Genomic DNA, 110,210 nt, shown 5'->3' on the forward strand with positions numbered 1-110,210 from the left:
GCTATTTCCCAGTCATCTCCCCTGCATGTGCTGGGTTAGCATCAGAGGATGCTCTGGAGCTTTGCACTGGCCTCTTGCCTAAGCATGACTTTCATTTTGTGCCTAGCTGGAGCTTAGCTGCAAAGCTCAAGGTTATTCCATTTGGAAAGTGCTGCAAAGGGAGCTTCAAGGTCCTAAAAAAGGATTGACATGGAAACCCAAAAGTCTGGTACAAGTCACTCAGCTGACTGCATGTAATTCCTGGGCAGCAGCAGCTCTGCTGTTGCAGAGCTTGTTGTTTGAACCTGGCCATATGAGGCCAGCACTGTCCCACTCCCTTTGTCTATACCTAGGTTAGTTACTTTGAGTTCAGTCTTTTTCTGTAAATTTATTTTCCAGAGCCTCGTCCAATCCTTGAGGCAGACAGGGAATCAAATGCAAAGGCCATTTGTTGGCTTCCCACCCAGGTACTGCCCCTCTGAAGGCGACCCTGCAGAGCAGAGCCCTGTGCTTCGGCAGACACCAAGCCCACAGGTACAGACTGCCTGGAAACATATGTCAGACAGATGTGGCCGCAGACAGGCAAGGCTCCTCAGCCTGCCAGGGGTTGCTTTGGTAACATTCAAACACAAACCTCACCTCCAAAGGCTTTGAGACTTGCCATCAGCAGAATATGAGAAAATGATGTGATGATGCCTCCACCCTGCAGAAACCCCCTGGAAGCCACCAGCCTGGCTCACATTTCCAGAAAAAGCCAAGAAACTGAGCAGGTCAGGAGCAGGCTGTAGGAACAGCCTGAGGAAAAGAAGTCCATGGACTGCAGTAGAGGTATTAGAGAGGACAGAGGCAGCAGCACCCCCCAGCAGCAAGTTGAAGGTGGAGGAGAGAGCGGATGGAGGGGTGGTGGTAGGAGCAGGTTGTCACCAGAGATGGGCTCACCTCTCTCGGGATATTGGATCTAAATGGGAATCGCTCTGGAGCCATGTCTGCACCACAGCACAGCTTACAGCATTGCCACATCCTGCTTCTTCACTGCTGTTTGGAAAGGGACCTCTGGGATTACATCACATGTGGATCCCAGAGCAGCTGCATTTCTCAGCAGACTTATCAGATTAGTCCAGGGCAGGTCCAAGATGAGGGGGGCATCCACAGCACACAGCACTGTCTCCTGCCCACACTGCTGGGCCAAATGGCTAAGAGTTACCCATGTTTGGAGTGGCCCCTTTCAGCTGTTCCTCTGAACTCGGAGCCATGGAGGAGGACACGCAGTGCACCCCCCCTGCACAGAGCTGGGCCAGCACACCGAAAAACACTTCCCAGTGAGGGCTGCACACAAGATGCTGGAAGTCCCTGGAGCAGGGACCAGGATTCACCTCTCCCTGCTCTAACCATGAGGCTGCCTCAGACTCTCATTGGTTTCAGCTGAGAAACCCCTATTCCCTTTTCTTCCAACCGACCAGCCAAGGTGCTGTTCTGTGCATGGTCCACAAAGCCTCCTCAATCAGTTGAGGACCTAGTCTTCCAAATCCCACCACGTGCCCCCACATGCTGATCAAAAGAGGCTCCCCTCAGCCATGCCCTGGGAGGAGGTGCTGTCACGAGCACAGCAAACCCTCATTCAGCATGGATCCACCAGGACACTGTGTCCTCTTGTAGACTATCAGCAAGCTCAGAACCTGAGAATCATTCAAGACCACTGACCCTGGCCTCAGCCCCTGCACTACCTTGCTGCTAGGCATCACCCCAATTTACAGCCCATCATTTTAAGGAGAAACAGCACCTAATTGGTGCTTTCCATTGGAGGGTGGTCAGGAGATGACCTCTAAGATTCACATATCAGCATCCTCTCTGGGACCCTGGTGCAAGTCCTTGCCCTCAGCCCTGGCCCCTGCCCATCCTGCAGGTGCCACCATGTTGGTCTGGCCATGGTTTTGCTGAAGGTCTTCTTCAGGTCAAGGGACACTTCCATGTCCTGTCCCAGCACCTCGCCATGTGGCAGGAGGCAGTGCGATAGAGGCTCCTGGAGCTGAATCACCAAATCCCTGTTGAACCTGGGCATGCCATGCCAGTTGTGACTCATCCCACAGTGTCACCACGTAGGACCTGATAGGACTGCCACTCCCTTCCCTGCCCAGCCCTGGATGATAGCAGCTACGCCTCACCCCAATATTGACCCATGCTTTTTTCCACCTTTGGAGGAATCCTACTGCAGGCCAGCCACCCCAAGGGCACAGTCGAACGATGGGAAGGGTTTGGGCATTTAGAGTGACATCACCCTTGATTGTGTCCAGGAGGAGTCTCATCAGCTGGGGACAGGAGCATGGGAGGCAACCCAGCAGGTTCAGCCCTTTACCCTCCTGCATCCCCGTCTAATGCCCCATCGCTGTTTTTCCCCACCCACACACCAGACCATGGTGTAGCTGTTGCAGGAGCAGAAGCAATCATGGACTGCAGAAATGACAGTGTGCGAAATGAACGCAGCCCTGGTGGCAGGAGATGAGCTGGAAGGCAGGAGCAACACAGCTGGGGAAATGACTAAAACAGAAGCTGGGGCAATTTCTAAGAAACACACTGCAACAGACTGGATCCAGTCCCAAACTAGAAACTGTGCCCAGGAGGACCATGACTGCTTCAGAAGGGTCAGGGCATGAATGGAGGGTTAAGGGAGCCATGTCCTCATGCCAGCTGGTCTTGCGTGGGCGACAGAGCCACCCAGGTCTTTTCCTGCCTGTAGCCACTCTCGAAAGCGAGGCAGCTGTGCTAAAAATAGCCACCCCTGCTCTCTCCACCACTGGTTTTTCTACCCCTTACATTAAGAAATACAACTGTCAGAGAAGTGAAATCACCAGAAGCTGCTTCTACATGTCCACAGCGAGCCCTCTAGCCCTTGGCCATGCACCTTGTTCTCTCAAAGACCTTGGCCAGAGGACAAGAAAACACATGGGTGGCCTGCACAAAACCTGCTCATGGAGGACATGTGTTCAAGGCCTCAGCACTGGCCATGACAAGACCTCTGGGTTTGAGTGACTCAGGCTTAAGAACTTCCAAACTCATCACACCAGTCCACCAGGAAAGGGCCAGCCCCACTGCTCCAGGGCAAGGTGTGAAGACCCTGTTGGTGCTCATGGAGCAGGATGGTGGCACATGCCACAGTGTAGCCTGAAGGCAGGTCTGTCCTTGGCTTTCACCTCACTCAGAGGTCAAAACCCACTGTGACAATGCAATCACATCCATATGTAACTTGGTCAGCTTGGGACAAAGCCGCGTCTCTCCATGCCACCTCCCAGCCCTTTCGTGAGTTTCCCGAGCACTTAGAGCAAGTATGTCCATTCCTGTCCATGTGATGGGTCCCCAGTCACCTGCATAAACAGAAAGTGGTGGAAAAGGTGACCCATAAACCCTCAAAATAAAATGAAACCAGCCCCTGCAGAAAACTCAGCAATTTGATGCTCTTGGGAGCTGCACCCCTGCCTTTCAAAGACTTGGAGAGGGACAACGCTTGACCGCTTGACCCCAGCCGCTACACCCATGGACCATGCTTCCCCCAAATCTTGCACTGTGCTGAGCTGCCCTCCCATCTCCTGGGGAAGAGAGGCTGCGAAACAGAGGACAGCATGAGCCAAGATGGGATGAAGAGCAACTCCCTCACTGGGGAGTTCAGCAGAGGACAGTCTTGATCCTGCATTTTCAGAGGATTTCTGTAGTTTATTGAAAAAGGAGTCTAAAATATCCCCCCGTAAACATACCTGTGCTTGTGCAAGAGCAGACAGCAGGGCCACCCCTGGAAGAGAGGGTCAGGGTTTGAGCCATCCCCTGCTCAGTGCTTGGGGGTCCCACACAGACAGGTCAGGAGTGGGGGTGAAAGCAGAGACCAGACATACCTGCTGCCGCTGTGGGATGAGGCCATTGCTCCATGGGAAAGTCCCTGAAAGCCCCCAAAATGCTGCAGGTAGCTGCGGGCAGGGCTCCCCCAGCCTTTTGGGGTGGATCCATGCAGCGAGCCATGCTTGGAGTGGTGCTCAGATGGAGCAGCAAAGCAGAAAAAAGTTCTGCTCACCTGGCACATCTCCAGAAAACACACTGCAGACCTGTGCCACCGTGAAAAGGGCATTTCCCAGCAGGGTCAGTGCAGGACAGGAGGGTGCTTTCGCCATCCTTCAGCGGGATGACCCTCCCTTTCCTCTTCCCTCCTCTCTCCTGGAGGTATCTTGGCACAAATCCAGGTACCTCCACTGCAGACCAGACCTCCAGAGCCACCCACTTTGGTTCTGCCTGACAGAGCTGCCCCTGCTCCAACACCCAGAGGTGCATGTGTGCCCCCTCCCAGCCTCACAGCCCCCAGGGCTTGCAAGTCACTTCTTTGGGGAGACAGTAGAAGGTTAGGAAAAGATCTGTAAAAGGTGATTTAAAAAAAAAAGAGCAAACAGCTACTTGAGGGATTTCAAACAGATGAATGAGTGACTGTTCATTTTCCTGATGTGGAACATGAAGATCTTCAGCACTCCCATGTCCAAATAAATAAGTCTGGGCATCACTTGCTTAACCAAGGGCTGTATTTCCCTGTGCTGCACATGGTAGGATGGGCTGGAGCCTGAAAAATACCCCACACTTGAGTGCAGCCCCCAGGACATGTAATGTCCTGACCAAGGCTCAGACACTGTCACGTCCCACTTACGACCTCATAGACAAAGAGGTTGAACACCGCTGGGACACATGGACAAACCCATCCAGCCAGCGTTTGCCGTCCTTGTGCTGCATTTGATTTATGCCAGCCTTTGAAGATAAATGTCTCAGGATGGCCATTCACAAAGCGATGCTGCGATCTAAAGCCCACAGGAACTGCCACGGCAAAGATTTGTAACCTGGCACAGGGGTCTGCAGCACGTCAGGCAGGCTGGATAGTGAGACGGGAATGAGTGATTCTCCCAGGGCTTTGTTTCCATTAACAACTGCAGTTATTTTAGGAACTCAGCACAATGGGGAGTGCATTTGCAGGGGCCAGTCTGCTCCAGGAAAAATGTAGATTTTTTTTAAAAAAAAAACCAAACCAATGCTGTAGCTTGGTTGGAAAAAAGACCGGGATTTGTTTTTCTGTTTTTTTGTTTTTTCTCTAGCTGGCTGTTCTTCTGACATTCTGGAGCATTTTAAGGTTTTTCCAGAAAAATGAGGAGCAACAGCCCTGCCAGGAGCAGTTACTGGGCCTCCAGAGCTAAAAGTGGCAAATGCACCAAAGGTTTCCAAAAGCTGCAGCTGGAAATAACCAAGCACAGTGCCACAAGAGAGAGCACAGGGAAACCAGTGGGGCTCTGCATGATGTCTTCCCCAACCTGGGGGTTTCCATTGCTGTCTCCTCACATTGGAGGAGTCTGGCATTTATTAATGACTCCATGCAGCCATGGAAAGGTGGGCAACAGGAGGAGGATGGTCTCGGAGCAGAGCAAATGGGGTACCAGACAGCAGAGGGCTTCGAATTTGGGGTGCCTGGGGGAAGTGCCAACAATGGAGATTGGTCTCAGACAAGGACCCAGGCACTTGCTGTTTTTCCTGAGCCCCACCTGAAATTTGTCCATGATGCTCTGGAGACAAACCTCTGCAGGCGCAAAGCTTGTGGCACATGCCCAGCAGTGTCCTTGGCCAGCCCAGATGTGTCTGTCAGAGGCAAAGCCACACTTGGAGGGCCTTGCAGTATTGCCAGCATGAAAAGTCCCCACATCTCACATGGTAAGACATGGATTCACCAGCTCTTACTTTTCTCATAGGCGGCTTGGAGGCTCAGAGCCCACATGTGTGGGCAGAGATGGAGGAGGAGGCGGGCAGGGGCAACAGGATGTGCTGGGCAGAGTGAGAGGGACCAGAGAGGAGGAAGAGGAGGAGAAATGTCAGGGACCATATGGCAGCCAGACTCTCTGTGCAGAGCAGTCAGAGACAGACGAGGATGAGGACCCTGCAGAGATGGGCTGTGGGGAGAAGCCACCAAGATGAGGGGTGGAGAGGAGGAACTGGGAGCAGACCAAAGGCATCTGGAGAAAAGAGGGCTAGGAAAGGAGGACAAGAAAAGGATCTGGGCAAGGAGACCAAGGCTGCCCCAAAGCTTCCAGACCAACCCTGCCCCCCTGCCATGTGTTTTGGGCCCACCTCTATGCATGGATAACCCACCAGCAGAGCATCTCTTCTGCACATGCCAATGCAGGGGCAACAGCCCCTTTCTGCCTCCCAGCATGGGCTGGGCACCAGCACAGGTCCAGCAGTTGGTCTGGAGGCTCAAACATGGAGGGCCAACGTGACACCGCATGGACAACTGTCCACATGCCTTGGAAACCAACAGTAAGGATATTGCTGGGGCGGGGAGCGGGGGAAGTGCTTTAAATTGATTCCTCAGGGATGTGACGTCAGGCAGGGAGCAATTACGAAGCTGCAGAGTAAAGATCACCCATCTGGCCCCAGTCCAGCTCTCAGGTGGGGACTGTCCCAGCTTGGACGCATGATGTGGGAAAGGGTTATTTTTCAGAGGACCCCTTTGGTTCAGCTCCCTGGAGACTGAGTCGGTTGGTGGAACCAGGGTGAGCAAGGCACCTCTTTGCATGGAGCACCTTCCATGGGGACATAAGCTGGGGGACCTCCTGCTTGATGTGTGTACAGACAAGGCCCACTGAGCACAAAAACCTTTGACTTTCAGCTCTCTGTGCCTCATCCTGTAAACCAGGGGGTAGAAGCTCCTCAGTGCTTAGCCCTCTGCCCAGCATGCAGCCACAGTCCAACATATGGGCAATAGGTTTGGAGAAGGGGTTGTACAGATGGACGCTGCAGAACAACATCAGGCAAGGGGGACTCCACCTCACCCAGAAGGGACCATCCATGCAATGGATGCTGGAGGGCCCCTATATTGGATGAGTTTGTCTGGTCTCTGCCATGGTGCCAGGGGACGGAGCAATTGTGCCAAGAGCTAGGCATGCCCTAGGGAGGTCTGTACCACCAGCACATTTGCTTCAACCCCTTTCCACCTGGTCATGACCACATGAGCACCCACCAGAGCTCCTGTTTCCATCTCCTGGGTGCTTGAGTGTGAAGCAGCAGGACTGGCTGAGCCACAATGGTAGGAAACAGTGACCTGATGAACATTTTCCACACTCCTCCATGCCATACCTGAGCACCCATGTTCCTGTTTGCACTGTTGTGACAGCCGTGGGAGGAATCAGTCACAGGAATTGCCTTGCTTCTCAATCCATGCAGCAGAAAATAGTCTCAGGGCCCAGCCTGCTCCAGGGTGGGTGCAGTGGTGTGATCAGCTCAACCTAACACCTCCAAGCAGATCTGCAGACAGTATTTCCTTTTCGTTTCCCCTCTGTGGCTGAAAGCAAGACACATCTTTGCCCCTTTCCCTCTGTCTGTGGTCAACAGCCCACGTTTGCCTGCTGCAATCCAGACTTGAACCCTCCCATCCTGACTTGAACCACCCCCCTCAGCCCTGTGGCCCACACTGTGTCCCACTGCTTCCTGCAGCATCGCTTCCATTGAGATGCTACAGCAATGTTTGGTTAGGTACATCTCCTCACTGCAGTCCTGAAAATTATTTGCACAAGGCAGGCTGAGACCAGTTTCGGCTGAGCCCAATTTCAGCTGAGCCTGGGTGTGAGGATGCCCATCCAGAGAACCTCAACCAGAGAAACACAGCACAGAGCAGAGAGGATTTCAAGCCGAGCACTAGGATATATATTCAATGGTTTCAAAAATCCCACCCAGGAAATGACAGCATGGTAGGGGAGACAGGGCCCTGAGGGTAAAAAAACAGCTGAATTTCCCAAGTCTCTCTTTACCCAGCAAGCGGGAGCTTCAGACATCCTCAGAAATGGAGGAGATGAACAGAGCAAGAGGACGGACCCAGAAAACAGAAGAACTACGCTTGGCCTTTAAAACTAGAGCCTGGAAAATATCTAGTGTCTGACCCCATCCACAGTGCTTAGGCTGGCTGACAGGTAACACAATAGCCTCCAAAAAACTGTGTGGCCAGTAACACAAGCAGAAAAGTATCTTTCCACCTTCCATGGGAGGCTTTGCTTCTCCAGATCCAGGAGAAGTCGAAGCTCTTGTCCTGCTCCATGGGGACAAAGCAGCATGCCAGGACATTAGTCGCCTCCTATTACATAGGTCCCTGCATGGGAGCAACTAAATAACTTTGTCATGGGGTCTGTTTCTCTCAGCAGACCACAGAGGTCTCTGATTGACCAGCTCAGATGGAGATCTGTATGCTTTGGACAACAGGAGAGTGTCTGAACAAGGAGCCAGTAAGGGCCACTACATTTCCCAGAAAACTTTCATCCATCTAAAACGCTCCTCTGCAGAGGAGCCAGTGCCCTTGAAGCTTTTCTGGCTGCAGTGATGGACCAGCAGGTCCAAGCTGGGAGCTGTCTGAATCTTCAAGCAGTGTCCCTAAAGCTGCTCCTCAGGCTCCTTGCTGCATAGGAGAGAAAGAGGATGGAAAGAGGGATTGCCTTGTGCGAGATCAGTCTGCAACCGCGCTTAAAGCCCCCATGCTGGGTCTGTGGGGCCATACATCCCAAAACAACCCACATGGACCCAGAACGTTGTCCAATCTGCTGTGATCAGCCTGGCTGGACCCTCAGCTGGTGGGAAGTACACTCAGAGCAGTGGTGAGCACTCCCAGGAAATAACTTCCCCGACATGTGGACACCTAGCAGCAAATGAATGCAGGCACAGCAGAACCCGCTACACTTTGCCAGAGTCAATTCCTGGGCTGTAATGAAGCTGCAGTAATGAGTGTGTCCATAATTCTCATCTAATTAATGCTGTGCCAGTGCTACAGGAACTACTATTTTATGGCTTAGCCATAAAAGTTGACACTATGTTAAAACGTGATTTGCAAGGACTCCCATCCTACTTCCTTCCTCTCTATTTATTTTAGAAAAGGAAAGATTGGCTGTATTAACTTATCAGACTTCCTAGCTGTAACAACACTTTGGTTCCCTGAAAGATCATCTAGATAATTAAGTCAATTGTTTGCATTCAAATGGCAAATTAAATTACATATGTTGGGCAATAGCTGCAAGAGCCATCCCGTATCTCCATCCCATGTCTGATCCCTGCACAGTTGTCAGGGTGCTGCTCAGGTGTTGGGTGGTTGGCATGTTTGTGGTGCCAAAAAAATATTTTAAAAATTAGTTCTGGAAAATATGGTGATCTGGGGATCAAAATTTTATAGTCGTATCATTCAAGGAGATAAGCTTGCCAGATCAGGGGACAGGGCAGCTGGAGACAGCAAAGATGTCACCCTGAGCTCCACGTCACTATCCTACAGCCCAACCCAGCCCAATTTTTGGCACTCAGCTCTCATCTTTTACCCAGAACCGAACAGCTTCAGAGCTGGTCAGAGGGCAAAAAGAAGGAGTTCTTCCCTCAGCTCAAACATTAGCACGATGGGCCCATCCCCAAGTCACAGAAATTAATTTTTTTCTTGTAGAAAAACACAAGACTCATCTCCACTGCTCCCGTGAGGACTTTGGCCCTGCTGCACCTCTATCCCACATCTCCTGTGGGCTCGGTGCCTGTGTCCTGGAAGACATTGCCAATGTCCACCAGGAAAGCAAGGGGCAGACTCCTTGGTGTGCCAGGGGTGCATCTCTGGGGGTCTCCAGTCCAACCCTCCCTCAGACCAGGAATAGTGCCAGCACCCAATCAGGTCAGCCATGACTTTGTCTGGCCAAGTCTTGACCACTTCCAACAATGGAGACCTCTTAACCTCTGGGAGCCTGTTTTTCTACTGTATCAGCCTTACAATGAAAATATTTTTCCTGTTGTCCAAGCTGAAGGTCTGAAAGTTGTCACACATTGCAGCTGTTACCCCTTATTTTGTCACCTGGTGCTACCAAGAAGAGTTTGGCTCCATCACCTTTGTAACTGTCCTTCTCAAAGTTGTAGGATGCTGTTAGACCCCATCCCTCTCCATCCCTCCACACAGGTCCTGTGCCCAAGGTCCATGACCACCTCAGCAGCCTCTGCAGGACCCCCTCCGATTTTTCCACATCCTTCTTGAGCTGCTTGGAGGGAACAGGGTACAAAATCACATGCACTCATCTAGTGCTCGTCTAGTGTCAAGCATGGGAGCTACATCAAAGAGCAGAGCAGTGTTTGTTTGGCTTTGTGGATCAGCTTTCAACACGTGAGCCCATTTGCTGCCAAGCTGTTGATTTGCCCTGGACCAGGAGGGTTGTCTGGTGCTCTGTGACCGGTCACTGCTGTCCCTGGTCCCAGGAGCAGGAGGTTTCACCCACTTGTCTTTGTCTAGAAACACTGTGATCGCATTAGGGAGAATAGGGCTGCTACACCAATGAACTGACGCACGGGCTGGGTGGAACTTTCCATGAGAAACACATGTTTCTTTCTGAAATAATTGCCCCATTAGTTCAGGAAGGGACAAGAAATTACTTGCAAATTGCTCCTATGCAAACACCTGTCCCCAGTCCCCACCTGCTCCCACTTGGCTCTTCACCCTCTTCCCCACCTCTTCCTTGCCCTCTGCCAAAGGATGAAGACAGGGGAGAAGGGGGGTGTCCTGGATCTTCCCAAGGTGAGAATCCAGTTCATCACCTCTGGCTCTTCCCGTGCCCCATGTACAGCTCGGCAGTACCCAAAGTGGGGTGGGGCATGCTGGCGGCAGGTCACCCTGGGGAGAAGGTCCTCCCCATCCTCCCCTTGTGTCACTGCCCTGCAGTTCTGCTCAGCAACAAAGGAAGTATTTTTCACCATCCTTTTCTCCAGCCTTCCCCAGCTCCTCAAGGCTGGCCAAGAGTCGGCATTATTTGCCTGACTTCCCCAGCACTGAGGAATGTGTGAGCTGGAAGAGCTGAGTAAAAATGACCTAATGCAGAGAAGAATCAGAAAATGAGCAATGAGAGGGTCATAACAATGCTTCCCAAATGAGTTAGCAGCACCCAGGGGACTCTTACCGCCGCTGGATTTCCTGTCATGGCAGCAGCCCAGCTGGGCTTATTTTATTTCCTTGACAGATAGCATCTGAGTCTGACTGGTTTTATTTTTACTTCAGAAGGGCTTTATTTTCTCATTCTTTGCTCCCTTGGATTGTTTAGGAGTAGCTTTGCTAATGCCACCCACAGAGGTTGGTGGCACTTGTCCTTACAGACTCAATTCAAGGATGCATCTGAGGGGCATCACTGTTTGCAGCTCCTCTGGACAGGGTGAAACCCCGGACGTGGCAGTGCTGAGCCGGGTACTCCCCATTGTGCTGCAGAGGCTCCCCGCAATTGCCCCACACAACTTTTCTGAGCCCAGCCCCAGGATCATTGTCTGGAAGGACAGGTGCTCTCGAATACATCTCTGCACCCTCCTGGCCCTTATCAAATCCAGTGGAAGCAAAAGTCCCCAAACAAACCCAGACCAACCCCAATTTCCAGCCCCGCTGTGCAGACAACCAAAGACTGGGTGTTCCCGCAGTGGGTCTCCGGTCAGCTTCTGGGCATCTCGGCTACCCATAGAAGAGTTCGGTGTGCTCCTGATAAGCCTCAGTAACTTTCGGAGCACGGGTAAATGACTTGTACAGCAAGTCAGCTGTTTCACCAGGGCAGGGGAATTCTTGTGTCTGCAGTTTCAATATCTAGCTGTTGAGCTATGTTTAGTCTATGGCTATAAAGTAGCCTTGTTTCTATTCTGAGAATATTTGTCTAATCAGGGGTCCAAGGAATTATTTTGCTCAGTAGAAAGTTATGTTTATTTGGATAAGTTTATACTCCAGGATGGGTGCCTTGGAAAAACCCAATAAAGGCTGTGCATTGCTGGAGTGTCTCGGAGCATGGTGCACACCTGTAAAAAAGGCAAATGTTTCATTTTTTGCAGAAATAAGAGAGAGGCTTTACACTCACAGATGCTAGCCAGCTCTGAAATGAGACCCCTTTGCAACCCGAGTGCTGCTTGCCACAAAGCATTACACTTCCCTGTACGCTGCGGCCGTTCATCTGTGTGCAGGTGAGGACCAGTGCTGCCCAAGGGGGCAAAACTCCACCGTGGGATGCCCATGCTGCTTATTAGCTTCTCCCAATAGGTCTTCACCAGAGAGGTGCTCGGCAACTTGAACTGTAGCTGCTATTTTCAGAACTTCATTTGCTTTTGTAAATCACAGATGACACCAACACTCTGGCTGCTGCTTAGGAAGCTGATGCAATACTGAGCTGAGGGACTCTTGAAGGGTCAAGGCCCATCACCTGGGACAGGTAAGTGATTTAACAAGCCTCCCCAAGACCTTTTGGTTCATCCCAACCTCCTCATCCCTGAGGGTGTGGGGAAACTGTGATGTCAACCTTTTTCACCTATAGGCTCATGGCATTTTTTTGAACCTAATAAAGCATTCAGCACTTTCTGGTGGTTATTCTCATTTTCCCATTTAAATCCTTTCCCTGGGGTGCTCTGCCTTGTGGCTGCCTTCAGCTTGGTAAGCTTTGTCCCACGAACAAATCAAGAGCACCCATGCCTCAGTAGACTTTACCCTGTTTGCACATGACAAACACAGCTGACTTGTGACTGCTTGCAACTGAGCAACCACTAATTTTTAGCCCAAGATAAATCCTTATTATCTGCTGAGATAAGGCCCGCTACAGCATCCTCCCCATTTTGGAAGACACCGGTTTCCGCATTGGGAAATTGCCTTTGGCCATTGTGTGAAACGGCAGCACGGTAGCAGCAGTGTCTGGAGGCAGCTGCCTGCACGCACACATGGGCTTCAGGATGAGCCCAAGACAGGCAGTGGCTCTCACTGTCACCACCCCATGCCACCCACCACATTCTCGGCTTTGGTGGCAGTGGCTTTGGTGCAGTTAATGGCTTTTCCTCTGCAAAAAGCCACTTCTCCCTTCCCAGGGCCATCCCCAACCAGGCAACCCCCCGTGATTTCAGCATTGCTGCCCTAGGAACATCCCTCTGGCTGTCAGCAATTCTGTTAGGTTTGAGGCTGTGGCTCAAATTAGGAATTAGGAATACCTAATTCCCATTTTCATTGCCCAGGCTCATTGCATTGGCATTGGCAACTCAGTAATTTCTTTTCTTTCCATTCTTTGCAGCCTGATTGGATTTTGTCATGGACATCTTATTTTGTGCTAAATAAGGACATTTCTGTCCCCCCTCCTGCTTGTGTTGTAAGCTCAGTGCCACCATAACAGCCTCAGCAGCTCCCTGTCCCCTAATCCCCCCTGGAAAAGGAGCTGCTCAGGGCAGTGGGGCCGTATCTCCATCCTAACCAACGTCCCCCCAGAACAAATCCCTTCCACGAGCTGACATCCCCCCATCCAGTTCCCATCCAGATGCTTCAGGTTTCCCATACCCTTCGCTCTGCAGCACAAAGTCTTGGAGAAGATGGCACAGCTCCTCTCCTGCAGCACAGAGGGGACAAAGCTGTGGCTTCAGTGTCACCACAGGGTCCATGATGAGACCTGTCCTGCTGCAGAGGGCACCGGCCATCCCAGGAGAACACGGGATGAGCACTGGCATTTCCACCTCCCACCCCAGCCCTGCCTCTCCTAGAAATCAAGCGCCTCCCAGGCACACGGGGATGGTGTTTGCAGAGTGACTCACGCTCACCTGGTGGGCTGGCATTAAATTCTGTTACAGCAATAACTAAATTTCCGTTGCTCATGCAGGGCTATTTCCGTTTTCTCCAGGGAGTCACCCCAAGTCCCCATCTCTCTGCCTTTTGCACGTACTGGTGCCTCTGTCCCCTGCAGGGGCTGTCTGCAGGCACGTCAGTGGTGTTTATTGAAGGTCGTGCACCAGATTGCTGCACTGCATGCCCCACAGCAGCTCCAGCCCTTGCTGCCTGCCCTGCCAGATGGGCTTGGATAATTCACATAAGCAAGGCAGGTTATACGCTCTAAACCAGGTGTGGTTATGTGCGTTGGATGCTCCTGGGCATCACCAACAGCCACAGGAGGGCTCGCTGTCCTGGCTTTCAGGGCAGAGAGAAGGTAACAGCAGGTACTGAGCTGCCTGGTACCACAGAGCCCCCTGAGCCAAGTCCCTCTGCATGCTGCCCCAGGGGGCCCAGGGACACGAGGAAGTGGCGGGCCAGTGAAGTCACCCTGCAGTAATGGTTTCCTAATGCTGATGGCTTGGGACTGGGTGAGGGGAGATCAAGAGCATGTGAGTGATGGACTGGGGGGGAAGGGCAAGTAAATTTGTGTCAAGGCCAGATATGAAGGGAAACCCTCCCAGCCGGGAAGGAGAGGAGATAAAGGTTCTCAGCAACACTGGGAGAAAGAGGAGGGTCTGGTTTGGAGGATCCAGCTGGGGTGACTGTGGCAGCACTTGCAGGGAGGCTGCACTGACCTGCCAGGTCCCAGCAGCTCCAGGGTTGGTGACAGGGTCACAGCTGGGACACTGGCCCATAGGCCTCAACCCTGGGGTGCCGAAAGCATCCCCAGGAGAGCCACGCAGGTGTCCCACCAACCCTGCTGCCTCCAGCTCACCCCTAGGGATCCCCTTAGCTCTGCCTCAGTTTCCCCACCTGGCCGTCACCTGCTGGTTGTTTAAGGAGGGAAACACAGACAATTCCCCAGAAGAGATCATATCTGGTGGGGAGAGCTGTGCCCAGGTGGGTCAGCCACACCACCTCCATCCCCAGGTATCACCAGCAGCACCTCTGTGCCATGCCACCCCACGGCATAGCATGGCCCCGTGACACCATAAGCACATCTCTGAGCCATCCAAGGCCAACCACAAGCAGGTGATGGGCACGAAACATTTCAACTACCGAACGCACCGTGAATGGTCTTTACAAAATGCTTTCATTGCACACCAGAGATGTCAAAGCGATGCCTTTGCCGGGGGAGGAGCAGCTTTGCCAAGCTGTGCAGCCAGGACCTGAAATAGCACTGTTGGGCTTTTTGTTGCTTCTTTTGGTGTGTCCACAGTGGGACCCAGAGCTACACTAGGTCACTTATGTTTCTGGGCATTTCCACGTTCAGAGGTTCATGCCCTGCCATGTTTAAACAGTGAACGCTATCCCTGGGAACAGTCTCATTTTGGGCAAAACTTTCTGTGTTCCTGCAGGGCTACACCCGAGCCTGATCTCAGGAGCATCTGGCAGCTGCTCCGTCATAAAAAACAGCTCAGTAATTCATGCAACCACATTTTCCCATCTTTTCCCATCCCATGCAGTAACAGGATTTTACATTCCTCGGTGAAGCAGGGGATGCCTGGCTCCGCCAGCGCTGAGAAACATGCCACGAAGAAAAGGCAGCTACAAGAAATTATATTCTCCTTTTATTTACCTATGACTGTGACAATGTATTTTTGCTAGCTGCAGAGATGCTTCGCACTGTAAACTGGGCGCCTGGAGGCCCGCAGTCTATCCAGCTCTGCCAGGTTCAGCAATAACCCCCACTTCTCAAAACACAATATTGTTATCCAGAGTAAGGAGAGCGTCTGATTCACAGAGCTGCTTCTCTCCATCACCAAACCCTCCGTCGTCAGGGCATGATATATACACCCAGGCTCCCCCAGCGGCCCGCTGCTAGGGAATGCGTTTTGTTAGATAAAACCTGCTAACGTAGAAAATGTTGTACGCACTCAGAAAAAAAGGCATCCACTCCACCGGAGAACTCTGCCGCGACACACACAAATATTGCACTTGTAATTTCAGAACGGGAAAGGACATGAGGATTTCCTATTACACAGCAACGCATCCAGCTATAGGAGGTCAATAAATAAACCAGGGGTGGGAGTGGGAGGCAGTTGGCTTGCACACCTCCAGCACAGGGGAAAGACCTGGCTTTCGCTGCTCCTGGGGGGACCCGCCACAAGTGGAAGGAAGCACCGGGCTCCTGCGAGATAGCTGCTTCAGGAGAGCCAGGGGGCATCGCCAGCACAGGGAAGCACAGCAGCATCGTGGGGCTGGTCCAGTTCAGAAGTCTTTTATCCAGGGAAGATGTTTGCGTCGGTGCTGTTGTCCCCTTGCCGGAGCCCTGCACAAAAGTCCTCCTCCTCCTTGAAGGGGATCACTCATCGCCTTCCAGCAACACTCGCAGCTCAGGCGCGTGCTTCACAGTAGTCTTGTGGGAGCTTCCCTCCTGGCTAAAATCCATGCCAGAGTCACCCCGAAGGCGTCGTACCAGCGATGGTGAGATGGGGCGATGGAGCAGTACCAGACTGCTTGGCTTGTTGGTCCCCTCGGCCTCATGCTCGGTGCCTTCAGCTGCCCCACACCTGTCCGCTGCAGGAATATGGCTTGGGGGCATGAACGGCAGCGGGAAGGCATGTTCCCGCTGTCCCCCAGGAAGGCCTCCGCTGCCCTATTTCATGTAAACACACAGCTCCCAGCCTGCCCCGAGAGAGTCCTTGGGTCTACAGTGGGGAGCTGGCTTTCTTCTGGTTAATTATGTCTAAGTACAAGTCAGAACGGAGGAAGCGGGGGTAGGAGTCCTTCTCCATGAGACCATAAATCCTCTTCTGTGCGAGGTCGAAGCAGCTGCGGGTGATGTTCTGCAGGTTCTCCTTGGTATGCTCCCGCGTGTAGGAGTCCAGGTTGACCTGTGGGCAGAGAGACCAGCACCAGTGAGCAGCCCCATGGGCAGCTGCCATGCTGCGGAGCCACACACTGGCATGGGAGAGAGCCCTCACCTCCTTGCAGGACTGGATCGCAATGTACTCAGCAAAGATCTTCTTGGCCTTGGAGACCATCTTGGACTGGGATTTGATCTTCTTGAACTCCTCGCAGGCCAGCCAGAACTCCAGGTTCTCCTCACTGAACTCAGTGCGCAGGAAGGCCCTGAAGGCAGCGAGCCCATCTGTGGGGACAGACACATGTCTCTATTCCCTGCTCACAGGCCGGGAACAGCCCCGTGAGACCCTCAGCCCAGCAACCTCGCAAAGGTGCAACCTAAACTACCTCCCCACACTGTCCCCTAAGAACCCCTCGTGAGCCCTTGTGCAAAGCAGGCAGCGATGGCATTGCCAGCCGAAGCATGGCAATGCAAGCCATTCATGTGATGAATCCACAGTCCTCAGCCCGGCTGCATGCACAGAGAGCCAAGAGAGGGAGGCTGGGATTGGAGCAGGGGCAGCCTGGCCGTCCCTATGGGGGCCAGGTGTAGGATGTGACCACTATGTGGGGTGCCCTAGCTGTGATACATGAGAAAGGGAATGATCTAAAGCACCTCCTACTTCATGGACCCACTGCACAGCTCCGAATCGGGCACAGACACGAATCTCTACCTCTTCCTCCCCACGCTGGAGGGGGGCTGCAGCCCAACATCATGGCTCTCCCCAGCCCCTGTCACAAAATCCCACCCTGGGCCAGGCAGGAGCAGAAGGGGTGCAGGCAAGGGGCAGCCTTATTTCTCTTCGTCTACCCCCAAACACCAAAAGGGATTAACATAGGAAATCCCAGCTTTATCCATGCACATGTCTGGATATTCCCCTGGCAGCAGAGGCAGAAGAGACGGGCAAACACTTACATTTGTGCAGCAGCAGCTTCTCCAGGGAGTCCCCCCACTTGAGAGCTTCCTCAGGAGTGGGCCTGAAGAAGAAGGACAGCGCATTGGCCAAGTGAAGCTGCGAAAACCACATTCGCTGCCTGCCACGATGCAGCACGAGCAAAACGTTTCCAGTCGATAAAGCAATGCCGTGTGTCCCAGCGGGGCTGGCTCTGGCTCCCCCATCAGCACCAGCACTGCTGGAGCATCTGCGGGCAGAGCCAGGCTTTGCACCAGGCAGCGCTGTGGTGGCTCTGCTGGAAGGAAACCTCTGCCTTCAGACTGGCAGGAAGAAATTCTGATATAAAAAGGGCTGTGCAGGCAGCTGTGCTGCTTGGGGTGTCTGAGCAAAAATTGGAAAAGCTCCAGGCAATGCCGAGGAGGCTGTGAGACGGCAGGGATTTCAGCCACCTCATTCAAGCAGCTGGATAAGCAGCTGGGTGCAAGAGCAGGGAGGGCTCATCTCCAGCTGCTGGAGCATGTCCAGAGCAAAGTGGTTTTTCAAACCATCCTCCGGCCAGTTAAAGTTTCACATACAGGCACTGGGAGAAAGCAGCCGTCAGGGAAATTTCCAGCCTGAGCCGCCACTGTGCCGCCTCCCGGGCACGGACCTCCCACACGCCTGGGGGGGAATTTTCAGCTAAGAAATGTTTTCAACGCTCCTGTGGATATGAAAACTGTTTGTCCACAGCTTCCCCAAACAGGGCGATCCCAGCCTCCCTAGAGGTGATGTTCAGCCCAGCACGGCTCATCCCCAAGCCCCCATGGCCCCCAGTCCCCATGCCACCCACTCACGGCACCTACTTGAGTGATTTGAGCACTTTGTCCAGCTTGCCAGAGGGGTTGGCCCCTGGGGACTCGTTTCGCCGCCGAAAAATCCCCAGACGGTTCTTCATGTCCTTGGCTCTAGAGGAAAAAGCAAGTTTTAGCAGGCAGGCAAGGGGTTGGGGGGACATCCAGCACCCGGGGGACCCGCGGCAGCCTTGTCCCGAGCATCGCCCACTGCCCTGCGCCCACCACCTACTCCTTCATGGTGTGCCGGCGCTGCAGGCTGCCATTGTGGGGTCTCTGCACGCCCAGCAGCATCTCCGCGTGAAACTCCAGCGGCTGGGGCTTGGAAAGGTCGCGGAAAAAGGGCATGACTGCTGGGACGGCCCTTGCAGAGGCTCCCAGCGCGACCGGCGCAGCCAGACGCTCGGGTGCTCTGACGCCGGCTCTGTGCCACGCTCCCGCCCGGTGCAGCCAGCACGGAAGTGGGAGGGCTCAGCCTGGAGGAGCTTTAAATGTGGTGTGGGGTGAATGAGGCGTGCGTGAGTAAGGGCTGTGTCAGCCCTGCTGCTATTTCGGACGGCTCCACCGTTGCTGAGGAAACTCAAGGAAAGGTGGAAAAATCAGCGCCGAGGGCAAATAGTGGGGCCTTTCAAGAGACGGTGGGGAAAATAATCATGGCAGGGATTTACGAGGACTATTTATAGAGTGCAGGCATCCCGGGGAAGGCAGCAGGGCCGGCGGCAGGGTTGAGTGGGGCTAGGAGCAGAGCGGGACAGCAGCACTTCACCATGTCCCCCCTGCGGGGATGGGGCTGGGAGCCAATGCATGACCTGCTGGTCCTCACACTTCTCTGGTGCCAGCCCGGGATGGGCACAGCCGTGGGGACGTCTCCAAAAAGGGGTGGTTGGGACAGGCAGTGTGCGGTGCGGAAGGGTGCTGGGGTACAGACACTGTGGCTCCCTGGCACTGCCACCCTGTACAGGTCCCTGCTCTGCCACCCCTGGACAGACAGACTGACGTGCACCTGGACACAGGGCTCCCGGTTCCCCCAGGAAACTGCCACCAGGACAAAGCGGGACAAAGATTTTTGGCAAGTGCCACGGGAAAGTGGGATCCTCAGCCCAGCCCCAGCCTGGCCCTGCGAGGGCTTCCCAGGGGCCAAGGCAGGGGAGCAGGAGGTGGAAGAGCTGATGGGTGAGGACAGGCGTGGACGATGCTGTCCCCTCGTGGCATAGCCCCTGCATGACACCAGAGCACGAAGGGGTGCAGGGGACACGCAGGGTGGCATGGGATGCTCATCCTGCACCGAGGCTGGCAGTGGTACCAGGGTGGATGGAGCCCCAGGGTGGCATGGCCAGGCCCCCACCTGCAACCTCCCATGGGTCCCACACCAGTGGGTCTACATGAGAATGTTTGGAGGAGCCCCCCCTGCCTGTCCAAGCCATGCCCTGGCTGGGGACACAAGGAGCATAGGAGGCACGCAGGGCAAGGGTGTACCCCACCCCGAGTGATGCTATCTGGACCCACAGCTCTTTCCAGTCCCAGGAGGGTAAAATACAGCAATCCACTGGGAAAAAATAGCTGCAACAACCCCAGGGCTCAGTCTTGCAAGGTGGTGAGTACCCTGAACCAGAAAAGGATTTTAGAGGGCAATCACTCCCCCCAGTCCCCATGTTGTCTGTGCCCTCGTGGAGGGCATGGGTGGTTTCAGTGCCTTTGCATCGTCTGGGCTGTGGTCCCAGCAGAACATGCGTCCCGCTGCTGCCAGGTGCCAGGCACCGGCTCAGCGCTAACATGGGAAAAGTGGCTCCAAACATGGAGCCTCACGTTCCAAACACCATCTGCCTCCTGTTACCACACTGCCAGCAATGCTGGCAGCCGAGGACCAGCCTGCCACACAGGACGGGCCATCCCACGCAGCCCTGAGAAACAATTTTAGCAGTGTTCCCAGTTTAGCAAGGCAGCCACCACAGCTCGGTGCCCAGTGTCTTTCAAAGTTCTGAAAAGCCCTTGTGTGTGTCCCCAACACACGTGGGCTGCCTCCACCCGCACAGCCCGCTGCACAACGCCAGCCAGCTGCAGCGGGTAGCTCTGCCACACTCCAGGCTCTGGGGCTCGCAGGTGATTGCAGCTTGTGGGCAGATTTGCCGGCTGTAGTACACCAGCAAACACCACCTAAGGAAGTTCCCCAACTTAAAATCTGCTGATCCTCTTGCACATGCTTGTAAACAAATAGCAAGTGGCACAAAACCAGTCTGCGGCAGCCACGGGCATACACAGCCCTCAGCTGCGGCTGATCTGTGGTATAAAATGGTGTGGCAAAAATAATGTATCGTAAGAAAGTGCTAGTTTCTGTCTGGAGTCACCCCTATAAAGTATCTGCACCTGGTGCCCTGGCAGGGCCACGAGGCCACATCCAGTCCCATCACTCTGCGCCACTTCCAAACCATCCCCTGCGAAGCACATCACCTTTCCCCACAGGAAGCTCAAGTCCTACCTTTCCAGGTATTTTTCAGAAAAGTCCACCATCGCTTGGTACATCAGGGAGTGCCAGCAAGCGAACAGGGCCAGCAGAGCGTGCCGGTGCCGGGAGGGGAGGCAAGTGCCAAACCCCAGCCACTTGCACCATAAATACTCCCCATGGACGGCTAGCAACCACGCTACGCAGCCAATAGCCAGCCAGTGAGATGCCGAGAGGCTCTCCAGCGCATCTGCTGCTGTCTCAAGGTGAGGAGAAAACCCTCTCTGCAACCGCCCCTGACCCCGCTAAGCTGGGGGCGGCTGAGCCTCCCCCCGCCAGCCTGATTCCCCCAGCTCAGTGCCGCAGCAGGGACACACAGATGCGGGGACGTCCCTGCTGCAGACTGCGAGGGATTTATTTTAATTTCAAGTGTTGGGGGGGAAATAATGAAAAGAGCTAAAAATAGCCAGCTGCAGTTAGGAAGCGTGTGGGACAACAGTGCCGCTCACTGGCAGGCAACACGAGAGGCAAAGTCGTCAAGGCTGCGTTCACAGCCGGCATGCTTGGCCCCCTCACACCCCCTGAACCGCTCAAACCATGTGTGACTTCTACACCTGCCCCGAGCCACGTGGAGCAGGGAAAGAACCAGCCCTGGGCATCTCTGCAGCTGTGACACCCGGATCCTGCATTGCAAAACCAGAGGCAGTTCATTCCAAAGCATCCTTGCTCGGCCCTGCCAGTGAGCCTGCCCCCAGCCAGCCGCAGCTGCACTCGTGAGAAGCAAAGGCCATGCTGCCTTGTCCTTGCCCAAACCCACTTTTTGGCACCCCCAAAGCCTTACCGGGAGAGGCAGAGGGGCAGCGAGCATCCCTTGGTGGCCCCCACGCTTGGTGCTCCCGCCACGCTGCCCACGCACTGCGATGTGCTGCAAGGGCTGGAGCCTGTCCTGCGGTGGGAAACCTCCTCATTCCTCCTCCCGGCACGGGGCCAGCGGGAAGGAGGCCCCCAGCTCATGTTTCACCACTTGCATGTCCTCTCCCTGAACCCGGCACTGCCAGAGCAGAGCTCTGCCAGCACTGGGGAAGCTGTCTTCCCCACAGCGCCGGCAAGAGCCAGCTCCTTTGCCCTGTCTGTCAAAGCAAGGTGAATAGGGTGCTGCTGCCAGCCGGGCTGTGCAATGCCCCCAGCACACTTCCCACCCTCCTCCCTGAAAATCACAACTCCCTATCTGAAGTAAGACCTTAGTTCATGTGTGTCTGCTGCTTTCTTCCTGGAAAAGCTTGGAGGAATGAGACAAGGGGACCCTGAGGGTTGCCTGGACCAACAGGGCTCAGATGAGGTGTCTGACCATGGCAAACAGCCCTGGTACATTCTCACGCCACCACGATGTGACACTTACAGGTTCCTGCTCCGTTTCTTGTGGGAGGTCTCATCTCCTTCATCACAGCTGCATTCGGGGTTGGCTCCGCTTAGCTGGGGGGAAACGGCAAAACAGTGTCTGCATCATCATGCCAGTGCATGCCCACAGTGGCACTCCAAGTGTCACCAACTAGCATTGCCAGCATCACCTGTGGTCTCCTCACCCACACAACCCAGAGCCATGGCATCCACAGGGCTCCTTCCCCACAACTATGGCTGGCTGTGGCAGTGCAATGGGACAACCTCCCCTCTGCTCTGGCATGCGAACCTGCCTCCCCCCACCCATCCTATGCCACTTTCAGTCCATGGTGTTCCTGGAGCGTCTAAGGAGATGCCACAGCTGGTGGCCCAGGTACCCCTCCAGGTTCAAGATGCTGACAGTGGTACCTCCTACAGAGAGGACACGCACATCCCCATTCCTGATGCTCCTATTCCTGCTGTCTCGAGTGGGCACTGGCACCCCTCCCCAGCCTGCAGAGCACCTGGTACCCCCAGACCCAGGCTGGGCACCCAAAATCAATCAGGGGTCCTCCAGCAGTCCCCAGGTGGGAAAAATCAGAGCAGTCCAGCTATAACTGAATCATATCATGGCTGCTTTCAAGTCCGAGGAGCACCCAGAGAGCTCCACTCCCTGACCACCACGCTGGGGTGGCCTGGGCAAACCAAGGGGACCTTGGAGGCACCATGAGCACCAGCAGCACCAGCACAGCCTCTGGGCCATGAAGCCTGGGGCCAGGCATGGGAACCTCTGGGACCACCATAGCTCAGGAGCTTTAGTAATTCATCCATTACTGAGCAAGACTGGAAGATGCTCACAGCCAGTTCGACCCCGCAACCAAGCTCAGCCCCGCGCTGCTGGGGGCTGCAGGGCATTTTCCAGGATCGCCGCCCCGCGGCCATGCCGTGGGAACCCTCTGCGCAACCCCACAGCCCCAGGCTTGAGGCTTTTGACACTTCCTTCCATTCTGCGCCTGGGTTTCCGGAGTTTATCAGCCCCAAACAATGCAGCCCTTGCAAAGCACCTTCCCCAACCAGATAGGGCCCTGGCAGGCAGGCTGGCCGGGGCGACGTGCAGCCGGAGCACATTTCCTGCCATTGTCCAGAGAGGCTCCACTGCACTCGGGGACAAAAGGCAGCAGCTGAGCTCGCCTGAGGAGTCCCAGCGCTCCCGGCCACAATATGCTCTTAAAACAACCACCTCCCAGGTCCCACCACGGGAAGGAGGGGAGCGGGGAGGCACACTGGGCATGACGGCATTAAAAGGGGCGACAAAATGAGCCCCTCTGAAATGCTCGCAGAGAGGGAATGAAAAAACAGCACCTTGATGGATGCTCTGGAACTGCTGCAGAGGCCACTGGGTGCAGATATCACCGGTGCTTGGCAGCTTGGTGCTGCCACTGGAGGGGATCCATAGGGGAATTGCACATCAGTGTGCTGCTCCAGAAACCTCGGAGGGTTTCATCAAACTAGTCAAAAGGCACAGCCTGACAAAAGTGTAGGCAGGGGGATGGCAGTAGCCCGAAACTTCGTGCATGCGGTGGCCCAGGACCGTGCCCAGTTCCCTTGCCTGCTGTGGCACCCAGGCAGCCTTGGCCCCTCCACAGGCAGCTGGAGAGGCACGGCAATGGGAGCGGGCAGGGAGTGCCCCAGGAGGGCACGCTGGCAGGGGGTTAAGGCACCGGCCATACAGAGCCAGACAGAGCTGCTGTAGGGCTGGAAGTGGGAGCAGGAGGAGTTGAGCAGCCACGCTGCCCCCACAACCAGCACAGGCTGCCCCAGTCCCTGCTCCAAAAACACCCATTCTCATCTGCACCAGAGCAGTTTAATCCAGGAGGAGCTCAGTTTGTCCCCGCTGAAAAACATCCACCCAGATCAGCCCAGAAAGCACAGCTGGGGTCTCTCCAGGGCAGAAGCGGGATACATTCCCCCGGTTTCCCCCCAGCAGTGAGCATGCAGCCCACACGGTCTCAGCCAGCACTGCAGCAGCCTCTGGCTGCAGAGCTGCGTGCTCCTAGGCTGCACGCACAGCGGCACTGTGAAACCTCTTTCTAGGAGTCTCGTCACTGGCAGTCCTAATGGGACACTCTCACCAGGCACTGACACCACCTCCCTTGCATCTGTGCTGGGCAGTGCGGGTGTCCCTGCCACAAAGGTTACCCTTCTTCATAGGATCTGGGAGGGGCTCTGAACCCCCCAGCCCACAATTGCCGGCATAAGCCTCCAAGAGGGTTTGGGCTACCCTTTTGCACATCTGACCGGCCTGTCAGAGTTGTAAGGGCTCTCACCAGCTGGCCAGGGACTCTGAGCCCAAACAGTGCTCCAGGAAACAGCATCAGAGGGTAGCTTTTCAAGCAGCATGAGCCTGGCAGGAAGAGGATTAACCCCATCATCCAGCTGTGCTTGGTGGCATGCAGTGCTCTGTACCAGCCTCTCCTGCCCAGGAGCCAGCTGCTGTGGAACAGCAGGCAATGTGGTCCTGAGCACTGCAAGGTGGTCCCAAGCAGCGTGACATGGTCCGGAGCCATGCAATGTGATCTTGAGCCATGCAATGAGGTCCTGAACTGTGCAACATGACCCCAAGCAACGCAATGTGGTCCTGAGCCATGCAATGCAGCCCTGAACAGAGCAGTATCCTCAGCTGCTGGCAGAGATCAAGCTGGCATGAGCATGGTTGGGCAGAGCAGGGTGCTGGGCCAGCGCCACAGGAAGGCAAGCAGCCGCTCTCAGCGCCCAGCCAGGCTTCACCCAGGGAGAATGGGGCAAGCAGCACTTCTCACACACAATCTCTGCAATGGCACATTGTTTCCTGTAAATATTTGTTATGCAAAAGTACAGCCAAGGCAAGTTCTGCTCCAGGAAGGCATGAGGAGCACCCCAGACACCTGGCCCCATGAGCACAGGCCAGCCCCATGCAGAGCTCCTGCTCCACGGTCCTCCACTGCTCCTCCTTTCTGCATGTCAGGGTCAGAAATCGCTGCTGACCTCAACATTTTTCTGAGATAGGCCCTCCACAACAGTCAAAGCCCTGCAAGAGGCTGGCTGGGGCAGAAAGCCACACTGCTCCTGGCACCCCCGAGTACACCAGGGACTCATCACCGGAGGCTCTCTGGAGCCTGGTTTTTCCCTGTCCCCACCACTGCGAGCAGCTCTTTGCAGGTGCAGACACCCAGCTGCACCTCTCCCTCCACTGGTCTCAGCGGACCGTGGCTCTCCAGGACATTGGATCCTGTAGGATCTGGACATATTGGTGGGAGATGCCCACCCACAGCACCAGCACATTGGCTCTGGGTGACATCCCCTGGGTGCTAAGCATCTCCCAGAGCTGACTACCAGTGGCAGGGACCTTCCTGGCCCCTCAGATGCCAGCTTTGCTGTGGCCATTGAGAGAGGGGCCACACGCTGGGACACCGCCACCCCAGCAGCTCCCCCATCCCCATGGCTAAGCAGGAGCCAGCCACCCTGCAGAGCCAGCACCAGCTCACGTACCTTCCTGTGGCCCGAAAACAGCAGGGTGAGCTGGTGGATGGAGCCACCGTTTTTGGCAAGCTCTTTCTTGAGGGTCCTGGGGGAGGGCAGGGCCCAGTGGCCCTTGGTGCCCTGGCTGTCCGAGCAGTTGAGGGTGGTGTCAGAGGTGAAGCAGTGGCTCTTGGCCTCCTGCAGCAGGCTGCCCTCGCTGTGGGTCCGGCGCCGCAGGGAGCTCTGCACACTCAGTGTGTAGACAGGCTGACAACCCGACGTCTCAATCATGCTGCTGCGCTTCGCCTCATTCCTCTCCAAGTAGTGCTCATCGCTGTCCTCCTCCTCATCCTCCTCATCCTCGTCTTCCTCTTCCTCATCCTCCTCCTCATCCTCGCCATCCGTGGTGCTGCCCGCCATGCCTGCTGCGCTCTGGCTGAAGGTGCTGTCAAGCCGCAGCTCAGGGATGATGAAGGCTGGCAGGGAGCTGGGCTGCTCCTCTCCCTTCTTCGTGGCAACTGGCTGCTTTTCCCCCAGGAGAGGACCCTGGGTGGCTCCCAGAGCCTCCCAGGGCTGAGCAGGAGCTGGTGCTTCTGCAGCTGGAGGAGCATCACCTGCTGCCACCTTCCCGTCCTCTGAGTGCATCTGCCCCGGCTTCTCAGTGTCCGTCTCCAGCATCTGCCCAGAAGAGAAAATAAAGAAGGATGAAGGCAGAAGCACCCCAAATCTCTCACTAGCCACCTTTCTGGGGAGCCTCTCTGCTCCTAACACCCCAACCACAAGGCTGGCACCAATCTGTACAGCCCTAACGTTGCTCCAGTGGGGTGGGACAGCATTGTCCCCAGGTCCCCAGGTGGTGGCAGGTCACCCGTCACTCCCACAGCACCCAGTCCTGGTCCTGATCCCTGAAGCATCGGTTTCCCCCACCAGCAGTGAACTGGTGGCTATGGGGCAGGAGTGGGATGGGGCCACCCAGCTCCCACCTTCAGCACCCAGCAGCACCAGCATGTTTGGAGCAAACCAGCTGGGCTGGTGGCAGGTGGCTCAGCCTGGCAGCACTGCCAGCGCAGACAGGCTCCGCTCTGGCTGCAGAGGCAGAGCCAGTAACATCATCCTTACCCCGATGGCTCCCCCGTCCCCCTGGGAGCTGCTGGGGGCACTCAGCCTTGCAGAGGTCTTCCCCGAGGTCAGCAGGGTGGCAGAGAAAACCAGCAGCTCTTGTCCGGCAGCTCCGGCCCCTCCTGCACTGCATTATTAAATGCAGAAGGGAAGCGCCAGGCTCTGCTCATCTGCAGATTGCCCAAGCTCAGCCCAGCCACGGCCATGAGCAGCTCAGCCTCCCTGACTGGTGCCTGAGCTGTGAGGCTCCCCACGGCCTCCCTGCCGTGCCCTGCGCAGACGTGGCCCTGCAAAACCACAACCGCTCCTACCAGCGCCTTTCAGGTTTTTTAAGCTTTCGGGGCTGGTTTTTGCCAGCTTTCCTCTGCAGTCAGGAAAGGCCTGCGCAAGCTCTGCCTTTTCAAAGGGAAAAGCCTGGGGTCGCCCAAGGGAAAAAAACTCCAAGGTTTCCTAGTAAGCAGGGGGATCCTGCGATGAGCCCCCGCTGCCAGAGCTGGGTCCTCTCTTCCATGTGATTTTCCCTTTGCACACAGCCTGTCTGAGCCAGAGGGGTAAAAACATCTCAGCAGGGGAGAAAAAGAAAAGCAGAGAGAAATCCTCCCCTGGAAAGCACTTCCCACCTATGCAGACCCTGTAGGGCTGGGGTACTGGTTATTGTACAGGACCAGCCCCAGGTAACAAGTCACCCAGCAAAAAATTTCAGTGTATCCCCAATTAAGAACCAAGCATTTTCATGAGCCTGATGGCAACGAGAAAGCTGGAGCTAACAAAGTCACCACCCCTGTATAAATTAGGTTGACTTCAGCTTCAAAAAGAGCAGTGGCCCCAGGAATCAGCCCATCCAGCCTCACATCCCATTGCAAAGAGGCACCCACGGAGCAGACGGAGGCTGTATCCCCACGGTGGTCCTGGCTCATGACAGCAGACCCTTGCGAGCCAGCCCCTGGGACAGACAACCTGCTGCTAAACACCTCCTTGCCCTGCAGAGCCGGTGCACGTGGATTATAACCTGCCATTGGATATCACCAGTGAGCTGTATGCAGATATCAAGCTGCAAAAGCTGCTGTCATCCCCAGGAAATACACTAGAGGTGTTTAAGCCCCAGCTTAGGCACTATCTGCTCTGCGCAGAGGGGATGGCACAGAGACCACATGGCACCTGGCAGCATCCACAGGCTCCCGTCTGAGCTAACAGGTCCAAAAAGCAGGCCAGATTTCCAAAAAGATGCTTAAGCTCAATGCTGCAGCCAGCTGCCTCCTGGGCAGCACACACAGGAGCTCCCCCATGTCCGCCTGTTCCTTGTCCTTTTTAATCACGCCAGAAGGGTCCCCCTTACACCTATGAGCATGGAGAGGACCCGCTCTGTCCCCTTCCAGCCTGACATGCCACAGGCAGCAATTCAGCATCACCTGAACTTCCCCAGCAAGTCTGAAGACTTAATGTCCTCAGCCTCACCTGAGGTGAGTGTGACATCTGCCCCATCCCCAAAACAGCTGGATTTGGTGGGAGGCACAAAGCGAATGCTCAACTTACCCCGTCCCTGGGGCTGTTTTGCTCCCCACACAGTAATTTCTTGTAAAAAGGGAATGTTTCCAGACTCACCGTGCAAGGATGCTATTTGCACCAGTGTGTGTTTTAATGATGCTGTTTATGTCCTATTTGTATTGCAATCACTGTCATCATTATTTCATGAAATAATTAGAGGAAAAATCCACACAGCCCTCAATTCACTCCCCGCAAAGCCCTCTCCCTCCCCAACAGCTTCCTATCTGTCCAGTCCTGCTTAATATTGATGGTTGCCCGCATCAGATAAGGCCCTAGAAGGAAATGAACAGGCTCCTTTAAAATGAGACACATTTGGGGATTAAATTAAATCCCTGCACTAATTCAATCAGAGACTCTGCTACTCTTCAGTGGCACAGAGGATACGAGCAGGAGCCTCGCCACCGAGCAAGGTTTCCATCTCAGTTTGAAAGCATCACCAAGGCTGTGAAATCCTGTCCTTGCAGAAAGGGCCGTGGCTGAGCTCTGCTAAACATCACCTGATGGTGGGGGAAAAACAGGGAAGGCAGGCAGCAGTAACGCTGTCACAGCTGGCCAGCAAGCCCCATCATGGCTGGAGACACCAGAGACTTTGATGGCATGAAGCCAAGGGCCACCTTGCTGGGCAAAGCCAGTTCGAGCCAGCAAGGACAGGGCTGTGACCAGGTTGCCTTTCCACCATCATCATGGCCAAGGGGCTGCTGGAGGAGGCAGCAGATGGAGTGTGCTGGTTTTGGCTGGGATAGAGTTCATTTTCTTCATAGTAGCTAGCATGGGGCTATGTTTTGGATTTGTGCTGGAAACAGTGTTGGTAATACAGAGATGTTTTTGTTATTGCTGAGCAGTGCTTACACAGAGTCAAGGCCTTTTCTGCTCCTTGCACCACCCCACCAGTGAGTAGGCTGGAGGTGCACAAGAAGTTCAGAGGAGACACAGCTGGGACAGCTGACCCCAAATGACCAAAGGGATATTCCATACCATATGACGTCATGCACAGCAATATAAAGTTGGGGGAAGAAGGAGGAAGGAGGGACGTTCACAGTTACGGTGTTTTGTCTTCCCAAGTAACAGTTATGCATGATGGAGCCCTGCTTTCCTGGAGATGGCTGAACACCTGCCTGCTGATGGGAAGTAGTGAATGAATTCCTTGTTTTGCTTTGCTTACATGCGTGCCTTTTGCTTTACCTATTAAACTTTCTTTATCTCAACCCACGAGTTTTCTCACTTTTACTCTTCCAATTCTCTCCCCCTTCCCACTGGAGGGGAGTGAGTGAGCGGCTGTGTGGTGCTTAGTTGTCAGCTGGGGTTAAACCATGACAGTCCTTTCTGGCACCAAGCACAGGGCTCAAAGGGTTCAAGATAACGACAGATTTGACTGGAATGTGCTAGATTGAATTTATAGCTATTATTGCTGTTTAGCTATTAACTGACAGGCTCCTGTGCTTGCCACAGGGCTTGCTTGCCTCACTGTATATTAGAGTCCAGTGCTCATTAGTGGCTGCTTTTTACTTTCCCTGCTTGCTGTACTGCTGATCACCTTACTGCTGTGCCTGGGAACATTTTGATAACAGCAATGGGCATGCACTGGGGCTGGCAGATGGCCAGGGCATTGCTGCTGTTTCTATGCTGCTGTACTAGACAGGCTGGAACTCCAGGATGAACTCGAGTCAAGGGACTGTGACCTGTGGATGAGTCCATGCCAGAGCAGGTACACCTCGAAGCGTCTGTGGCTGTGGTTAAGTCTGTGCCACAGCAGGTATACCTCTGAAGGGATTGTGGCCCAAGGATAAGTTGACGCTGGAGAAGGTACACCTCGAAGCATCTGTGGCTGTGGACAAGTCCATGCTGCAGCAGGTACACCCTGAAGCATCAGTGACTGTGCATGAGGTCATGCTGGAGCACCTCAAAGCATGTGGCCATAGATAAGCCCATGACAGAGCAGGTACACCCCTGGAGGAACTGCAGCCATGGGTAAGACCATGCTGGAGCAGGTTCACTCCTGAAGGCACTGTGGCTGTGGGTAAGGCCACGCTGGAGCAGGTATATCTCTGAAGGCATTGTGGCCCATGGATAAGGCCACACTGGAACAGGTGCACCTCAAAGAGACTGTGGCTGTGGATAAGTCTATGTCGCAGGAAGTATACTCCTGAAGAGACTGTGGCTCATAGATATGGCTCCACTTGGAGCAGGTACACCCCTAAGGGACTGCAGTCTGTGGATAAGTCCAAGCTGGGGCAGGGGCAAGGGGAGGAGGGACAAGTTCACTGCAATGTTAAACCCTATGGTCTGGTCCAAACAGACCAGGGGTGGAGGTTGTAATGGAAATACCTTTAAATTGTTGTAACCTGGGATTTGAGTTGCATGTAATAGGAATTACTATAGAAGGAACCCCGTGTTGCTAGCCAGGCTAGGAGCAAGGGGAGGAGTTCATTGCAATGTTAAACTGTATAACCTGGCCCAAAGGGACCGGGGATGGAGATTGAATGGAAATACCTTTAAACTGATGGGTGTCCCTATCCTTAATATGTGGGTTTCCCTGTTCTCAGCATCTGCATCTTCCCATGCTCAATATCTGGGTCTCCCTGTCCTCAACACGTTGGTCTTCCCATTCTCAACATCTGGGTTTCCCTGTCCTGAGCTCGGATGGCCTAGGGGCTTTACTACATTCTCCCTGGAGGACCTCACACTTCACTGTTTCAGTTTCTACCTCAGACTAAATGGCCAAGGCAGCATGTCCCAAGAAGGGGAAGAGAAAGTAGAAGAGCGAGCTGCCTTCAAGCCCCAGGATGGCTATGGGGGTAATTTTAGAGAAGGAGGATAATTGGTCGGCGATCAGGGCAACAGCAATAGAGTCCCTAATATCGATTTCCCCATTGAACAAGCCTCAGCACACCCCAAAAAAACCAAACATTGCCCTGCCTGCTCCAGCATCCTCAATCTCTGCACCTGTAACCCCCTGCCTGGACTCCCTCTGCCTTTGGGCATCACTCACTGACTCAAAAGTTTTCTTGAAACCAAGATGGGGGAGAAATACTGCAAACTCTCTGCTCATTGGTTGGTAATTTGGTAATTGTTTTTCTGACTGCTGCTGCTCTCATGCCAGCAAAGCAAATTTCAACAAACATGTGGGTTTGTCAGCACAGTCTCGACTTCTCCAGCATTTCTTTAAATAACGTGCCCTTTCTGGTGGCCCATGGCTGGGACTTCCAGCTGGGAAAACACCAGCCACAGAGAGCACAGCTGTGAGCTGAAGCCTGCACTGGCCTTCCCCCTGCCAGCTCTGATGCTGCCAGAAAGTGCTGTGATACTTGGCATTCCCTTAAATCCCCAGGTCTGGGAGGTCAGGGATTTTTTTGAGGATCTCAGCTTCTTATTTCGAAACCTCTGCTCCTCGCAGTCATGGAGCCACTGTGGCTCAGGTAAAGCCTAGACACAAGAAAATTGAATTCAGCCGTTTCTGGCTTCTCATGAGGATGCTCAGGTTTTGCAACGCACACCTTCTCCTTGCGGTAATACTGGGGAAGAGGAGGCTAAACACACCTAGGACAACTGCAGCGCCCCGCACCCAGGCAGCTCCTCAGCCAAAATCAGGGATTGGGAAAAGCAGGAAAGTCCCTGCAGGTAACACACTGTTGGACATCGAGCTGAGCAGGAGAGCGAAGGATGCGCTGCTCCAACTGCGCTCTCACCCCGGAGGAGTTAATGGACCTCCCAAGATACTGCTGGAGGAGCTGCTATCATGGGCTGTCCCCAGACCACAGCAGCCCCACCCTCTGTGAGTCCCATGGAGGAACCTCTCTGGCTCCTGCTGCCCGTAAATCTACTGTTGCTCAAAGGTGCCTCACCCGTCCCCAAAAGCATTTAACTCTGTGGGAATGAGACCAAGTCCCTCTCCAGGGGGATTTCAGGGAGGATGCAGCCAGCTTCACTGCTGGCAGTGCATTCCCTGTGCAGAGTAACATCCCTCCCCAGGGCAGATGGGATGTGCCTACATCAATCAGGGAAACATCAACGTTTCCAAAGTAGGTTTTTCCTAAAATGGAAGAAAAAAATTACAATTTCAGTTCTTAGCATGGGACAAACTGTGCCCAGATCCATCAGATCAGAAACTCCTAACTGGCCCTGTGAAACGTAACCAAAACCATTGATGAGCACCTCAAGACTTAAAAAGTGACCACTAAGAACCAAGTAAGTACACAGCTACAGGAAGCAGCATCTCATACACATCTCGGGGCTGAGAGGAAGAAAACGAAGCCAGAAACACAAAGCAGAACTACTGAAACTTGAGAAAATTTTCTTGGGAGTCATTTTGAAAGTGCTCACAAGGAGCATCCCCCAGGCAGCTCTGCTCCTTGCCCTCCTTGAGCCACGGCAGCTCTGTGGGGCCAGCCAGAGCCAAGGGCTCACTGCATAGCAGGGTTTTCTACCCATTCCCTGCTTCATTACTGAATCGATGAATAATTGATACAACAATTACAGTAACAGCAAAAGCAAGAGCGGATGTATAAACCCAAACAGCAGGATCCAACAGTACGCCAGGGCAGGGCAGTGAGGGTGGATATATGCCTCCGATGAGACACTAGTGGGGGTGTGAGCTTTTGTACTACCCAAAAAACCCTGGGCTTGAAACATCTCAGAGCCCTTGGAAGGAGAAGTCCTCCTCGGCAGGAGGAAATGATCCCATGTCAGTAACCTATGCTAATGCCATTACCCCATTACTGCCATCCCCAACTGATTGCTCTGCAAACGGGGCCTGACCAGGGTATCACCCAGCCCTGACGCTGCAGTGGCCACACTCTGCACCTCTCCCTAAAGCCACTCTGCTCCCTGCAACACAGTGGTAAACAGGAGCCAATGCTTAATCGAGGGCAACAGCCTTACCCATAGTGGAGGGTGTGCAGGAGGGAGCCTGGTCTGCAGGTGTAGCTTGCATCTCATGTTTTGGGATCAGCTGCTGAAGGTGTCAGCAAACAACCTGGGACAAAACCTCCCCATGACTTGTACTTCAGCCGAGCAGCTAGAGTTAATATAGAATTGCTATCACCGCAGCACTGAGCTGCCAGCCCCAAACGCAGCTGCCCCAGCAGTCCCAGCTCTGGACACCAACCTGTCCCCTACCCCGTGCCCTCCATCCCCTATAAGCCCACACACATCTCTGATTTCAGTGGTAAGGGCTGAATTTACTGGTATGTCCCCAGTGCCAGTATGTGCCAGTAAACGGATGGTTTCCAAAAGGCTGTAAAGCCCTGGAGCAGAACACCCACATTGTCAGCACACTGCAATGCCGCTCCCACAGCAAGCGCCAGCCGATGCGGATGGTACAGCCATACACAGCCCAAATTTGCAAGGGAACCTCAAAAAGTCCCCATCACTGCAAACGCCCCCTTGTTTCCCCAGATGCTGCTCGTTACCAACCCTTCAAACCCAGCCTTGGCAGCAAAGGAAGCCAGGCAGGAGCCACAGGTTCCCCAGGAGACAGCAAGGTCCAGCCCAGCACAGGGGTGCGGGAGGACCAACACAGGGAGTGGAGCAGACACCTTTGATCTAAAAGGACATCAGTGCTCCCGACAGCACTGCACTGCTTCCTCAACCTGCAGCTGGATCCTGCCCAGCAAAGGGTACAGCCCGCAGGCTGCAAACTTAGAAAGTAGAACCTACCAAATCCAGGCTCTCAGTTGCACCCCAGCTGCACGGGCCAAGCGAGCGGCATCTCCCTCCGGCAGCCCCGGCCCCGACATGTGCCTGCAGCCGCAGCTCAGCAGATGCTAGTGCAGCGCTCGGCTCTGCCTCTGCAGTTATTAATGTCCGTGTCAAGCAGCAGCTGAAGCCGCCCCAGCCTCTCCCAGACACTGCTCCCTCGTGCCCCTTGCGCTATTTACAGCTCTACTAGCAATCCCTAGAGGCACTATTACCTGCTGATAAAAGTGGATGACCGCTCTGCCTTGAGGAAGAGCTATGTATCACCCTGAAACCTGCTGCATTCGCTTTTGCAGCTCCCCTTCTCCTGCCCTGTCCTGCCTCTGAGCGACACCAAGCCACAGACCAATTCTGGTGCTTCGTGCTAAATGAAACTGCTGCAGGTTCACAGCTGGGTTTTTTCTCAAACTACTTTCTATGGAAAAGCTCTGAAGTGGGAGATGCTCTGCAGCGTGGCACTTTGCCCTCTGCACTGCAATCCCCTACGAGCGGCTCTACCCAAACAGGCAGGGGACAGGGAGAAAAAACATGCAGAAGGGTGTATGGTCTTTGTCTGGAGGACAGCCCACACATGACTATCTGCTCCATCCCTTCTCCTGCAAGGGCTGGTGCCCTCTCATGACACCCCCATACACACCAGGCTGGGAACCTGACTGCCTTGGCTGGATGTGTCTCCTCCCGGTATTACACTTTACTGACTGAGACAGGCAAGTTGCCCTGATGGCTATGGAGAGAGAGCAGTGGGGTGTGTGTGAGCACACCTGTTTGCCAGTGGGTACCTGCATCACAGCCACCGTTCGCTGATGGGTCCTCAGTGCGGCAGTGACAAGCTGTGCTCAGCTCTCCTCCAGCATGGACTTCGGACACACATGTGTCCCTCTGTTCCTAGCCAGCTGTAGGCTCGTGGATACTCCTGTGATGGAGCAGGGGAAATGTACTGCCTCCTCTTCCTTGCAGGCAGCCACAGCTTTGTAGTGGTACAGGTAACATATAAGCTCCCTCACCTGGTCTCACTGGACATAGAGCTGAGCTCAGCTACACAATGCCATCATCAACAGCAGCAACATGGCACAGCCACCCCAGCAGCTGTGGTCAGCACCTATACTGCCCTGCACTGGTGAAGGGAGCTGGGCCCGGTGGGTTTTGTGCCCTGTTTCTCCATGGGGCCACCTGGCTGGCTGCAGGTCTGTGGAACATGGGCACACAGCCCAGGGATGTCACCACACTGGGGGTGCCCAGCTGCCCCTGAGACTCAAGAGCACCCCTGGCCCAGGGTCCCTGGCCCCTCTCAGCCAGGAATGAACCCATCCACCATACAGACCTGCACACACCCACTGCACTGTGTCCATCATTTCGGTGATGCAGCTCCAGTTTGCCCAAGCTGGGCACTAGCTACTGCTTGCAAACCTCCTCAACCTGCGTAGCCCAGCTCCATGGGGTGAGTGCGGTGGCACCCGGTGCTGGAGGCTAGCAAGATATCACAAATATATTGCCAGGGTCATAAATATCCCTGGCAATAAAAAAGCAGAGGAGTGGGAAAGGGGGAGGAAGGAGCAGATCCTGTCATTAGCACTCAGCCCACAACCCTCAGTGTCCTTTCCTTGCCAGGGGAAAAAAGGTGCTGGTCAGGTGGGGGAATCTCTCTGCAGCGTTATCTTCAGGGGCAGAGCGTTGTCTCCTGTGCAGGATGAGGGAGATGACAGCAGGAGCCTGACCTGATGCATTCAGCCACTGCAGAGCCAACATCACTTACAACAGGACCACGAGGTCAGCACTGGAAGCTGTTGCTGCTGCCATCACAGATCACGGTAAGGAAACAACCACCAAGAGAAGAGGACCTGGCAGAGCAGCTCTGCCTGTGACTGGTACCAACAGGGCCATGTCCAGAGCCACACACAGAACAGAGGAATCCCAAATGGTATCAAAAGCAACACTGGTGGCTCCAAAGCCCAATGCAACCCTCCTGCAATCATGCTGTCAAGCCTTGCCCTGCCACTCCACCAGGAAGGTGCCTGTTACAGGGCAAGACACCAAGCCTCATGGAGGGCCAGAGGACCCCACGGGGACAGGATGAAGCCATGCCTCCCAATCCCACACCATTCTGGGCATCACCACCCAGAGCCCCCCGGCATTTTGAACACATCCTTTGGCTTTGCAGCGACATCAGGGTTCAAGCAACTTTTGCAAGGAGGTACTTGAACTTGGCTTCAGAGTCTGCCCAACCACATACTCACAGCCCCCCACCACGCTAGAAGGGAAGAGCATTGGCAACTACCCAAAACAGGAGTCATTTGGGCACAGGACAGGAGCGCTCCAGCCGAGCAGACAGCGCCAGCCCTGCCTGGCACAGGCAGCGTCCCCCTTCACAGGCAGCACTGCACTGAAGCACTTCCAGCGCCTTCATTAAATCACAGCAGCGCTGGCTTAAACCAGTTAGTCTGTGCCTTCAGCCACGCCGTGCAAATGATCTCAACACCGCTCAACCCCCCCAGGCTGCCGGCGCCGCTCCTGCCAGCACGTTCTCTCTTACAAGCCCTTCTGGGGATTCACGAGAAACAGACCTTCAAGGGTTTAAAAATGCCTCTGGCTGTGATGAAAGTTCCCCCGCTACACCTTCAAGGATTTAAAAATGCCTCTGGCAGTGGCTGCTCATGCCGCCGCTACACCACGATGCCCTCCTGCTCAGGGGGGATGCGGGAAGGATCATTGGTGCGGCTGGATATGGCTGGGAGAACATCGCACAGCACCAGAGAAACAGGAGCTGGTGTTTGCCAGAGGGGAGAGGTCTGCTTTCCTAATGGCTTCAGAGTCCAGCAAAGCAAATGAAAAATAAAGCCAGAGCTGCAACTCTTAGCTGGCCCATCTGCTCAGTCGTCCCTCTCCACTCACTCCTGGCACACACGTGCCTTGGGAGCCTGTGAGCCAGCAGCACCCAGGCTGAGCAAGTGGCTGTCCTGGGCTGGCAGCATCAGGCACCTCCATGCCACCTGGGCCAGCACCAAGAGCCGGCAGGGCTGGAAACCAAGCTTGATGGAGCCAGGGCTTGGTGCCAGCGGAGATGCTAAAAAGCCCAATACCCAAACCCAACACCCCATCCAGCCCCACGTGAACAGCTAGGTGAATCGCAGCCTCCCCAGGCTTTGCACCCCATCCCTGTTCTTAGGACTGGAAGCTAACTGATGTGCAAGAAGGGAATGAAAGGGTGAAGGATCAGCCTCAGGACACCTCAGCACTCATCCAGGCTCACCTGCACTGCAGAGAACTAACAGTCAGGCTATTGCATAAAGAGGGTCCCTAAACTCAAAATGGGATGTTTGAGACATGCTTTGAAGCCTCATAGGGAGCTGTAAAATCCCTCCAAATAGCCTTCAATGCCCTGGTTGCATTTGGGGCTTGTTCCCATGAAAGAGGGCTACAAGCCCAGCAAGAATATGGCTCAGGCTGGATCAGTCCAGGGTAGCTCAAATTGTAGCTACTTCTTTTATGTTTGCAGCCTGCTTCACACCTACTGGTACCTCTTCAACTCCTGTCCCGGATGAATTAAAGACAACACATCATCCTTCTTCTGGCCTATCAGGTGCCAAGGGTGAGATCCACATGTCACTGTGCATCGAGGTTGCCAGCATGGATTCAAGTGTCCCATTCGTTCAGGGACCTCTGGCAGGGACAGCTTCCTCCAGATATTTAAGTGGATGGAGCTGAAATGGAGCCTGACTCACAGGGGGACAGCGTCTCCAGTCGCACAGCCTCCCGAATTCACAGCGTTACTGAAACAGCCTTTGTCTGTCCTCAGCAACAAGTTTTTCCATCCCAGAGTGAGAGCTGGACTGTGCTCACTGGCATGGAACAACACACTTATTTGCTTTACATTTGTAACCTGGCTCATAAGTACTGCCAGCTGATGCTTTAACCCCTATTGGGGCAGAATAAACCTCAAGGTTTTCTCCTCCATTTGAACACCCTGAGAGCATGAGCAGGGTGCTGGGAGGGTGTGTAGCCAGGGTTAGGTTGTCCCTCCGGGTGCTGTTGTGATGGGCTTAGCCCTGCCCAGCCTCTCACGTTGGCATCATGGAAGAAAAGCAGGCTCTGATGAAGCTCCAGGTTTCCTGCACCCTTGGCTGTGCCCAGCCCGGTCTGCCCTACAGCAGCAGGTGAACAGGACCCTCTGGAGCAGAGCTGGCACAGACAGGGCAGCAGGTTCCCAGCCCAAAATGGAAGGACTTTGGGCCAAAAACAAAGTGAGAAGGTGCAAATTGCTCCCCTCCTTCCCCATCAAACAGCCGATCATGCTCTGACTACACTGCCACTGAGTGAAGCGCCCTGGTTAGAGAGAGATTCACCCCACTTGTCCCCAACCCAAGTGCTTGTCATGGCCACCCTAATGCCAGTAGCACCCTTGGCTGTGCCAGCTCAAGGGTATACATGGCCACCATCCAAAGGAAGGTCTAGGAGATGACCCACTGTAAAAAGAAAGGGTGTTGCTGAAAGCAGTGAGGTGCCAGGGAACAGGGATTGCAGAAGGATGTGGGTGCACAGTGTGGTGCGTGCCTGGGGCACACCAGGGCGCTCAGGGCAAGGAGGAGGAGGCAGGGCATTGGACAGGAGAGTGGTCACCCACACTCACCCTTCCCACCCTGCAGGCACTGGGGACATCATACAAGGGAGTGCAGCCGCCCCTCCGCCTGCAGCTCCGCCACAGCAGCCCTCCGCAGAGCTTCCCTGCAACACCGCTCCCGTCCTGGTTTCAATCATGCCTCGATTACACGCTGTTTGCTCTTGTTGACAGCACATTTACTTGCACTTGTCAAGCACACTGTAAATAGTGAGAGAAACAGCCCTGCCCTTCCTGACCAGAGGAACGGCCAGGAAGGGGCCGGCCAGTTCCTCCCAGCCGCGCGCCCGACGGAGGCACATTCCCAGCACCAGAGCCAGCGCTGCCAGGAAAGACCAGGGTGCAGGATTGGTCCACGCCTGCTCGCACCGTCAGCAGCCATGGGAGAGAGACTGGCGGACAGGCTTTGAAAAGTGCTGAGGATCCACCACCTCCCTTGGGAAACAAGGGGAGCGCCCGTCCTGGACTCCCACGGCCCAAAGTCCACACCACAAAGCGTCCGTAATTATTTAGCTTAAGGATAATCTACATCTTTCAGATACAGCCAGCCATCATCTCCGAGGTAATCTCAGGTCACGGAGTCAGAAGGAAGAGTAATCAGCCATTCTGAGTGTGGAAGACACAAAGAAACAAGCAGTGAGAATCAGGTGGTCGTAGCAGGTTTGTTATAAGCAGGGAGTTGTGCCACCAATCTTCCCTGGCAGCCAAACCAGCTGGAGCAGCTCCAGCCTGTGGTGCCTCGTCCTTGCCCCGACTCTGCAGTTTGCCATCTCTTCAATTGTGCTAATGCAATTCATCACAGGGCCGGACTGGAAACAGGACCACTGCAGCGAAGCAAGGTTAAAAAAAGCACCATGCTCTGTGCAGATGGTCATTATTCGGCCCAAGGAGGCAGCCTCACTAACTCGATTAATTCATAAAGCTGCTCTCACTATAATCACATTGCCGCCACTGTGGTTCCTTACCAGCCCCAGCCCACCTCTAGGCTCCACTCCTCCCTGTTTGGGGACATTTGTCACCAAGCTGGGTCACCCTCGTAATATGTTTTACAGATCCTTGATCAGCACAGCCAAGGGGCAGGGAACAGCCTCCCAGGGCAGATCTGGACCCAAGGACAAGAGTGGGGAAGGCTTTGCAGGTGGAGAAAATAACCACAGAACAACTCCTGTGACCTGCTGCAGCTGGTGGGATGGGTTCATCACTCAGTGAGGCTTGTCTGATTTCCCACAGCTCCAAGAAGTTGGCACCATGCAACTTCCCTCCACCAGTTCAAGTAGTCCAGCCCCTTCTTTCCAGATGTGACCGTTCCGCTGGGGATCCTCTGCCCCATCGCAAGCCATCTGTTCTGGGAAAGACTCAGGGATGGCATTAACGCGTTGTTAACATGTTGAAGGGAGAACCATTCCCAGCTCGCATGCTGGCACAGCAGCCGCAGAGGCTGCTGAGGAGCCTCTCTCTGCTCAGACAGTGTCCCTTTCTCTGGCTCCAGCGCACAGCTGGCACATGGCACATCTCTGCCTGGCACCAAGGCTGTGCCAGCCCTTCGTTCCTGTCAAAGGAGCACACATAACCTCAGCTGGGCTCCAGCCACAGCAAGATGAGCTGCGTCTTGCCAAGTTGGATGAGTTTTGAAGGCTTTGCAAATCAGATTCCTGTTTGGAGCAGAAATCAGCCATGCAGAGGCTAATATTTCCAGCTTAATTTGTCTGTTCACAGAGCACAGACACTGTTCTGTTTCCTTAAATAGCCCTAGTATCAAATGACTTATAAGCAACAAGCAAAGCTAATGGATCACTTCTCCCTTGCAAAATGCGACTGATTTTCCCAGCTCCTGCCTCCTGCCACACCAGCATCCCTGGAGATACCTGCCCAACAAACCAGCTGAGGTGCAGGCCGGTCACAGCAGCCCCAAATGCAGCTCGCCCGTGTCGGGCTTCTGCCCACAGCCCGGCCCCGTGTGCAGCTACCCACCCTGCTCTGAGCTTGCACGCCCACCAAGCATCCTCGCCTGTCTGCTCAGGAGCTGCAGCCTCATACAGGGCTGCTCCACCTTCCCCACACTGTTCCTTCTTGTGCTTCAGGATCAGGTTTGCTTTAAAATTGCAGCTTGGGCAGTTTATACCTTACTGGGATGGGAAATGGTGCTATGAACTCAATTAAGTGCCAGTGGTTGCTCTCACGCTCCTTTTCTCCCTCCCAGCCCCATACCCCACCAGTGGGATTTCCATCAGCTTTGGCAAGCTGAGACAAAACCCCCTTGTCACAACCTTGGAGGGCCCATGCTGGCTCTCCACTGCACCCAAGGACCCCCTCTTGGCTACTGAGGCACAGAAAAGCCTTAGAAAAGGTTTGTGTTGTCTTCCAGACTATTTTTTCACCTGTTCAATAGCCAGGCTCCTACCATAACATGGGGAGCAGACACTCTACAGGGCTTTTCTCTGAGCCACAGGGTTTGTAAGTCTAAGCAGAGAGCCAAAATCCCACACCCTGCCATGAACACAGAGTCTGGGGTGGGGAGGGCAAACAGCAATATCACCCAAAAACCCAAATGGTCCCAGAGCACATGTCATGATGGAGAGTCACCAAGATACCCACTTTTAGGATCTATTTGAGATGCTGAGATTTGAACATGTCCCTGCACAGCTTTGCCCCAGAGGATCCTCCGGCCCATGGCTGGATCGCACCCAGCCAAGAGCAGAGCCATGCCAAGCCCCCAGCAGCAGCCCCATCACATGCATCCCCCCCATGCCAAGCCGCCTGGGACCCTCTGCCCAGGTTGTGTGTGTGCACTGTGTCATGCCAGCAAGAGGCATCGCAGGAAAACAAGAGACATGGTAGAGTCTTGTCACCTCATTGAATTAGCTGCCTTGGGTTATTTGCATTTCTAGAGGTTTGGTTGGTAACTAGGTTCTCAGGCTTTGTATGTTGTTGCTATTTTAGTACATCTGAAGCGTGCAGAAAAAGGAATCCAGAGGCTCTGTCTCCTGTGGAGATGTTTGCGCTGACCCAGTTTGGACACTGCAGAGCAAAAACTACATCACTCTGCCTCCGGATTCAGGCATCAGCGCAGCTGCCTGCTCCTGCTTTTGCCCACACATATAGCAAGAGTGAGCCAGACCAGACCATGCACCAAGGCTGTATCCACATGTTGACGTGGGGCAGGAGCTGCTCCACCACCATGCACCAGCCAAGGGGCGATATCTGGGTGGTTTTACCCCTGAGATCCCCATCTGCCTCACTTAAAGCTCTTTAAACATTCAGCACTGTGTTTCTCTTCTTCCAGAGTAGTGGGTCACCCACCAACGATCCGAACCAAATCCCCAAGGGACAAAATGACTCCAGCAGAGATTGCCACTGTCCCAGACAACTCCTTGGTGGAAGCTCCAGCCCCAAAACCAGGCAGACAGGAGATGTCAACTACATCCATGCAGGGCAGATGTGCCCAACAGTTCTTCAAATCCACTCCACGCACACATTTCTCTTGCCAGCACTGCTGAGACAACACTCTTGGGCCAGGCTGAAGCTCTTCAGTGTGGGAAAAGAGCTGGTGCTGCCTTGCTAGGTATGAAAAAAAGCACTCATCAAATGACCTTTTTGTGCTCTGAGGCCATCTGTGGGGTTCAGGTCAAATACTTGAGCCCATCTGAGTGCACAGAAGGAGCGCATTTTCGCACAGCTGCTCCCATGACCTTGGCCTTTTAATCAGGACCCAGAGATCATGGCCTGAACCTCTCCCTCTGCATTCAGTCCTGCCCTAGAACTGAGCTCTTGGAGAAGGCCATACACCAGGTTGCACAGCCTCAGCTGTCCAAATACAGATGCTGGGAGGCGTCAGAAGCAGCCTGCTCACTAGAGTTTGCCTCAACTCGGGTCAGCGGATGCAAATGGAATAACTGCTTATTAGAAGGGCAGGAAGCTGCAGACGCAGCAGTGCCTGAATACAAACTCGCTCCTCACCTGGCAAAAAAACAGCCTCCAGAGCAGCTCGCCTGGCAGGAATGTCACTGGAGCAAAGCCCCTGCCATGGGCAGAGCCCTGCGATGCTCCGAGTGGGGTTTTCAAGCTCTCCCATGGGTTGCTTACCTTGTTCTCTGTAGGAGCTGATGCCGGATGTTGCTGCTTGGTGATGTTCTCAGCCAGACACCAGCAGATCCTCTTCTTCTGCTCCTGGGAGTAAGCCTCCAAACTTAATAAGCACTCCGACTTCTGACGTAAAGGAAACACAGGCAGAGAGAAGGTCATTAGCTGTGTGTCACAGGCCCTGGCTTTGTTTGCAAACTACTTGCTTCCAACACACTCTGTCAGATGAATGTAAGTATAACAGGAGAGCTCACACCAGTGTCCTGCGCTCTGGACACGAGAAAGCAAAATAGATGGGAAAACAGCTTCACAGTGAAATCTCCTCCAGACAGAGGGTGAAAGGCTGCTGTGGTGCAGAGCAGCAGAGTTTTGCTTTAGTAAGTGGGAGCAGAGCTGTAAGGCACGGGCAGAGCACCAGCAATTCTGCACCCTGTGCCACCACAGTGGAAACGTCTCTATTAAGCTAATTTAGAGGGTGGAAATTGCTCTTTGCTGTACGCAAACATTAATGAGGCGCAATAGCACAAACATTAATGAGGCTCAATAGCGTGAACTGATGAAAACAAGCGCCTTTGGGCTGGGTGGGGCTGGGAGGAAGGCAGACCTCAGGAGAAGCTCCAGACCAGCCTCACCTGGTCTGCTCCTTACTTAGAGCATGCATCAGGGGTTGTTTTGAGGATGATGCTCCAGCTCTGGTCACACACTGTCTGCAATCAGTATGCAGTGAGGAAGGAATTGAGACAAACAATAGGAATTCATCCCAGCTGAGCCCCACCTTGAGCTTCAGAGCCTGCCCACCCCTCCTTATGCCCTGGCCCCTTCTCTGCACACACCGTTTTTGATACGGACCTGTTCCTCTTTGACGTATTTTCTTTGAGCCAGATCCCACTCACTTAAGAAACCTTCTGACTAAGTTCTCTCAGCAAGTGTCTCCCAGCCCTTAAACCACTCATCTCTTGTGCTAAAAATTAAGCGTTAGTAACATTTACTGCCCACTGGGATTTTGCAGGTCTAGCTTTAAAAAGGGTCCAGAAATGCCCATGGCTGGATCATCTCCTTCTGTGGCCAGATATGAAAAGGGAAAAAAAAAAAAAAAAAAAGTACAACTTTAGGACAGAACTGCAAAGAAAAAAGAATCTTCCACTAAAGGGCATGAAAAAGGCTTTTCATTTCCCCCTAGGATTTTCTTCCAGAAGGGCAGGTCTCCACTAGCCTGTTTTTCCCAGAAAGGTCAGAAAGAACTAAGGAACTTGCAGCTTTTTGACTCCAGAGGCACAACACAACCAAAAGGGGAAATGCTTTTTAGTCACACCATTTAAAACACTGTTTTCACTGGATGCTGATTCATTCATGTTTAACCCAAAATCCCTATTAAAGCCATAAATAAACCAACTTCCCACATCACCTCGAGAAAAAGAGATCTCTAGTTCAGTCCTTTGCCCCTCCAAGGAGACTTCCAAGAAAGAGAAGATTTGATCTTTCTTATGTCTGGACATCTATTCCTACAGCAGAAACAGGCTAAAACATTGAAAATGTATGCTCAGGCTTACCAAACATTATCAAAATGGAATAGAGGTTTGTGATTTAGGGACCCAAGGTGGCAGGGCTCCCCCTTGCCCCCCAGATCCTGAGTTGCAGCGATGCTCTGAGCATCCCCTGGAGCGTCACAGTGCTCTTCCCCATCCCAGATGTCTCAGTCTCTCCCAGTCCCACACCAGCAGATCACCAGGCTGTACCACTGTGATATCCACTCATTCCTAGGAAAATACCTAATGGTTCCTACTTTCAGAGGAAAGGACAGGTACCAATCTGCTGGGCTGGCATTTCCCTGCCCTGCACTTGGGGCCAGAAGTAGATGACAGCAAGGACTCAGTGAAACCTAAAAGACATCAGCACAGCTGCAAGGCATCCAGTGCCCACATTGATGTTCTAACTACTGCACACCCCCATCCCTACCGAGCTTCTGCAATTCCTCCGGCATGAGTCTTAAAGCAATTCCAAGGACATCTCATATCTCCTTGCTCGTGACAGATGCACAGCTCACCTACCCCTGCTCTGCAGCCCCTTGCTGATTCAATTACAGTCCACATCTCTTTGATTTAATTTAGCATAAAGTGATGCTCAGCCCGCACTGGCTGTTAAGACCAACATGCCCCTCTCCCTCCTGCTCAGCCTCAGCAAGCTGGTGAGACTCCCCAGCCCCAGCTGCCTGGGAATAGTAAAGCTAGGAGAGGAGACTGCCCTCTGGTCCAAAGGACAGAGGAGAAAGTCAACCACCCCGATGTGTGTCCTGGGTATTATGGGTAAGGCTGATGGGGAACATGAACAGCCAAAATTTCATTTATCCAATCTGTACATATTTTACTATCATTTCTGCACTATAGCAGCGAGATCTCAGCACTTGATTCCTTCACAGTGATATTTAACCTCTCCAAGTCACATTTCCCAAGGGAAGAGCTCTGTTTCTCCCTCTTTTATCAACCTGCTCCTCCCAGATAGTGTGCAACTGCGTTGGGGAAAGAGCCAGCCCAACCCACAGGGGCTCAGCACCCCTGGTTGCCTCTAAAGCATGGGATCCTGCTTGCATAGTCCTTTGGGATCCAGCCAGATGGAGGGCAGACATGTGAAGGGCTGACTTTTATATGGGATAAAGCTGGCACGTGTCCCTGGAGCCCAGCCCCTGCCAGGGGACTGAGCTGGCTGGAGCAGGGAGGTCAGCTAACGCTCAGGCTGCATCGTGCCCTGTGCACGCTGCCTTGCTCAGGGCTCACTCTGGGAACCAGCCTGCCTGCTATTGTTTTCATTCAGGGAGGCTGCCGCTTTGCCTGCCAATATTTACAAAGAGAAAACAGGGTTTAATCTCACAGTGCTGGGAAAGGAGGATGCAGATGGCGTGAAGGGGGCGTTTGCGACCAGATAAAGCGAGCAACTGAAGTGGCTGCCAGTTGCTTTCTGACTGCCTTCACCCCAGCGTTTTGAAAAACATGTTATTGCAGGTGTTGCGTGCTGGCTGGCGAGGGAGCCTCCGGTGAGCCCACAGCTCCAGGGCAGCACTGGACCCCACGCGAGCACCAGACCGCACCATGCCAGTGCTGCCCATGGGAGACCAGGAGGAAAACAAGGGGCATGTATTGCAGAGGAGGACCCAGACTAGCCAACACAAGCCCCAAGTGGGCCTTGCTGCAGCAGGAGAAGGTCCCTTTTGCTCCATGGGAAAAGCTCACCCCTGGAGATGCTCTCCCAGTCTGAGTCCCAGCCCCATGCTCCCCATGGCACCCAGGAGCATGGGGAGATGACAGGCAAGGGGTCTGGCCAAGCAGAGCTCCTGGTTACCCCAGAAGACACCAACTGAAGAGGGACCGTTGGCTCTGTAGCCCAGCAATCAGCTGAGGACCTCCCAGAGAATAGCACCATTTCACAGGAAGGGCCACCAGACCCTACACACCAATACCCCACATGCAGACATGCCCCTCTGTGCAGGACCCAGCACAACAGCTTCTGGTACATAAGTGTGGCTCTACATGACACTGCAAAGCTAAGATATAATAATAACAACAATGAGCCAGACTCAGCCTGACACCTCCAAAGCCTTGAACTCAGTGACCAGCCTAGCCTGGGGCTGTTCTCATCTCACTCTGGCCTCCTGCAGCTCATGCTAGCAGGCATGCTCCTGGGGGTGGTCAGGTTCTTGGGTGGATGTTCCCCCCGCAGATTAGGGGGATGCACTTCCTTTCCCCAGGCTCCTCTCCTCTGCAAGGTTTATAGCAGAGTGGTTCAGGGACAGGGCTCGCAGTGCAGCTCAGCTCTGCCCAGCCCGTGGCCTCGAACATTCAGAGCGTTGGTCCATAGCCAAACCCAGCAGAGATCCCAGAGGGGAAGTGCCTCGGAAACAGGCTCCAGACTACAATAGCTTTTAAATCGCAGAGCAAACCTTCCACCGGCGAAACAGCAAGCCCTGGGAATATCCTGTGCACAAAACATGGGCAACTGCTAGCTGGTTATTTCATGACCCATGGAGCTAGGTCTGATGAGAAAGTTCAGTTGCTCCCGTGCTAAGCTGTTCTGGGAGGGGGCGTGGGGGACCATGTCTCTTCCTGTGGTTTTTGGACTACTGGCACACTGGTGGTGCCCAAAAAACAAACACTGGTAGTAATGTCAGGGGCCCTATTGAAAGCTGGGATGACCAAAAGGTGACAGGATCTTATGGGTGTTTGAGCAGATGATGTGCATGGAGCTGCCATTTGTGGGGCACAGCAATCTCTGCAGAGAAGTGAGGCTCATTGCTGTATGGCTTGTTTTCGGGACAGGGAGGCTCTATAGATGAAGGTGAAGGATGTGCCCATCCCTCCTTGTGACACCAAGGGCTGGCTCTTAGGAAATGGATTTTCATTGTCCTAGAGATACCCATGGATCAGGAGAGGCACGAAGACAGCAAAGCGGACCTGCTATTTCACGGCGCAGAGCCACCAGTGGCTCCAGCTCACCCCAGGCTGGTCAGACCCTGTTGCACTTAGATGCTGCTGCTAAGGAGGGAGAAGATGGAGGAATGATGCCATGGGAGCACTGCATCATGGCACAGCCTGGAGGATGCTAAACCTCTGGAAGGCAGAGCCAGCCTGAAGAACCTTTTCCACCCACTTTGGAGAAGCCAATGAGTATGCAGGGTTTGGTCTGTTTTCACAGGCCAGCATGTTGTCCTTAAGTGGCTCATCAGATAACAGCCTTCACAGGAATCCCCAGCCTTGAGACTAACCAGGCATGGAGCTCCCCGTGCAAACACCACTCTGGCAAACAGAGAGCAGGTCCATCGCCTTCCCATTCTGCAAACACCCTTTCCTCTCAGGCGACAGGGCTCAGAGCTGAGCAGCCCCAGCTACAGTAACACTGAGCTCACCCACCCACTGCAAACACAGCCCCAGCACAGCCCCAAAGACAGCAAGCTCCAGCCTGTACAGCCAGCCCATGGAACAGCAGTTCCACTCCAAAATTACCCACTGGTGTCTGGGCCTTTTTAAAATTTCTCCAGTACTGTAACTGCATCATATTGGCTCTTCTTTTTGCCAACAGCTGGGAAATATGACCACAGAATTAAGGCTGGGGAGAAAAATTAAGATCTGCTCCAAAAAGCACGTTGTGTGGTCATCTCAAAACTCAGATTCAGGTTGAAGCGTGTAAAGATTCACAAAGCCAGGGAAGCAGAGTGCCCCTGTTTATCTGTTTCTCCAACTGGGACACAAGCACTCCCTGCTCTGCCTGAAGAGACCAGAACTGGGAGCTGTCACTGCCCAAGAGCTGTACTGGGATACACCCCAGGCCATGGATTATGCGAACCCAGGACTTCTGCCACTGGTGTGACTCCACATCATCTAACCCAGGTAAATGGACACTGGCAGAGGAGACAGAGCCCAGGGATTTGTCTGCACAGAGGAGCAGCCTGGCCATTAGCTCCACAGCCATTTGTTTGCATGCTCTGGCTCCAGGTATATGCCAGGAAAGTGCTGGCTTGAACCAGATGAACATTTCAGTTGCAGCTGAAATCTGGGGCATGTCATGGGGATGCTGGGTAGGGCTGCATTTCAGGAATGCCTCAGCATTTGGGGTAATCTGTACATGGGTTCATGTCACAACATCCTTCAAAAGCACTTTTCAAAATGTTGGCAGTCTTGGTCTGATGTTATCTCACTGCACCTGCAGTTCAGGCTGCAGCTCAGTCTTGGCACCATGCACAGAGAAATCCAGTGGCTGGGACCCGCTGTCCTTTGGATGGAGGAAAATGGAAACATCTGTTCAGGAAAGAGTTAAGCTGTTGCTGTAGGCGTGACATGGCAGAGGGGTTCAGCGTGTGCAGATTGAGCATCCAGCTTTTACATGAGCTGGGTGACTCAAGGCGATGTACGCCGGTGCGCTGCAGCGCAGGACATGGCCCTGCTTGATGAACCTCTCCAGCATCCCAGAAATGAGCAACTGCTTGCGAAACATGCAGGAAGCAAAGGAAATATCAGAGAGCAGGAAAGGATTTTTCATTTGGTAACATCTCCTGACCACCACCAGCAGAGCAGCTGGAGGAGAGGTAGTCCCCCCTTATGCTGAAAAGGACTGGGAGCAGGAAGAGGAAGGCAGAGGAATACATTTCATGGTCTCTCAGTGTGCTTCAAATTTATGTAATAAAACTGGTGAGAGCAAGCAGCAAGGAGTGCGTCTAGATTTTCTTTACTTGACAGCCTTAGGTATGACTGATGCCAACACTTCTAACCTTGTCTGCGGTGCCCTTTCACCACAGCCCAGAGGATCTTTCACCTTACTGCAGTACAACAAGCTCATCTGACAAACATCATCTCTTTTCCTATTACAAATTAGAGGAAATTGAGATACAATTTCAACAGAGCACACAGTCCACTTCACAGACAAACGCTCATCTCTTCTACCTTCTCCCACCCCGCACACAGCACCCAATGCCAGCTGACACTTGACTTTCTCTTACCAGGAATTTAAAACCCACTATACCTCCACCCTACAATGCTCTGGCATCTGCAGGGTGACCGTCACAGCACAGAATTCAGGTTTTTGTGTTCAGGCAAGGCTGAAGGACTCCTAAATCACTGCTTTTTTTTGTGGTTAAAACCTTCCTGCAGCGAGTTGTGTTGGGGGCTCACAGACTGTGCCCTTTGGCCAGTGCTCCTTTGGGGTCTGAGCTGGGCACAGCTCTTGGCTCCGTGTCTCATTCACAGCCTTGAGGTTTTCTGACCTCGTGTGTCTAAACTGGCCTTTTTTTCATTGCATTTTGTGGATATTTTCTTGTACTTAAGAACAAAAAGTAGAGATGGGGCATTTGAAAAGGAGGGATCAGACATCGTGCAGGCTGCTCAAGCCCTGCCAGGGAGCAGAGTAACTAGGATGGGGGGAAAGCACAACAGCAGAGCCCAACCCAGGGCACCAGATCCTCCTTAATGCTGGGAAAAAGAAAAAGGGGAACAACTTCATTTGCTTTGGTCTGCTGCCAAAACCATCCCGTTTCAGTTGGAAACAAATTCAATGCAAAATGCAAGACTTCTGGCTATCACTTTGGGGTCAGAGAACAAAGGAATGGGAAAGTTGACTGAATCCCAAACTTTTATCATTACTGATGCCGTCTTTCTGATGCAGGAGCTCATGGCTGCTATTTATCCTTCCCCCAACAAGCTTTTATCAGTCACTTCTGACCCTCACAGACTTGTATGTACAGTTCTCTTTTCCCCATGATCACATGAAAATACATATCAGCTCTCACCCACCTTAACAACTAACCCCCACTGCTCTATCACAGAACTACCCTCCTTATCATCTCTTACTTCCCCAAATTTCGAGTCATGTGCACACTTTATGATGCATGATTTGCTGTTTTCTAGCATGTCAATGATGCTTGTTTGCAACTAAGCAAGAGCCAGACTTCCCAAGCTCTCCCTGGCTGAGCAATGCTCACAGATGACGATGTTGAGGTTCCAGACCAGAGTTTTTAACTATTTATTAAGCACCACAGCAATTTCTTGTCTTTCTAGGTTTTCAGGCCAAGTGTTGTTGTCATATCAAGGCAAGTGCCTGTGAGGACATCTGCTCTAGTTGTTCTCGATCTGTACTCTTTATCTCTCTTTCATTAATAATTACTTGTTAAGTTCTTTACTAAACAAATTCACCTTAGCTGTTCACTTGGTTGCATAGGTTTGATGTTATCCCTTGGCCAGCCCTTTTCCCTATCACCAAACCATCTGCCTAAGTGTCCTCTAGATCTGCCAGAAAAGTGCCCAAAAAAGCTCCTTGCAAATTCTTCTGATGACATGTCCAGAACAGCTGACTTCAAAATTACCCAGGTGTATAATATCCGCCAATGTCACAGTGTGTCCCTGAGCCTTAAAGTCCTCTGTACCATCAGTAAACTGCTTCTCCAGCATTCAGATTCCCTGTATGGAGATAGGAACCTGCGGGACAGAGATGGGCAATGCCATATCCCTAAGGGCATTAAATTAGTCATGCTCAGTCCTGGGAGTAACAAAGAACGCTTTGGGAAATTAATTCTCCCACTGACCAAGCTGGGACATCTCCAGTGAAGACTATGGAGTTAAGCACATTTATACAAGCTACAATATTGCCCTTCACTACAGTTGTGGTCCAGTTTAAAGAGCATTTGTTCAAAGTGTACCCCTTTCCAGCAGCTGGGACGCAGCTTGAGGATGCAAACAGGAACAGTGCCTATGGGGAACCCTATGGGTGCAGGGATGTGTCCGCAGAGAGCCAGGGCACAGGGGGCGGAGGACAAGGGGACACAGTGCCATTTCTCTGACACTTGTCTAGAGGATCTCCCGTGCAGAGTTAGGATGCGCATCTCCAAGGCAAAACAAGATCAAGCATAGATCCACAGCATTAATTTGCTCGGGTCTGTAAGTGTGCTCATCACAGCAGGCCAAGAAGTTGCTACTGGAAAGATTTTCTGTTGGAGCAGTTTCCCAAGAGAAACTCCGATGTCTGCAGATGAAAACTTCCAGAGAAAAAGATCAATTTTGCTAGAGCTATTTGATTTTAAGTCAATTTGGTCTGAATATGTTGGGTTCAAATCAAAAACTTCTAACAATGCAATAAAACACTGATCTGCAGTTTCCTATCAGTAGGATATTTCCGGAGCAGGGAAGGGTGTGAATACAGCCCTGGACCACATTCACATCTCTGCACTGGCTCCCTGTGAGGCTACCAATTCCCACCATGCAGTAAATGTTTTCTCCTGACAGGTTTTACACGCCATCATAGGAGATGTATGTGCACTGCAGGGAATGGCATGCAGGCAGTGGGGATACGGGGCCAAACTCCCACACTCCAAATTCTCCAGGGTGCAGAAACATGGGTCCACACTGAATCAGCCCAAAGCTTTCACAGCTGGGGTCTGTTCAACTGACTTTAAATTGTTTCATTTGGATTTAAAATACTGAAATGACACATACGCTAGACCAGGTTTGCATGCATTGGTAGTGCTTTTTCACATACCAGTTGGCAAACAGAAAAATTAGACAAGCTCCCAGGCATACACAGTATTCCTCAGATCAAAAGGTACCACCTTCACTTCCAAAATCCTGGCTTGCTTATGTGCTGGGACTATCGCAGCTATCCCATGACCACCACGAGGAACAAAAACACCAAGAATGGACAGACAGTGGAGAACCTTCCTCTATTTCTGCATTCTTTCCAACACCAACCTATATTTAGTCCTTCCCTTCCAGGAGGCCACGTGCCCCACCAGGATCCAGGCACCTGCACTCAGGACCTCCAAGCACTGCAATTCACACACTGAAGAGCCTGTAAAATAAACACCCCTTCTGCTGTAACCTACACCAGGCTATAAAGATTACTGTTTGCCATCTGATTGTAAACAATCATAATGCACAGGATTTAAATGCTGTGGTGTCAATTATTTACACGTGATTAGATGGAATGGCTAGCAATAGCTTTTTTATGACATTCCAGTTTCCCTGAAGGCTGGAATTTTCTTTCCTCTTTAAAATAAATTAAGCAACTCACAGACATTGAAACATACTTTTATTTTGGATAATGGCAGATCCAAATGATCCAAATGCAAAAATGCAACCTTATGGGTCAGAACATTACTCACAAACCTTTCAGATGAGACGGAGCAGGAGACAGCAGCTCAAGGCCTCAGCAAAGAGCTATTCCCACAGCAAACACAAAGTCAGCCCCATCCTGTGGGCTGCCTTTCAACTCACAGCAGCACTAAATACATTACTGCTCATTGCAAATGATTTGTGGGTAAGAAACAGCAATACAAGAGCTTCTACCAACCTCCCAGACCCCGTCGTGGCAGTGCAACACATGTGTCTGCCCAGATCATGGCGAAAGAAGAGCTCAGATAGTGATGACCACCAAACCCCGCAGACCCATCACCTCCACCCCAGACAGGACCAGCTGGCAGAGCTGAGCCAGAAAAAGGCTCCTGGTAGGGTAAAGCACTGCTGGCAAGCCCAGGGATGGAGCACTTGCTGCAAAGAGCAGGCCAGGAGCAGATCAGGAGGGGGAGAGACCACAGGGTGACATGGGACAAAAAAAGCCATGTCCACACAAGCAACCTTCCTTTATGCATCCTTATACAGGATACAAGCTTTCTAGCTGCCACAAGCAGTCGCGGGGTGGGCAGCGGGACAGCCACGTCTGCGCCAGCAGGAGCCCAGCCACAGGGCACTGCTGCCCCACATCACTGGGACCCCAAGGGTGCCAGGAGTGTGCCAGTGCCAGCACCCTGCCAGAGATGCCCTCCCTATCCTCCCTCCATCCCAATTCCCGGCAGCCTGGGTGCGGCCCTGAAGCAGAGCCAGCCCCTCTCCATGGGAAGCCATCCTTACAGGGGGAAACCATCTTGTTCCCACTTTCGTGAAGGAGGCTGAGCCTTGCACCAGCGCAAAAGGAGGTCACACAGCCAGGAGCGTGGCACCCAGTGGACACCACATCCATCAGGCAATGGGGAGAGCCATGCTGGGCTGGCCCAGAGACCTCCCCCCACAGACCCACGTGCCACTGCAACATGAGAGTGTGACTTCACTGGGCCTGAATCCCAGCTTTCATTTGACAGCAGGCCATGCCTTGAATCCACCCCACTGCAAAAATAACCTTGACACCACAAACTGATGCTCCCACCAGTCCAGCAAGGCATCCAAGCCCCTCATAATGCCTCTGTCTGCAGCCAGCCTGCAGGAATGCCTCTAAGGGGGACCATCCCCTCCCTCCCACAGGCTACCAAGACTTAAAACCTCCCAGTGGCACCCCTACAATCCTGTAACCAAAGCTTTGCTCCCAAAAAGTGAATGCAAAGAAGAAAAGAGGGATGACCTGAAGGTGATTCTCTTCTTAGCTTCCCTGCAGGAAGAAGATGCTTAAATGCTCCCAGGCTGGCTCCCCCAACAGCATCCTATCATTTAAGAAGAACATGCCTCCATTCGCCTGAGGTCCACTTCCACTGAGGACAGTTCATGGAGCTACACAACCCCCACACTGCTGAAGTGAGAGGTTTTTGCTCTCATGCTATAACCACCAGCCCATGTTCTTGCAGCCTGGTCACCCACTCCACGTGGCTCCTGGGGTTGTGACTTGCAGGTCACCGCTTCCCAGAAGAGCCGCCACGGGGAAGTTGGGAAGGCACCATCCTGTCCTGGCTCGCTGCTGACTCACAGGCACGTCCCCTTCTCCGCGCTTCAGCTTCCCCTCTTGAACCAAAACTGCCCGTTGCTGGAGAGTCTGGCGAGACTTACAGCTGGAAGTGCGCTGTCCCCTTAACATTGAAGCTGGCTGGTTTTATCTATGCTATGCACTCACGGTGCACACAAAAAAGCCCTCTTCTCTCTTCCTTGCAGGAAAGCCCCAGCCAAACCACGAGGCTAAAGAATCACCTCCCCACCTACCCGCAAGCAGGATCTCACATCAGCCTGATCTCCCTACCTCAGTGCAGACCACCAGCCTCAAAGCAAGCCCATGGATGGAAGGGGTGGCATGGCGGCTGTCCTGCTCAGCAGGGTGCCATCTTTGAGCCAGGGCCTGCCCTGATGTCACCTGAAAGCCATGGTCTGGCACAGCGAAGGGTATGAGCAGCCACTCCTGGGGTATGGGCATGTGGCAGACTTGCCAGTCACTGTGGGCTGGGAAGCTCCCACTCCACTTGCAGCCTGCTTCAAAATACCCCAAGTGGACAGAAGGAACAAGAAGGGATTTACAGAATCCTGTAAGCATGGCCAGTCCAGACCTGCTGTCCTCTGTGGGGAAGCATGCATGTAAGAAAGCAAACGTTTCACATTTTCTATACAACTACTACACTCCAGCCTCAATGGATGCAATAGATCTCAGTCACCAGAGCTGTGAGAGCCATTTAAGCCCCTCAGAAGAAAGCTAAGCACTTCATTACATCTTGACAAAGACGAGACTTCCCCTCCCAAGATCTCATGAAACACAGCTAGCTCTCTTTCAGTCACTTCTATTTAGGGGCCCAAAGCTTCTAAATTAAATATCAGGCTCCAAATGCATTTTTCCAAATGCATGAGAAAATGCAGGAGTGCCTCATCCCACTGTCAGGATATCGCTGACGAAAACCCATCGCAGCCGTTCTGAGTCACAGCACAGGATTAGCTGGGTAGGGAGACATCATGCAAGTCTGACATCACACTGGGACATGCACTGAGCAAACCCCCAAGGAGGCAGCTCCTGCCTGACCACCTCAGGAATAAATAGAGGAGACAAGAAAGGAACAAGAGGGAAATGTGAGAGAGAACTCGTCAGCCGATAGTTACGCAGCAAGTCATGCTTTGGCCCAAATCCCAGCCACTCAAGGTGAACAACTTTCATTCTGAACATTTTCATCCAACTTTCACAATAGCTTATTATTTTGTGGTGCTGCTGAGCAATGTTTGCCTTTCTCCTCTGTGCCCTGGGGATCTTTCCCAGATCCAAATTTCCACCCCTGAAAATACAATGCCTTGAAACCAGGAACACAGTAAAGTAATTTGAAAAGGAAAAAAAGCCACAGCATTCAATGATTAGGGAGGTCCAGTCACTGTGAACAAATTTTGCAGTCTCCTTGGCTGCTTCACGACACAAACGTAACTATGCCAAAGTCTGAGTGATTGCAAATCTGCTTAGAGCATGTGTTTTTAGAGCTTTGATTATATGTCTTTTAGATTGAGCTTCCTCATTTTATTTGAGAGCTTCGAACCTGTGTGCTCAAAGACAAGAAAAGCAAGCTGCCTAAAAAATAAAGACAAAACAGCTGGCAAGAAAATCTGCCCCCAGGCAAAAGAACCCCAGGACAAATCGAAAGTGAGATGCAGCGAGGAAGATCCACCTACTGCACACAGGGGGAAGGGGAAAAGCAAACCTGTCTCAGTGTTGCCCAGCCTCCCCGTTCACAGATTCCTTTTAGCAGCTTCTTACTAATATATTCTGGCTACAGCTGTTACATTTCCTTTCCAGATCTCTGGCAAATTAATTAAAAAGGAAGTTAAAATCAGCCCGTTCAGTGCTCCTTGCCCCAGCAGAAAGGATCAGAGCTGCTAGTACGTGTTCAGCTCCCACTACAAAGTTAATTTGGAAGACAGCAACACTCACCTCTGCAAGGTAAAGGATGCAGAATTTCCGATCTTCTGAACCTACAAAGAAGAAAAAACAGGATCAAAATTAAGCTACAACTGCATTTCTGCAAGCAGAGACAATGGCAGAGGAATTGGCTAAGAGACAGCATTTAATGAATATTTATTGTTGTCATCCTACAGTACCAGGCTGTGATCTGGGAGTGATGTATGCTGCATCTGCAGGGGCCATGTGCTGGGCAGGCTGCATTGCATGGTACCTTGCATGGACTCACTGCACTATCATGGATTCTCCTTTGAGTTTGTCCTTTTGGAAAAAGGTTTGTTTCATTCAGAGGCCATGCACGGGCTCTTCTGCCCAACCTGCAATGGCATGCGCAGCCCAATTCCCTCCTGGGGACTGTGGAGGCCCTGCAGTGTCCATGCAGCCATCCTGGGCACTGAGGTTGGGTCTCTCCACATCTTACCTCTGTGGACACTTTGCTCACAGGAGGACTAACCCGAGCAGCTCCTTTTCCTACGTCCTTGCTCATTCCCAGTTTCTTGCCCCAAGCCCTTGGTGGGGCTGGTGGTAGCTCTGTCTAGTGCTGTCTGTCCCAGCCCCCACCATTGCCAGTGTTTGGGGTCTGTGCCTCTCTGAGGAGTTGGAGCCAAACCCTGGGGCATGGGGAAGCAGCTGACATGGGGCAGGGAGGAAAGCCCATCCTGCTCCATCAGACTGAGGGCAAACTCCCCAGGCTCCCACCAGCATGATGCTGCTCAGGAGGCCTGAGCCACTTAATCATAGAATCATAGACTCATTTAGGTTGGAAAAGACATTTAAGATCATCCAGTCCAACCATTAACCACTTCCACAGCTTTGAGAAAGGAGATGGTGCTGGAGGCAATGCAATGACCAACATTGTGATCCACGTCTTACTAAATCATGGAGCAGTGCAGCTCACCTCCTCATCTTGCTGCCAGCTGACCCAGGGGATGTGTTATGCTCCAGCTGCTCAGCCAGGCTGGTTCCTGCAGGCCTAGCCTTCCCTGTCCCCAACAGAGGCATTGCTGAGGATCTGCCCTGGTCTTCGATCCCTGCTGGTGAGACACAAGTGTCCCCAGCCCCAAGGGAAGCCAGCTCCTGGCACACATCAGCCTGCAGGAGGACATGAAGCTGCCACTGGACAAGATAACCTCAACTCTGAAGCAGGACATCCCACCTCCTGGAGCCAGTTCGCTCCTTTGCACCAGCACCAGCTTTGCCCCTGGTAGCATGCAGTACCGCTGGGCTGCAGCTTTCATAACCCTTTTAATGACATTCTCTCTGCCATGAGATCAGGTCTGCAGTCTGGGCATGGCCGCAGATCCTATTCAAAGCAGTATCAGCACAAGCTCTGCTTCATTTCAACAGCCTGAGCTGTGCTAACGATGGGAACAGGCTCTGTACAGCAGTGGAAACACCCTATTCCCCAGAGGAAAGCAATTCTTCTGCCGCAGGCAGCAGCCCACGTATCAAAATAAGAGCTGTGACCCATTGAGGGACTCGGATGCCTCTTGAGTCACTCCATGGGCAATGTGAAACCCATGGAGAAGTGCAATGGCCTGAAGCCATTTGCTAGATGTCTCTTCCGGCTGCCCTTTGGGGGACCGCAGGCCTGCCTCCACTGCCAGCTTCACTTTTAATGCATGTTGCAGGATATGGGCTGGAACATCACTATGGGGACACCAGGACACTGTGCCACAGTGGCTGCTGGAGCCCAGCACCACCGGGAGCGCTGCTGTGGACTTGGATGATGAGTCCTCAAGTGTCTTCATAACCTTCAGTCTGTTCCACCCTGGGCAATGCGAGGGTCAGGGAAGTAGCCTGGCCCCAGAGCTGCCGGCCAAAGGGCTCCAGCGCTTCCCCTCCAAATCTTCACTTCCAGAAGGGGAGCAATGCTGGGCCCTGAGAGCACATGCTGAACCTCTGCACCACAGAAGAACTATTCACCACTCTCCACGGCCCTGCCTGAGCTCTCCCAGTACCCTCTTCTGTAAATCCCAGCAGGGCCATCAGGGAGCATTTTCCTTGCTAAGCCAAAGCCTCTGATGGGAGCCCCTCAGCCAGTGCCTTTCCCCTTGAGGGAGGGTTTAGAGGCAGGATCTGAGCCTGCTGCTGGCATACCACAAGCCCACCATCCCCTTCTGCTGCTTCTGCTTCCCAAGTGGTCAGCAGTACAAAAAACACCCCATCTTCTCAGCTGGGCTCTCTGCTCCTCCCTGCACCATAACCAAAGCTCTCCAGGCTGCCTTGCAAAGCAGATTGCAGAATACCAACACGTCCCAGCCACTTTCCCTCAGGAGCTTTAACCCATCTTTCCCAGCTGATCTGAGGAACAAGTCACCTTCTGGAGACATGCACCCTCAGCAAAGAAAGGTGACGTCAGAGTATAATGGCCCTGGGAATGACACCACTTCTCCTGGGCCTCTGTTTATTCCTTCTGCAATAACAAGTGATCCCAACATAGCCCAAAACCATCAGAATTAAGTTCCCTTCCAAATTCCTCTCCATTGAGCTATGAATCTTGGCATTAGCAACCTCCCACCGCCAGCAGCTCCTGTCCCTTTGTCCCTCCAAGGCTCGCTGCTACATATGGCCAAGCAGCCCAGTGCCTATGGGGGACACAAAGCAGGGATCCAGCCTAGGCTAAGGAACTGCTTAAATCCCATTTTCTACCAGCAATTGCCTTTAGAGAGAAAACAAATGGGAGGTAAGAGACTGGCTGCCCAGCCCAGCAGCTGGGCTTGAGCTGTTGCCAATCCACAGCGAGGTGCGAGGGGAGGCAGGAGAGTGATGACAGAGCCAGGAAGGGCAGACCCAAGCGCAGATTTCAGCACAAACCAGGTTTGCTGGGATTTCTTCCAGTGGAGCTTTTTACAGTCTCCAGGGGGTCAGGCTGGTGCACTGGAGCCTGCTGTGCCCTGGAGCCGTGCAACATGCACTGCTCATCTCCTGCACTGCGGACAACACAGGCCACGAAAGACAAGAGGAGAGGCACAACATCATGCCAGGAAGGCAGCAGCCAGCTGCCTAGACTAATCCGGGGCTCCATTCCCCAAGCGGCACTATGTCCGCACCTTTTTTGACAGCTGAACAGCGCATACTCTCAGCCAAATTTAGTGAAATGCTGAAAGGAAATAAGCAGGAGAAAAAAAAAAACAACTCACTTGAGGATACTTCAGTTTCTTCCTGATGCATTGTGATGGGGACTGGCTTGTCTTTCAGAGTAACTTGACCCATCCCTGCCCCAGGGCTGGGCTGCTGCATGCGTTCAGCACAGACAAGAGGAAGGTGCAAGTTTTGTGCGGACACATCCCCCTCTCCAGCTAAACCTCATCCTGCACACCCATGCTGATGCACAGGGCAGGCACTTACGCAGCTCCCAGCACAACAGCAGCTTTCAGCACTGGCCTGGCTCTGCCCACCTCCCTGTGGGAGGAAAACACCCGCTGCTTGCAGGATTTGGGTGGTGCATATGCCAGGCGTTGGGTCAAAAAGATGGGAAAAGAGGGAAGATGGTCCTGCTTCTTTCCACAGCCTCCTGGCACAGCCCAGGGGACCGTGGCAATGCCCACTATGAGGGCAGGTATGCTGCTCCCCAGCCCCTCGCATCTGCTCAGCAAGGACAGGACTGCATCTGGCACCCAAAGAGGAGCTCACAAGTGCAGGGCCCTGGGTGCCTGGCAAGAGTGGAAGGCTGTTGTGCACATCCAAACCTGGCTGCCAGAAGGGAACAAGCTTGCCACCTTCTGTGCCACATGTCCCTGGGGAGGTGTGGCAGGGCACAAGCCCTGGGTGTTTCCCAGCAACCTTGGGGCAGCCGGGAGAAGCTGTGGTGAGGCAGAAGCCCCATAAATCACACTCTTGGCCTCTGACTATCTTGGAGCTGTTTGCTGTAAGATATGGTGGGTTGGGACATCAGGGACAGCAAAGCAGCACATGAAAAGTCCTTGTTTGCAGGATCAAGGCTGGGGATGGGGATCCTCATTCTGGCTGCAGAACAGGAGCTATCCCAAAGCTAAGCATACCCACCCAGGGGGGCCAGGATCCCAGAGAGGCAGTGACATTAGCATGGAAATTCCCACAGTATCTAGTGAGGAAGCCAGCCCTGTCACACTGGAAACATTGGCCAGTGTGGTGCTCATCAGGCATGCTCAGCTTCTAAAGCAGGAAGACAGAGCATTGTAAAGCAGATTATACTGATTTGCTTTCGCACAGTGCAGCGAGCAGCAGAAACAGGAAACATCACAATGGTCTTCAGTGTACCGGAGATGTCTCAATTGTTATACTCAGCAATACGCCTGTTCCTATTAATGTGCCATTCAGTTATTTAGGAGACCAACAGAAAATCCCTGCCAAAAGGGACGGACATCTTTTTGCTTGTTCCACCCGCCTTTGAAGAGCCCTGCCCAAAGCAGGAGGGTGAGCTGCCTGAAAACCAACTGTGATGGATTCCCGGCATACAGGGGGGCGGTTCAGCACCGCAGAGACAAACATCCCCTTCAGAGAGGCTTGTTAAGCTATTCCAGATGTGATCCAGCCAAGTTATTATGACAACAAGGAAATAAGTGGCAGAAAACTGCTCACAAAATCCGACTGCTCTGCCTGAGGTTAGGAGGCACATTCCTGTCCTGAGCTGCAAACAGACCTTTGTGTGCAGAGCCGGGACCAGCACTGGGGAAGCTGATTTCTTCAAGGAGGCAAACAAGAGCAGGGTTATTCAACAGCCTTTGGGAGCAGCCAGGGGCGGCATGCATGCACGCTCCAGGAGCGGACGCTGACCAACAAGCACTTCAACAAGGAACAATTTCTTTTGTCCATTTCTTAGAAATAAGCAGTGCTGAGAACAAATTCAACAAACCCCAGTGAAGATTCGATTGCTTTTCTAAATGCTCATGCTCTGGCTCCCCCTCTCCCTCACTGTGTTTCCATCCCCACCAAATAGGTCAGTAAATTAATCTGGGAGCAGAAATGTTGTTGGAAGTGGGAAATAACAACTGACAGGCAGCCTGTGGTGTCTGGCACAGCATTGCAGATCCCCAGCACTGAGGCTCACAACAACGTGGGGCACATCGAGAGATGCAGCTCATCCACACAGCCTCAAATCTCAGCTGGGGAAAGTTATGGGACATGGCAAATTCATCCAGAAAAGGATCCCTTTGGAGATGCAGCCCAGATCTGGATTAATCCCTTTTGGCCAGGGCCACAGGACTGTATAAAGACATCAGCTCATACAGTTACATAGTAATTTGGGTTGGAAGGGGCCCCTCTGGTGGTCTCTAGTCCAAGCCCATGCCCAAAGCACCCAGATCAGGGAGCTCAGGGCCATGCCCAGCTCAGTCCTGAACACCTCCAGGGACGGAGATCCCACAACCACTCTGGACAACTTAACATTTGACCAGACTCACCATAGAAAAGTTTTTCCTTATATCTAATCACTGTTTCCCACATCAGGTCCCGGTCCAGTGACACCCGCTGCCTGGGCTCGAGGAGGACCCAGGGCACCAGCCCCACACTGACGCAGTTGGACGACTGTACACAAAACAAGCCCGTACCCAAAAAACAACTGCACCAAAGAAGGAACAAGGTGGGACTGGGCCCAGGGCCAAGAAGTGGCTCCACCATAGCAAATAGGATGTGGTAGAGCAATTCATTCGTTCCTCTTTTACCCGTGAGTAGCTAAAGGCCATCTTTTGTACAGCCTCAGTATTTCAACTTGAAATAATCGATTTCAAGTCACCCCCTGCGCTAGAAGCCCTCCCTGATCCCTCAGCTGGACATGAAAGCCCAGCCAGGGCGAAAAGAGTAAGGACATGGTCCACAGCCTCCCACCAAGGCCAGGGTTTGCTCTTTCCTCACCAATGGGGCATGCATGGGGGAGGGATGCTAGCACAAGGGAAAACCGTGGGTGGCTGAAGGGAGAAGTAGCAAAGTAAAGGTCAGTAGGGCTTAGCCAGACTCCGAGACAAGCACTGAACTCTCTCGAGGCACCATGGGGGAAACCTCAAGACTTCACTTCCCTTTCTCAGCCTCGGCAAGCCCCCTCTATGGGCAGCGTAATGCCAGCTAGGGGAACAGCTCAGCACAGCAAGACCCTGGGGAATGCCAGTCCAAAATCCCTGAGAGACACACCCAAAAAGCCCTGGAAAGTGGTGATTGCTGAGTGCCCCTGAGGTGTCTCAGGAGATGGAGCTCCTGGGGACTGGGTCAATGCAGGGATGGGAAGGGTAATGCTGGCCCTGCACCCCAAGGAAGGATGATCTGGCAGCACCAGTTGGATGGTACTGTTACATACTGGAAGCAATGGGATAGTGGGGTGCTATCCTGCTGCTGGCCAAAACCCTTTTTAGCTAGCGGCCCCAAAAATGCCCTAAACATCTCCGCTGCTGCTGCAGACACTCACCTTCCTGGAGCTTGACACTCTGGAGGTAGAGAGGGTTCCTCAGGACATTGCAGCGCCCAGGCTCATCCTCCTTGGTGAAGAGCAGCAGGTCGGAGTAGACAAAGAGGGTCACCTGGAAGCACAAGAGCAGCACAGAAGCAGCTATAAGGAATTCATCTCCTGGCACTGAGACAGGGTCCTGGAAAGATCCTCTACCCTGGGGAGATGCACCAGCCATGACAGGCAGCCCAGGTACCCCTTCCCTAAGGGGCTGATTGCTGCTACACCTCTCAGGGTGCTCCTAGCAAGCTTTGGACAAGGCTCCCCCTGCTTGACAGGCACCTACCGAGGCTTGTGGAGTCCCGTGACAAGAGGGATAAACCTGCCCGACAGTTTAACGCCACACAAACACACCCTTCTCTGCTCTCTCGTGTCACTTCCCATTTACATAAGTTATAAATCAGAGGAGCAGGAGGAGGGAATAAGTTGCCAACTAATCCCAGTACACTGGAGAAGTTGCAACCTAAAAGCAAACGTGATCTCCCTGAACACACTCACGAAGGAGCTTCTTACTGTTCTTAGTCTTTGCATGCCCCATTTTGCTCTCTGAGAAAATAAGTTTGGCTTTTACAACAGCAGAACCCATGAAAGCAGTTGCAGGGAACAAACCTGACTTTAAACCATGTTGACGGGCGGAAAGCAAACACTGAACCGAGTGTCTGCCCAGCTATGTCCTTGAGCAGTGACTCAAGTGTCCTAGAAGCTGGGAGCTACTCCAGACCAGTGGTAAGTGCTCACAACTCAAAAGGTAGATTTTGTTCTGCTTCTGGCTCTTGCCTGAGGTCCCTACTTCAATCAGTATAGATTAGTGTGATCTTTAAAATAAGAAGAATGAGCTTCTCCACTGTAATGGAGATCCTTGAACCAGAAGCCTACTGGACGTTAGTAGCTTCGTGCAATCACTATGCCAGTAGCTGAGGTTTGAGCCTGTCAGAAGTTGGGAGCATGCAGCAAAACTTAGAAGATGCCAGGAAGCGGCTGCAACATGCCAGTGGGCATACTGGGATGCTGGACCTTCTGCATACTGCGAAACCACACACTGCTCTCAGCACAGGATGCAGCATGTGAGCACGTGGCTGCTTTTAACTGCTCCTTGGGATGCTCCCAAAAACCTCCCACAGCAAAGAGAAAGCTGCTTTGCAACACTGAGCAACAGCAATGAAGGTTTTGTGGCCTTTTAGCAACCCTTTCGCAAAACCAGAAAACAACCCAGCATCCCAGGGGCTTACTGGGAGCTGGCACCGCTGCCACCACCAAGTCACCCTTTGAATGGTGTCTTTGCTCTGGACAGGGACTGAATCACTGTTTATGGGGATGCGCTGCCAGTACAGTTTGTCTCCATGCCCAGTGGCTGATGGACACATGTCAGGAGGAGGACAAGCTAGGTAACAGTTTATCACATGGTGGCGAGTCTCACGTCAGAGCAGCAGCTTTGAAATCAAAATCAAGCCCTTGCCACAAGATTTCTCCTTGTTGTGCAAATTCCTTTTTGTGGGATTCTTAATAAGCACAAAGCTACTGGTATAGCTTTAATTGACAATGAAACCAGGGAGTGTCTGTTTACCTCTGTATTATTTGGAAAATCCCCTCCTCTGCTGTCAACACACTGTTGGTCTAGTGCCCACATTCACCTTCTTCATCACTTCTGACCTTATTATTAATACAAGGAATAATGAAGTACAAACTGCATTATAAACTTGCCCCCATGCCCATCTTGTTCCAAAAGGTAACTTTTATGGGACATGTCTAGTGCCATCCCAGGTCCCTCAGCTTCAAAGAAGACATGTTCAGGGATTTTGAGAATAGTAACTCAGCAAAGTGAAGGAGATAAAAGTATGATCAGCAAGTGGTCATGCTGGAAATGGAGGAAAGAAAATGAAGACCTAATACACATGCAAGTTTAAAGGGTAGAAAAAAGGATAGAAGGATCAGCAGGAAATAAAATTCAAGAATATTTAAATAGGGAATCATGGAAACAGAAATACACAAAAAGTATTTACAGGTAACATTGTGTTTTTTATGGGAAGATGGGATGGATTGAATTCAGATGTAGAGAGGAAAAAAGTGCAGCCAATTTGGGTTACCTAAGAGCATCTCTATTAGAGGCTGCTTCCAGGAAGACACTTGATTTTAGAGCAGCTCCACACAAAAAGGTTTATAGAGGTCCCTTTGCTCCTCCAAGTTGCTAGGGGAAGAAAACGAGGGTGTTCCTTCCACCCACACAGCCAGAGCCTACCAAGAGCACCCCAGTGCTGCAAGACCCAGGGCACCAGCGGACCCTGCTCACAGAGGTGGGAGCGGGACCAGCTCTGCGGTGCAGAGCACTTACCCCACCTGCAGAGCTGAGCATGGGAAACTCAAATCACGGATGACCCTAGGGCAGCAGCCTGGCAGGTGTAAGAGGCAAGGGCTGGAGTGAGTAATCTGGAGCTCTGCCTACAGTTGCCATCACACCGCTGACAAGCTGTTACACGTCTCTAACATCCCTTTGCAAACAGATCTGGTATATACCATGAAAAATCACATGGCTCATAAAAGCAAAAGAGCAAACAAAAAAGAAACACAGTGCCTGAATTCATCCAGGCAAGACACAGAATCCACCAGAGTTGCTCCCTGGGGAGTCAGAGTATCTTTGTGTATTTCCCAGAACTAATTTCATACCCCAAAATTAGAAGTAAAACAACAATAAAACAAAATTAGAATCAAACATGATGACAGGACTCCTCTGAAGACAGAGCTAGACACACCTGTGTTATTACAAGAGTGATCAAGGCCACATGGCAGTTGTCACACAGACCTTTTGGGGGGCTGTGAACAGATCTTACAGGGGAAAAAAAAAAATGTTCGTAGAGGCTGACACTGATGCCTCAGACACTGTCCATCTGGGTGTGCTCTGCACCATGGCAAACACCAAAACCTCTTCTGCCGACAGATTTGATTAACTACAGAACATAACTAGCAAAGCATTGTTACAGAAGGAAGGGACACATTTAAACTGTTTCCTAAAAGAAAACAAGAGAAAATGAAAGCCAGGAGGGAAGGTGGAAAGCAGTGGGTTATTGTGCTTCCCCGAGATGAGAACAGGAGATAACTGGGACTGCTACAGAGCCCCACTGCAGGAAGGAGGAAGCGATAACCACGCCTTGTAAAGCAAAATATGGTAACAAAAACGTTATGAAAAGGTGCCCAGAAATTAAGCCTTGCAGCCAAAGTACCTTCACATTCAAGCTTAAGAATCGTTAACTCTCCTCCTCACCCCATCCTCTCCTGATCACCTATGCACAGAGAGCCACTGCCACCTGGGTTATGGCAGGGGGGAGTTTGCATGTTGCAACTGCAGTAGTGCATCAGCAGAGACACTGGCATGTGAAGCATGCCTGCAAAACCTGCCTGCTTGTCCCAGTGCTCGGCAGGAAAAGCCTGAGCCAGTGGACACTTCCCGAGACATCGCCCTCTCTCTCTCTAGCAATAGTCTCATAGCCATGCCCAGCAAAACAGAGGGAACTGAGGAAGCAGAGTGAAGCAGAGGCAGGTCTTTTATGATAGAGCTTTCAGATGACAAAGGAGAACATAGTGATGATCCCCACATCACTGGCCAGAGAATGCTGCCTGCAGCTGGCTAAAGAAATCCTGTAATCCTTGGCATGGAGCTCTTAAGACAGGTATTCACCCCTAGGACTGATCCACAGACACATTTTCTATTTACCAGTACTGGATTCTTCTCCAGAATAATTGGGTGCAACCCCAAAGAGAAACTCCAGTGATACCAGTATGAGGATTGTACCTGCAAACCTTGTGTCCCCATTCATTCAGTTGAGCTAAATGGATGAAGCTTTCTTAATCTTCCTCAATTTTTTCAGATCTTGATTTATCCTTGTAGCCCTCTTGTGAGACTATCCAAATTCTCAGTATCCTCTACGAAGCAGATATCACTGTTGGACTCATCAGACCAAGACTGATGCAGCTCCCTACATACAGGGTGATATCACCCAGTCACTTCTATTCAGTGCTCCCCTGATCATATGCTTCAAAGTCGTAGCTTTCTTGGCTACAGCTTTGCACTGGCAGTTACTCACTTAGTTTTCACACAGACCAGAGCAATAGGAGAACATGATTAAAAGTAATACAGTTACCATAGCTTTGTACATTAGCATCTCAGTCAGCTGAGCCCCAGTCTAAAAAGAGAAGCAGTCTAGGCTTTGCAGGTGGGGTAGGTGCACATACACAGGCATGGCACTTTGGAGATGGGCATGAACTTCCCAGGTCAAGGAAACTTTACACCCTTCAGTGATACACCAAAGCCTTTGAGTCATTGCTTTCCGTGCTACAACCCTAAGTCTCTAAGCATGACCTGCTCCTTTGCTCCCGGATTTTTACTTCTGCATGTATCCATATTAAATGCACGTTCTCTGAGACTTCTCAGCAGTCTTTTAGCCCACAGTGCATTTACCCTCTTTTACCGCCTCACACACTTTTTTCTGCCAAGATTATTGACAAGGAATTTATACATTCAGGAAGGAGTTTATATGCTCAGCTAGACTTTGATGAAAATATACCACCACACTTGCCAAAAGGAGATCCATGGTGAAGGCTTTAGCTGTCAACCTTGAACCTCACCTTGGCTTACCTGAATCAAATATTCTTCTACCATGAACATTAGGGGAGAGCAGGTGCTGAAGACCTCAAGGGGTCAGGCACCTACCCTCAAATACTAGCATAAGCAGTGGCTGTGCAGATGACAAAATGATGTAAAAAGTGAGGAAGAAAAGGATATTAAGAGGCAGTGAAGAAGAAGGGACAGAGTAAATGGGACTAGTGTGGCAGAGGGAGGAGCTAAGTACAAGTTTCTAGTATTCTGACCCAAATGAAAGTGGCTAAAAAAGGCTGAAAACAAGATCTTGAAACTTCTGTGCCAGGTGAGTAGGGTTTTGGTCAACCCACTGTGTCAGCCAAACTCAGCCACCCCCTGAAACAGGGACCTGCCAACCCCGTCCCAAGCCAGGAGTGCTGGGAACTTGCAGCACAACACTTGGGATGAGAGAGAAAAGCCTCTTGCCCTGCAGAGAAGAGCATAAAACCTGAGCATGCTGGTCCATGTCCTCCAGACTCCTGGCAGAGCTGGGCCCTTTCAGATTTCAAGGGAGGACCAACCTGATCTGCATACCCTGCTGGGATGGCAGAAAAGAGAGCTGAGAAGTGGGTGAGCATGGCCCATGCTGTGAAAGTACCTCAGGGCTTTGGAAAGTTGTGCATTAGAGATGGACCGAAAAGGACAAAGCCCGTGTTCGACACCTTGTGCGCAACAACCTGCATCGTGCTGGCTCCTCTGGCACTCCACAGGCTGCAGAGATTTCAGAAGACTGTAAAAGCGGGAATTGCAACAAAGTCTAGACAGGATGTGATTAAGACCTGAATATGGATTGCCCCAGAGGTAAGGTCAGGGAAAGGACAGATCCTGGCAAGCCTCCAGAGAGATAGGTTGACTCCTTCAGGAGATGGGAGAGAGTTTGCTCAGTGACGAGGATGCAGTGCCTGACATGGAAACTGCCAAGGGGAAAAGATCCTCTTTTTTTTTAAAAAAAAAAGAAACATGACCTCTATCTCCAGCCTCTGCATCTGGGCTCTCCTCTCTCAAGCCCCTTAGCCAGAGAATAATAACATGCAGAAAACAGTCCTGCAGACCACAGGAGCAGTGATTCAGTTTGAGAGAGGCTGGGTGGGAGGAGCAGTGGGAAAATGGAAAACCACATGGAGCAAGGAAGAAAGGACCAATCGGAAAGAAGACAGCCTCTGTTCGAGTGGCAGTGAAGGCTGGAAGAGGGAGTGAGCTCAAGTCCAGCAAAAAGAGAAGTCAGAGTCCTTCTGTACCAGGGGAAACTCCATTATGTCCAGGCCATTTTAGGTCTTCCTGGCTTCAGAAGTTTAGGTTCCCCTATCTCACAGCCCATCAGGACCAAAGCAGACACCCTTGCTCCACTGCAGAAGGGGAGTCTGTGGCTTTCCAGAGAGACCTGCTCCGATTCATTGAAGCTCTGCAAAGCCTGCCATGACCCTGTGACACGCTGCAGACATGAGAAAGCCCTTCCTCAGGGACATGGCTGATGTCCCAGTGTTGCTACCTACAACTGTCAGCTCCCAGCAATATGGGACTCAGCACCACACCTGGGTTCACACCAAGGGAAAGACTCCTGCCTTCCAAAGCAGATGCTGCCACATGCTTGTTCCCATTCACTGCTTCTATTTTTTCTCTACACTTAGTCACAACCTCTTGCCTTGCCCCTCTGCCAGACTTACACAGACATCATGGCCTCAAGGCACCATCATTCTCAAACGCTGTCTCATGTTCCTGGCCAGTATACAGCATCCTGCCCTTTCCTGGCAGCAGCTCCAACTGGGAAATCCTCTTCTAGCCTCACCACTCATCCTTAGTGCATCGTAAGCAAATAGAGTCCTTTCCTTCTGATCCTGCCCACAGCTGGGTCTCTGAAATGGCTAACATGGCCATTTGGAGACAGAGCAGCACACCTCCTCCAAACACGCTTGTCCTGAGGCTCTCAATCGTCTAAGTATGAACACCCCCATACACACACATGCTCCACCCAGGCTGCAAACAGCATTATTTATTCATAATTATTCCACATTTGGCTGCTACTATAAACCTCTGACCTGAAAGCAAGCAACTCCAAACCCCCCAGGAGAAGCAGCCCGACTTCAGGCTAGCCACCATATTTCCAAGCCATCACAGCACAGCTGCGCTACACAGCCATGTGTTTACCTGATTTTCATTCATGCAGATGCCCAGAAGACCCTGAGCAGCAAAGAACAGCAGAACAGACAGGGGAAGAGTGTAGTTTGCAAATCAGTGACAAGTTTCCTAATGGATCATGCAATTTTTCATGTACTTTGGCAGAAAGAAAAAAAAAAATACAGTGACTGAAGTCAAAGCAAGGGATGAAGTACACATTGAAAACCAGAAAGCGAGAGCAGTCACTTAACATAATCTTGTACTGTTTTGTAACAGACCAGCGATATGTCGTGTCTCTGGTATTCTGCTGCTGGCCACCCAGAAAGTGTGTATTGGTTTCGCGTGGCAAGGTTTTGGTAGTGGGGGGGCTACAGGGGTGGCTTCTGTGAGAAGCTGCTAGAAGCTTCCCCTGTGCCTGATAGAGCCAATGCCAGCCAGCTCTAACACGGACCTGCCACTGGCCAAGGTCAAGCCCATCAGCAACAGTGGCAGCGCCTCTGTGATAACATATTTAAGAAGGGGAAAAAAAACCAACAGGACACAAAACTGCAGCTGGAGCGAGGAGTGAGAATATGTGAGAGGAATGACTCTGCAGACACCCAGGAGGTCAGTGAAGAAGGAGGGGGAGGAGGTGCTCCAGGCGCCAGAGCAGAGATTCCCCTGCAGCCTGTGGGGAAGACCATGGTGAGGCAGGCTGTGCCCCTGCAGCCCATGGAGGTTAACAGTGGAGCAGATATCCACCTGCAGCCCCGGGGAGGACCCCATGCCAGAGCAGGTGGATGCCCAAAAGGAGGCTGTGACCCTGTGGGAAGCCCACGCTGGAGCAGGCTCCTGGCAGGACCTGTGGACCCGTGGAGAGAGGACCCTATGCTGCAGCAGGTTTGCTGGCAGGACTTGTGACCCCACAGGGGACCCACGCTGGAGCAGTCTGCTCCTGAAGGGACCCTCCTGGGCCCCCCCCCCCATGGAAGGGACCCATGCTGGAGCAGTTCGTGAAGAACTGTAGCCCATGGGAAGGACCCACATTGGAGAAGTTCATGGAGGACTGTCTCCTGTGGGAGGGACACCATGCTGTAGCAGGGGAAGAGTGTGAGGAGTCTTCCCCTGAGGAGGAAGGAGCAGCAGAGACACCATGTGATGAACTGACCGCAACCCCCATTCCCCATCCCCCTGTGCCGCTTGTGGGGAGGAGGTACAGAAAATCGGGAGTGAAGTTGAGCCCAGGAAGAAGGAAGGGGTGGGGGGAAGGTGTTTTAAGATTTGATTTTATTTCTCATTACCCTACTCAGTTTTGATTGGCAATAAATTAAACTGATTTTCCCCAAGTCAAGTCTGTTTTGCCCGTGACAGTAATCGGCGAGCAATCTCTCCCTGTCTTTATCTTGACCCACAAGCTTTTTGGTTGTATTTTGTCTCCCCTGTCCAGCTGAGGAGAGGAAGTGATAGAGCAGCTTTGGTGGGCACCTGGCATCCAGCCAGCGTCAACCCACCACAAGGTGTTACCCAGAAACTAAGATTAGTCAAGTAAAAATTCCTCTGTGGCTCTGTGAAGATGACAAATTCAAAACAAAATTATTCTGTACAGCGGTGAGATTCTTTGAAAATGCCCCAAAAGAAATGGCAGTTTCCTTCAGCACTAGTGAGCAATGCATGAGCGGGCTCTCCCAGCTGCTGCTTCCTCTGTCCCAAATTCCAGGGCTTTGCAGACTTTACAGTTGGATACAAGTGAAACCAGCAGCCAACGTAATCAACACTCCCAAACTCTGCCAGTTTGGATGTTGAAAGTTGTCACATACATAGGTTCAGCATGTAGCCACAGATTAGTTGTTTCCCCAGATTTTTAACAGCCCTCCAATAACATCGCAGAAAAGAAGCAGAAGAAAGAAAAAAGAGAGGAATTTGGACAAGACATATGAACTGTTTCAGGAACTAAATTTCTGAAAACACCTGTAACAAGTTTTCTGTCTAGTTCTCTAACCTTGCACAAAATATTCTTAAACTCCCTCTTTCCAAGTCTGCCAGTGGCCTCAACTGCGTGGCTGTAACCGGCATGCATTTGCCATGCGCAGTTTCTTCTTTGTGAGCACGAAGGAAGACAAGAAAAAGAAGTTGATTTCTAGCAGAGAAGAGTTTTGCTATATAGTTTACCCCAGATAAACTGACTGCAAATTTTTCCAATTATCATATTAATATAAGCACTGCACAATAAAACATTTCCCTTCTCAATCTACTATGTAAGACTGCAGAAGAACATGTTTAGAAAGCTCAGACAGCATGGAAAGAGTCTTACCTGTATAGTCCTGCTTCTGCTCTCATGAAGAAGCAGCTCCTCTGACAGAAGCAGAGTCCGGGCTGGGTTGCAAAGATCTAGGGGCTACATTTGAAAGGAAAAAAAAAAAAAAAAAAGAAACAGAAAGAGACAGTCAAACCTTCCACTGGAAGTGTGGTTTGCCAGAAAAACTTTCCGCCCACCAAACCCGCTTTGTCTTTACTTTAAGCAGTAACTCATTCAGGGAGAAGCCACCCCACATTGCTCTCAAAAGGACAGAAAGTCTGCAGTCCAGCTACACGATAAAAAGAAAGCCTTACACTTAACACCTACGTCAGACCCATCTATAAAAAGACAATCAGCCGCTTGCCTCTTTGTACGTTAACTGTTCTGCACAGCGTGGGCTCGGTTATGGGTGCTTTTTAGCAGGAAACACAACCACAACAGTGGCACGTTAGGTTCTCACATCCCTCAGACAACGATATTTGCTACATGATTTTATGGATTATTCTCACAGTAAGTTAAAGTGACTTTAAGAAGGCTGCCCTGTCTCATGCCACACTGCACGCTCAGCCCCCCAGTCAGCGCCTTCTCTGTCGAACCCTGGAGAAGAACAGGACAGGTTCAGTTGTCCTGACTGCAGAACAAGCCCTGCAAAACCAGCCCAGGACGATCTGACTGAGCAGCACGGCCAGCACGCACATGAGGGTACCTCACTCTCATACTGCTCTCATACTGCACAGGGGCCTTGCAGTATGAGACAGTGTGAAGCATAAAAACCAGTTCCTGAAGTGGCAGAAACACCCCAGACTCAATCCAAGACACAAGTTTTGGGAGTAAAGAGCCAGAAGTGCCAGTTGTGTTTCTACAAAAAGCCAAACTGTGCACACAGCCAGGGCTGGTGAATGCACTGGTGCTAATGTGAACAGCCACCCAAGTGCTGTCAGGGAGGACAGAGGTGAGCATAAGCCTGCCCCCCAGCACCAGTCCAGCCCCACATTTGCCCCCAGGCAGTCCGCTGTCTCAGGCCAGAGTGACAGACAACATGGATCATGGGTTTGAGCCCAAAGGAAATCACCAGTCTGAGCTGACATGACAGTGTCATTGCTGCTAGCAGGGGAGGACAGATGGTTCTCCACAGCCTCAGAAATGAAGGTATTCACAGTAACGTACCTAAATATACAGGATCAGATGAGGTTTTCGGGGGCTCTGGCCATATGAAGGACAAAATGGAAGACACAGAGGTAGTTAGAGCTACTACCACCAAATTCAGGGCTAAATTTTAAGAAAATCATTTGTGGAACTGCTCTGGATCCTTGTCCATGATTTTAATGCTGGCCACCAGCTAAACTAAAAAGCCTGTGTTTTCATACTATAATTAACAGCACAAAGAACCCACAGAAAGAAACTGTATTGATCTTCAATTACATGAAGTTGGTTGCTGAAGCCCAGAAGCTGGGATACCTTCTCCTGACTCAAGCAAGCAGCTGAGGACCGCATATGAAAGCTGAAAAGGGAAAAAACTCCAACAGAGAATCTCTTGGGCAGAACACAATTCCCTTTGAGAAAGTAGCCAGTACTGTGCTGAGTACAGCCAGCTCCAGAGGAAAGAGCTGAGGATGATAAAGGATCCATGCATTCATGGTATATACTGCTGGGAAATATATCCACCTTGCGTGACAACCTGGACCTAACTACAGCAACAAGCTCTGATACAACCTGCTGTGCTGGGCACTGATTGCATTAGATCCATAACACCTCGCTTCCAGCTGCACTTACCTGCACAAAGACAGGGAACACCAGCACTTTGGGAGCCAGCGTCACATACGTGCCGTAGCTGGAGTGTGGGATGTGTGGCCTCACTATGGTACAGTTCTGGTAGTTTCCGTAGCTCTTCATCGTCTGCACAGTCTTCATCAGCCTGGATTTTCTCCCAGACCCCATGTGTGATTTCCCTTTACATGCATTTCCTGGACCAACAGAGGAAGCAGAAAGAAACACAGAATCAGAAGAAAGCTCCCACAGAGCTGCTGCACGCTCCTGGCTCAGCTTCTGCTCTTGCAGGCTGGAGGAGGGCACATAAAGCCTAAGGGGAAGAGCTGGAGCCAAGGGCTGCAGGGACATTTGTCACTCTGCTATCAAAGTTTCCCAGGGATTCATGAAATAACAGCACTGACTTCATTCTTCCTAATGCAAAATGAGATGGTCACTTGACATTTCTGCTCAATCAGGAGCTACTCACTTGCTGGACCAAGGACTGAACTGGATCACAACAGCAGCACAAACACATCTATGTACGTACAAACAAAAACCCAAGGAAGTCACAGCAAACTCAGCTGCAGGCCAGCACATCTGTCTCTGGGTGTATGCTGCCTTCTGCACAATTTATTAGTATGGTATTTTGGAGGAAGAGATGTGGTACTATTATATGCACCTCTCTATGCAGTACTGAAAGTATGAAATAAGAAATACAGAACAACCCCAAACATGACTTTAAATGGTCATTCTTGAATCACAGGAGCACCAAGGAGCTTCCCACCATAGGGGAATACCTGCCTGTACCACTGAGCCCCTCCCTTTCCAGGGAGGGGAAAACCATCTCTGACTAACTCAGGGTGGGGAAAAAAAAAAAACCACACACATTGGAAATTTAAACCTTGGGACATTTTTATCCACACAAGTCCTGCCTGCTCTGGATTCTGGGCATGGGAGTTAGCAAAGCGCAGGAATTTCACATCACGGGGTGCTGGGTGGTGGGTTAATCACAGTTTTTAGAACATACTAAGATTGGAGGTGTCAGAGAAAGGGACAGAAGTGATAAACACATTCATGCACATGGGATCAATCCATGCTTTTCCAAATTGCTCCTAGGGATATGATGGTTACTCAGACATGGGGGTGTATTTATAAAGAATGACCTCATTTTGCATGAGGCTGGCACATCATCCACTGTTTTTCAGCATTGCATTTTGGTGCTGGAAAAAGTCCAAGCAGCCTGACTGTTTTTTCACTCTGTCCCTCTTCGTCGCAGAAAGCTGTTATCCTCATTCAAAGAAGGGATTACACAGAAGCTTTCCTTTGCAGCCTCCCACCTCAGCTGGTCAAGCAGAGCTGTGACTTTTCCCAACAAGCCAACATCAGCTACTGTGGCCACTCCACACCTGCCAGTCTGCATCGCTAGAGGCCAGGGGGCATTAGGTGGTATGTCAAACCAGTCCCAGAATCTCTAATGTAATTCATAATCCTGTGATTAAAAGCATTATTGAGAATTATCAACAATTATCATTGTTCCCTGCTAGCTGCTGTGGGGGTGAGTCCTTCCCCTACTGCTGGGCAATTGCTGCTATATAGGAGTTCTAAGCCCTTTCCTCCCAGCCCAGAGGAATGCCTTTGAATACATCCAGCAAGCTCCCATCGGCATTTTGTCTCACGAGAGCAAGCATGGGACATGGGGTGCTCTGAGGATGCTCTGCCTGGATACAAACTACCATTTTCTCAGCACCAGCATGATGAGGTAAGAGCATCACAGACTGCTGGGAGCCTGTACACGCAAGTGGCTGTGAGCAACTAGAGGGTTTGGTGGGTGATCTGTTGGAGGCAGCAGTGCTAAGGATGGCTTTATGCATCCTCCTCCCCAGACTCATCACATGGAGCTGGGATGAAACCAACACACAACAGGACTAGAACCAGAAAGGAGCTGCCAAGCTGCTACCCACTGGGCTGCTCTGCTCTCAGGTGTGCTGGGACAGCACAGCTGCCGAGCGGGGAGCAATTGTGAAATATTTCTCATTTACATTAATCTGTTAGGCCCGAGGGCCTCAGCATTCTCTGGTGGCCCCAGCATACAATTTTGGCCCTCCCTGATGTTGCCAGGCCCACAGTGCCCTCCTGCCATATGTAAACTCCCATTACAGCAGCAGCAGGACTTACCATGCTGGGGACAGAAGGTGGGAGAGGTTCATGTTCCCCAAGAGCCCTTAACCCCAGACCACATCCTGCTGGGCACCAGCAACCTGCACTCTGTCCTAAAACTTGCAGAAAACAGCTCCAACAGGAACTGAATATGTCTCTAACCAAAAATTCATGTCTTCTTCAAGAGAAGCCCCACTGACAAATTGAAGTATTTCCTCCCTCCCCCCTGAAGCCAATGAACCAAACCAGCACAGGTCCAGCAGGCAGAACTCTCCAGTTGGATTTTAACATATCCAGGTGAGAAACTGGAGCATTAGCCCAAGATCCTCCCCCACAGCAATATGTCAGAAACATTTACGAGCAAACCCTCCTGCAGCCCCCTGCTAGAGGGGTGTCCCAGCAGAGACCCCCCAGTATCCCTCCTTCCAGCCACCCAGCCCCAGGCATTTCTGCTCCCACCACAGCAGCTTCCTGCACAGTGGCTTCTGCCTTTGCGCTGTAACGGATACCCATAACCTTCCCAAGCACAAATGAGCCAAAACACTTCTGAACATGGCTCAGAGCAGATAAGGTCTTGTCCAAAGCAAATATATGAATGTACCCAACATTACATATTCCATTAAGTATTAGGAAATAGCACATTTACTTTCAGATAAACGCCAGTAGAGCCAGACCGTGCTCTGTTGGCAATCCAGACCTGCTGTTTACTGCTTGCTTTAACAGCCTGCCTTTGCCGGAGGGTGGCCCTCATGACCTAAAAGGTTGTTTCCACCTCTAAGTGCAATAATCCTGACATTTTCTCTTTTCCTTTTTTCATGGTTGCACTGCCAGATAAAATCAAAACACGAGAGACAGCTCAACACAGAACAGATACAATCTGTCTGGGCTGTTCAGGATCTGCTTTTCCTCTTATCCCTAAATCACCTTCTTTTATCGGAGGAATTAACCACTTGCACAAGTCCTGTTTTCTGCACAGTGGCACAGAAAGACATCCAGCCTGCCCGAAGTGTCAGCTCCTGTCACTGTGTGACTGGCGGCCAGCTCCGCTCCATTGCACTTAAATCACTGCTCAGGTTAACTAGTGCATTCTTCCCTCTGAAGACTCAACATTAAATAAACTGAAAACAATCACTAAGAATTGTTATGGGAATAAGCCCAAGTCTTTCAAATTGCTGTAAGAACAAGTCCCCCTGGTCCAGCTCATCTTTTCGCAGGATCCACAAACAGCAGGAAAGAGTTGCAATTATCCACGGTACAAAACATCCCCTGCAGCTGAGCTGCGGAAAATTCTTCTGGCCACAGGGCTCCAGGGCTGGGAGCATCCAAGGCACAGGGGCCTCAGACCCACGCTGCTCCCTCCTGCTCCCCGGCATGCCCACCATGGCTTTGCCAGCCCTACACTTCGCCTTCTCTGGACACTGCCCCACCTTTACAGGCAGCACAAAATTTTCTAGCTGGAAATTGTGCTGATAGCTGTGCCCACACCAGTGAAGGACTGCTGAGTTAAAGTCATTCCTGCAAGATCATGCCTAGGAGGTCAGCTCTGCTACAGACACACAGCTCATCCTAAGGGCATCCTGACAGATCAGGGTGCAAGCATGGCCTCCCAAAGCTCCTGAATCAACACACTGGCAAGAGCTGGTTCTGCATGGAACTGGGCATGCTGAAAATTGCAATTGCAAGTTCAACAGCACCCAGTGAACACCCTAGGGAGTATCTCCAGGCCTCACTGTTCCTGGGTTGTTTCTGTCCCCAGTTTCCCACTTGAAATGACAGTCACCTGTTGATATCTAGTTCAGGGAGACCTTGTATTAGTCTCTGCTCCCCCTCTCGCAGCCCAGGTTTCAGGCAGCGCCCTGCTGCACATCTCACCCCACTCTTCCTGCAAGCCCATCCATACCCAGTTCTCCAGGAAGACCAAGCATACCTGTTGCAGAAAATGAGTTTATGCCTCAAAGGGTTTTTGAGGAGAGCTCAGTCCAGAGACTGCCAGCAGCCCAGGAAATGAGTATTCCCCAAACCTGGCACTTCAACCTGCACTAATGTCTGTACAAATCTGAGTCATGGCCATCCTCACTCCCTTAGTAATAAAATGAAACTCAAAGCAGGGGCCACAGTATTAGCACCCCCAGAAAGGCATTATGCATGAGAAGCTAAACACGTCACAGACAGGCCCAAGACACATCTGGGGAACCGCCACAACAACAATGCTTAGCACTTTCACTCTTTATGCTTTCATCATGCTCCTGATGGAAAGTCCCTGCCACCAGCCTCCCTTCTTCAGCCACTCTGTGAGCTTCCACAGAGGCCTTCTCACCATGAAGCTCATCCAGTGACATTAGCAGTTGTACTCGCCTCTGGGCTTGGGGGTAGGGCTCTTGCTTTTATGTTTGACATAGAGAGTAGGAAGATTATACTACCCAAAAGCCCCAGGCTTCTGCCACTGTCCTCAAATGTGAAGGACTCCATTGCAGCACTGCAGGGCTAAGGGCAAGGATTCACTAGTGCTAGAAAGACCATGCATAGGTCTACTAGGTGCTCTGAGCAGTATTTTCAGTACATCAGCAACTTACCCACAGTAGCGTTGTTCTCTTGATAGACAGGCCTCAGCAGCTATAAGACACAACCCAGAAAGGACACAGTCACCTGAAGCAGGCTTTAGAGACAGACTTTACAACATCTAGCTGCAAATTTTAGCATGCCAAACCCAGCAAAGCCAAAGCACTCCAGAGAGGTGAAAATGATTTTTGCCCTATTGTCAGCAGAAAATGCGAGCAATGACTTGCACTGTGGTCCACGCATTGGAAACACTTCCCAAACTTACCCCTTGAGTGAGCCCTGGGAGGAGGCAGCAAACAGGTCATTCACCCCAGCTCTACAGTCCTAGTGGTAAATGGTTTAGAAAAATAGCGAAAGTTCCACCAAGGGACACAGGTCTGGCTGGTAAAAATGGAATGTGCTCTAGCAAACATTGAGAGATGATGCTCGATAAGGCTGAAGCACAGGCCAAGAGAGGACCCAGCAAGCAAAGCCAACAGCCACCTGCAGTAACTTGAGCGTGGGGCTGGGAAGCAGTCCTACCTGGCTCCCTGGGTTCAAAGGTGCTAAGATGATGTAGTTCTGGTCTGCAGTGGAGGGGACCCGAGACAGGGGCGGCATGGTGTTCTGGCTCCGCTTGCCAATCTCCGTGTACCTCTCCCAGCTGTTCAACACCAGCCCATCGCTCCCATCATACAGTATGTGGCAGCTCCGGCGCTGCTCGGGCCTTGGTGGCATGGTGCTGTTCTTTTCCCGCTTGTTGGGTGGTGACTGGAGGTCATAAGCAGACTTGCAGGATGATCTGCGGATCATGCCTTCATGTCCTGACTTGACCTGTGGGACAAGCCTCCAGACCAGTAGTATGATCTCAGTGGGACAGTTCCTGAAAGAGGTGGCATGGGGCAAGTCAGAGATGGAGCAGTAGGGAGTGAGGCACCCCACATCATTCAGACAGCCCTGAGCCCTGCAGTCCTTCCTCCCTCTAAAGCCTCTGCCCTCATTCTGTCCTCCCGAGCCCCTGCATCCTTTCTTCTTCTACCCCAGAGAATCCTTTCCCAGTCTCCTGCATCCCTCAAAGCCTTCCCCTTCCTGTAGCCACTCAAAGCTCCTGCTTCCCTGCCCTAGGCACCATCAAACCATCTCTCCCAGAGCCCTGCACTGATGTTTTGGGTGAATACTCACCTGATTTCATGTGCCAGCTCTACACATTTCCAGTGTTCCACAGGCTGCTCGTTCAGCTGTAGCACCGTGTCTAGCTGCTGCAGACCTGCCTTTTCTGCTGGGCCACCTGTGGAGAGAAGAGACAAATGCCAGTCACCTGCCTGACAGAGAGCTGAGAGTATGAGGGGGAGGAGAAGCCCTGGGGCTCAGAGACACCCAAATAGCTTCACAGCTTGCACCACTCACTCCTCCAAACCCAATCTGTTTCCTCTAACACCCACACCTGAAAATGAAGTGGGGGAAGCTAGCCTGGAGCTTCACCTTCCAACACGCATGCATGCACACACACAGCAGCTGGGACAAAGCCATAAATGCTCACAAATTGCATGAACTTTCCATGTTTCCTGGTGTGCAGTGGGGAGCGCCAGCATACAACAGACACACCAAGTCCACCCACAGGTCCACACCAAGAGGATCTTCTCAGTGTTCCCTGAGGGTTCCTGTGATCCTGCTCCCCTCTGTGCCCCTGTCTGACACACCCCCCCAGATGCTTTCCATAGGTCTCCCAACCAGCTGTACAGTTCTCAGGCTGGAGAGGGAAAGGAACAAAATCTCTGCAAATTACTGCAACACACTGCCAAAATAGTGACACGGTGCTAACCCAGCAGCCTCTGACCTCATTAGAGGCAACAAAGAATTCATTAAGTGAAGTTTCTTGGAGGTAACCAGAGTCGTGCAAGTCATGGGAGCTTCTGAATCACAACATGCTGTAGGAAGCAAAAAAGGAGCAGAGTCATTCATTCAAACTAAGAGGGATAAAAATCATCTGATGTCTTACCAGAGTCCACTGCCTGCACACGGACTGGGGAGTCGCAGCAGATTGTGAAGCCAAACCCATCACTTCCTCGAGGGATGGTAATCTGAAGAGAGACACCGGAGTCACCCTGTTAAGTGGGAAAGCAGCCACTGCATGTGATCAACCTTTCACCCACAGGCTGCCCCACAGCCTTTGAAATGCAGGCACACGGCATTTCTAGAAGCAGTCACAGAGCCCAAAGGAACCATCACAGTGAACACTGTCACTCTGTGAACCCCACAGATAATGGGTCTCTTCCCTGCTGCAGCCAAAGGTGGGTGGAAAAGGCACTAAAAAGCAATGCAAAATTGAGCTGAGGATCAACAGAGAGGAATGCTGCAAAACGAGTGTTTATTGAGCATATACAAGTCTGCTCACGACTCTAGCAGTGTAAGGAAAGGTCTGATAAGCCATTAGAAAGGAAAATCTGGCAGTCTGGCTCTGACACTGATTTCTAACATGGCTCCTCTAAGCAAGTCACTTGAACATTTCATTTCCAATTGGGTAAATAAAACATAAATAGGAGCACTCCTCTGCCCCAGAGGAAGCTGCGAGGATTGGCACGCTCCTGTCTGCAAGGCATCTGTGCTGGAGCAGGCTCTGTATGCATTACCCCATTAGCTGGGGTGAGTATGTTTTCTCTTGCTGAGTTTGGAGAGGATGGATGCTGTGTTGATTTAGGCTCATTTCCTGATTCAAGAAGTGTTGAGATTATTAATAAAAATATATTTATTTTTTGATGTTAGCTTCCAGCAGCAGCTCAGCATGACAGTTCCTGTAAATACCTGATTACCCCCCAAGACATTTGTCAAGATCCTTGTTTTACTGACAGAGAAAAGAAAAGAAAAAAAATCCAACATCTGACCTGTATTATTTTGAGAACAAACAGCCAGAGAGAAGATGAGGAATTCAGCAGAAGCTGCCAAGGAGGGGAACTGGTTCCTCACTCCTTTACCACGGGAGGGCAAACACAGCAAGCTTTCATTTCTCTGCACCTTGTCCCTGCTTGATTGCTCAGCATAAAATCAGGCTTCAAAAGAGAAACTGTCTTTCCCTGGCAGGATCAAAAAGTAGGTCCAGTCCCACTGTGCTGAGTATTTTTCTCTCTGGAGTTTATTGGATCCTCAAACAGGGGACAAGGCTACTTGTGGCTCTGCACCTTCGAACCAATCTCACATCTCAAATACAAAGCATAGGGGATCTAAGTCCTGCAGAAGTGGCAGGACCACAGGCAGACCACTGGCACCTCAGGTGCCAGCCCAGCATCTCTCCCACCATAGAGATTCCACGATCACTTTCCAGCCCAAAGCTTCCCCCATGCCAAGAGATCTCTCACTTCTTCTCCCTGAGCTGGCTGGCTCTTGCCCACCACCAAAGGAGACACCTTCCCTGTGCCACTAAATAGCAGCTTCTCACTGCTGATGGTTCACTTTCCTCAACTCCCACCACCGTGGCCATTACATGGAGTTTAACGTCCATGTTTGCTGCTGTGCACAGAACTAAGAAATATGAGCATCTGACATAAGCCGGAAGGTGGGTGGCAAGGTGGCAAGAGACTCCAGCACCACAGAGGCTCACTGTACCCATAACTTTGTCAAATGCAGAAGAAATTGTCAAGGTAGAGAACTGAGGAGGTCTAAGACACAAATCACAGTCAATTGTCATTAATACAAAGCAGAGCAGCATTCCTGCATGAGACAGTCACTGTAGCCCTGATAAGAAGTGGGCATTTTTAGTTAAGCTAAGCTGGTTCTTTGTACAATTCCCAATATATACTGTCCCCTACCGCAGCTTTAGTGTGATGTGAAGATTAGAACAGGAGTGCAGAGAAAAGCTGACCATGAGCTGGGAGCCCCAGTCCAGACCACGGGGAGAAAACTGTGTTCCAAAGTGCAGGAGACTGGGACCTGCACAAGCAAAACCAGCACCTGGCATCACACACCGAGCAGGTCCAAGAGAACTTGCACTGGCTTTTACAGAGCACAGCAATCTGCTTCTCATAAATCAAGTCACTGTTGGTTGCAACCAGCTTCAAGCAACACTTGATTCCCAAATACATTCACATTAAAACAATTTAAAAAAGAGATAGTAGCAACCTGGCAGAGACTTAGCTGCCTGCTGTGCCTGCCACTCCTCTAATGAATGGTAAATTGAGACACCACCTCACAGCTTAGCATTTTCATCATTGGCATGCTACCTTCAAGTTACACAGTAAATGCTCTCCCTATATCCCCATTTACACATTGCAGCAACAGGCAGAGATCAGCCAGAGACACCTACCCGAAGATGCATTCCTTATATTCCCAATATTATAATTTACAAGTTATAACAATAGCAAATCAACACCCTAGAAACAGCACACATACAGCCCAGAAACGGCAAGAAAGCCCACAGACACTCATAAACTTAACCAAGACTTGCAGCAACGTGCACACACATGCTGGCACACAGATTTTTTCTTCCACAGGAGATACAGACCTGTCTGTATCTCCGCTCTGAGCACACCTTGCAGAGTCCATTGAAGCGGTTCATGGCTAGAAAACCTAAACTTGCCGTTAGCCCATGAAAATCCAGTCCCCTGAAGCAGTCGTAATCCCGATCTCCTTGTATCACACGAGTGTGGAACAAACCACAGTCAAACTGGCATGACCGCCCATGGGAACCCAGCTCCAGAGAAGAATGGCAGGAAGCCACCTTTCACCTCCCCAGCCCCTGTCTGTGCTGTATGCCGCTTTACGATAAGCCAGAGGGCTTCCTGAAAACCCTAACTGACAAGGAAGAGAGAGAGTTTTATATTAAAATTCCTGTCAACTATTTAGTATTCCCTAGTCCCTGCTCTGTTGATGTGGCTTTTGTTCCCGCGGCATTCTTCAGCCGCACGGAGCACTTTGTTATTGCAATGTTCTCACAAACACTTTGAGGATGTTTAAGCGGCATTTCACAGGCACCGGCTGTGTGAGCTTCACTTCATTAAAAAGACAGCTTGCACTCATTACAATCGTAAAGAGAGATTTTTTTGAACAAAAAGAAAAAAAGAAAAAGGAGAGTTTGTTTTTGAAAGCACAGACCCAGAGGATACGCACGTCCCAATGCTTTGTGCTCACAGAGTCACGGAGAGGGAAGCAGAGAGGTCAGTTGAATTGCACCCATGGTGTAATTTTGGAATTAAAGACAAAGAGAAACTCTTTACCCAGCCAGCAGCAGGGTGCAAAGCAGGACTCGGTGAGTCTGCACCATGCAGCCCCGACTGCCAGCGCTGCAGCACAACCCCTTGGAGATGGGGTTGCAACGGAGAAGAAAGCACCTTCCACAATCCTGCACAGGGATGGAAAAGAGAGGAAAGTGCCTTGTATGGCAGCTGGGGTGGCAGGGCCAGAGGAGGCTGGGGAGGGAGTGCGAGGAGTCCCAGCATTCCCAGGGGACCCGGCAGTGTGGCGGGGCCATTGGAGGCACTGCCCAGGGCCGCTCCAGGCGCATTGTCCCAGCCTGCCGCACCGCCAGGCTGGAGCTGGAAGGAGGATCGGTCTTCCTTCCCAGCCACCATTTTTCAAGTCAGTAGCGACTGCCGGAGAGGAAGGGAGGAGAGGGGCGCTGGCTTTGTTTGTCTTGCTCAATCCTATGCTTTAAAACAAATAACTGAAAATGCAGCTGAGGGAAGCAGCAAAGCGGAATTCGGCACAGATAAATCACAGGGACGGCTGAGCCCAATTTCCGATGCAGGCCATGTGTTTGTGTTCCCATTTCCCATCCTTGCCTTGCCTATAAATCACTGAGGCTCCACTATGGGCCCTTCCCTTCCCAGAGCAAATGGCCCTGAAAGGAGGAGGGGAGCAGACGCACCCGTCCACGGAGACACAGAGACGGCCAGGGACTGATGCTGTGCAGTGGGCAGCTGGCCAACCCTGTCCCCATCACTCCCAGTGCTCCCAGTCAATGGCTGGTGCTTTGTCTCTGTGGCAACATACTGGAAAAACAGGAGGTCCCTGTATGGCATGGGGAGTGAGTGTGGGATTACTAACCACATCACTCACCTCCACCAGTTGGTGCTCAGTCAGGATAACTAATTGCCTACAAAAGTCATGGTGTCAACAGGGAGACTGACATAGCTCCCACCTCAGCATCACCCTAATAGTGTCCCTTGGCTTGTTTGAAATCCCTCCATGCAGGCTCCACTGCCAGCCAGCTCCCAACCCCACATCTTCACACCCCTGGTGGGTCATAGCCCTGTCATACCTACCTTCAGCTGCTTCATGGTCACAGCATCCTGGCTTTCCTGTGCTGCACCCTGACTACCCGGCATCAGCTCTAAAAACAAAAAAAAAGAAAAAAACGGATAGGCCAGATCAGCCCAACAGCACATGTCTCCTGACAGTCCCTCTCCCCCCACATTGCATCTACACACTATATACAAGATCTTTACATGTCATGGGCACATCTCCTCCAGGCTGGGGCAGCCCTGCATGGCAGCAGCTGTGGGGTGGTTGCACATTTGGGACAGGCACTGCTGTCTCAACCTGCTCTGTGCCAGCCTGTCCTCCTCCACACACCCTGGCAGTGCAGCAAGGAGACCAAGGCAGGAGAAGAAGCTCCCCACCACCCTGCACAGACCCAAGGAGCCAAACAGATCCTGGCCATGGGATGAGCCCCAAGTCTGAGAGGCAGGAATCAGCATAGTGAAAGTCCCAGCAAGAGGGAGAGGTGTGGCTGCAAAGTTGGAATCCCCACAGAGGGCCCCAGACAGCCACTGGTAAGCAGGACTGAGGGTTGAAAGGGAGAGCTTGGTGCCTGTGCTGGTTCCTGCTGAACCAGCCAGGATCTCCCCCACGCCAGTCTTTTGGGATCCCGGTGCCCACTGAGCATCACAGGGCTGAGAAGTGCTCATGGGGGCATAGGTGCCATGGTGCTGGGAGGTGCTCCATGCCAGCACAGGGACAGACATCAAACCTTACCAACACTTCCTGGGACATCGCAGTGGGGAGACACACCTCTGCTCTGCTTCAGCCGCCGCGTGGCCACCTTCAGGTGCTTGGCCCTGCCCAGGTCCTCCCCGAGGAGATAGTACCAGCCACTGATCTCCTGGGTGGGAGGAAAGCAGCTGTCAATGCAGGGGCAGATACTCATCCCCATTTAACTCAGTCTGGTTGCCCATAGCCCCAGAGGGGTCCCATTGCAGGAGCTGCCCCAGGCCAGTACACAGAGGCTGCCCAGACACGCTCACACAGAGGCACAGCCTGGAGTCCTTCTCTTAGGATACAGCAACAGCTAAAATTCCATCCCCCCTGCAACCGGGGACCAAGCATCACTGAAGTAACAAGCTTCTAGGTTTTTAGAGGGAGACAAGGTGCAGCAAAAGAGCCAGTCTCAAGTAAAACTGTCCATATGGTGTTTGCAGCAGACGGAAGTCTCGCAGGGAGCACACGGCTCCAGCCTTATCACCAGAGGAGGATGCCCAAACCAGCCTTCAGCAGTGCTGGGTCCCTCAGTGGGGCTCCCTTTGCCCCTGTCCCATACCCATGTGGCCAGGGCAGCAAAGGGGACAGAGCTAACCTTGGAGATCCCTCGCTTCTCTTCCAGGGAGCTGCCGCTGTCTCCCATTGCTCCCCAGGCAGCCAGTAGAAGCTGGAGGGACCAACCATCCTGGATCAAGCCCAGGAGTTGGGTGGGGTTGCAGGAACCACGTTCCCAGTGGTCAGAGGAAGGGGCCCATTTTAAAATGAGTGTTTTAAATCCACAATGATGAAACTGAGGAGAGGGCATTATAGCCAGCAGCATCATGCAGCACCCAGGAGGCAGGGCCAGCTCATCTCAGCCCCAGCTGAGGTCCCAGGTGGACCACATGCCCCCAGCATCCTCCTCCCATCCCTGCCAGAGTAGGGTGCTGTGCATGGGTGCTATACACATGAACGTTCTGTCTTCTCTGCACGCAATGACACCTTGTGAAACTCACCGCCAAAATCTGACAAGGAGGGGACATCTTTGGGGTGGCCAAATATGACCAGAGCAGAGGCTCTTCCTGGGGAGAGCTGCAGTTTAGATCTGCTCTGCCTAATTATCTTCACTGCTACAAAAAAGCGGCATCTCACTTGTCCAAATTCCAGAGGAGGCCATGCTCAAGCTACCTCTTACACTCTTCTCAGGTCATTGTCACAAATAGCTCCTTTTTAACCTCTTGCTAGGGAATAAATTTCCACACTTCGGGTGATGTATTAACACTGTCACGAACCACTTCCAGCTTGCTGAGATACTCTGATGTGTCGACCCTAGACCAGGGCTGTCCAGGGATGAAATCCCTAACCACTGGCAGCTAGGATGAAACATTTCCATGTTTTAGTGAGTCAGCAAGAGTCATTTACAGCCAGTAGCCTTGCAGGCTTCTTTAGGAAGGCAAACCCAGCTGATATGAAAGCTGTATTACCAAGCAGCAGCCAGGCTGGGGCAGCAGTACTGTGACCAAATCTGCAGCAGTTGGGGACATGGATTCTGGTACAGACACAGCCTGGCAGCACCGCTGCCAACAGGAACAGCCTGAGACCTCTGCATTTGCCCTCTCCCCACCACATCTCAGCTGCTGAAGCCCTGGCTGCTGAGTGCACGGAATCAGGCAGACTCCTCAGAGGAGGAGTGTGTCCCCACCATCTCACCCACTCGGCCACCACCCAGCGGCCACCTGTTAGTTGTGATACATGCCAGCGGGCTGAGCGAGGCTGGCCCCATCTCCTGTCTCCCAGGCAGCGCTGCTGTGAGCAGGACAGGCAGCACTCACTGGGGCCACCTCTCTGCACCCCCAGTTGCTGCTATTCTTTTTGTGTCCCTGCAGAAGGGAGTGACGGTCCCCTGTCCTAGGATCCCTCTTCTAACAGCCCCCCTAGCCCTGCCTCCGGCAGTCACACCAACATGAGTCTCACAGTGGCCATCCGTACTGAGCATGGAACAAAGGAACTCCCTGGGCACCCTCAGAGCATCTTTGTCCCACAGTGGGAGAAACCTGCTTCTGCCCCAAGGGTGCACTACAGCCACCCACCAATCTGACAGAGTCAGGCCCCAGTCCCACACGCTGTGCTCCAGCACAGAGTTACCTTGTCCAGGGTCAGGAGGGACTTGACGCCAAAGCTCATGCAGCCGATCAGTTCACTCTGTCTGCAGAAGACCCGGAAACTGTCAGCACACACTTGTTGAAAACTCCCCAGGGACCAGCTCCCCAGATGCACTCCTTTGCAGGGACCCCGCAAACATCCCTGCCCATGCCAGGACCTGGGCAGTGCCCAAAATGTGCCTCCCTCCCCATGCTTTAAGCAAACATGATGTAACCACACAGCTCAGCTGCAGCAGGGGCAAGGAGGAGCTGGGCTGAAACATCCTGGTCACCTCCAGCCTACCTGATGCTGGCAGGAGCTTGGCTGAGGAGGCAGATGCCACTTGCTTGAGCAGGCAGCACAGCCTGCAAGGTGCCAGACCCCTTGCTACTGGGCTTTCCTCATCACTGCATTACCCCCAGAGGTAGGGAAGGTCCCCAACCCAGAGCCAGGCTCCAGCCCCACTTGGCTTTAGCCAGCAGTGCAGGCATGAGTGGCTGCAGGAGTTTTAAACATTGGTCCAGCTGATGGCTGCCAAGCAGAAGCAATGCTGACAGAGAGCAGCAAGGGCAGGATTTCCTCTCCGCCAGCCTGCATGCAGCGTGATGCTCACCAGCATGGGCTGCCCATGAGAATGACCCTGTCCAGGGCACCAGGTCAGCAGGTCCCAGTCCCAGCCCTGCTGCTCAGCTCCCCCCACCTCACTGGTCTGCAGCCTTCATGCAGTGCAGCTCTGATGTCAGAGCCAGCCCTTGAGGCCTGGGGCACTAGAGGAGCTCACGTGCGGTGGCCAGAGCAGATGGCAGGTTCACTGCTGTGCCAGCCCCATTTGAAAGCAATTGTATGGCAGGCTGGCAGCCTCTTACCTGGAATTTCTCTCTCGGTTCCAGACTGTGACTAGGAGACGTTTCTGCTCATCCTCCTCTTGTACCGGGCTGTAACAAGCAGAGGGGACAGCCCATGAGCACCAATCTTCCCCAGGAGCACTTGGCAAGGGCTGCCCTTGCAGACAGAAACCCCTCACCCTCCTCAGAGCCAGGTCTTCTCCATTCTCTGCACGGAGCACTGCAGCATCACCCCACACAGCAACCTCCTCAAACGAGCCACTGTTGCACTAATTCACTCCTTCCAGACAGACAACTGCAAAGGGATGTGACCTGTCCTGGGCAGGTGCTGGGGACACCGTTCAGATAGTTTAGAGGGAAAAACAGTCTTGCAGAAAGACATACATCCCACAGCAAAAGGTAAACGCAAGGAACAAGCCACATTTCATGCTCTGAAACAACCATCCTGTGCCAGATTAAATGCTGCATGGGGACAGAGGTCTGACACAAACTGGTTAGCTAGCAATGACAAGCTCTACCAAAACACAACAAGCCCTACAGCTCCTTTCCCATGCAGAGACATGCTGTAGCTATAGGAAATCTTTTTACCTTCCTCGTTCATACCGATGCCCATACTATTGCAGGTGCAAGGTCTAAGAAATGGAGTGTGTTTGCCCAACTCCTGCCCAGCAACAAAGTTCAACTGTGTGGGAGCACCACTGCCATGCTGTGTGCTGACAGCTTTGTGAGCCTCTGCAGAGCTCTGCCCAAAAGTTCAAGGCATTTCAGCTATAAAAAACAGCAGAATAATGTCTGTCACTCCTCATCTCAGCAGCAGACCTGCTCATGCATGATGCGTGTTTATTACAGATCATAATGCAAAAGCAAGCATGGGGTCTTGGCTTCAAGAGGGTACCCTGGGACAGCAGTCACGTGGGTCCCCCACTACTCAGTGGGAACACGGCGCTGACAGATGGGTCAGAGCTACCTCTACCCTGTAGTACTCACAAAAGAAAGTGCTCGTGGAAGACAGGATTTTTGCTGTCTGGCACAGTCTTCGTCTTTTGCCTGCATTTCCAGTCAGCATCTGGCACGATCGACATCTTTACAGAGGAAAACAGGCAGCATGTTAGCACTCTTAAAGCAAGCACTGGCACACAGCTGCCAGCTCTGCTGGTGCAGTGGCAGGAGACCAGCACAGCCACTTCTACAGATGGCTAAGCCTCAAAGATCCAGCTGAGTCTGTGCTAACAGGTGATTTAGATCACTTCACCCTGTGTGTCAAATAATTGCATTACAGAACTCCTCGGGGTAGGGGAGGGAAGGAAAAGAGCAGAAAAATCAAGGACTGATGTACGCAAATGTTGGTGGCTGGTCTCTGACTTGCAGCCCCCTCACAGGGGGCTCCCTGTGCTGTGCACACGTGGTGGGAGCAGTCTGCCAAGGTGACCTCCAGGAGAGCCTGGAGCCACACTGTGCTGGCCATACACTTCTCCCCACCAGCCCTTGGCCATCCAGTGCAATGCTCTTGCAATGGATGGCTGACACAGCCCTTAGCAGGGTCCTGTCCTCCACTTTTCTGGCTCCATGCAGACACTGTGCCAACAAAACCCATGAGCCCTCCAGCACCGGGCAAAAAACCAGCCACCTCCCTGCATGCTGTGGGTGCTCAGCCAGAACAGGACAAAGGAGGAAAGAGAAGGAACCAGCAGCCCAGAGCATGCTTGGAAGAGCCAACCAGAAAACGCCAAGAAAACCAAAGGTCCCCGAGCAAAGCCCCAGAAGAACCCACCTTCACATAGGAGTCGCATGTCCGGTACTCCTTTCCTATCAGACCTTTTGCTTCCATGACTGGAAAGGAAACAAAACAGTCAAGCCCCAAAGCAGCAGGGAAGGCATCTTCCTACACCATGGCGCTCTGCACCACGGGGTGCCCCGTCCTCGTGGGGCTGAACCCGTCTCCAAGGCATCTTCCTACACCATGGCGCTCTGCGCCACGGGGTGCCCCGTCCTCGTGGGGCCGAACCCGTCTCCAACCCCGACAGGATCCTGCATACACCTTCCCAGCAGCCTGGTCTCACTGGGCACCCACAAACAGGTGAAGGGTTTTATTGTATTTTTTCTTTAATATACCCATGCTATAAATACAAGCATCTGTGGGTGAGGTTGGCAGCAGATGCAGTTCAGCATCCGGATGGCAAATTGCATTTCATTTGTCTGACTTCACACAACTCTGGGCTCCCTGCCCTGGAGCCAAATGTATCATCAAGTTAAATATCAACGGCCGCATCCTGATGGCAGCCCTGCCAGCAGGGACTCAGCATTGCACCACTGCCAACAGTTGGGAACCTTGCGCTTCCCAGCCGTGTGGCTGGAGGCAATAGATGTGCAGCAGAGCCTGGGTAGCCCAGGACATGCTGTCAGAATGAGGCGAAGCTTCCTCCTAACAAGCCTGGCAAGGCGGCAGTGACTTTGCCTTTGTCAGAGACAGACATGTGCTCCTAATAAACATGGTCAGCCTGACAGAAACCCTAGTGCACAAGGGGAAAGGGGTTCTGCAAGACCCTCTGGTGCTTCATGAAGCAGTTTGCAAGGTTCCTCCAGGACAGGCTGCACCAAGAGCTTCCTCCTCCAGCCAGACCTGCCTTGGGTTTAAAGACATTGGGGTGGAGAATGAAAAAGATGGATCACCCCACATCACCCAGCCTTCTCCTGCCCACACCGAGTACCCTGAGCATCCGGCATGTGCAGCGGGATGTCGGGTCCCAGACCTTGAGCCTCCTTTGCCTCTTTGCTGGACCATTTCCCTCTTTTGGAGACAGCATCAGAACAAGATGGTGACTTGCACCCAGCTTACGCTGGGGCTGCTCCAGATAGAGGCATTCAGGGTAAAGCCTGTGCCAGATCCTCAGAACCACACACAGCTTGGAAGGAGAGGAAAATAAAAAACAAACAAACAACACATTTTCCTGCTGCTGTTTCTTTACAAAGCTTGCTGCACAGCCGGAAAAGGGCAGCAAAGCTGTCACGGCTGCCGAGTGGAAAAGAACAGGGGCTGCACATGTCTTGGCCAGTCCCTACAGCCTCACGAGGCTCAGGCCATCCTCTGCCCCCATTTCATTACATCCAGGCAGGGGTGAGGCTGGGCCATAAGGTGGGATGTTGCTCAAGAGAAAGTCTTCTCCATCCCCTCCTCCCTTGCCATGAAGGTTTCTGGGATGGGGGTGCCTTCCCCCGCAAAGCATGGACACTCCCAAGGGCACTGGGAGTCCTAGGGCCCTGCTTTCCCCTTTCACCCTACAGAGCCCAAATCCAGGGCAGCAACGAGCCTGCTCTGTTCACAAGGAGGGAATTTTTACTCTGACCATTTCAAACTCTTGGCTTTTTCCTTGATTTTTTAACCATTTAACTATCATGAAGCCCTGAAGAGCTCCTGGTAGAAAGAGCTCTGTGCCAGGAGACCAGGACACACACATCTTTCACTGTGGGAGCAATCATAAGTGTCTCCAGGCAGGTTTTTCCTAAAGAAAAGAGCTAGTTCTGACACTCTCATTGGCCTTGTTAATGAACATCATTAAAGCTGCAGTGATGCAGTTCCCTGGACCTGCCTCGTGGCTGCAATGGAGCTGGTGTCCCAGGTGCTGCATCGCTCTCCTGCACTGGTACTCAGCAGTGGTGGCCAGACCTGAGTCCCCAGAGAACAAAAAGCATCTCTCGTCCCCAGTGGGGCACGCCATGACTTGAGGGACAGCAACCCCAGCCTGGACAGGTGAAATACTTTTGTTGAAGAAATATTGTTGGTGTTAAAAAAAAGCAGCATTTGGAGGTTACAGAATGATTTGGAAATCCTGGCAAATGTGGCAAACGGTTTTGGCCAATGTAAAAGACGTTTCAGTGGAGACAAAGCATTTCAGGTTTTCTTTTCCAAATTATGTTTGCCTTTTTTCTCTTCACATGGAGTTAAAGAAAAAAATTTATATAAGTGGACGCAAAACACACTGTGGTCACCCAGAAATTAAGGTCTCCAGAAATTTCGGTTTGGCCTCTAAATCAAAGAGCTACCATTTGTGCCACTGTACCACAGAGTTGTTCCCAACACCTGTCATGAACCTCCAAAGAGCTTGAAGAAAGGGCATGTGTATTGGTTTTGCGTGGCAAGGTTTTGGTAGTGGGGGGGCTACAGGGGTGGCTTCTGTGAGAAGCTGCTAGAAGCTTCCCCTGTGCCTGATAGAGCCAATGCCAGCCAGCTCTAACACGGACCTGCCACTGGCCAAGGTCAAGCCCATCAGCAACAGTGGCAGCGCCTCTGTGATAACATATTTAAGAAGGGGAAAAAAAACCAACAGGACACAAAACTGCAGCTGGAGCGAGGAGTGAGAATATGTGAGAGGAATGACTCTGCAGACACGCAGGAGGTCAGTGAAGAAGGAGGGGGAGGAGGTGCTCCAGGCGCCAGAGCAGAGATTCCCCTGCAGCCTGTGGGGAAGACCATGGTGAGGCAGGCTGTGCCCCTGCAGCCCATGGAGGTTAACAGTGGAGCAGATATCCACCTGCAGCCCCGGGGAGGACCCCATGCCAGAGCAGGTGGATGCCCAAAAGGAGGCTGTGACCCTGTGGGAAGCCCACGCTGGAGCAGGCTCCTGGCAGGACCTGTGGACCCGTGGAGAGAGGACCCTATGCTGCAGCAGGTTTGCTGGCAGGACTTGTGACCCCACAGGGGACCCACGCTGGAGCAGTCTGCTCCTGAAGGGACCCTCCTGGGCCCCCCCCCCCATGGAAGGGACCCATGCTGGAGCAGTTCGTGAAGAACTGTAGCCCATGGGAAGGACCCACATTGGAGAAGTTCATGGAGGACTGTCTCCTGTGGGAGGGACACCATGCTGTAGCAGGGGAAGAGTGTGAGGAGTCTTCCCCTGAGGAGGAAGGAGCAGCAGAGACACCATGTGATGAACTGACCGCAACCCCCATTCCCCATCCCCCTGTGCCGCTTGTGGGGAGGAGGTACAGAAAATCGGGAGTGAAGTTGAGCCCAGGAAGAAGGAAGGGGTGGGGGGAAGGTGTTTTAAGATTTGATTTTATTTCTCATTACCCTACTCAGTTTTGATTGGCAATAAATTAAACTGATTTTCCCCAAGTCAAGTCTGTTTTGCCCGTGACAGTAATCGGCGAGCGATCTCTCCCTGTCTTTATCTCGACCCACAAGCTTTTTGGTTGTATTTTGTCTCCCCTGTCCAGCTGAGGAGAGGAAGTGATAGAGCAGCTTTGGTGGGCACCTGGCATCCAGCCAGCATCAACCCACCACAGCACGGAAATGCTGTCCCCATCACTAGCCCACCATGGCTCTGGAGCCACCTCACCATGCGCCCCAGGGAGATACTCACTGTGCAGCACCAGGATCCGGCCCTGCACCTCGATGGACAGCTTCAGCTGGCCTAAAGGAAAAAAGAGGAGAGATGGTGAAGGAGGCAGGGCTCACCCACCGCCCCCGGCAGTCAGCAGTGCAGGGACCCCACAGTTCTGAGGCTTGCACAGGGCCAAGCCCATCCTGCTTCCCCACCCCTATGCACAGGGGCATTGCTCAGGGAACCAAGGGGAAAGAGGTAAGAGGAAATATCTTCTGTTTCCAAGAAAGTCTTACAGCTCCAGATGCAAAAACATTCCAGGAAAACCTGAATACTTTTTTCTCAGCACACAGTAAACTCTGATGGCAGGAGGCACAAGCCCATGGTAGAAGGGAAGTGGGAGCACCAAGATGAAACAGTCACTGTGGGATGAATTAGCCCTTGTTTAACAGGGATGCAGCATGCTCAAATCCTCCCCCCAGCCCAGATTCAGCTTCCCCTTTGCCTCTCCCCTGAGGTTCTGTGCAGTCAAGGGGCTGTCACCCCTGCAGAAGGTGACAGTGGGCCAAGCTGCAGACAGCCTGGACGAATGCCAAGGACAACCGGTGCCTTTGGTGGCAGGAACATGCAGGCACAGGGTCAGACAAGGCTGGCTCCGCTGGGGGAGCCCGGGCCACGGCACTAACCCACTTTCATCCATCCGCTGCTGTGGGACCTCGTGCCACGCATGCTTCCTCCCTGCTTGCCCTGCTGCATGCCTCATCTGTCCAGAGTGGTTCTGGGGAAACGGGAAAGCCTTAAAAACCCCTTCACTGCCTGTCACATCCAGCAACAGTTTGTTATCACTAGCACTATCAAGCAGAGAAGACGCAGTGACAAGGACTAATGCAGCACTGCTCGCAGCACAAACCCAGCCCCCAGGAATTGAAGCATGGCAAGAGCACCTGCATGGCAGCCTCTTGCATTTCCTGGGGACCCCAGACAGTACGGGCTGGTGAGCAGACAGGTAATCTCGTAAAACCAGGAGTCAATACTTGCTTTAATCTAGGATTAAACAAGAACAGTTTCAGTCATGTGTTTTGACACTGAATAACTGTCAGGTGGCCAACGAGGCCAGGAGCAGCCAACCCCCAGGGAAGAGCAATGCTCCACCATCCTGCAATCCCTCTGCTGCAGAGCCCAAGGGGGGCTTGAACCAAGGAGGACCCCTGGCTCCCAGTGACGCAGCACCTCGGGAAAGTTCCTGGCTCCCTGCACAACAACACCAAGAGTTTTTGATTGAGGAGGTGATGGTAGGGGAGAGCCTTGAGGAGCTACATGAAAAAAACATGACTTTGGAGCAGGTCTGGATGGAGATCCCCCTTGCTCCCAATGCACTGGCTTACCCACAGCCATCCACCAAGCCAGGAGGGAGGACTTGCCTGCCCGGGGTGCCCAGCTCCCCACTGCCAGGCCTGCCAAGCCTTGCAGGGGACCTGCTGCCCATCATCAATGTGAGCAGAGCAAGGATCACAGTCAAGAGACCGAAGTCATTAACAGGCCAAAAGAACAGATCTTAATAAGAGCACAAGGGTGTCCATTTCTACCCCTCAATGGGGCAGAGAATAAAATAGAAGAAAGAGAGCTCAAAGTGCCAAGATCTGGTGCCTGGAGCGAATGACAGGATCTTTCTTGGAGCAGGAGATTGATCTGACTTGTTGAAGGAGGATGCAAGACCTAACCCACTCCACAGGCACAGGAGGAGTCTTCTTCCCATGTGGGTTGGCACAGCATGGCATGGAATAGCACAGCAGCAAGAACTCACCATGGGACTCAGCAGTCCCCCATGGGTACTGCAGAGCCTGCCTGTACAAGACAGCAGCCCAGCGGGCAACATTTCTACCCATCAGTGCCTTTTAAGCTACCTAAGGAGAGAAAGGAAGAGAGGACTAAGAGCAGAGAGAGGAGGTGGGAGGGACAGAGCCAGGGAAGTGTCAGACCAGGGTTCCACAGGGAGCACACCAGAATAAGTCAGCTCAGCCTGAGCATCCTGCTGGAGAATTGCTCTCAGTGTGGACTATGCGGGCAGATCCAACCTCTGTGCTCATGAGCTTGTCTACTTGGGACAGGGTCAGCTGAAACCCAAGTGCAAAGGCCAGGGATGCTCAGGCAGGCCTCTGAATCCAGAAACCCCTCTGACAGAGGTGCAAGGACAAAATGGGAGGATTATTTCTAAAGAAAGAATGAAGGAAGGAGCATCCCAAACACGCCTTTGGCTGGCGACAGGCAAAGTCACCACCTGAAAACACAGTGTCCACAAATGCAGAAGAATACACTGCTCACAGCCCACTCTGCACATAGGTGAGGGCCCTTCAGTAGAGCTGAGAATAAAATCCAGCTCTTACACAGCTCCAAATCCAACCTGCAGTTCCCACTGCCTTTTGAAATGCCCATGCCAGATGCCTGATTGTGATTTTCAGCACTGCCTGGACCTGTCTGCCAGCAACTGAAAAATGCCAGCATTGAAAACCTAAGCAGTCACAGACCTGCACAGGAGGCCAGCACCTGGGTAAACTCCACACGTGTAAACCCCTGCTGAGCAAGGGCACCAGTCCCAGGGCGGCAGCTCTGCTCTGCCAGCTCACTTGCAGTCATACACTCACTTTCCCATGCACTAGTGACTCTGCATCAGCCCTAAAATCTATCCACAATACTCAGACTGGCACGAAGACTCGGCCGACGGCATTTGCCAGGGTCTAGGTGAAACGCTGCTGGGGTGCACAGCGGGCTGCCAGTCCCCAGCTCGCTGGCCCTGCTCAGGCACAGAGTGCTCTGCCCCTCTGAACACCTTCCAAGGGGGTTCCCAGGGAGTTGCCACCTGCCAGCCTGGACAGGATGTGCAGATTTTAGGGGTGATGCAGGGTCTGAAATCTGTGTAATTGTTCTGGACCAACCCAATACTAAACATTTCCCAATGCTCCTGGAGAATCAAAAGATTGAAAGCATCATTAGGACAACGTTTCATTTAGTCCAAAGCAAAATATCCCATTTGTCCTTGTTTTCCAGCTTACAAAACACAACAAACAAAATAAACTTGTAAACATTATTTACAGACATCTAAACATCTTTCAAATTAAAAAACAACATTTCATTTTGCAAAAGATGCACCCAGGGGCTTAGGTTCCCTGGGGTGGGGATATCTTATGGGACTGTTTAACCTGAAACAATTCAGAGATCTCATATCTCATTTTTCACTCAAAGAAACATTGACATAAAATTTTCAAATCTCTAACTCACATGTGTGGCCATGTGTGCATCTGCATGTTTGAGAGCACATGTGTGTGCACATGTGGAAATGCATGTCTATATGTGCATTTATACATGTGCAAGTGAGAGCAAGGTAAGAAAGTAAAGACAAGAGCCAGGTGGGGTAAATCAGGACAGCCCTACTGAAGCTAATACTGATTTACAACAGTGAAAATATTGTCCCCCAGTTTCATCATGCCACCCCCGCCTTTTGGACCAAGACTTTAACACTACTGCTATCTCCAGATCTCTGATGCTGTGGGAACCCTCTCGCTGTTACACTATTAGCATGTAACAACCATTATAACACGAAAGCAAAATGCCCCTGTCTAACCAAGCATGACGAGGAGTCAGCCCAGTAATGAATGGGCCCTGGGGAGGAGAAAGGAAGCTTTTGTGGTGGGTAATTCAGGGGGAGGAAGCTCTACGCCCAGCCCTGGCCTGGGGATGGCTGGGGACACTCAGCTCCCAGGGCAGAACATGGGGACAAGGTTTCTGCACAATGAGGGATCAGGTCAGAGTGGACCATGGCCTTGTGCATTGCATGCACCACTGCTGTTTCTGGTGCAGGGACAGTGCCCATGGCCCCTGTGTCACAGGCTACACCAGTACCAAAGAGAGGAGAGCAGGGAGAAAATGGGCAGTTTTGCCTTTTTCAGAAGCACCACAAATTGGCCCCTAGTAGAAAGGATTTGGGAATATAGGTGGGAAAGGTCCTCTCCTTCCCATGAGGAACAGATGACTTTTCTTTCTTAATGCATTTGCTCCCAAGCATCTCCAAAGCACATGAAGGGACAAATCGCACACCCCAGCATGCCCCAGCTGCCCTGTCTGACCTCAAAGGGGTCCCAGCCTGCTCATGCCATGGTGTTGGTCTCTTCTCCCAAGTAGCTAGTGATAGGACGAGAGGAAATGGGCTCAAGCTGCACCAGGGGAGGTTTAGATTGGATATTAGGAAAAATTTCTTCACAGAAAGGGTAGTCAAGCATTGGAACAGGCTGCCCAGATAGGTGGTGGAGTCACCATCCCTGGAAGTGTTCAAAAAAGGGGTAGACGTGGCACTTGGGGACATGGTTTAGTGGGCATAGTGGTGTTGGGTTGATGGTTGGACTGATGATCACAGAGGTCCTTTCCAATCTTAATGATTCCTAGTTTTCACTTTCATTAAAAAATAATCCAGCCACCAAGACAGGAAACATGAAATTGCTACTCTACCCTTAATTGGTTTAGTGGTGGAGTTGGTAATGTTAGGTTAATGGTCGGACTGGATGATCCTAAAGGTCTTTTCCAACCTAAACGATTCTATGATTCGATGCCGGGGAAGCACTCATTTGCTTTGTAGCAATGCCAATGCTTGTATGGGGCCAAGATCAGAGAGTGAAGCTGCTGTCAGAAAGAGCTGATCCAGCCTGAGCTGGTGGAAGGGATTTGCTGTACTGACGTCTGCACTTGGACAGACTGGCTCAGTGGCAGCAGTCTCATTTTCTCAGATGCGTGGAGCAGTAACCTTCCTCCAGACCTGGGTGGGCAGATACACAACCCCTATCAAGGGAAGTTCTTGGGCTGCATTTCTACCTCACTCCAAGAGCAGAGCGTCAGAGAAACATTATCCCCTGGGTTTATCTCTTTTGATACATCCCTAACATGAACTAAGGGAAACAGCTTCAGCAGAGAGGCCCTGACACAGGTTGTCCAGGTCACCTGTGTTCAATAAAGGTTAATATAAATGAAAATAGATGCAGAGAAAGGCCAGAGCAGACAGCTCATCTCACAACAGGACCCACATGCAGCTGCTGGGTGCACCCCCCATCACAAAGAGCATGGCTTAGCTGGGCTCGCAGGGCTGCAGCAGAGAGGGTGCCCAGGCCCCGTCCATCCGGGCCCCACAGGGCCAGAAGAGGCAATTCAAGCTGATGAACAAAGCTGGCACAAGGAGAACAGGGACAAAACAGGTATGAACAAGCACAAGATAGTAATCAAACAGGTTCCCAAACATGAGAGAAGTTTGCCAGGCTAAGGGAGGGTATACATGAATGTTGTCCTTTGGGGAACAGACCTAGCAGGCACGAAAATCTGTTCCTTACTGATGATTCCTGACAAATGGAAAATTTGCATTTCTGGTCCTTAAACGATTTTCTGTTTTATTGTAGGAAAAATGCAGGTTTTGCCCTGGCTGGAACAGCCAAGAACCATCACTGCACCCACCAGGGGGGATTCTTACCAGAGGAAAGCAGCGTCAGATAACTGCCTGGGCAGGAGGTCCCATTGGGCACAAGGCAGAGCACCCCAAGATCACCATCTACAACCTTGGGCCCTGGCACCAGCCCTTTTGAAGACTCTCTCCTTGTCACCCACATAGAGAGGGTAGTGCTGGCCCTGTCCTGCCCCTGCTCTCCTGCTCAGAGCTCACAACACTATGTCTTGCCAGTAATGGTCAGCCCATGAAGGGAACTCTGGCTGCAGAGATGATTGCTTGGCCCAGACTTGGTTACAGATCCAAGAGGCTCTGTACAAAACTCACATTATTTGGCATGCATAAGTCCTACAGACAAAGACAGGAGGATTTCAGCTTCCAGGCTGTCCTCAGCAGTTTGACACTTACAAGTCAAAAGGAGGAAGGATCAGCGTCCCTGGCTGCCCAGGGAAGGGACACCCTGCTCCACTCATGTAACCCTCTCTACTTCCCTGCAGCCTCTTTAACGGCACATTGCACAGTTGCCCGCCCTGCTCGCTAAAACAAGCAAAAGTTTTGAAAGACAACTGCTGCTTAAAAAGTGGCACCTGGGAAGGGCACCCTTTTAACTTCAGCTCCAGCCTGCAGAGCTGAGCCGCCACTGCCCACGGGCTTCTTCAAGCCCATGCAGCAAAACTGAGGCAGCCACAGAAAGACCCACAAGGAGCAAAGAAGGAAACTGGGGCTCTGCCCTAACAGGGGCCACAGCTCTGGCCAGCCCTACGCAGCAATCCCAGCTTGTGCCCATCCAGAGGGCAAAATGACCTGGGTATTCAGCATCTGGCTGACTGCTGCAGCATGCCTCAGCGGCTGCAGCTTGATTTCAGGGTGCTCCCTGGTTCGCCAGCTTGATGGAGCCATGTATTATTCCAGCTCAGCGAGGCAGAAGCACGCAGGCTGCCGCTCAGTGTTAATGCCTTCGGGGAGCTGCTCTCCAGCTCGTTCCTACCGCTGGGCTTTGGCCATGACCTGCTGTGGCTCCCCATGCCGCACCAGTCAGGGCTACAGCCACAGCCCCTGGCACCGCGTGCACCCCCTGCTCCCTGGACTGCAGGCTCAACGCTTACCGAATGTGGTGAGGTAGAAAGAAGCTCCCAGGGGGTCAGCCTGGCGGGTGCAGAGCGAGACTCTGTGGACATTGCCGGGCTCCATGGCAGGACACCTCTAATTAGCCAGTAACTGGAGCCCTCCCTGCCTAGCCCGGGAAAGCCAGGCAGCCGTTTAAGCAGGGAGTGACAGGCAGTCGCGCAGCCGGGTTTCCATGGGACACGCGTCCAACCGCTGCACGTTTGAACAGCGCGGCTCCCATTGGCCCCGCGGATTTGAACAGGGACTGCACCTGTCTGAGCAAACAGGCCTGAGCCCTGTGCTGCAGCCACGTGCAAGGATGTGGGCAGCGCTCTGCCCTCCCCTGCGGACCCAAGACCCATGCCAGCACCATCCCACAGCCACCCGGCTAACGCACTGAGAATGAGCTCCTGGGAAAAGGGGAAAGCCTTGCAAGGTTTCCTCTCCTCTGCAGTGTGCCAGGCTGTAAGTAATCCCCGTGACTGTTAGTGCCATCAGGTTTGCTAGCACTTGCTCAGCTATTCGGGGAACTGTCCCACCGGTGCAACACGGGACAGCGGCATTCACAGCAATTTGGGGAAATTATTGTGGGCAAGGAAAGGGAGCAGGAGAATTGGTCTCTGGGGGTGAGCCAAGAAAGGGAGGGATGGCAGGGCATGTGTTACCTGCCTGGCTCTCATATGACAAGGAAAGAAGCATGCAGCCCCCCAGGCTCATGGGGTCACCCTGCAAGACCCCAGAGCAGCCCTTTCCATCACCCGGGAGCTGGTGATGCACCCACCAGCTCTGGACGCTGTGCCACAGCTTACCAGGAGGCACCCAGAGCTGAGCTCAAGCTCTGGAGAGTGTGGAGGAATGATGAAGATGGTTTCTCTGAAAAAAAAAACCTCCCCAAAGGCTGGGCTGTCCCAGGACTCTCTGCTTCCCACCCACGGATCCATGCAGCCCTGCTCCCCATGGTTCAGGACCCCATGGGGGACTGATCTCCAGCAGAGTCCCCAGCAGAGTGGACCTGCTCCCACACCACCCCATGCTGCAGGAAACACCATGCTCAATGAGTCTGGTTCCTCATGGCACTGCTGTGAGGCTACAGGGTCCACAACAGCATGGGGGGCCCGTGGTGAGCCTAGGTCAGCCCCATAGGGGCTTTCTGGGTGATTCAGAGGTCCTGCTGCTCTGGGCCCAGGCAGAGGTGGGCAATGGGGAAGTGAAGGTCAGGAGAGACAAGGGTGCAGCCCAGCACAGGCTCTGAGCAGAGGTGCTGCCAGTGTGGATGGCTGCTGTCAGCGCTGTGCAGGCACCTCTATTTCCCAGCCTGTGTCTAGCTGAAGTAATACTAAATATATTGACCTCTCTGGGACGGAAAAGGACAAGACCTCCTGTAGAGGCCAGGGTGCTAGACACTCATCCTCACCATTTCTCCCCATGGTTGCCCCTCCACAGACTCCTGGCCAGGGCTGAGCAGCCGGCTGGCCCACAGCTCCTCTCACACCCCTACCACTTACTTACCTTTCCCCTTCACTCGTGCATGGCTGATCTTCCTCCTGCTCCCCAATGGTCTCCTCTGCATCCACAGGGAGGACTGTACAGCCCCACATTGCCCCTTCATCGGGGCTGACAAATACTCCAGCAGCCAGGGACTCTGCTCTGTCCCTGCCAGAGAAAAGAGGAGATGAGAACAGAACACGGCAGGACAGGGAGCTGGGACACAGGGAACAGACATCACAGGCTCTGCAGTACCGTTGGTTTTACCTGCCACAAGGGTATGTCTCCACCTTGCCCCAGCCTTCCCCAGAATACCACACTGCCAGGTCTCCTGCACTGAGCTTCCCCTGGCCAGCTCTGTGCAAATTTGGCATGTGCTGGCAGCATGGCACATCTGTCCCACACCATCACCCCACTGCCCAGCCCTGCCTATGTGCAGAAAGGAGAGGAGTGATGGTGATTCACTAGATCCAGTGTCACAGCAGAACACAGACCCATGTTCAGAGGGAGTCACCCCTGGCACATGTCTCAGCTGCAGCCTTGGCCATGGCCCTTTACATGCCAGGCACCAAGTGCATCCCAGAGGCTCTGCTCAGCACTGTTGTATTTTATTATATTTAAAATAGACGACCAGCCCTGTCAGGGCTTCATTAGTCCGTAAGTAGCTCTCCAGGACACTAGAGACACTGCCCTGCCACTTCTGGGTGTTCAGGACAGTCTTGCAAGGCTCCACCTCAGATCCAGTTCCCAGCCCACAACCTGCTGATGTGCTTGGGCTCAGAGCAGCATGGAGGCTCTGCACAAGGAGGAATTGGATAGGTTCCTTGTGGCCAGCACCCTGCAGATGGCACACCAGCCCCAGTGTGCCCCTCTTCACTCACAGCCATCAAACCACCACCCAGGAACCTGCCATGGGATCCCATGCTGATGGAGACAAAAGTGCACAGACCCAGAAATGGGAGCCTTAATGGAGAGATCTCCCAGCCACAGCATAGAGCAGAGGAGCCAGCATGGCCCAGTAACTCTTCAGGATCAGAAACATCTGCCCAGGCTTCTTCCACAGAGATGAGCAGTGCAGGATTAGTGCAGCACAAGTGTCTTATGTTGCCCTTATGCAGACCCAGTGCAAACACAGCCTGAGCTCCGGAGTAACAGGTTAATTCCCCCGCGAGGGCAGCAGGGCAAAGCAGTGTCCCTCATCCCATGATGGAGCCGTGCCACACACACACCCCCCATCCATAAAAGCAAAAGAGCCTGACCTGTGATTTTGCTGCAAGATCGAGTCCTCTGGAGCCAGGATGTGCCACTCAGCCCTATGACATGGCAGTGCATACAAGGACATACAGCACCTAGCACACACTGCCCAATGCCTTCAGGTACCCCAAAACATCCCCCCAGCTCCATCTTCACAGCCCCTAGCCAAAGGGTCGTGGTGCAGAGAGGCAGCAACTTGGAAAGGCTGTTTGCTTGCTAGAAAAGCTGCCTTCTCCCCCCAAAGTTTGGCTTATTCTCTGGCAGGGGCACTAGCTTGATTCAGCTGAATTTACACTGGCAAAACTGCCTGAAACTGCAGAAAAAGCAACGGAGGGGACACAGAGTGAGCAAGGGAGGGAAAGAAAGAGGGATGCTCTCTGAACAGCCCAATCCATCACTGCCAACAGACACCTATTCTACTGCTGCCATTTGGGCGTCAGGGGAGAGACAAATAATGACCTGGCAGTCTCCAAAGGCCTCCAGACAAAGCGTGCAGCTCTGTTTGGGCTGCCTGTCCCCCACAGTCCTCAGCCCTAACCTTGGCAACCCACAGGGGCCTTGAGAAGGCACCCAGCCAAGGAGCCAGCTAATGCCGCTCGTTGTTTTACTTGCCTCCTAAGATATTTAGAGCCTGTGAAGGCCTAGCAGGACTTTCTGCTCACAGTTCCCAGGCAAAGCTCCTGCCCTGTGGTGGAAAGTGGCCAGGTGCCTCCTTATCCCTTCTTCACACAGTGTGGCAGCAAGGCACGAGCCGGGATATGAGCTGTATGATATGCAGCTCAGCGATCGGTGGAGCAAAAAAGGCCCAGAGCTGAGTCCATTCAGGCTGCAAGCGTCACCTTCCTGCTCAGGGAAGCACCCAGATCCATCCCCATGGACACTGTGTTGCTGGAGCTTCCTTCACCCAGGGGACTGTACAGCCCAGGGGAAGAGGCACCAGGTACAACCGTGGGTGAGAGCTGTCAGCACAGCTGAGCAGCCCTCCTGCTGCTCAGCCTTTCAGCAGTGATGCCTGGGACCCCAGTGGGCTCCAGCTCTGCCCCCCATCACCTCCTGCTGCCTCCAGCCGCAGGGATCCAGAGTTCAGGGTGGGATAAACAGGGGGCCCCTAACAAAGACACAATTTATTCTTTAATTGCTGCTTGTTTGTTTAACAAAGCAGTGCAGGACATTTCGACAAGTAGAAACACCCGTGGGACAGGCAGAGCCAGAGCTCTCACAACCTCTGGTTTCTCAGCAGCTCCAACACATCTGTCTTTTCTCACAATATTGCTGGATTTGAGTACAGGGGAAAGATGGATCCCCGTTTCCCAGCAAGGCTGACAATGTCAGAGGCATTGGAGGGGAGCAGAAGTACAGCCGGGTGACACTGGTCCAGACCCTGCAAGCCTGGGCCACCAACTAAACTCTTTTGGCTGCCTGGTGGCCCCATAGCTCCCAGTGCTACCCTGCAGCCCCCAGAGCTCATGAGTCCTTCAGGACCCAGTAACCCACAGGCAGCTGGGGAAGCTGGTGCTGTTGGCTCCTGCCTCTCTGAGAGGCACCCAAAGCAGCAAGGTCAGGGTGAGGTCTGGTAGAGCATGGTGGACACAGGAGGGAAAAGGCTGCTCCAGTTCTTGGGGCTGCGTGATAAAAGCACCTCTGCCCATAACAAGTACTTGGCTTCCCACACCTGGCACAGCTGCTTTGTGTGAGGTAGGGATTAATGCAGCTGACAAAACCCAGAAACACAAGGAAGGGAACACAGAGCCCCGGCGAAGAAATGGGTCACTTACCAGCAGTCAGGAGCACATCCCTTCACCACATGCAGGCTCTCCAGTGAAGAGACTACCTAGCCAAGCACACAGCCTATGCCACGACATCCTGCAGTTCCCTGTCCCAGCTGCCCAAGGAGATATTTGCACCCGGCATTTAGAAATATGTCCCCACAGCCTGCTCTGTGCTCTCCTTGTAGACACAGGTACAGCCAGCAGAGCAGGTCTGGCTTTCCCCAGCAGCAAAGCCTTCAGCTCCAGCAGAGCTCACCAACATCAGAGCTCATCCAAATTGTAACAAGCTGAAACTGGAGGTGTCACATCCTCTACCACATCCCAGCCACATCTGCTGACATGCAAGAGCACCCTGGACACAGAGCTGGGGAGGGGATGAACCCCTTCATCCCATCCTCACCTTCATCCCCTGTCCTCATAGGCAGCACTGGCAACAAACCTGTGAGAGGAACTGAGTCACATGTATTTATATTACAGAATATTACAAGAGCTCTCCCTTCCTCCCCACAAGGAGGGTCTGGGGGTCCCTCATCATCCCAGCCCTGGGGTCTGCAGAGAAACCTCACAGAGGCTCAAAACCCCTCTCTTACAGCCGTATCTAACAGCAAGATCGCAGATGGAGGTCCCAGAAGAGAGGCCCCGGACTGCCTGGGGTCAGTGTCAGTGCTGCTGTCACCTCCTGGATAGGAGGGTTGAAGAAGGACCCTGCTACTGTCCCCATCATCCATCTGTCCCTCGCCACACTGCCCAGAAGCCCTGTTGATGCCTGAGCACCACAGAAACAGGTAAATTGTGTCAAAGCACTGTCCTGGACAATCAGGAACCAGCACACGGGTGGGATGGGCACTGCTCAGGGATACAGGGTAATTTCTAAGGCGCTTCAAAATGTTCCTCCCTTCAGGCTTATCAAAAACTCTCCCCCTCATTTGTTCAGCTGAATCCATTTGCTGACATTCCCAGTAATCTCCATCTGCCACCACCAAGATTAAAGCTTTATCCCAGCAAATTTACTTGCCCCTGAAAAAAAAATTGCACGTTTCAGTGCACAGCATCCCCAGCTATCAATGACCAGCACAGCACATCTCATCCTACAGGACATGCAACACCAAGCAGTCCTACTGAGGGAACAAGCAAACAATCCACTCTGCAGTCGCAGGTATGCTGAACCTCTGTTAATGCAAACAGAGCGTGTACCAGCCCAGCCTTTCCATGTCCTCGTCTCCTTCACCACACATCCCCGTGACAGCATCAAGACTACAGCTTGTGTTGCTCCTCTCTGGCACTGCCAATCCTGCAGCTCTCCCCAGCACACGCAGCAAGTGGTGAGAGGCGTTTTACACGCCACCTTGTCTCCTACAAGCTCCCCAGGCTCACACAAAGCCTCCCCTCTCCATGTCCGTATCACAAAATGTTTTTAAGAGGCAAAAGGAAAGACAAAACAGGACAGTAATAAAATGCACTGTCTCTCTATCTAAAGCACGCAATCTCACAGGTTGGAGTAAAAGAATCCCATGAGATAGGGTTTTTTCAACAACAACAACAAAAAAAAAAGTAATAGTAAAGGTAAAGAAGAGTCTCTGTGGGACTCCAATGCCATGGGTGTCCCCCACACCCTCCTCCCAGAGGACTTGAGGCTCACTGTCTGCAAAAATCACTCCTAACTCTTAAACCCAGCAGATTCAAATCTGCTCCATCCTGCAGCGCAAGGTGCTAGCAGACAGCCCCGAGATCAAACATGATCCCACAAGGAGCTGGGCATCTCCAACATCCCACAAAGGACATGTGGGAGATACAGTCCCCTATCTCCTCCAAGTGCCAGGATCTGGTTCAGTGGTGATAACCAGGCAGAGTCATAATCCATCCTTCACTGAGGAGACAGAGCAGCACTGCAGACTAAGCAGAGAAATCATCTGAGCACTCACATGTGAGCCCTGGCTCTCCCAGCTGCTCCATGACTCCCACGCGGGATGGTCACTCTCTCCAGCAATGTCCAAGCACCAGCGTCCTGTGCTCAAGCTGTGATTTAGCTGCCACAAGCCTTTGACCTTGGCACCACAGTAAAGGAGGGGGGAAAAAAACAGTACATAAATGTCCAAGGGAGCTCCAGTACTTAGAAGTTACAAATTAAGTTGCATGCCGGGAAGAGATGGTGGCGGTGGTGCGTGCAACGGCCCCTTTCTCTACTGGCTCCCAACAGCGAGGTACCAACTCTTTCTAACTTCCCTCTTAACATTTAAACCCCTGGGGACTGACCTTAGCCTGCATTTCTATTAGAGTCTCCAGCAAACTGCACATTCAGCTGGTTGGCTTGGGAGTTAATGACTTTCTTTTAAAATTTAACACAGTTCTCTGTCACAAATTTCAGTTTGCCAGCACTAGGATCTGCCTTTGGCTGGATATTCAAATCCAAACAGGTGCTTAGACAGTTATTCCAGGCAAAAGGGTAACATTCACACACAGAAAACCCACAAGGTTGAAGCTGGCTTTGAAACTAAAGAAACTAAATCAGAGGTGAAAAATTACCTGGCTTCCCAGATAGTAAGAGGATTGGAACAGAAAGGGTTTGGGCTATTTCTGGGTAATCCCGAGGGCAGATTTCTGGGATTAGCAATGTCTGCCATACATGGCAGACACACAAACCTCAGCACTTTCCCAGCGGTGGGATTGCTGCAGTCCCCTTGCCCCCAGGGTCTACCACAAGCATCGAGTACAGGGCACAGCTGAGGTGCTCCTGTTCCCAACACCACCTCTGCAGCAAGCACAGCTGGACCATTCCCTGAAAAATGCCAGTGAGGAACCCAACAGACTTGCAGACTGGCTGATTACTAAATCCTTTTCCAGCCTGGGACCCAAGAAATGTTTCCCCTGCTGCAAGGGTATCTTTAGAAACACCGCACCTTCTCTGCTCACATCCTAGAGTCTGCACATCCTGCTGGAGCCCAAATCTGCCAGCCACCCACAGCAACACCCACACTGTGCCGCAGCATGGTCTTTGCTGCTGCCTTTGCCAAACTGCAGCTCCGTTTGCTCACATCACAGGCAGGCTTTAAAGGCAGATACAGTTGGGACTCCATGCTCCTGCAAAACTGCACCTCCCAGCAGGGAGCTAACTGGGGATTAAACTAGCATTGACCCAATGGTAGCAAATGCCTTGTGAGCTGCCCCTGCCCACTGCCCAATACACGAAGTCATCCATCCCCTTCTGCAGCGTCTCCCACAGCCAGCACGGGATCCCAACACAGCACTCAGGTCAGCACTGCTGCTTTGCTGAGATCTCAGAGTCTCTGCGATGTCCAGAGTTTTACAAGAACCTTGTCTTTGTATCTTTGTAGGACTTGACATGTTTGGCATTTTTCACCCATAGCTTTGGGTAACAAACTTCTTTGGCTGATCGCTTTTCTAAATCCCTCTGCCCCTTCCCCCAGAAAATTAACAGTCTGAACAAGCAAAGGGACTAACGCACAGTGATTCTTGGCCTCTGCACTGGTGAGGCATTGCTGTAAGAACTCAGATGCCTGTGGCTTAAAGCACAGCAAGTACTTCTAGGGCAGACAAAGGATCTGTAACAAATTCCACGTGAGCAGGAGCTGTTACAAACCTCCTTGGCTACTCACAAGGAATGCAGAGCACAGAACAGCCTGCATGCACAACTACTTCTTCCTGTGCCCATCTTTTAGCAGAGCCAAGCTTGCTGAACTCTGAAAACAGTTCATCTTCTCCCTCACCTGTTTCTATTGCTAAGGCTGAACTGCGGCTGAAACTGTTCAGACTAAGGCAGCTACGACGAGGCTGTGGTTTGTATTAGAGCTACTCCATAAATCAGCTCCTCTCCATGAGACAGTACACAGCAGAGAAACAGGTGGGAGAGTGAGAAGCTCTTCTTTTATTTTCAGTTCTCGAAGATTTTCACCTGTCTTGAATACTCTGAGGCTGCAGAAACTGCCTGGCTGCTTCCCTCACCTGCCCTGTGGCTGGTAAGGGGAGACATCCTCGGTTAATTCAGAAGGGATCTCTTCGAAGCACAGCAATGCTTCCTGATCACTCCAGAAACGTCCTGTACAAAATGTCTCCTGTAGGGGCTGGCAGAGCCTCCCACTGTCACCCTTTATAGAGAGGAAACAGCACCCATAGAGGATGCTGGCAATCAGAGCAACCTGTGGGCTATCCTCAGGAACACAGCAAGGTCTAATTCACTCTCAGAAGGCTGAGAGGAGATACTGACCCCATAGCACCAATGAGTCACAATAAACTATTTTTTTCTTCTTTCCCCCCCTGCCCCCCTTTTTCCCTTTTGCCATTTCTAGCCTGCAGAATAACAATAGGCTGGGCGGACACCTAATTTAGGAACATTACACAAACACCTCACAGTCTTACCATGTCAAGGCTTTGTCCTTGGCTTTGTATTTCTTTAAGGCAGTGGGACTTTCACAAGCAAGCTGTTTAACACATAGCTGCCTCACAGGCTTTAACCTGAATAAAAGCACAGCTAATTACAGCACTACATAAACTGAGAGCACCATTCTTCCCCACGTGCTCTGAACCCTCGATTACACTAGTGAAGAGTACCACCATGAGACATTCCAGGTCTCTTAGAGGACATCTGATCTGAACATCCAGTTCTCCTTCTGCAGCAGCCCTAGGCCCCATTACATCTGATCAAGAAGACAACCTAGGTAAAGCAGAAACATATGCAAAAAAATAAATACAGTGGAAGTACAGAAAAAACTTTAACAGCAAGTGGTGAGGTACAGCAATCCTGGACAAGGATTACCTAGTCCCACAGGTCACCGGAGCAGCTGCTGCCACTTAGAAACTCTTGTGCAGATGTTGGGGCTACCTGATCTCTGGGTTTGTGATACTGAGTCTCTGCTCTCAGACCCTGCTGCCTTGCACACAGAGCTGGGATCCAGCACTCCACTGTAGGAGCAGCTGTTACCTCTGTATATGTTACTTACTCTGACACTGCTTCAGTTCAGGCTTTTGGTATTTTTTATCTTTATTTGGGACCAACTTTTTTCCACTGTCTGAACAGTAACCCTGCTTAAAAGCAGGTATCTCAGGAAAATGAAACACTCAAAGCTACCATACAGATAGGGTGCAATTAGACACTTCAAGAAGTAGGCTTTTCTGAGCCTGCAGTGCTGCTGTGGATTACTAGATTTTGACAAATGCTACATATTAATCCGTTGCTGATTTATTTTAATGCAATAAAAATAATATAATAATCAAGCTGGGTCTTTAAAACTTTAGGTGACACTTCTCATAAAAGAGATAGGTTTCAATGTAGCAAAAGATCTCTTGGGAATGATGATTTTGGCCTTAGTATGGTCACATGGATCAAAGTAATTAAGTTAAAACAGCTTAAAAAGTTATTGCCTGTCACCTGAGCTGAATTGTGTGCACAGTCTGAAGCTACAGGAAATAGCTGAGCTGCTCTATCAGCCAGCTGACACCATGCACCTGGGCACTGCTTTCCAGGGCTTCACCCAGGGTCTGGCACTATTCAACCTCTCAGTGAGCCAGTTTAGCTCACTAATTTCACAGAAGATTAACTATTTCTGGCATTGGCATACCAAACGGATTTGGCCAGGGCATATGATGGGGGGAGACAGACATCAAATGCTGGAAATGGCATATTGGAAAGGGGTAAGTTGCCCTTTCTGTGGGCAGAGATCTCCTTCGTCAACTGGTGAAGCCCCACTTCCAGTCTGCACAAACACAAAGTAAAATAAAGCACACCAAGGTTCTCCTACACTTTTGTGTTCAAATTAACCTAATTTAGTTGAAGGCTGCTGCTGAAAGGGCAGCAACTCAACTTTACTTCCTTCTCTCCCCATAACTATATGATCCTGACTCCCCCCCTTTGCCAAGCATGGGAGTGGGCACCTAGAATCATAGAATCTCTCAAGTTAGAAGGGACCCATAAGGATCATCAAGTCCAACTCCTTGCTCCTTGCAGGACTACCTAAAATTAAATCATATGACCAAGAGCATCTTCCAGATGCTTCTTGAACTCTGACAGGCTTGGTGCCATGACCACTTCCCTGGGGAGCCTGTTCCAGTGACCAACCACCCTCTCAGTGAAGGGTCAGTTCAAGAATATTTAAGAAAATAAAACCAGACATACTGGGTCAGACAAAGGTCTGTGTAGTTCAGCATCCTGTTTCTGACAGTGGTCAGAAGATGATGCCTACAGCAGAACAC

General features: G+C 52.2%; 1 protein-coding gene across 5 annotated transcripts; it reads right to left on the reverse strand.

The window, feature by feature from the left end:
* Nucleotides 1-16,338: 16,338 nt before the first annotated feature.
* RGS3 (regulator of G protein signaling 3) lies at nucleotides 16,339-99,582 on the reverse strand. Of its 5 annotated transcripts, XM_075716017.1 has the most exons (23): nucleotides 99,498-99,582; nucleotides 92,952-93,002; nucleotides 89,363-89,421; nucleotides 88,579-88,673; nucleotides 87,613-87,681; nucleotides 86,750-86,810; nucleotides 84,659-84,749; nucleotides 83,911-83,978; nucleotides 79,656-79,737; nucleotides 78,839-78,944; nucleotides 78,200-78,539; nucleotides 77,692-77,731; nucleotides 72,986-73,176; nucleotides 71,228-71,311; nucleotides 62,154-62,265; nucleotides 55,748-55,788; nucleotides 42,629-42,751; nucleotides 25,606-26,253; nucleotides 22,100-22,173; nucleotides 18,273-18,374; nucleotides 17,451-17,512; nucleotides 16,615-16,781; nucleotides 16,339-16,524 (listed from the first exon to the last, which is right to left on the reverse strand). In XM_075716017.1, exons 1-23 carry the CDS (start codon nucleotides 99,580-99,582, stop codon nucleotides 16,339-16,341), a joined length of 2,937 nt encoding a protein of 978 aa, XP_075572132.1. The 5 variants fall into 5 exon arrangements, with proteins under 5 accessions (XP_075572132.1, XP_075572135.1, XP_075572134.1 ...); XM_075716020.1 differs by lacking the exons at nucleotides 25,606-26,253; nucleotides 83,911-83,978; nucleotides 84,659-84,749; ... (4 more) ...; nucleotides 92,952-93,002; nucleotides 99,498-99,582 and adding exons at nucleotides 76,991-77,000; nucleotides 82,152-82,205 and having other exon boundaries at nucleotides 62,148-62,265; nucleotides 77,696-77,731; XM_075716019.1 differs by lacking the exons at nucleotides 83,911-83,978; nucleotides 84,659-84,749; nucleotides 86,750-86,810; ... (3 more) ...; nucleotides 92,952-93,002; nucleotides 99,498-99,582 and adding an exon at nucleotides 82,152-82,205.
* Nucleotides 99,583-110,210: the final 10,628 nt, after the last annotated feature.

Source organism: Pelecanus crispus, chromosome 9, assembly GCF_030463565.1.
Source record: "Pelecanus crispus isolate bPelCri1 chromosome 9, bPelCri1.pri, whole genome shotgun sequence".
NCBI lineage: Eukaryota > Metazoa > Chordata > Aves > Pelecaniformes > Pelecanidae > Pelecanus > Pelecanus crispus.

Bases quoted from the DNA above. Each gene is read 5' to 3' on its own strand.
- RGS3 (XM_075716017.1), bottom strand. From the start codon at position 99,582: ATGGAGCCCGGCAATGTCCACAGAGTCTCGCTCTGCACCCGCCAGGCT. The intron at 93,003-99,497 runs GTAAGCGTTGAG...TTTTTCCTTTAG, and splicing joins TTTCTACCTCACCACATTCG to GCCAGCTGAAGCTGTCCATC. The intron at 16,525-16,614 runs GTGAGGGCTCTC...CTCTGCCCACAG, and splicing joins CGATCCAGTCCTGCAAGGAG to GTCAACCTGGACTCCTACAC.